Source organism: Sminthopsis crassicaudata, chromosome 3 (genome assembly GCF_048593235.1).
Source record: "Sminthopsis crassicaudata isolate SCR6 chromosome 3, ASM4859323v1, whole genome shotgun sequence".
NCBI lineage: Eukaryota > Metazoa > Chordata > Mammalia > Dasyuromorphia > Dasyuridae > Sminthopsis > Sminthopsis crassicaudata.
The window spans coordinates 318,167,454-318,311,632 of record NC_133619.1 but is presented as its reverse complement, the minus strand read 5'-3'; the positions used below and the strand labels follow the sequence as shown (position 1 = coordinate 318,311,632).

The 144,179-nt window shown below is 34.8% G+C and overlaps 3 protein-coding genes and 1 long non-coding RNA gene across 12 annotated transcripts in view; 3 read left to right on the top strand and 1 right to left on the bottom strand.

Moving 5' to 3' along the window:
- Nucleotides 1–13,501, top strand: part of CCDC80 (coiled-coil domain containing 80) — a 37,673-nt gene extending 24,172 nt beyond the window's left edge. Inside the window, exons 4-8 of the mRNA XM_074301188.1 lie at nucleotides 127–263; nucleotides 3,199–3,347; nucleotides 9,246–9,349; nucleotides 10,881–10,961; nucleotides 11,749–13,501. Coding sequence (XP_074157289.1) covers nucleotides 127–263; nucleotides 3,199–3,347; nucleotides 9,246–9,349; nucleotides 10,881–10,961; nucleotides 11,749–12,095 — 818 coding nt within the window. The 3' untranslated portion in view covers nucleotides 12,096–13,501. The remainder of the gene's footprint in view (nucleotides 1–126; nucleotides 264–3,198; nucleotides 3,348–9,245; nucleotides 9,350–10,880; nucleotides 10,962–11,748) is intronic.
- Nucleotides 13,502–29,751: 16,250 nt separating this feature from the next.
- Nucleotides 29,752–70,389, bottom strand: SLC35A5 (solute carrier family 35 member A5). 5 transcript variants are annotated; one of them, XM_074301179.1, is made up of 7 exons: nucleotides 69,964–70,389; nucleotides 54,775–54,936; nucleotides 52,593–52,691; nucleotides 46,960–47,093; nucleotides 35,942–36,009; nucleotides 32,110–32,893; nucleotides 29,752–30,928 (listed from the first exon to the last, which is right to left on the bottom strand). In XM_074301179.1, the coding sequence occupies exons 2-7, from the start codon at nucleotides 54,902–54,904 to the stop codon at nucleotides 30,860–30,862; spliced, it is 1,284 nt and encodes a 427-aa protein (XP_074157280.1). In that variant the 5' UTR covers nucleotides 54,905–54,936; nucleotides 69,964–70,389; the 3' UTR covers nucleotides 29,752–30,859. The 5 variants fall into 5 exon arrangements, with proteins under 5 accessions (XP_074157280.1, XP_074157281.1, XP_074157282.1 ...); XM_074301180.1 differs by having other exon boundaries at nucleotides 69,986–70,244; XM_074301181.1 differs by lacking the exon at nucleotides 46,960–47,093 and having other exon boundaries at nucleotides 69,964–70,101.
- LOC141561503 (uncharacterized) lies at nucleotides 46,227–47,267 on the top strand. Of its 2 annotated transcripts, none has more exons than XR_012488069.1 (2): nucleotides 46,227–46,373; nucleotides 46,962–47,267. It is a non-coding gene; the product is annotated as an uncharacterized LOC141561503 (long non-coding RNA). The 2 variants fall into 2 exon arrangements; XR_012488068.1 differs by having other exon boundaries at nucleotides 46,264–46,390.
- ATG3 (autophagy related 3) lies at nucleotides 70,335–95,023 on the top strand. Of its 4 annotated transcripts, none has more exons than XM_074301187.1 (12): nucleotides 70,335–70,632; nucleotides 73,552–73,593; nucleotides 78,556–78,609; nucleotides 80,878–80,940; nucleotides 82,591–82,698; nucleotides 85,393–85,442; nucleotides 87,322–87,400; nucleotides 88,924–88,958; nucleotides 89,253–89,408; nucleotides 90,335–90,462; nucleotides 93,297–93,365; nucleotides 94,762–95,023. In XM_074301187.1, exons 3-12 carry the CDS (start codon nucleotides 78,597–78,599, stop codon nucleotides 94,841–94,843), a joined length of 783 nt encoding a protein of 260 aa, XP_074157288.1. In that variant the 5' UTR covers nucleotides 70,335–70,632; nucleotides 73,552–73,593; nucleotides 78,556–78,596; the 3' UTR covers nucleotides 94,844–95,023. The 4 variants fall into 4 exon arrangements, with proteins under 4 accessions (XP_074157288.1, XP_074157285.1, XP_074157286.1 ...); XM_074301184.1 differs by having other exon boundaries at nucleotides 70,336–70,813; nucleotides 78,556–78,605; nucleotides 80,870–80,940; XM_074301185.1 differs by lacking the exon at nucleotides 70,335–70,632 and adding an exon at nucleotides 70,675–70,813.
- The last annotated feature ends 49,156 nt before the right edge of the window (nucleotides 95,024–144,179 follow it).

The following is a 144,179-nucleotide window of genomic DNA, read 5'->3' as shown; positions in this document are numbered from 1 at the left end:
TTTTATAGTTGAAGAAACTTTTTTTCAGAGAAGTGAGAGGTTATTGATCTTACACAGGTATTAAACAAGAGAGCAGAGAGTTGAGTACACTAGCCCATACTCATTAATGTTTTTATCTCCTTTAAGATAATGAGAAACCCATGAAGGTTCTAGATGATGAAGATTTAGTAGATCAGCATCTCATCAGTGAACTGAGGAAAGAATATGGAATGACCTACAATGATTTCTTCATGGTGCTGACTGATGTCGACATGAGAGTCAAGGTGGGGATTTTGGGATCTAGGGCGCCATTCTCTAACCTTTGCCTTTGAAAAAAAAATCTGATTATTTTCATTTGTATCAAAGATATGTGTGACTAGATTACCTTTTAAAAAACTAATAATTGGAAATGCAAACTTGCTTATGAAAAATTGTAGAGGAGAATGAGTGGGGTCAATAATTACAAGTAGCATCACATAAAATTTTGAAGGGAAACTGTTGAGTTGATTTCAGTTTTTAAGGTGCGACAGAGAAATATGTTGTCAACAACATGGAAACCAGGAGTCACTAATGGAGTTAGTTCTTTGGCCCTAAGTAGAAGGCATTCTCTTCAGCTGGTGCCTTATTGGTATGCAGAGGTAATAAGGGCTGCAATAGTGATGGAGGTACCAGGAAAGTTAAAAGCTTCAGGCTGTCTAACTTTGGACCAATTGCAGGTAGCTTGGGTTGTTCATAGAACAAGAATCCAGATTTAGGTAAACTCATGAGATGCCACAAAGTTGCAGACTTTATTTAGTTTTATTTTACTTACTAAAGAAAAATTTCTCTGAAATTGGCAAGAACTGGATTCTTTCTTCCTCATTCCCGTTGCCTGCCTCTCTCCAGTTTTAAAAAAGCTCTGCCTTAGCCGTATGCTAAAGAATTAGTAGGGACAAGATGACATAGGCTGCTATCACAATGATGATTGCTTCTTCTCAGCTGGCTTTTAGGGTTCTCCCTTGGAGTATGATTTTGAGAGCTAGTTCATTCCTTTGATACATGGCTGCACACATGCAGTAAACATCTATTTTTATATAAAGATCTATAGTCTAAGAGCCTTTCTAGCTCCAATATCTTATGATTCTATAAATTAAGTACCAGTACATATGCAGAGAACCATACCACCTTGGGACAACTCTCTAAATCAGTATTTCCCATCCCTAAACTTCTAGATATTTCAACAAGGTAAAATACTTAAATTTACTTTTGTTGATTGTTCCGTGGTTCTAGGTGGTGTGGGAAATGAGGCCTAAACTCCCAGGAGGATATTATAAGTATACAGAAGGAAGTGAATGAAGGCCCATCTGAGTACCCCAGATATGATTGTGTCATATCTCATTTTACAAAATATATGCATAGATGATTCTCACAAATATTGTAGGGTTCAAGGAACTGTCAGATAGCTTGATAGTTATTCACATTTTCTCAGTTGCCTTTTGATAATAAAAGTACTATAATATTTTTCAATGAAAAACAACTTCATTTGATATATTCTGAACATTTTTAACATCATTTTGTTTCTGATAGTTTCTTCTATAGGCACTTAGTCAGGATCACTCTTTCCTGGACTGAATTTTTTAAAGCGCCATTGCTACTAGCTAAGTATAATATTATTATCAGGTATTAATAAAGAATCCAAATGGAGCGATTTCATTATTATTACTGACAAATTAAATCACTATCAAAATACCAGTAAATAAGTTCCATATTATATCTATTTGTTAACCTTTTGGTTTACTGAATCTCACACCAAGCTCTTGGTAGTCCCTTTTTCTCTTCGATAATTTTTCATGATTTCAATTTCAATTTCATGATTTCAAAATCTTCTCTCCTGCTCCTCCATGGTGTTTTGTAAATGAGCTTTCACTGTAATTGTTGTGGTTGAGTTGTGTCCAACTCTTCATGGCTCTATTTGGTTTTCTTTGTTTGTTTTGTTTTGGCAAAAACAGTGAAGGAGTTTGCCATTTCCTTCTCCAGTTCATTTTATAGAAAGGAAACTGGGGCAAATAAGGTGAAATGACTAGTCTAGTGTCACACAGTGTCTGAGGTCAGATTTAAATTCAGAGAGAGAAGTCTTCTTGACTTCAAGCCTGGCACTCTATGCCACCTAGCTGCCTATTTCATTCTAAGCAATGTCATAATAGATTACTATTTCTCCTCCCCCCATTTAACTTAACAGAGAGATTAACTGTTTGCTGGATAACATGATTTCTGGGCTATTTTGGTATGATTAATGTTCTATGGGATAAAGCAATAGTGTCATCATTTTGATCCATTTCTTCTTTTTCAATCAGTAGGGTATTCATAAAAAGTCAATAAAAAAAATGCCTGAATCACAATACAATACCTAGTATTTATTCTCACCTCTGTCATGACCTACTAGTGACTGATTATACACAGACAGATGACTCCAATATGTCAGCCTGTCTGCAGTTTATTCTTGACTGTTAAATACATGCGATTTCATGTTTTCTTATATTATTTGTTATTTGCCATGGCCAATGCTTTCTGTCTTTCTTCTTGAAGAATGTATTCTGAGGCAAAAAACTTCTACCTAATTTGTAACGCTACCTTGTAATTTGTAATTTCATTGATCCTGAGTCATATTTTCCATCAGATTTACTTTTCCTGAGTTACAAGAACAGTTTTTCTGTACTCTTCTTTCAGCCGCTATTTCTTTCCCTTCCCTTCCACCCTTCTGATAGGCTGAGAAGTTTCTTTACACAGGTTTATTACTGTAGATAGACTCAATTGAGTAATTTCATTCACTTTTCTTTCTTAAAGATGGTGTTCCTCACTTCTTTTTCTATTGTAAAGTACATGAGAACCAGCTCAGCATCAAAGGCAAAGGAAGTGAAACTGGGATATATTCATAGTGAAGAATTTTTGGGGTAAATGAGTGACTTCACAGTCAAAGTTCTGTAAACCTGAAATACCCTTGAAAGTATAAGTCATGCTATTTCATTCAGGATTTGATTCAGAAGAAAGCAGTATTGTGTGGGGCAATAAGTTAAATGGATGAGACCCAATATTTCAGTTTCCATGAGTGTAATCAAAAGTTATGCTGCTCTAGGCAGATTGGGGAGTGCAACTCAAATCCCCAATTGGAGAAAAGCAGTCCTAATGAATAACTAGAGGTTGGAGTTTCTAATTGTATTTTCATTTTTCTTTCTCAAACAGCAATACTATGAGGTTCCCATAGCAATGAAGTCTGTTTTTGATTTGATTGACACTTTCCAATCTCGAATCAAAGATATGGAAAGGCAGAAGAAGGAGGGCATTGTCTGCAAGGAGGACAAGAAACAGTCATTGGAGAACTTCCTATCTAGGTACATGTCCTTTTAACCCTTAGGAATGGCTGGGTTTTTTTTTTTTTAGCAATAACTTTATTATTTTTTTAAGCAATTTTTAGCAATAATGTGAATATGGCTCAGTTCTTCAGTAATATCATAGGAACAAGACAGTGTATTTCTGATTAATAATTGTTGGCATTTTGAAAACAAAATAGTTGATCAAATGAGTTATTTTATTTCTATTATTTCTAATAACAAGTACATCTGTTTTCAGGCCCCTAAGAGTTTAAAACAGAAACAAAAAAATAAACCTCATAGAATGTTAGGAACTAGCAAGGACTTTCGTTTCCTCTAATCTTCTCATTTTTTTTTCTTTTTTTAACTATTTCTTTCTTTCTTTTTTTTTTTTATTCATTTTTCCAAATTATCCCCTCCCTCCCTCCACTCCCTCCCCCCGATGACAGGTAATCCCATACATTTTACATGTGTTACAATATAACCTAGATACAATATATGTGTGTAAATACCATTTTCTTGTTGCACATTAATTATTAGCTTCCGAAGGTATAAGTAACTTGGGTAGATAGACAGTAGTGCTAACAATTTACATTCACTTCCCAGTGTTCCTTCTCTGGGTGTAGTTATTTCTGTGGAATGGCTGGGTTTTATTTGACTTTAAATAACCTTAGGTGATTAGACTAAAATATTGATATAAAAATAACAAACAAATGTTGTAGATTTGTAAGGTCTTTATCCTTTCCAAGAAAGCAATACAATTTTAAGAATGACACAGAAAATTATCAAGTGAGAATATTATTTTTTTTCTCTTGCTAATTGGAAAAAACTGATAATGAGGATTGTGGTGTTGGATTCATGGCTGTGCTATTGACTTTGTGATCTTGAATCAATAATTCCTTTTCTTCATGGTCCTTGCTGGCACAGAGTATAGATGATTGACTTTCCTTGACCATAAGTTGACTTACAAGATCTTAGAATAGTAGTCAGAGAGAGAAATCTAATCTAACCCTCCTCCCCCCATTTTACAGAGGAGAAATTGAAGTCTAAAGATAAGAAGTTATTTCTCTAAAGTGCTGCTAGCAAAGGATAGAATTGGAACGCCAACCCAAGTCTTTTGAATCCCAATTCAATATTCTTTCCCTTACATCATGCTACTTCAACTAGATACCCAAATAAAAGGAAATACAAATTTGGGAAAATTTAAGATATCAAATAATTATGTGTCCAAAATATCTAAATGTAATTTTAAGCTTTCAGGAAATATCTAATTCAATACAAATGTACAAATCTATCCAAATGACTTTTATAAATTGAGAAAATATTTTTAAAAAATAAATAACTCTAAAGATATGGATAAATGTGCATTCCTATTAATGAGGGAAAGGAAAGGGGGAACCCCATTTCTCGGAGCATAGATAGTAAGATAATCCCATGAGGCGCAGTGTCCCCTGTAAATGAATTTACAGGCCCGAAAACCTAGATTGATAAATAAAAGTTTATTGTAGAAATTTGAAAGTAAAGTTCAGTAAAGGCCAGAGGTGGCCGCTGGGCGGGCAGAATCCTTACATGGCTGGAAGGATACCATGTGTTGGCTGGGAGGGCTCCTGCAAAGAGAGCGCTCCGGCTTGTTTCTTTTATACCTAAAAGATGATGGGTGGTACCCCAAGTTCTTGGCGGACTTTTCAGTTAGCTCAGATCAGGTGAGGGCTGGGGAAAGCTGAGCTAATAGTGGGGCTGGGCCCGGATAGTCAAAGGGTGCCTTTGATCAGGATTTATGAATCAAGGTCAGCCATGAGTTGGGCAATTAGAAAAGAATCTTAAAGGGACCTCAACCTCCATCACTATGAGGAACATGGCATCAGACTGAAAAGTCTGATGTGACTTTCAAAGTGCCCCTTAACCTAAGATCTCACTGGTGACCAGAGAAAGAGAAAAAAAAGTTACTTTTTCTATTGTATGTCTTGAAAAATAAGGCAAGATTGAAAGGGGGGGGGGAAAGGATCTTTATCTTTATCTCTATCTCTCAGGAAATAGAAGAGAAAACAATTATGATTGTACTGATTTTTGCTTGGCAGAAGTCTTGTATTCAATTTCACTATATCCTTCCCACTAGTTTCAGTCTAATTAAGGAGTTTCCCTCCTACTATAGCATCTCCATAGTGTCTTCCTTATTTTCCCTTAAGACCATCGACAAAACTGTACTTTTTGCCTTGAAAGCTTTATGCAAAATTGAAAGATTTGGAAGTGCTACTCCTTTTGAAAGGACAAGGCAATTTTGAATCCAGAAAGTGCTATCCTGCCTCCTCAATCCAGTTACTCCTCTTGTTGTTTTATTTTCTATTATTGTCTTATTTTCTAAGCTCCCTTGTCTTTGGAAGTTGGTATGAGAATGGTCACATTTTTATTATTATTCTCCTCCCTTCCCTGCTCATTACCAATAAATAAAAGGTGGGGAGGCAACAAGTCATAAGTATCACAATTGAAGGCATTTTTTTAACAACCTGGAAGGAATTCTGAGGCCATGTGGTACAATTTTTACATTTTATAAGTGAGGAATTTGGGGCTCAGACAGAGAAAAGTATTTACTCAAGGTCATGTCACCAATAAGGGACAAAACTAGGGACAAAGCCAAGATCTCTTAGAGCCTCTAAATGTAATATGTTCCCCAGGGCAATGCCATCAAATAAAATTGTCAATTTTGCCTATTGTCTTAAGCTAACCCTTTTGCAGAGGGGGACATTCAGGCTCTAATGAAGAGAGCTCTCTTAGTTTAAAGAAATTATCACCCTTTTTAGCAACAGAAGCTCATTTAAGCAAATGCTATCTCAACCCAATGTACTAATCCAAACTGCTCATAGTTTCACATTGGCTTATGTTCTGACTCTCTCTTTCTAGATAGTTTCTCTAGTTGCAAGGGATGAATATAAGGGAGAAGCATGTGAGTAAAAGCCTCTAAAGCTAAAACTTCAGGAAAGAGGGATATGGAAAATAGCAGAATTAACTTGGTTTTTGCCTTCAAATGGGACTTTTTCTCCAAATTTTCTAAGGTATTAGCAGACACTGGAGCTAGTTTAGTCTTCAGTAATGTTCATTTTGTTTTGCCTATAATTATCTCTCCTTAAGAGCAAAACCACAGGGAATGGTATTAAATATATTCTGATTTGGGGATATTGGTAAGATATGTAAATACATGCACAACTTGGGGTTTTTCATTTGCAGAGTAGCCAAACTGACAGGGAAACCACTGTTCCATAATAAAGCAGTGAGGTGAGATTCACAACCTGTGTCATAATCCTGAAGCACCAATCCCTTCGGGGGAATCAGCAGAGCTCTCACATACCCCCATGGAGAAAGAGGCATTACTTAGCAAGGAAACAACCCGCTGTTCATTATGTCTGAGACAGCAGGTCTTGAATCACATACCACAGAAGTCAGGACTTCATTCAATGGCATAGTTAAGTAAACAGGCCAAAATATACATCACCCAAAATAACTCCATCCAGAGGAAGACTTCATAGCTCTGTGTGAGGCCTGGGAGTCTGGGTTAGGTTGGGTCCGGGGTAGATGGATCAGTGCTGGTCTGGCAAAACTCCTAGAAAAGCAGAAGGATGTACAGAACAGACCCTGACAGCAGTCACCAAGCTATCTTCCTGGAATCCCTGACAGTCTTGACATCTCACCCTCCTGCCCTGCCCTGCCCTCCCACTGAGCACACATGTCTCCTCTCCACACACACCCCCCCCATTCTAAACATAGATTTTATGTTTTCTTTCCCTTTTAAGAAAAACAAGTAAGAGGAATCACTCTCATTTAATGGTCATAGCTCTCAGTGAGGCTCATTAGAGGCCTTCCACTTAAAACTAATATTTCCACAGGCTATTGTGTTCTTCCCCAGTCATTCAAACCTTTGCAACACTCCCACATCCCATCCCCACCTACTCTTGAGGCCATTTATTTTGGTTCTGTATATTTGGTCTCAATACCAAAACAGTGGGACTTGATAGGGAAGGAAATGAATAGGAAAGCCATTATTTTGTGTTAATTCTTAGATCAAACTGATCCCACTACAGTCCTCCTATTACTTTAAATACAAGGCAAAGCATATTTTCCCTAATGAATATATCTCAAACATCCTCAAAATGTCACTTGGTTCTACTTCTTCTTTGCATAAATTATAATCATTTAAAGCCTTAATAAATGCCCTTTTGGCTTGTAAGACTGTAATGGTCAGTGTACAAACTATGTTCAGTGGACATAATCCCAGCTCCTAGGACAGCATTTATTTATTAACTTCTGATTTATGGAAACACACTAGTCTGTGTTAAAAGTGGTGGTAGTAAAAACAGAAATGAAGAAATAGGGGCAGCTAAATAGCATAGTGCATAGAGTAATTTAAAAAAAAATAATTGGAAAATGGGACACCATAGAGAGAAATAGTACAGTCAAAAGGAAACAACTAGGCAAGAGATATGCAGAATAAATTAGAAATAATCAACAGAGAGAAGGTAGTAGCTTTAAAAAGTATTAGGAAAGGATTCTCAAGTGGATATTTCTTCTGTTACTTGAGGGAAAGAGAATGGTTGATGTTACTGGAAATTTTAGGAAACAGAATAGAATATGGTTTTCTCTGTGAAGCAGGAGACTAAGTCATATATTTGTAAATGCAGAAAATAAGAATATAGTTGGGAGTGAAAGAATAAAAGAACAAGTTTAGAAAAGTCATTGTGGAAAATTTCAGGTAGCTTATGAAAATGGAGCATTATTGAGTAACATAGAATCATAGATTTATACCTGGAACAACATTTAACTCAATGCCCTAATTTTACTGAAGAGAAAACTGAATTCTAGAGAGGATAAGAGTTTTGTGTAGGGTCACATATTTGGAATTTGGACAAAAATCTTCTTGACCCAAACTTTTGTATTCTATCCTTATCATACTGCCCCAGGGATATGCTTCTTGACTTTTAATGTATCACACTTCTTTAATTCTCTAATAAAAATACTGGAATTCTTTTCAGAGTAATGTTTTTAAATGCACAATGTAAAATACAATTACTATTTTTTTTTAAAAATGTCCATTGATTACAATTTTAGAACACTTGCATACAGATGGTGACAAAAGAAGACTGTAAAGAGGCGATTTCACCAATCACCAAGAAAGGAGAAAGTTAAGAAAGCAAATGGAATTTTAATAGCTAATGGAAACAAGGTTGAGGGAAAGAGTGGTTTAAGTGAATTGTGCTGATTTCAAAAAGGAAATCATACTGAGAATATCAATAAAAGAAAAGCCAATGAGAAGAATATGTCCTGTCTTCCTTCTGGTTCAGTGAAAGTAGGCGTGGTAGGAGAAGCTTCCACCAGAAAAAATTGCAAGGGGTATGTTTCTTTGAGGGAGAGTCTGGTATCAGTTAAAATAGAGAGACTATCAAAATAGTGCTTGCAAAGTTCAAGAATGTAGGTAAGTTTGTTGAGAAGAGAGGTGATTCTAAAAAGTAGAGTGGATCTGGACTAGGCGATGGGGAAATTAGAATGGAGAGGACCTAGGGAGCAGTAAAGCTGATTGAATAGGGATGGATCTTTGAGAAGAGGTGACATGGTAATGAAATGTATAATTTAGGTAACAAACTGGATGAATAGGTTTGGAGAGCCAGTATACTGGTATATCAGTATAACAGAATGTAGGTATAAAACTTTAATAGATGAGACACACTCTGTTATCAAAGTTTAAAAGAGAGAGGGCTTGCAGAGATAATCTAACCTATAGTTAGAAATAGGATTTGGAATGTCACTGTTTCAGCATGAATCACTGTAGAAACTCAGACCCAAGTGGTGTCCTGTGCAGTTGAGAGGTACCCTTTGGACCTTGGAATGGGGAGAGATGATGCAAAGCCTAATTTTTCATTGCTTACTTCCCAGATTCCGTTGGAGGAGGCGTTTACTTGTGATTTCTGCTCCTAATGATGAAGATTGGGCATATTCACAACAGCTCTCTGCTCTCAGTGGTCAGGCTTGCAATTTTGGTAAGAAATCTTGCCATTGCTATTCCTACAGGCTCTTTTCTTCTCTGCCTTTTTTTTTTTAAATAATAAAAATCAAATGCTTTAACTCTTGCAAAAAGCTTTTTTTTATGTATTGTCTCATTGAATCTAATTGAAATTTTATTTCAATTACCACAAATATTATATATGTGTGGTGTGTATATGTGTAATATTTCCTTATTATATCTGAAAAACTGAGGTTCAGAGAGTTTTAATTGCTTATCCATAGTTATATAGCTTTTAAGTGTCAGAGGCATTATTTGAACCTGTCTTCTTGATCGCAAGTTCACATCATTGAAAATTTCTTTTAATTCAGTTTAATAAACTCCTGAGCACTGATTAGTTTTCACTTGTGATACACCAACATTTACCCCATGGATCAAAATCATTTCCATAAGGAAAAAGTGAAGGGGGGGGGGGGGAAACTAGCCTGGCTTATATTTAGTTTGTTGATTTCACAAACCTGCATTTGAAAATGTGATTCACATGATGAATATGCTTGGTATTTGAGTAGGAAGCAACCTTGCCTATTAGAACTATGTGTACTGAATGTACTGAAAGGAAACAGGAAAAGCATATATACATTTTCCCCTAAAAGCTATATCTGACTGCCTTTGGGCTTCTGTTCAAAGGAAGTCCATTTTCAGCCTGTCTATCCCCCATCAGTAGGCTACAGAACTAACACTATTATTAGATGATTAACTCCAGATTACTGCCTGGCTTGAGACTTTGTCAAGATCTTCATGACATCTCAGTATTGTGCCATTACCACCCCCCTTGTCCTTCTTGCTTTCTGTCTATTGTATCCCTTCATCTTCTTTATTTTTTAAAGGATCCCAGCAATTACCAAGCAAATTACCCTCCTCCCTGAAATTCAGCTGGCTATTTGAAATAAATAATGTGCTTTTCCCAAGGATTTCCCCTTTGGAACTCTTAAAAATAATCTCCTAAGATCCCAGGGCATACTTTGACCTAAGGGGTCTTAGGTGAATTCTTAGCATAGGCTCTCTATCAACTAAAGCAAAGTAAGTCTCTGACCTTCCAGTCCTTCCTCTGAAAGGAAGTTAATGAGAAAAACTACTAAGGGAAAGCATTGCAATTTCTGGCTCAGCTTCCTTCCAAGCACCAGGCAGCCCAAAGAATCTCAGACATTTTAATGAACTAACTGCTTCATGTCTTGTTTCATCATTCCAGAGGATGCAAATCACAGTTTAAGACCAAGTTCTTCTATTTCAATCTGCAAAAACAGTTGAACATTCTTCAAACCCTGAAATTAATTCTAAGAGCTACAGAATTAGTAGTACTTTTAGTACTTTTTCCATTTTGGCATTTAAAAAAAATTACCTGAAGTCTAATGTGTAAATAAATTATTCATCTCATTTTCTTGTTAAATATATGTGTTAATTCTGGAAAGCTATCTTAAAAGCTCAACTGCAAAATTCTGGAAAGTAGTAAATGGTTGCTATTTGAAAAAGATTGCTATAAAGTAACTATGATTCTCATTTCTCCTTAGGTCTGCGCCATATAACAATTTTGAAATTGTTAGGCCTTGGTGAAGATATTGGAGGAGTTTTGGAATTGTTCCCAATCAATGGTAATATGTTTTTAAGTAACTGACTATTAACCAAGTTAATGTGCCCATACACACATAAAGCGTGAGACCAAGACTAGAAAATGAATATTATCCATTCAAAATGATGAAAAGTAATTAATAATATCTATTTCTTCCATTAATTCTATTTGATTTCACTAAATTTATTTTATAGTATTCTTTGCCTCTACCCTTCCTATGCCCACATTTACCGATGAAAAACTCTTCTTGGCTATAAAGGCATTAGTTGAAAGAATTACTTTGGTTGCCAAGAAATGAGTTACTACTCTGAGGGGAAACAAGTTCAGGAGCATGGACAATATAGTCTTTGTTAATGACCAGCTTAAAAGAAATGAATCTGACTGGAGTTAAATTAGCATCTGATTCTACCTCTTCTAACATTTCTGTGAGAGAGACATGATGTGTACCAAAGTTCATTACTAATAATATTATAAAACAGCAGGAAAGATAAGTACTAGAAGCTGAAGCAAATTTCTCTCAGAGCTTGGGCCAAGTTGATAACTACACTGAGGTATTTGGGGGATATTGTACTCTTTGAAGACACATGACCCCAGCTGTAACTCATGCCTTCTCTCCCTGCCATTTTGTTATATTTTAAAATGATGTATAAATAATTCTGATGTCTCCTTATGGCAAAATTCCTGCATTACAGCCTTGGCTTACGCCAAAAGAAAGGAGAGCTGAGTTCCCTGGTTGGTCCTGCCATATTGTTTTTCCTGAACTACAAAACCACAATTCATTGATGACTTCTATTTCAATCCCATTCTAGGAAGCTCTGTGGTTGAACGAGAAGATTTGCCTGCCCATTTAGTGAAAGATATACGGAACTATTTTCAAATTAGTCCCGAGTACTTCTCCATGCTTCTGGTTGGGAAAGACGGAAATGTCAAGTCCTGGTATCCTTCTCCAATGTGGTCCATGGTGATCGTATATGACTTAATTGATTCCATGCAACTCAGAAGACAAGAAATGGCCATTCAGCAGTCACTGGGTATGAGGTGCCCTGAAGATGAATATGCTGGCTATGGTTACCATAGCTATCACCAAGGCTACCAGGATGGCTACCAGGATGATTATCGTCACCATGAGGGTTACCATCATGGATACCCTTACTGAGCAGAGCTATGTAACTTTTGCCTCGCTTCCATTTCCCAACTAATAATCCCTGCAGTTGTTAAAGCCACATATAGCCAGCTATGTAAAGTATGAAATTACTTCAAACAGCTTAAACTACCCTGTTTTTTTCTTACAGTGTTCATCAGAGACTAAATAAATAGCAGACTTTTGCATTCCCCAAAGTGCACGAGTCTTTCAGAGTGAAAAAGTTCTGAAATAGTAACCTCAGAGTTTTAAAGTAACAAGGACTTCTTTTTGTGTTTTCTTTAGCTGAAGGGCATCTGTTGTGCGGTAATTGTACTAAAAACTCAAATGATTTACTTTTATTTCCTTCAAAGATGGACACATGGTAGAGAGAAGACTGTAAAATAAGCATTTTGATGCTTTTTATTTTTTCAAAAGTATTTATTGGAAAGTGAGAATTTTGTATAATGTCAAAGATGATGAGTAAAAGGTCATAGCCCAGATTCTTTTAAGAAAGGTGAATGAATGAGATTTCAGTTTGCTTCTTAACACCTTTTAAAATATCTGTCAAAAAGAAACTTTGCTTAAATGAACCAAGCTTCATATTTTGAGTTTCATTCATAAAACGTGACAATGAAAGAGGGGATTACATTTTGCTGAAAAATCTTTAACCAAAGGGAATGGCTATGCCATGTGACCTTGACCACAAAATGGCTCTGGCAGCCACAGTGACTTCCTTGTGAGGTTGGGTTTGCCTCCTTGCAGGCTATCCTCTGTTCAGCACTCATGACACTGTCTCCTAGGCTTCCTTTATCAAAAGGCTTTGGGGAGCACAAAACTTGGGTAGGAAGAAAAAAGAAGATAAAGAGTTCCAAAGCTTGCCTTTGAGTTTAACAAAGCGTATAAAGCCAGCTATCTAGCCAAGGTGGAATCGTTTTAAGCATGAGAAGGCTAGATCCCTCCTGTTGTAGACAATGTCCATGTTTATTTGCTGCATTGGACCCACTATTAATATAGTGTTACTATGTTAGAAGAATACAGACACATAGTATCCATGGTTGCTTTTGTTTCTACTGTGTCAGATGTGACCTATTTATATCATAGTGGAATAAAACTGTGGGAGGGAAGTGAAATCATTTCTTAGAAGGTGGGTTTTCTTTTTCTTTCTTTTTTTTTTCATTTTACAATGGAATGAAATATGCATTCATCATTCATTCATTCACTCAACAGATGTCTATTGAATGTCCACTGTGTGCCTCATTAGGCTATTTGAACAGTCTTACCCAGTTTTACTGACTGCCTTGTTCTGCTCCTATAATAAAGATGTGCATTGGCCATCATTTTTGTCAACTAATACCAGAAGAGTTATTATTAGCTAATAACAATATTATTAGCTAATGATAACAGATAGGTCAATATTAAATAAAACAAATGTTTATGCATTTGCTGTTCTCTCATGACTGCTTTGTAGGGGTCTGTAAGCATCTCTATTAAATCTCTGTTCTGCTGCAAACAAAAGTTCAAATGGGAACCCTAGATCTGAGATTAAAAAAAGAGAACCTGAAAAATAATTCATTTCAGGAAAAAGAAAACTATCATCTCTTTTTCAAAAGAAGCAACTGAGACCCTAAAAGATTTCATTCCACTCAACAAAAATGTCTTGAGCAACTATTCTATACAAATGCACTGTTCTGTATATAGAAAGGATAAAAAGATTATAGAATAAAAGATACACAAAAATATATAGAAGAATTAGGACATAGAAAAAAATGAAATAGTCCCTATCATAAAAAATTTACATTTTAGGGGGAGGGATGAATATAACATTTCCATGGACAAATGTAACTTAAACAAAATTGGAACAAAGGGGACAAGTGATAGATTAGATAAACTATTCTTTTAAAAAACATTTGAAGAGGGAGAGGAGACTAATAACAGAGAATTGGAGGAAATTTCATGAAGGAAGTAGCATCTGAGCTGACATTTGAAGGAAAATAAGGATTCTAAAAGAGGGACATGAGAAAGGAATTCATTCCACGATGATGGGACAATTAGTGTGAATGCACAGAAGTTAGAGATAGGATATAAAATTTAGGAAATGATAGCTTTGTTTGGTTATAATGTAGAGGGAGTGAAGGTAAGCGATATAAAATTAAGTAGGGAAGGAAGTCAGATTCAGACTGTTGAAGGCCCAATAAGATTGTATTTACTCTATGGACAATTTGTGCATTAAGAAGATTATTTTGACAGCTGTGGGAAGATTGGAGAAGGTAAAAACACAAGAAAAGGAGATGAAAATTACAGCATCTGAGTTGGAAGGGACCTCTGAGACTATTTAATTCAACTTTTAAATGCATTATTTCTCAATAACAGAACCAAGATGTGGCTATCCAAGTGAATAGGAGATTCTTACAATAGTCCAGGTGAGAGGTAATGAAGTCATGAAGAATAGTGATGGATATATAACTAACAAGCTGATAATATGTCATAGAAATGAAATCAGTAGAACTTGCCTATTGATTGATTATTTGTGGGATGTTGGAGAGGAGGAAGAGCCTGTTTGGGGTATAGGAATGGTCAGGCAGAAGAAAGAAATCCAGAAGACAATTTTGTCATAGAAACCAAAAATGGAGAGTTTCTGGAACAAGGAAGACATTTGTCAACAGGATTTTAAATCATTGATGGATCAAAAAGTGTAGATGGTGAAGGTTTAGCCATATGAGGATTACAACTAACTTTTAAGAAAGCAGTTTTAGTGGAGTACTAGGATTGGAAGCTGATTTCAAAGAGGTAATAATTGAGCAGGTAATTAAAAAAAAGTATAGCCAGTGAATGATTTAAAAAATGCTTTCTAGGAGTTTGACAATAAAAAAGAGGAGAGGTATAGGATGAAAGCTTGGGAAAATAGTAATAGCAAGTGAAACAATTTTAAAAAAAAGATGGACAGATGTGGAGCCATCAGATAAGAAAGCCGCCTTTGAAAAGAGATTGAAAATCAGGGAAGGGAATGCAATATTATCAAAAGAGATGGGATAAAACTACTAACACAATACTAGCATTGACAAGATGAGGGATCTATTCTGAGGGTGGACAAGAGAGGATTGGTGAAAATTTAGGGTTTTAGAGTAGGGAACTCTGCTTGAGTGATTTCAATTTTTTCAGTAAAGCAAGAATTTTGCTGAACAAGATTGTTTGCAAAATTGTAGTTGGGACTTTTGAAGAAAGAAGATATAGAATAAGCATTGCTGGGGGTGATAGTTACTCACTTTTCAGCCTTAAGGATGTGGTTGACCTAGAAGGGCATCAAAAATAAGGAATGGAATGGAGGATAGCAAGTATCTGAAGGCTGAAATAAAATGGCCTTTATAGAAAAAACAACAGGAAATAGATGGTAAGTGTATTTAAGATTGAAGATTGGCATTGACATGAATATTTGGAATCCATGGTACATGCTAAATGTTTAACCTCCAGCTCTCTTAACAAAAAATGAATGCATGACTCACTTTAAACATGCAAGTTTAATCAGCTTGATCACTTTCTTAAGATTAGATAACATACAAAATCAAGTGCTATTCATTGCATATCAGGCCATTACACAGATTTTGGAGGTGTGAGGCTGAGGAATAGATGCAAGAACTGGAGGTTGTTTTTGGAGAAGAGATTGGTTCCAGATCATCAAGGTGTATAATTTTAAGTTTAAGGCTGATTTAAAGGCCTGCAAGATTTGTCGTAGTGAAAGACTAAAGTAATTCCTGTGGAGGATGATTGCTTTATCCTGGTCATCTACATATAAGATTACTTCTTTCCACCAACTCTCCCCAGCACACTCCCTAGGCAGAGATGAAAGCGGATGGAGCATCTGGAGCTGGGGTCCCCTTATTATTATTTCATTGGGAAGAGACATCTCTATTCTCTTAGATAGAAAGTTCAGGCCTCCTTGGGGTCAATGGAACTTTTGTAAACAATTCGGTATCCTCCATGTTCCTCAGATTTTGGACATCTAAGAAATGAAAACTTCCTTAGGAGGCCCTACCTTGGAGAAGTGTGATCCTGGATGTTGTTTTAAGATCTGATCTGTGGGGTAAGTGAGGAAAGTAATAATGTTATGGAAAATAATTTTATAGACAAATCCTAGATTTTCTGAGATGGATTTCTCTATTGGCTCATCCTCCCTGATCCTACCAAAATAATTTTCTTCACTTTTCCTCACTGTAATCTATCTTCTAACTACTTTGCCTGCATGTTGGGCCCTGGAGGTTTCATGTGGCCATTTGAATTTGAGCTGTGTTACCAGTTCCCATGTGGAACTGTCTGATGTCACCTGAGAATCCAAGTCTCATGCATATCCCAGAACCCTTAAGTCCATTTGGATCCAAACATTCAACTAAGCTCAGTTCTCAGTCAGTGCTGCCTGCTCATTATCACCTTTGGCAAATACAGAGAAAGAGATTTGATGGGGACAGTGGATTCCAACTGACACAGTGAACTGGGAAAACCCAGTCAGCTTGGGGGCTGATTTGAGGGGGGCTATCCCTTCCATCTCAGAAAGCCCCCAGAAGTTTCCTATTAGATAGTTTAGAGCTGCCATGGAAAGTTCAGGTGGGTGAGGAGACAAGGAGGGCTGTGAGGGGCTGAGTGATTTGGGTTCCTGGGGAATATTTTTAAAATGTCCCTCTAAGATGTTCACATGCGAGATAATTCTATGATATCTTAGACAATCAGACTTTTGCATAAACTATGTAAGCAGAAAGGATCTCTAGCCTAAGTGCCTTCCTCAAGAGCAGCTGAGGAAAGGTACCTCATTCCCTAACATTTAGGATAAACACTTTTTATAGAGATTTTTAACCATTTTTGCAGCAGAGACCCTTCTGGCAGTCTGATGAGATCTATAGATCTCTTCTCAGTATGATGGTTTTAAGTGCATAAAATACACAGTATTAAATGAAACCCATTGTATTAAAAAACAATAATCAAAATATTAAAAACAAACAAATTTATGGACTCCAGGTTAAAGATCCCTGGCCTATAGCAAATCAGCCAAAGGCAGTATGAAGGATGATTTTGGACATGGGATAGCTCTAGGAAAATGGCAGCATGATGGCACAATGCTGTGCTGGAGAGCAGGATGTGTAGTTTCCAATCCTGGTTTTGTTGCTATCTGACCTATGTAACATTTAACTACTTAACTGCACCTCTTTGCATCTACTTTTCCTCATCTGCACAATAAGAAGTTTTGGAGAAGGTTTCCTTCTAGTTGTCAGTGTCTATGGTTCCATAAAGTAAGTTAAGCTTGTCTTTGGCTCCCTCCCCTGGGTACCTATCAAATATCCCATTTCTTTAGGCTGTGCATAGTTGTGAAAAGGGAAAAGCTGTCTTCCAATTCTGTCTCTCGCACTTAGCAGCTGAGTGACTTCAGACAAGTTAATTAATTGAAATTCCTTGTGTCTCAGTGCTAATTACCTTACAAGGCTGCAATGCATATTACATACAATGATTTGTATAAAGTGTGTTTTATGAATTTTAGGAAACTATACAAACAATTAACTATCAAGGTTGCTCTCAGGAGGCTGTTTTTTTTTTTTAAGTGAATCAAATTTCCATGTAAGTCTTCACATTAATATTTTTTATTTCCATGTGTTTCACTCTAAGTTTTCTTTATTTGAAGGTATCAGAAATTGTATTATATGTATGCTTTTGAAAAGGGAGATACAAATTTGAATAAGATGTGTTTTGTACAAGTATAATAAAAGAAATGATACACACATAGCCATCAAACAAAATCGATGGTGATCAATACCCAAGGAAGGTACCCTAATTGCTAAATGCTTTCAAGGGAAAGAGAGTCATCACTTTCAGTTGGGATTGATCATGGATTACTTCTTGAAGGTGATATTCAAGTTAGTCCTTAAGTTATGAGTACGATTTCAGTAAGTGGAAGCATCAGAGAGATTGTTAAGGATGACATAAGCAAAGATTTGAAGGCAGAAAAGCAGAGGACATATTGAAAAAATACAATGACAGCCTAGTTTGTCATCTCCTTGGATGAAAATGTAAATGTATCAAAGATTATGGGGTAGAGGGAAAAAATAGGGATGATAACAGGCCTCTAAAGAAGTTAGACTTAGTTAGCATTTATATGGTGCTTTAAAGTTTGCAAAATGCCTTATAAATGTCTCATTTGAACCTTTCAACAATTCTGGGAGGTAGGTGCTCTTATTATCCCCATTTTATAGAGGAGGAGGATAAAATGTAAGGAGGACTCACCCAGGATCACATAGATGTACCTAAGGAAGGATTTGAATCCAGATTTCCTGACTCCAGGGCTTTGCTCTCTATTCTAGCTGTCTAGGTAGCTGAGAACCCAGAATGTTGTTATGTGGGGTATCCAGTGATTCTAGTCAGTTGCTAATAAGTTAACTTATTATTAAGTAAATAATATGATTATTGTGTTATATTAATATATTATTAAATTAAATATATTATATATGTATATTACATATATATAATAATAATAATAATTAATAAGACGTAGTCCATTAATCATAGGGGTCAGGTCTCCAGGCAATCCTGAGAGATCATTTAGTATAGCGTTTCAACAAGAGGGGGTGAGCCTTCAATCTATTTGGTGAGATAGTCACCACATGGATCTCATTTTCAGCTATTCTCCTTTAGTATGTTTGGGTACAATTGCTACCTAGACTTCATGGAAGAGCACAGAACTTGGTCAGAAGACCTAGATTCAAGTCTCAGTGTCCCTGGTGACTTAGTAATGTAGCTTGCTAGGGACAGGTAGATTGATATCTCGGCTTCCTCATTCATAAAATAAGAATGAAAAACACTTTCAATGCCCGCCACACAGCGCTCCTGTGAGCACCAAATGAGGCAATGAGGACCCTCTCTGGGGCCTTCTTTCTCTGATTCTCATTTTTTTCCTCAGTAGCTTCCTTGCTGACCAACCCCAAAGTCTTATTAGAGACTGATGTACCCTCAACCTCAGAGGACATCACAGAGTCTCCATCTCAATCAGAAGAAAGGAATGAGAATAGACAGAAAAGAAAGAGGAAGGTATGGTCGGTGATTGAATCAACAGACACAAAGCTTGTTCTGAAAAGGAGAAAAATTGCTGATTTTCGCCCAGAAGACTTAGAGGCTTTCTTCAGGCTCCTGGGTAAGAGACACCAATCAGGAATTCCCAGTTCATATTTCCCCAACCACATTCCCAATGTTTAGAGCCAAGTCTGTTAACTATGAGCATGATGTCCAGAAACTTAAACACTAGAAAAGTCAAATTCAAAATAATTCAACTGTAAGTTGAATCAACTTGAAATTGAAGTGAACAGAGGGATCCATTTCTTACCTAAAACTCTTACCTGGATACAAACTCAAGATTCTCCAGTCTATTCCTCAAAGGGAACGATTCCCAGAAAATGGGGGCTCACTAGATGCTAAAATTAGGATGATGAATAATGCCCCAGACAGACAGCTTGTCAGCTCTAAAGCAAAACTTCCCATTCCCAACAACTAGAACTATTTCCAAATGGAACACTTTACCCCACTAGTCACTGATGGTCTTCAGGTTGAGGCTGGAAGACTACTTTCTGGGTATTCACAGATCAGGTAGGGTTTAGGCTAAATGAAGTTCAAGTTTATGATTCTGTGACTTCTCACATGTCTAGAGAGACCTATAGAAACGGGTGGAGAACAATCTAGCCCATAGTTACAGTTTCTATAAGAAGGGCATCAAAAGGCCAGTTTTAATGTTTCCTGGCATTTGCATCTATAACCAGAACTTTCTTCTGGGGTTGGAGTGTTCATGATTTCCTTGTCCTGTTCTGATGCAGCCTTTCTCCTCCACAGAAGACCCAGTCATTAGGAAATTCTTGGATTCCGACAGTCATTTTAAAGTAGCTGATAAGGTATCTGCTGCTCCCCTGGACACCTAACTGTGGAATTTGTTTTCGCTTTGTAATGCTGGGGTAGGAAGGACCTTTCATTGCATGTTTGAGGCTTTGGAGATGGTTTTGGGGGTTAAGTGCTTGCAATGGGGAAATTGAGGCACAGTGTTCTGAGGTTGATTGTTCTATTGTCTCTATGTTTTGCCACAACACAGGCATTCAAGGGTCTTCTGGAGGTATGGCTTGTAGTTTCCTCTAGAGCAGTAGTCCCTCCCACGTGGTTCTCTTAAACTTAAGGAAACTTTGCCTCATTACTCCATCAAAGCTTAGCTTCTGGGCTGAGTTTAGCAGAGGAGTCCCATAAATTTTTCAAGTAGTTAATCTTTGTCCATGAAATCAGGTAAACCTCAAAGTGCTATAGAAATGCTAGCTATTAATTATGTTGATGATGATGTGGGAAAGGAACTTATTTCTTTCTTTTGGCTTAGTCCAACCCATAGCTGAGCTCCTTTCCATTTAAAGTTACACAAGGATCAGGGCTAGTTAAATTGTGGGCAAAGATAACTACAACTTTTCTTTTTTTATAACACAGAAAATAACAATGTTATGTAAATAAAATTTAAAATATATAAATATATTTTATTTATGTAAATAAAATGCTATATAAATAGTATTTTATGGTTTCCAAATATCTCATTTTATCTTCACAATAATCCTAGAAAATAGGTGCTACTATTATTTTCATTTTATAAATGAGGAAATAGAGGTAGGCCAGAGGTTAAATGACTGCTCAGGTTCATGCAGCTAATAAGTGAGGTCAGATTTCATCTCAAGTTTTTCTCATTTCAGGTCCATCTATTGTGCCATTAGCTCCCTCATGCCCTCCACCTAACTAAATAAACACTGAAGTCACATGCTCTCCCAGCCAAGTGGATTATTGCTTTATGGGTGGTAGGGACCTACCCCATCCCCTTCATTTCAACAATCCTCTCATTGAACTGGTTTGTTCTTTATAGGAAACTCCCCTTCAATGCCCATTCTAGTCTCTTTCACCTCATTCTCCTTCCCCCTCCCCATCACTTTCATCCAGTTATCATTCTTTTCCCCGTGCCAAATTGCCCCAGAATTGGTTGCTTTTACACTCCTCAGTGCCTTAACATTTGAGCTGAGCTTTAAAAGTGGGGTACAATTTCGAGTATCAAAGATAAAAGGAAAGGGCATTCTGGGTGTAAGGAACACCGCTGCCTAAAGCACATAGATAGGAAAATTTGGGGAGTGTTTAGGGAATAGCTAGTAGTGCAGCTTGGCTGTGTTTTAAAGTTATATGAAAGGGAGTAATGTGAGGTTAGGCTGGAAAATGTGGTAACAGTCAGTCTTTGGAGGCCCTTTCAAAGACAATGGCTCTGCCTTTTTTTGTCTAACCAATTAAGGAATGCAGACATTGGTAAATTATGCTAGGGGTCTTTGGGGAAAATGGGGGGGGGCACATAGACAACTGCTTAACCTATTACCAACATAAATACTAGTTTGTCTTAAGAAAATCACAATCTCTCGGGACCTCAGTTTTCTTATCTAGAATGAGGATAGAATGAGGGGTTACATTACACTGGAGGGCCTCTAAAAAATCTTGTTCAATTCTATGATTCTGATTTCCTGAGTTTGCCCTCGCTGACTATGTCCCTCTCTTTTGTCAGTACTTGCTCTCCATAGTTGTAGAATACTTTGGCCGGGTGAGACTTCCAGCTTATACCTATAATCGGATCCATTTTTTTGTGGCACTGTGAGTATTTCTCAGGGGTCAAAATCCTTATCCCCTTCCTGTCTAAATAAATATAATAGGTCAGAAGGTCTCCCAGCCAAGTGGATTGCTATTTTAGGTATGATAGGGACTCATACCATCCCTTCCATTCCAACAATTCCCTAAGCTGACTTAAGTAACAGAGACTGCTGATTTATCTGCATTATGAATACATACAAGGGAAAAAGAAGGAATTGACTATTGAATCTAGTTTTGGAGTCCTACTTTAGAGCATATAGAATGCTGGAGGAAGGAAAATTAGGATTCAAGGGCCTTTATGTGGGCCACCAGAAACTTTGAATGGGCTACTCACCTTCTTTACTTTGGCTATTTGTTATACTATTCCAATTTGACTATACCTGATTTTAGACCGGGAGTTCTTGACTTTTTGTGGGTGTCGTAGCCGCCATGAAAATGAATTGAAAACTATAGATGTCATCTTAAAATACTACTTTTAAATGCATAAAATAAAAAATATAGGTTTACAAAGGAAACAAATTATATTAAAATACAACCATCAAAATATTATAAGTTGCAAGTTCATGGACCTCTGAAGTCTCTGTGGACCTCAAGTTATGAATCCCTGTTCTAGATTCCTTCTCTTCTTCTGATGTAAACTTTTTAGGGCCAGTTATTTGAAATAGAAGGAAATCAGATTAGTCTGATGAGAATTGTTGGGAGTAAAACTGTTATTAGTTCCTAACCTATGTATTACCTGGGTTCTCAGTTCTCCAGTATCACACTTTACTGGTTCTGAGTGAGTGGTCTGTCATTACTAGGCATCTGCTTTGTGTTTTTCCTTCCCTTGTGGGCAGATTTATTGCCAATCAAATTGAGGAAGATGACATGAAATCTAAATTCAATATGATGCCTGCCCTTTTTGGAAAGAGACTGTGGCGTAATCTCTACTATGATTTCCGGCGGATACAGAGAAAATTCATTGTTGCGATGAACTGGAGAGTTCTGGTCACTCGCCAGATCTGTGATGAAGTGAGTGTCTGATGGTGGGTGGCTGCTTCACTGGGAGTTGTGACACTGACACATGGGGGATGATCCGAACTCAAAAGAAGAAAGACTGTTCATGTTCTAGTTCTAAAAGATGAAGAACTTCTAAGAGATTTCATTAAAAGGAAAGAGGCAAATCTAAAATAAACAAGACACAGAAATGTCATGCCCATGCAGGGAGAATAGTAGAAGGCAAAAACAAGAGGAGTGTGTGATCAAAGATGAAGAGCTAGAAGGGCCTCAGAGTCCCTAGAGTTCAACTCCATTATTTAAAAAAAATGTGTGTTTACATATAAACATACACACACTTAGATGATGTAATAATCTTGTGGTTGGTCTTCCAGATACAAGTCTCTTGAACTCTAGGCCATCTTCCACTCAATTGTCAAAGTAATCTTCCTAAAGTACCAATCTGATCATGACTATCTACCCTCCTTTTCCCAATAAACTCCAGTGGTTTCCTATCATTTCCAGCATCGAATATATAATCCTATGGCCCTCAAAACCCTTTATAACCTAGCTCTTCTTCCTTCATTTCCAGTCTTCTTATACATCATCCCTAAATATAATCTTTCATCCAGAGTCACTGGCCTCTTCACCATTCCTCAAACAAGATATTTCACTCCGGGCATTTTTTTTTTGGCTGTCTCTCACATCTAAAATTCCCTTCTTTATCTCTGCCTACTAGTTCCTCTGGCTTTCTTCTCATCCCATTTAAAGCCTTCCCTCCTACAGGAAGCCTTTTCTGCTCCCTCTTGGTTCTACTGCCTTTCCTCTATTACTTTTAATTTATCCTGTACATAACATATTTATACATATTAAACAACATGTTTACATGTTGTCTTTTCTATTAGACAACTCCTCGAAAGCATATACTATCTTTTATTTTTCTTTGATTCCCCAGTGCTCAGAACAGTGCCTGGAACATAGTTTGAGGAGTACATAGGTTTCACTATTCCAGTTTTTAAAGATAAGAAGATTGCAATTTAGAGAGGACAAGTAGTTTGCCCAAAGTAGTGGAACCAATATCTAATCTGAGACCCTCTGACTCAAGCCTAGTTAGCTAGTGTGTCTCATGATAACCATTCTAAATATATGCACAGTTTCTATGTGTAGTTGTTTTTTTTTATTTTAATAATAGCTTTTTATTTTCAAAATATATGCAAAGATAAGTTTTCAACATTCATACTGCAAAATTTGTATTCTAAATTTTTCTCCCTTCCTTTCCCCGACCCCACTCCCCTAAATTGCAAGCAATCTAACATAAACATGTACAATTCTTCTAAACACATTTCCACATTTAACACAAAAGTTGGTTTTAATATGGAAGTGTGTGTCCTGTCTTTTCACCAAATTCCTTTTCTGATATCTCACTGATCAACACAATTAACAATTGCCTATTAAGGCACAGAGGGATAAAAGTATTAGGATCTGTCTTAGAAAAGGGATTACACACAATGATGAAAGAATGAATCTTTTAAGTCGGGAAATGGTGTGGTGGGAAAAGTCAGAGGATTTTGATTTCTACTATTTACTATATCCTAGCTCTATTTACTACTTTTGTAACTTGAGGCAATTTCTTAACCTCTCAGGTTTTGTTCATATAGAAATAAAGGTGACTATGATTTTAAAAATTCCTTCCACTTTTAAAATCCTAAGAAGGTCCTATGTCTTTGACCCTTCTTCAAGTGTAAACATAGACTCCCAGATGAAGAATCAAGATTAGAACAGGAAGACAGCACTTGTGCAGAACATTGAACTTTTGTTCTCAATATCTTTTTGCTTGTCTGTAAAATTAGAATAACCATATGTATCATAAATATTTCTCAGAGTTGTAAGCTTCCAATGCATTATGCATGTAAAAACACTTTGCAAATTTTGGAGTACTGAATGATGTTATTATTTATGCCCAGAAGATAAGTGTCAAAACTTTATTTCTATTTGACCAGGAAAAGCAGAGGAGAGATTTAAAGGGGAGATTATAGGATTTTTTTTTTGAAGGAAGAAAGAAGAGATTGGTAATAGGATCAAATGATAATTAACATTTATATGGCACTTTAAGGTATATAGAGAACCTTTCTGTCAATAGTCTTTAAGAAAGGTCTCCATTTTACTGAAATAGACCTAAAGCATGGAGAGGCAGATTAATTAATTTATCAGGAGTGGTACAGCTAAAAAATATTATTGCCAGGATTGAATTTAGTTCTTTTGATTCCAAGACTAGCACTTTCTTCCATCATATCTGGGGGAGTAGAGGAAAGCTTGAGGGTAGATATGAGGATATAGAGAAAAATACATAGAATAGAGTACAGATATGAATGGAAGTAGGAAAAATAGGTAAAAGGTAGGAGCTGCAAGGTATGAAAATAAGGCTGGAGTCTGTTGATATAAAACCCTTAAAAATTAGACTAGAGTGTCTTGATTTACTTTCAAGGAAGAGAGTGATGAAGAAAAGATGTAGATTAAAAAAAAAAAAACATGAGGAAAAGATCACAGATTTAAAGATGAGACTAGTTGGTCTTGAGTTCAGCCCCCTCATTTTACAGATGAATAAACTGAGGCCCTAAGAGATGAAGTGGCTTGTCTGGGATCACAGCTAGAGAATGTCTGAAGTAGGATTTAAACTCAGATCTTACTAACTCTGTAAAAATGTAATAGTGGCATTGCTATTCATTATACTACAATGCTAAGATCGACAGGAAATAATGCCAGAGAGAGGAAGGCCAATGAAGTTAGGCATAGAATTCAGCGCAACCAAGGTCTAAAAAAAAGGATTTGTATATATAGTCAATCACAAATATTGGATCTGACTAGGGTTGCAAATGATACAACACATGATTAAAGAGGAAATATCAAAAACTTTTTTTTATCTAACTTGTTTTTAGATCCAAGCCCAAGCCCCTACACACTGGGTCTGGGACAGGGACCGAGACCTCCTCACTTAAACTCCAGCTCTAGGAGGGTGGGACGGAGGGAATAGAATGGATGATACCAACACTCCAACAAACCCAGGGTGAGTACCCATTCCCATTAGCCCCATTCCCTTGCTCAGGCCCCCACAACTTTGTAATCATCAGCTGGTTGCCTTCTATAGGAATTCAATTTCAGGATATTGCCATATTTCATTTGGAAAGAGGGATTCTGAGGTGTATTATTTCCAGATGTACCTGTTAGAGAAGTGACCTTACTGAGTGATGAGCCCATTTGGGATCCAAATGGTACTCCTTGTCTGATAGTCACAAGTCATTTGTTTATATGCTGAGCCAGATGGGAATATATTAAAGATTAACTGTGCTAACTTACCAAAGACAACTTATTTTATGTGATTTCTCAGTGAGCTATCCTCTAAGTTGTATATTGAAATGGATACCCAGGCTGAATAAGGTATGTGTCACCCTAAAGTTTGGAAGGAGTTTTTATATGCTATTTCTCAGAATCATGAGAGTGGGTCAATAAATAATGAGGGAAACTGTGTGGGTAAGCTATCCAGATGGGACAAACTAATGAGAAACCTGGAATTCAGTTTAGTGTAAATAAAGGCTTAGTTCTCTGGTAAAATAATCATAATCATTCAAGAGGTACATTTTTTTGGTCCAGTCTATAAGTACTTAAAAGTAGGAAGTTATAAGAAAATGGGTAGATCATAGGTAGGCCCCAAACTTCTGACTAAGAAGACAAGGGCTCTCGTTCATCAGTAGAGGACTGTTGGAGCTGACTTTCCTAGAAGGGAGATTTCAGCTTCACATTGACATTGAGATAAAATACAAGGACCCTGGGTTGGCTTTTAAAGAATTGATCTAGGTCCAACTGACTTTTCTAGACATTTCATATTATCCCCCTTCATGTACTTTTATATTTCAAACAAATTGGGTTAATTATCCCTGAAGTTGATATTATATTTTCAATTTCTGCATCTTCACACAAGCTGCTCTCCAAGTATAGAATTCACTCTGTCTTTATGTCTCAGAATCATCTTTCTTTCATATTCAGCTAGGACATCATCTTAGCCAAGCCTTCCAAATAACTAGGTTGTTAGCATAGGGAGTTTGGTATGATTATAGGAAGGGAGGTAGAAGATAACAAGCCTAGTAGTTGCTGGGGAAGCTAAGCTTAAGCTCGGAAATTCTGAGCTGCAATGGGGCCTAAGAGATTTAAATGTTGTTGCTAACTCTGGCACATATGGTAATTTTTTGAGAGTGGGGGTCCACCAGGCTGCCTGAGGAGAGGGCAAACTAGCTCAGCTTTGAAACAGAACTGTGAGTGGTTGCTACACATCATGTAGGCTAAGTGAGATAGATCTTAAGGAAAAATAAAAGGAACAAAAATCATCAGTTCTACCCTATCTACTTGGCTGCAAGTGAATCTCCAAGGTAATCTGAATAGATCTAGAGTAGTTGTCATGGTTAAGAAAAAGCTAAAAAGAACATATTTAACGTTATACAAACTCTGAGTTAGACCGAGGGAATTACTTTTGGTGGAAGTAAAGGAAAGGACTCTCTCCTAGTTTGTTGAAATAGCTTTTAGACAGTAAACACCTTATACTATATGTAACCATCATAGGAAAGCTTATGCAATAGAAAAAAAAATAGAAGAAAAGCAGATCATGTACCTCTCAGATGGAACATGTTATTTTTGATGAAATAGGATAGAGGCAATTATAAAAGAAAGATTATTTAGAAATTGTGGTACAGAATATAATCTAATATTAACATGCTGTAAGAAATGAATACAGAGATACCCAGCTGATGCAAAGGATAGTGCACTGGCCCTGGAGTCAGGAGAACCTGAGTTCAAATTTGACCTCAGATATTTGACAATTACTAGCTATATGATCTTGGAAGACCCCCGAGGTTTTGCTTCACCCACACAAAAAAAAGAAATGATGAATACAAATAAAAATGCAGATCTATATAAACAGATATAAAATGTAATAAGCAGAGTCAAGAAAATAATATGCACAATGACTACAACAATATAAATGAAAAAACCACACATGAATCAAAACTGAATGCTGAAAAATTATAAAGAACAAGCATATCTTGAAAGAAGAGATATTAGAAAAGCATTCCCATCTCACCTCTTTACAGGGGATGGAGATCTGCAAATGTTGCACATTACACTTATTTTCAAATTGTTGTTGATAGGTTGATAAATTATGCTGATTCCTCCTTTTTTTAATCTTAAAAAATATCATTTGTTAAAAAGGATGGCTTTCTGGGAGGGGGAGAAATTATGAGAGATACTGAGGAAAATATGATGTTAAAAAAGTACATAAATAAAGAAAGAAATAATCTTGAGGCTATGAACAAAGGGCTCTCAACCTTGTCTTGCAGTGAAGAGGTCACATAGCAACTTTAAATCATTGTTAGTTTGACAGTAACAGGTCAATAAACAACCAGAAAATGACATCACTAATTCTTTAGGGAAATATCCAACAGTTTCAGAGAGAAGCGTTTTTGTTAAGGGGTTGGTACTAGGATAATGAATTGTCAGGGCCACCTGTGATATCTTTCTCAATTACCAGTGTATGGGAGAATATGTTCCTGTGAGTATAGGGATGGGGTTATGTATATACCTTGTTATTTATTTTGCTATTATGTTAAAGTGATTTTCCTTTCAGTTAATATTTTAAAGTTTAGCCAAATAAAAGAAACAAGATGGGGACTTGGATACTGACCTAAAACATAGTTTGACCTGGGTCTAGATTTTAGCAGACCATGTTTGTAGGAGGAGGGATTTAAACTACATGAGTATTTTTTCCCCTCAAAACCTTACATTTACTTGTCTGTGTACATGCTGCTTCTCTAACACAATGTAATTCTCCAAGGATACAGCCTATAATGTTTTAGTCTTTGTAGCTATAGTACTTTTGCACACTTCAGCAATGAAAATCAATGCTTATTGAATGAATTGAATTAAGTTTTACCAATGTATCACAAAAGTCTGTGGCAGATATATCTATATGAGCAGAGGATCTTGGTGAAGAATTCAATTAAATATAGCAAACATTTAGCACTGTGTTAAACACTCAGAGAGATAGAAGATTTAAATAAGGCATAGTTTCTTTCCCTTGAAAATTCAAGTCTAATAGGGATATGAAAACACACACACACACACACACACACACACACACACACACGGAAAAAGCAACTTTCTAACACTCTAATTAGCAAACAGTTGTTGATCTGAATGGGAGTTATCTTTTTTTTTCCCTAAGGCTGGGGCTAAGTGACTTGCCCAGGGTCACACAGCTAGGAAGTGTTAAGTGTCTGAGACCACATTTGAACTCTGGTCCTTCTGAATTCAGGGCTGGTACTCTATCCACTGCGCCACTTAGCAGCCCCTCGGAGTTATTTTTTAAAAAAATCACGTCTTATTTAGTAAAAAAAAATCAAACACAATAAATATCTGAGAAATGCAAATTATGATAAGAGGTCAGAGGGGTGAAGGTACTCCAGCAAGTTTGTGTAACAAGGACTTTCCTCCATTATGGAATCCTTAGGATTTTTCAACTTTTATTAATATAGATTTTTTTTTTCTTTTTGGAATAAGAAACTGAGAATGGAACCTGGCAGGAAAAACCTATTCCAAGATAAAAAAGAGGAATGTAGGATTCTTGGCCTGAGTATGGGGGGGGAGGGATGACTTTAAACACACACACACACACACACACACACACACACACACACACACACACACACACACACATACACACACAACCATGGTGCTATGTGGCGACTTGAGGGAAGGGAAAAAAACAATTTCACAGTTTTCCAAAGTTTTGTCTTGCTCTTAATTAAGATAGGGAAATAAATGGACATGGAAGCCCTAGTTAAGTGTTCTCACTCTCAATTTTCATTGTATTTATCTGTGTACATATGTTTTCTAGTAGATAGTAAGCTCTTTGCAGGCACTCCATTATACATAGTAGGTGCTTAATAATTGTTAAACTGATTTGAAAATTATTGAAAACATATGAAAGTGATACAAATTATTATAAAATGTTTTATTTTAAGTCTTATTGTTTTAAAATAATTAGTTATAACTGTGCAAAAGCAATACTAGTTTTCAAAGTCTTCCACTTGAGGAGCAGAGCTATAATCACACTGTTCTAACTTTGAATATCATCTCAGAAAAAAAGTGTAATACAGGATACAGACACATACATCAGTCATCCTGCTTAAAAACTCACAAACATATTAATAAAAATATTATTTACTGAAAATTTAACTGTATTCAAAAATAACAAACTTGTTATTTTTTTAATAGAGAGAAAAGTTTAGCTTGTTCCAAGTTTAGCTTGTTCCAATGAATAAACTATTGGGTACAAGTAATAACTATTGTGATCTGGAAATTCTACTTTGATTTAAATTGTTGTTCACTTAAAAAGTTTACACAACAATCACCAAAAACTTAATACTCATGAATCCCATAAAATTCACATTTGGACATTTGGTTTAAAAAAAAAAAAAAAGAAAGAAAGAAATTCTTTGGCAAAAGGAAAAACTAATACACAAATTCTACAATTGTCAGAAATTTGCATTTTTTAGAGCAAAAATTTGATTAAGAGTTCCCAAGACCCTTAAGAGAAAAATAAAGAGATCACTCTACCCTCAAAAGGTAAGGGTATTTAGGGTAATAATATTTATATATAAAGAGAAAAATAAAGACTTAAATTGTCCCTCAGTAGTAAAAGAGCCATGAGGTTCATTTTTGGTAAGGCATCTATTCACTACAAATCATAACCTCTCCAAACTTTGGGAAATTCTGAAACTATAAACAGGTTATGATTTGTATTCATGGAAGGAGCTGCTACCCTGATAAAAATACAGGACTTGATGGACTGACATGAGTTTTTCCTGTAAGTTTAGAGTAGTTAAAGTATATACTCTATATTTTGGCAACTTGAGGATACTATGTAAATATTTCACATTAAATTACAAAGTGTGGGGCTAGGACTATTGTGTCTCAGTATCATAGTTATTTCATTGAGCCTTTGATATTTCTTAACAAAGTAAAAAATGAAAAAGTTGTAAATGAAAAGAAAAACATTCAAAATTAATAGCGTATTCTTAAGAATTGCCATTTGTTTTTGGTCCCAGCTAGGAAGCATCATCTTCTGATTCATTGTCACTACTAGGTTTAGTCAGAAGTTCCAGTTCTTCTCCATCCTAAAGGAAATATGTGGAAATTAATATATTAAAACAATATACTTATAATTATAACTTTCAAAGACTCCTTGAAAGGAAGGAAATGGATTTTGTTTTGCTATCAAATCAAAAAGGCATATTTATAGCTTGTAAAACCAGTTACTGAAGATCTCATAAAACTCATTTTATAATAGAGAAATTTTGGTAAAATATACACTATATTTATTGCAAAGTTAAAACCCCATCAAGATTTTAGTATGGTCATAGTTTTTAAAAATGTAGCTAGCACACTCTGCTGGTCAATACCAGTAATGGCTAAGGATGGAAATAAGAAAAACCTAAATTCTGTCTGCTACTTTTCCTTTTCCTTTTCCTTTTCCTTTTCCCTTTCCCTTTCCCCTTTTCCTTTCCCTTTCCTTTTCCCTTTCCCTTTCCCTTTCTTTTTCCCTTTCTCTTCCCTCCCTTCCCAGAGTTATCCTTTTCAAAGGTCCTTTAAAAGTGTTAGTTATATCTTTTAGATAAAAAGGACAATAAATACTTATTTGGCCAAAAGGTAGAGCAAAAAAATTGGCATATTCCCACTTGACAGAAATTTGATTCTGAAATAGTTATTTCCAAATTTTTGGTCAAGCAAGAGCTAGGTCAACAAAAAGAATCTTAAATTGTCATTCAACATCTGACAGGACTATAATGCCATATTATACACATCTGCAGTTTGGCCTCACACACTTACTAGCTAAGTTGAATTAAATCTTTTAATTACTGTTTGCTTCAGTTTCCTTACTTATATAATGATGATAAAAGCATCCACCTTACAACGTTGTTGTGAAGACCAAATAAGATAATAATTGCAAAGCTCTTAGCATAGTGCCTGGTACATAGTATGTACTACATTAGTTATTATTATTCATGAATGAAGGGAAAATTAAGAAGCTCAGTTAAGTTTATTTACATATTATCATTTACCTTTCCATGTTTAAATATTATTTTCTCAACTAGACCACGAGGCTAGGATTTTGGGTCACCTTTTTTGTATATCCTATATAGCATCTTGCATCTTATCTTAGTAAATATTCATTAAATATTTGCTTATCCAAAAGATATTTTCAGAGATTCAAGAAATAGTTTTTCATCTTTTTACATTAACAACTAGCCTCAGAACTCTGGTTGAAGAGACAGAAAATAACATTCTAGGTACTCACCCCACTTGATCGTTCCCAGAGATTGCCACTTAGATCTTTGGTTCTTTCTTGAATAGAAGCATATTCCAGACTTCTAGATTTACTAGAGTTATAAATAAATATAGAAAGAAGGACTGTTGGGGCTTCCAGAAAGAACTCCAAAGATGGTTTGAAGTCAAAGATTAGGACAGATATTGTAGTGATTATCACTGTTGTGACTTGAGCCATTAGAACATGGAACATATTATCCAGAAATTTCAAAATAAAGGCTACTGAGAGACCTTGGAGAGCAGTGACAAAAATAAGCGCTACTGAAAACGCATTGTGGCCATAAAAAATTCCACAATTCTCCATCTGTCCATGGTTACTGATCTGAAGGCTTAGGGTCAATCCATTGAAAATCACTCCAAAAGCATAGAGTTTGCTATTTTGTATGAAGATATTTTGAGTAAGCTGATCCCCTTCCTTCAATATCTTTTCATTATAGATGTTGGCCATCGAGGAAATAAAACACTGAACCACCACCAGTACATGACCCAGGCCCAGGCGGATACGACTGAAAGTCCCAGCTGTGGTATTCCATTTCACTTCAGGAACAGTCCATTGCTTTGCTGTACAATTGTCTTTTCCATGGCACTCACTTAGTGGCCTTGTGAGGAGAAAGCAAGAGTTGGATGAACTGAGAAATGCATTGTGATGAAATCTATGTCTTGCCAAGTGTATATTTTCAGTCCCTCCAGTCAGGGCAACAATTGACAAAAAAAGAATCATCAGAGAAGCCCACTGTATCCAGGTGAGATGTCGCCTATTCACAATGAAAAAAATAAGATCATATTTACTCCATGTATTTTACCCTCTATATTTAATGGTTATCATTAAAACCAACTCATTAGTATTTGGATTAATAAATCCTGCAATGCTCTCAAATAATCCTTTGCTGCCTGAGTTCAAAGGAAACTGATTGTTGTTTCTGGGGCTTAAACTTAGACATTTAATTAATATTTATAGGATATCCTTTCCTTCGGGTCACTGAATCACCTCACACTAAAAATCATTTTAGAAACTTTCTTTTTTTTTTTTTCCTTAAGGGATATTTATTTATTTATTTTAATAGTTATTTACCAGATATATGCATGGGTAATTTTATAACATTGACAATTGCCAAACCTTTTGTTCTAATTTTCCCCTCCTTCCTCCCCCCCCATGGCAGGTTGACCAATACATGTTAAATATGTTAAAATATAAATTAAATATAATATATGTATACATGTCCAAATAGTTGTTTTGCTGTACAAAAAGAATTGGACTTTGAAATAGTGTACAACTAGCCTGTGAAGGAAATCCAAAATGCAGGCAGACAAAAATAGAGAAATTGGGAATTCTATGTAGTGGTTTATAGTCTGGAAACCTTTCTTTTAACTTCCATACCTAAGTATGATGTATTAAAGATTCAGGCAGACTTTTTTGTCTACTCTTTGTTTGGATAAGTTCTTGACGTACATTGATAGGGTTCCTGTAAGCTATACTCACAGATCATTGTATCATAATCTTGAGAAACCACCAGACTCATAAAAATCAATAAGAGAATAAATATTTTAAGTATCCAAAACTGTTTTTAAAGAAGTACAGAATGGATAGATTATACAACTAAATATAAGGTCAATTTCCTTAACATAAAACATCTACACACTTGAGGTGAGGGAAGGGAATAGTTGCAGTGGGTTAGAGATTGTTCTCTTGACCAAAACACCACCATTTTATAAAAGCCACATTTTTTTTTCAAGTGGTCTGATCCAAAACAAAAACCTAGTTTTGAGTTTCTTATGTGTATTTCTTATGTGTCTAATTATTGGACATTGACTAAACTGTTATCATAAAATGGTTTTAATTTGACAAATTGTGGTACAAAAAAAAATTTATTGCTTTAAGTCTAATTTTCATGGTAGCTTGGGACTCTATTTCCCTCCCCTCTACACCAGAGGAATACATACTCAATTTTAAAAAGTAAATTGATAGGAAAATACTTTTGTATCCACAGACATTTGCATGATGGTTATTTTCTAGAATTAGTCACAAAGTTGAGTATAATTTGCAAATATTTCAAAATATATTTCTGAAAAGCTCCTTAAACTATCTATTAGTTTAAATTTTCTTTTTCATAATTCATAAATAAAAGGTTAACACTAAACTAAATTAGATGAGATGAGTTTTATTCGAGATTCTTTTCCTCCCTTCCCCTTAAAGATCATAAAATAAAATTTCCTCTGGGCGAAGGAAAAATCCTCAAAGAGTTTCTTAGACTTGGAAAATTGCTAAAGATATCAAATTATCATTCTTTGAAGGATAGAAGTCTGACAATTATATATCCTAAATCATTATTCATAGTGTCATACAGATATGTGATTTGAGGGATCAGAAACAGAAAAAAAGAGAGAATGGTATATTATAAACAAGAAGGACAAGCAATTAACATAATATCATTTAATTAAGCTTCCAATGTAAATGAGAATTAAGAAGGATTAAAGATCTGAAGAACCATAAACTCTAAATGGAGACTGTATGGTTTGTTGGAAAAAAGACTCAAAAGATCTTGAGTGGAATCTCACCTCTTCAATTTCCTAATTCTCTTATCCTGGGAAAGTTATTCAACTTTAATCTGTAAAAGAAGGAAAATAATACCTTCTCTATTCTCTTCATAATTTTGCTTATGACATAATGAATATAAAGTATCTTAGCAGAGAAAAGCAATACATAAATGTAAGCTAATCATTATCTTAATTTAGGACACTTCAGTTACTATACTTTAAAATAGTGCCTAATTAACAAAGTTGAAAATACTTAATGATCCTAATTTTAAATTATTTTATTAAAATACGTGCAGAGATTAGTTTTTCATTAGACTGAAAATTTAATTCAATCCTTGCAGTGTGTTAACTTTCTGATTAGCTTTTAAATTAAATAATTTGTTCCACAGGGATCTAAAAGATAGTTCTATCATAATGTGAAAAGTTTAAGCCTATTATTATTAATCTATAGTCTATTTGTAACATTCCAACTTCCTTGTCTTAAGAGCTATTTTTTTTTCCCCTGAGGCTGGGGTTAAGTGACTTGCTCAGGGTCACACAGCTAGGAAGTGTTAAGTGTTTGAGACCAGATTTGAACTCGGGTCCTCCTAAATTCAAGGCTGGTGCTCTATTCACTGAGCCACCTAGCTGCCCCCAAGAGTTATTTTTAAAATGAAAAAAAAAAAAAAGTACAGGTTTTTTTTTAATACTTTAACATACTATATAAGTCTTATCTCCCAAACTAAAAACATATTAAAAAAATTCATGGCTGCCTATGTTTGCACATATGACTTAGGGAGGATGAATGAATGAAAAGGCAATTATTAATTGCTTCTATGTGTTAAACTCTGTGCTAATAAGGCATGGGGATACAAATTAAAATAATCAATTCAGTGCTTCATCTTAAGAAGCTCACATTTTAACTGAGAGAATGGGAGGACAGAGAGGAAAGATGGATGGAAAGGCCCAAAAGCCTTACTTAGGAACTATTTGCAGAAACCCAGAGTCTCAAAAATAAAATACTAACACTGTTTTGCACATTTATCTTTCTTTGGAATAGCTCAAACTACTTAATACACTTTATCAAGGGGATTTGTTCAAATTTTCATTGAAGCTTTGATTTGAGTTTCCCTACTTTCCAGATAGGTTAAAAAACTTATCCAATACAACAAAGAAAACTAGGAATAAAATCCAAATTGGACTCTGAGATTATGGTGTTCAGGGTTATCATCTGAAAGAAAGTGAGAAGTTTTAAGGTATGATATATGCTTTCACAGTAAGTTACTTACTTTAGCACTATCCTGAATAGAAGAGCTGTTGTTATAATGCTAAAATTTGAGAAGAGTACAGCCATGGCCTAGAAAGAAACAGAAGATAGGGTTACAATGGAAACAAAGTAATGACCTCAGAAATCTCTCAACTTGGTGTTCACTTGACAAAAAGGCTTTCTGGTCAAAATATAGAGGTTATTGGGGCAGCTCTTTCACTAGAGGATTAAATTCCATTGTTATTGCTGGGTAAATTTATGCAGATATAATCAAATATTAAGCAGGACTTGAAAATCCATGCTTAACTGCTCATGTAAACAATCTGCATGTGCAGATTCAAAGATAAACATAAATTCTAAAGGTTTGGGTTTGGAAGCTAAGTAAGCACTAAGAATAATTTTCATTACATTTCATATTCACAATGCTTATCTCAAGTTCTCAAAGCATTTCTTTGAAACATCTCATCAATTTCTATGAGATAGGCAGGGAGCAGTTACTATTATGTCCCCTATACAGGTGATAATTTGTTCTTCATGAGTTCAAATCCAGCCTCAGACACTTACTGTGTGACACTTAATGTGGTTTGCCCTCAGTTCCTCATCTTTAAAATCATCTGGAAAGGAAATAACAAACCACTCCAGTATCTCTGCTAAAAAACAAAACAAAACAAAACAAAACAAAAAAAAACCCAAAAACCTAAATGGCCTTAAGAAGAGTCAGACATGATTAAAACAACTGAACAACAATAAGGATAATAACAAAACTGGTCGTACCAATTGATAAATGGCTTGTGGAGGAGAGGGAAGAAAGGAAAACAGGGCTTAAATCTAGGCCTTCTTACTCCAAATCCATTGCTTCTTGCTATACCATGTTTCTGACTTACTTTCTTCATAGTTAATTTATATTGTTGATTTACTGGCACTTTGTTTTTTAAAGTACTGTTAAGTTTCCTTACTGGGAGTTCCTTCTATTAGTGAAATCATGGGTCTTCTATAATCTTAGAGAAGAACTTAAAATCTCGTATTATTTTATTACATATTTATAGGAATCTGCATTGGGATGAGGAGTATTTGGTATATTTTGTTGAAGATAAATGTTTGTAAGGTGTGAGTGACAATGATAATTCTGGTCAGGACTGATGGAAATTTTGTCATATAAAGACAATTTTATTTGCCCAAACAAATAGAAAAAACTATTAACAGAAATAGTATAGAACAAACAACATATTTAGTTTAGAACACCTGATCTTATGTAATACACATAATAAATACGTAATTATTTATAATATGCTCGACAAATGATCATCCATATTACAGCAAAAGTCCTTTAGTGTTGGAGTATTTTCTAAGGGAGCATAAATACTGAATATTTTATTGACTACAATTAGTAGTTTTCTTTAACATTAAACATTAGGCCAAATTAAGTCTAGCTTGCTATCTCCTCCTTTAAAGAGTGGGATTTGTCCTATTTGATCTTATTAAACAATTCTGCTGCAACTTCTTGCTGGCTTTGTGAAATCAAGAATATTATAAATGATTTTTTCACAACCACTGCCTCCCCTAATAGATCTAGACAATATAAAGGCTGTGAAATATGTTCATGACTATTTAAATTATTGTGTATCCATAGGGCAGATAGCATTCATTGTTCCACATGCAGTTCAAATATAGTATCCCAGAAGTTTTAAAGAACTTTAAAACTATTAAAGCTTGAAATCACAGTAAGACCTTTGGGATACTGAATATGGCTTAGGTTAGGTGAAATAAAAGTTAAATATTAATGGCAACAACTAACATTTATTTAGCACTTTAAGGTTTTGCAAATGATTTTACATGTTATCTCATCTGATTCTTATAACTGGGGGACAAGTCTTATTATCATCCCCACTTTACAGATGAGGAAGCTGAGGCTGAGATAAAGTAAATGACTTATGCAAGGTCACAAAGTTATTAATTATAAATCAGTATATGAATTCAAGTCTTTCTATCTTTGTTCTCTATTCTATCCACAAGACTCCTGTCTTTTGTAAAGAAAAATCTGAAAATCACAATATAATGTGAACACATAGAATCATGTACCAATAATAATACACATATAAAGAAGTGAAGACACTATAGGTACATAAAGTAATTGAGGAGATGAGTTATGTGCCAAGTCACTAATAGAAGTCTATTTGGAAGAATTGAATTTTTAAACTGATATTAAAGCCTAGTAGAGCACAGAACAGTCTAGGGTAAGAGCAATCTGATTAAAGAAACTGTTTGACTTTCCTTCAGATCAGGTTAACACATCCCTCAATATGAATAGCCCAGGTGAAAAACTAGAATGATTAAAATGGCAAGTATTAAGCATTTAGATCTTCTAGGTCTAATACAACTGAGTGCCAAGGAAAAAAAGCTTTCAATATAAAATATTCCAAATGGAAACAAGGTAAAGGCTTAAGAACAAGAATAACTTCTCTGGCAAAACTGAGTATAAATCTTACAAGAGGAAAATATAGCTCTTTAATGAAATTGAGGATTTTCCAGCATTCCTGATGAAGAGACCAACCTGAGTAGATATTTTGAAATGGAAACCACAGCAATCAAGAGAAGCATAGAAAGGTAAACACATAGAACAATTGGAAGGGATAATATGATAAAGAAATGTTTAAATCCTAAAGTCTCTTTAGAACCTTAATGTCTTCAGGGATCACAGAGAAAGTAACAAGTCAGAGGGCAGAGAAGAAGTCTGATTTGGATAATCTTAAGAAAATAAAAGGACAAGAAAAGAAGAAAGAAATCCATTAGAGAAGAAATAAGAAGGAAAGAAGCTAGAATTTACCACATAATGGAGTGCATGAAAAAGAAGCTGCACAAAAAGCATATTTTTGCTGAGAAACACAATATAAATATGAACAGTTTGATATATATAACAAAATATATCAAATATAACAGAAGATTAGAGAAGGAATGAGGAGGGGAAAAGAGAATTGAAAGAGAGAGAGAGAGAGAGAGAGAGAGAGAGAGAGAGAGAGAGAGATGCCTAAGCAACATAAACTGAAGGGTAAGGATTAATAGGATAAAAAGGAAGGAAATACACAAGTAACAATTCCAATTGTGAATGTGATTAGGATAATTCACCCATATATGGAGGGAGAGCAGTGTAGATTAGAAAGCAGAGGCTCAGTTGTCTATAAGAAAACATTTGAGACAGAAAGCTTCAGAGAGGTAAATACCAGAATAAAATCTATTATGTTTTAGCTAAATACAGAAAAAAAAATCATCTCAGATAAGGCAAGAGTAAAAATGGACTTGAATAAAATAGGGAAATTTCATTATGCATAAAAATACCACACACAATGAATTAATATCATATATGTGTAGCAATGATTTGTTGTGGTTGTTCAGTTGTTTTGGTCCTGGCTGACTCCTCACAACCCCATTTGGGGTTCCTGCAAAGATATTAGAGTGGTTTGCCATTTTCCTCTCTAGCTCATTTTAGAGATGAAGAAACTAAGGCAAACAGGGTTAGGTGACTTGCCCAGAGTCACTCAACTAGGAAGTATCTGAGGCCACATTTGAGCTCAGATGAGTCTTCCTGACTCCAGGCTTGGGCCCTTATGTGCTATGGTGCCACCTAGAAGTCCCAATAACACTTCTTTAGATGGAACATCTTAGAAGGAATCAGTACCCAGTGAGTGCAGAGGCATGGGGCAGGGATGATGCTGGCTGTGGGTACTTGCAGGAGGGTGAAACTTTTGTTTAAGGTTCCTGGTCAAAGAGGAGAACTGAAAGGAAGTTTGAGATACTATCCCCCCACCTCATACCTCTTGTTTAAAAAAAAAATGAATGGGCAAAGAACAAAGAACCCCACATTGAAATATATTATAGAAACAGGGAAGATGGGGGTCTTCAGAGGAGGACATTTTAGTTAAAAAAAAAAAAGGTTCTACCCCAAAGAATAATGTGAAAAGGCTCCCTGCCCAGAGAGAATTTATAGAACTCAAAAAAGAATTTAAAAATCAAATGAGAGACATTGAAGAAAAACAAAAACAATAAATAAATAAATATCATCCAAGAAAAACAAGATGATTTTTGGAGAAAAGAAAAGATAACCAACTAGAAGTACTCAAAGATGAAAATAATTCTTTGAAAATCAGAATTGGGCAAGGGGAAGCCAGTGAAGCTATAAGAGATCAAGAAATAACAAAACAGATTATAAAGAATGAGAATATAGAACAGAATGTAAAACATCTTATAAGAAAAACAACAGATCTGGAGAACAGATCAAGAAGAGAAAATAAAAGAATAATTGACTGCCAGAAACTTATGATCAAAAAGGGAACCTTGGCAGAAAATAATCCAAGAAAATTTTCCCGGAATAATAATACATGAGAGGAAAATAGAAATAGAAAAAAATCCACCGATCACTACCTCAAAGAGATCCTTTGTGAAAAACACCCAGAAATATTATTGCCAAATTTTGAAACCCCCAGATCAAAGAGAAAACTTTGCAAGAAACAAGAAAAAAAGCAATTCAAATACTCTGGATCTATAATTAGAACTGTATAAGACATCAGAAGTTACCACAAAAGACTGCAGGTCCTAGAAGCACATCTACTGACAATCAAAAGAACTAGGCTTGTGGCCAAAAACATCACATCCAGCAAAATTATCTATAATTTTGAATGAGAAAAAAAGGACTTTCAACCTGTGATTTTCAGGACTTTCTATCAATCAAACCCAAACTTAACAGAAAATTTAACATATGGATAAACTGTTTAAAGATGGAAAAAAAATTTTTAACATGGGAAATGTATAGTATAAGTTTAAAATTCATATCAATAATAAGGTAGTTCAAAAGAGAGATTGGCAGAGTTAAGGTAAAAATACTAATCAAGCTATAAAAATGAGGTTCAGAGGAAGAACAGACACAAAGGGATTGGGGAGGAGAGAGGAGGACTCATAGTTCTGAAAATCTACTCACATTGAAAGTGGGTTCAATAGGCAACACTACATATATACCATAAAGAATCTATAAAGATTCTTCAAAATTATAAAGAAATAAAGGGGGAGGGATGGGCAGATAGGGAAGCAAAGGGTGAGGGAAGAAGACAAGGGAGGGATCCTTAGGTGAGGGGAGATTAAGTAATAATTGCAAGGCAAGGTATGGAGTAGAATTTAATTAAAGAGTTAGCAGGATAGGGGCAGCTAGGTGGCGAAGTGGATAGAACACCAACCCTAAAGTCAGAATGACCTGAGTTCAAATATGTTCTCACTTAATACTTCCTAGCTGTGTGACCCTAAGGGTTAAATCACTTAACCCTAACTGCCTCCAAAAAAAAAAAAAAAAAAAGGTTAGCAGGATAGGAAAGATGTATGTCTACATGAAGAAGGTGTAAAAGTGTATCATATAAATATATATATATATATAAAATATATCTTTTCTTAACTGTAGCTTGTTTGGGGGTGGCAGGAGGGAAAAAGAATAAAGTAAATAAGATGTGCAGCAGATAACCATAGAAAAATTTATAAGGAAATAAAAAAATGGACATTCATGAATATAATTTCTGCTATTAATATATATGTATATATATAAAACACACATATATATGTATATACTTTATTGATCTGGTAATTTATTTTTATATATTTTGAATCCTCTCTGATATTCTGCTGAGCACATAACAATTCTCTTTTGTTTTGCTTTATTTTGTTTTCTATTCCTTTTCTGTTTTTCTTTTTTCTTACTTTTTTTTTTCAAATGAACTAAAACTAACTAAATAAAAAAAATGGGGATAATAATAGCTTCTACTTCATATGGTAGTTCTGAGGATAAGTAAGGCAATATTTGCAAAGTGCTTGGCATAGTGCCTGGCACATAATATACATGCTAGCTATTATTATTACTGTTTGGTTTTGTATCCTCAGAACTTAGCACAGTGCTTCATTGTGTAGTAAGTTCTTAACAAATACTCATTGATGACTACTTTGCATAAAGAAAGGCTACTAAATTCAGAATTCAGAATAATCAATTTTTTCTTTTAAAAGGTATTAAATCTTAATGGTCCCAAGGACAAATGATCAAATCACAAAAGCAGGTTCTTGGTGACCTAAGCACACAGCCAGCACAAGAGGAGTCCTAGCAGCTCTTTCCTTAGGCTTTTGACCTGCCACTAGCATGGTCAACCCAGAGGCAGGTAAGCTATACTTAATTAAGTCAGTGAATCTATATTCACTTGGATAGCCCTTCAATGTTATGGCTAAACCAACTTCCTTTTATTAACTTTTTAAAAGAAAAAATGAATAAAATGATTCATGTGGGAATAATGATGAAGTCAGACAATGTGGATTTGTAGGAAATCCAATATGGATGAATTTGTGACTTCATTCAACAGTATTTTGTACTTCCCAAGTTATACCAAAGTTGGCAAAATAGTACAATGAAAATAGTGCTGTTGTTTGTTTTTGGAGCCAGGGGATGTTGGTTCAAATTCCAGCCCTAAACAACTCCCTGTGTGAACTTGGGCAAGTGACTTTACTCCCCTCCCCTAAACTTTCTCTTGTATAGGACAGAAGAGCTGTATGAGCAGGCATAGGGATCTCTTTCTTTTACAAATCTTAATATTGATGATTCTAAGATAGATATTCCTAAGATAAGGAGTTATCATAGTTTAAAAGGTTTAAGGACAAAGGGGAGAGGGAAGTAAGGATTGTAGTTAGTGCTTTAAACACACACACACACACACACACACACACACACACACACACACACACACACACATATACACATGAAATCTAGGTTCCAGATGGTGAAAGGAGAGAAGTAAAGCCAGAACAAGGTGATGGACTAAGAGAACAAGAATGCTATATGAGTATAGAGGAAAAGAAGGATGAAATGGAGGGACACTGTGGGAAAGGGGGAAAAAATACCAGGAAATGACTTGAGAGAGATTTTTTTGAGTTTTGGATCAGTTTGAGATGGCAATAAGATTTAGATTGATGGTCCTTGCCAGTTGCTGAGATGTACTGGAGAGAAAAACCATAACTGAGGAAGTTGATAAACTTTATGAAGTCAGGTGTGTTTGTGGACTCACTGAGACAAAAACTTATATTCCCAAAATAAGGGAAAAAGTTAGAGTAGAGATAACTATAAGTCAGGGATTAAGGCCTTATTGAAAAGTAGATGAAGGCAGTAAGGATCCGAACACTGCATAGATCTACATAATTGAAAAAAATATAAATTGCTCATGATAGAATTAACATAATAAAAATGAAATTGTCTAAATTAATTTACTTATTCAGTGTCATATCAAGCTATCAAAGTATTACTTAATAGAATTAGAAAAAATAGTAATGAAATTCAAATGGAGGCATAAAAGACCAAGATCTCAAGGAGCATGATGAATAAATTAGAATGAAGGAGGTCTGGAAGTATCTAAATTCAAGCTTCACTATAAAGTAATAATTCTCAAAACAATTGTTTATTGGTTAAAAAATAGAAAGATTGAAAGTAAGTCAGGAGTATCTGTATGCTGACTATTCCAGCTGGCTTCTATATGTACCCTCAAAAGAAAGGCTGACAAAGGATATTATATCTTCAAAAGAGAGATTTCTGAGTGCCAGGAGACACAAGAAGGGTGAGGAAAAAAACTGGAGATGAAGTGTATTGTACTTTAACAATAGTGTGGAATTTCCTGAGAGCTGGTAGAAGGGAAAGAAAGAAGAGAATAGGGACCAGGAAGCATTTTGGGTGACCTGAATTAAGGTTAAGAGTACAAGGAGATCCAGGAAGGAAAAATTAATTTTGCCTCAGAAGATAGTTTTCCCAATCACAAAGAATAAATGAATAGAAAGTAGAAATTTGCTAGCAAGGGAACAGAATGTGTGCCAAGTATTTTGAAGTTTTAAATTACACCAATCCAAGGTTCTACCTAGAATGGTGCTTCTACTGATGTTATCAGGAGCATTTTTAACTTAACTTTACCTCCATTCAGATCCAGATGACTAAAAGAATGCATTTTTTTTTATTTTCTCAGTTGCAGGTAAAACTATTTTTTACATTTGTTTTTAAAATTTTGAATTCACGATTTTCTCCCTTTCTCCCCACCCCAACCCTGTTTAAAAAGGGACATGTGAAGTTATGCAAAACATTTCTATAAAAGTCATGTTTTAAAAGAAAACATATTTCCCTTCCCCCCCAAAAAAGCCTGAGAGAAAAATAAAATAAAGTATGCTTCAAACTGTATTCAGACATAACCAGTTCTTTCTCTGGGTATGTATGGCATTTTTTCCATCATAAGTTTTTCAGAGTAGTCATAGATTACTATTAATTACTGAGAATTGCAAAGTCATTCACAGCTGATTACTTTGTACACAACACATTTCACTTTGCTTCAATCCAAAGAAGATTTTCCAGGTTGTTCTGAGAACATCCTGTTCATCCTTTCCTATAGAACAATAATATTCCATCATAATCATATACCACAATTTATTGACATTCTTCAATTGAAGGGCATCCCTCGGTTTCCAATTCTTTGCCTTGAGAAGAGAGCTACTAGAAAAAATTTTTGTGTATATAGATCCTTTTCCTTTTTTAAAAAATCTCTTTTGGGATTCATGCCTAGTAATGGTATTGTTAGGTGAAAGAACATACAAGATTTTTCAGCATAGCTCATATGTTTTGATCATTTATCAATGGGGAAATGGCTCTTATTTTTTAAAATAAATTGACTCAATTCATTATCTATTTGAGAAATGAGGCTTTCATCAGAGAAAATTGATTCAAAATTATTTCCCAATCTCTACTGCTAACTATATTTCCCATTTATTCTATTCTCTCTTCCTTTTCACTGACGCCCCTCAAAAGTGTTTTGCTGACCACTGTCTCCCCCAATATGTCTTCTTCTTTATCATTTTCCCCCCTTCCTATATGCTTTTCCTCTTCTACTTTCCTTCTGGATAAGATAGATTTCTATACCCAAATTGAGTCTGCATGTTATTGCCTCTTTGTTATCCCCTCTTTCCACTGCAAAAAGCTTTTTCTTGCCTCTTTTATGACAAATAATTTGTATCATTCCACCTCTCCCTTTCCCTTTCTTCCCTTAAATTTTTTTAGATAATTTCTTCATATTCAACTTATACCTGTTCTCTCTCTCTCTCTCTCTCTCTCTCTCTCTCTCTCTCTCTCTCTCTCTCTCTGTATATATATATATTTCTTCCAATTACTATAATAAGGAAAAAATTCTGAGTTATAAATCTCATCCTCCCATGTAGTAATAGTTTAAAGTGATTAACCTTATTAAATCCTTATGATATCCCTTTCCTAATTACCTCCTTATGCTACTCCTAAGTCCTATATTTCAAAATCAAATTTTCTTTTCAAGTCTGGTCTTGTCATCCAAATCCTTGAAATTCTTCTATTTTGTTGAATATCCATCTTTCCCCCTGAAGGATTATATTCATGGCAGATTCTTTTAATTACTATTTATTCTTCTGTTCTAGAATATCAAGATAGTTTTCCTTTATAATTTCTTGAAAGATGATGTCAAGACTTTTTTATCGGGATTTTCAGGTAGACTAATAATTTTTAAATTATTTCTCTTGATTTCTCAGAAAGTAGTTAGCTTTCATTTGCTCAGCTCTTAAGTTTCAAGAAATTATTTTCCTTAGTGAGATTTTGGACCACTTTTGGTATTCCATTTGGTAAATTTTGATTTTTAAGGTATTCTTCTCTTCATTATCTTTTTGATTTCCTCTTCTACCAATTTCTCAATTTTTTTTCTAATTTTCTTACTTGATTTCCAAAATCCCTTTTAAGTTCTCCCATAGCCTGAGACCTTATTTTTCTTGGAGGCTTAGACGAAGGAGCTTAGACTTTGTTATCTTCTTCTGAGTGTGTGTTTTGATCTTCCTTGTCACTATAGTAAATTTCTATGGTCAGAATTTTCTATTATTTACTCATTTTCCTAATCTATTACTCAGCTTTTAACTCTTTGTTAAAGTAGGGCTCTGTTTCCAAGGTGGAAGGTGTACTTTCCCAAGCTGTTTTAAGAGATCTTTTTAGGGACCAAAATCATTCTTTTCTCCCTTGGAAATGTAAAGAATGTCCTTGCTCCATTGTAGCAATAAGATCTAATATGTGAAAGCAACAGTACTAGTAAGAGACTTCCTACAAGCTGAGGCCTCCAGAAGGTGCTGCCTCTCTTACTGCCCACATCCATTCCTGGTTTGCTCACCCTAGTGACAGATCTTTCCTGGTGACCCTCCAAGTTGTCTTTGGTGTCTCTAGGCTGAAAGTTCTAGAAATTGCCAGTACTGTTAACTGGGAAAACCAGTAAAGACTAACTGTAGAAGGAGGCATTGGAATCAAGGAAGCTGAGCTGAAGAAAGTCAGGGGTTATAAGAGGCAAAAGTAAAGAGGAAAAATGCTCCAGGGGTGGAATACAGCCAGTGCAAAGGCAAAGAAACAAGTGATAAGATTTTCTGTGTGAGGAACAGAAATTAGGCCAAGAAGACAGCCCAAAGAGTTTGTAGAGAATAATACTTAGCATGAGGAAGACTGGATGAGGCCAGATTATAAGGGTTGAGGATACTAAGGAATCACTGGAGTTTAGTGAATAAGTGGTGATAAGGAGAACATGGTTAGCTTTAAGAAAATCATTTTGATATTTGTGTGGAGAATGGATTAAATTAAAGGGAGATTAATTAGAAGGCACTCACAGATTATAACTAATATTCTCCTACCAAAAAACATTCCCTCCTTTAACAGAGGGGCAATGCCAGTCTAGGGCTGTTCCTCACAAATTGCCAAGACTAAAGGCTTACCCACTGATAAAGTTCTAGTATAGAAGTTAAAAAATAGCTCAAACTAAAACTAAATAACTCAAACTAAAAAATGGTTAGCTCAAGAAGGCCAATAACAGGAATAAGTAGCATCAACGCCAATGTTAACATAAGACAACCAAAGCCAACAAGCATAATAAAAGAACAGTTCATTTTTCCTACATTGCTTCAATATTTTGTTTTTTGTTTTTTGTTTTTGTCAAATTTACTTACAGGCTGAAGATAGGACAGGACATAGAAGACAATCAGATTATCCAGAAAATAAAGGAAGGCAGGAATGGACCACTTCATATAATGGCAGAGCTCTCTCCAAGACGCACATCCAAAATCTTTACACTGATAGCCCTCTACAGGAAAAGATAAATGGATACGGAACTGGTATTGGTGAAAACAATCAAATTTTAGATGAAAAGACAAAACTAGATTTCGTTTCTAAAAATACTTCCTTTAAAGAATATTTATGGATTTCTCTAGATAAATGCTCACTTTAGAAAATAAAAGACAATAATGGATATAGAAAATTAATGTCTTATATTATTCTTGTTGATATACCTCTTCTCTGCCCTTAGGAAATACAGTGAGAATGATGGTACTAATTTCTATTTACTTGAGATCCTGGAAGTAATAACTGAGGAGATCCAGGAATATGCTTTACATCTATTGACATAAGACTAAGAAGGAAAAATAAGACAATTTAGCTAAAAGAAAAGGTTAGATATTTAAAGAAGAAACACTTCATTGTAGTTTTAAAGAGATAGACTAGATTTCAAATTTGAACATAACTCTGCAACACTAAAAAAAAATTAAACTTCACTTTCATTTTTCTTTTATGAGGCAATTGGGGTTAAATGACTTGCCCAGGGTCACACAGCTAGGAAGTGTTAAGAATCTGAGGCCAAATTTGAACTCAGGTGCTCTTGACTCCAGAGCCAGTGCTCTATCTACTGTACTATCTAGCTGCCCCCTAAACTTAACTTTCAAATTATTATCTCATACTCTGGTTTTCAAAAAGTCTAGTGGAAGTCATCCCATAGAAGGAGTGGAAAGGATAGGAAGACCAATGTCACAAAGTTCAAACAAAGCATAAAAATGCTCAAGTTTCATGCATTTTTCAACGTTTCTCACTCAGACTTTTGGATTAAGAAGCTTAGTCTAATATGAAATAAGATCTTCAAATGTAGCAAACTGTTAGAAGTTCTCTTCCTACTAGATGTTAGAAATTGCTTGTTTATGTTAAGCCTCATAGTTGAAGCTTACTAGATGTAGGAGAACAGATCTGATACATGATTTTCTAGTAATCAGTAAATTCATCAGAATGAGACACTCTCTCCCCCAACAAAAGCTTCTTAGTAGATAAAATCCTAGGGAGTTTTTGAAGGACAAAGAAGTTAAATGATCAGTCTAGGGTCACACAGCTACTAAGCATCAAAAAAAGAATTTGAATTTTGACTCTAAGACTGTCACTTGAATTCACTAATGTTTTTTCAGAGCCAATAATATACAGAAAGTATATAGTACTTTTTAATAAGGTATGTATGTACAATATAAATAGCTTAGATAACATAATTAAGTAATGGGTTTCAATAAATAAATACCAAGTACTTAATCACTTTTTTATTATCAAATAAACTATAGGATATTAATTCAACAGCAAATTTGATATGAAAAACCAAAAAAACTTAATGTTTGCATATTTTTAATCAATATCAGGTTAAGAAACAGCAAAATGAAAACAATGTGACTGAAATATAAAAATATACTTTTAAAGAGATCTTATTAGGAAGAATGATAATTTTGTTATGTTAAAAGGATAATGAAATTTAGAAAATATTAATATTTCAAATTTTATAATCACTATGCCATTTTTACTATTAAGAGTAAGTTTTCCTTCTATTGAAGTTCCTTCAATAGAACACTTACAAGTTCAAAATACATGTCTCATGGTTAAAAGTTCAATTGAGAACTTTAATAGATATTTTTTCTAATAGATAATATAACTCAGAATTTACATGTTAGATTATAGATCAAGAGATGTTAGGGATACAAAGACAAAATGAAATAGTCCTTAAAAGGAACTTATTTAAGATGAGATAACATGAAAATATAGATTTACAAATTAACTCAGAACTACATATAAGCTTCTGAGATACGAGCTGAATGCATCTTTTTAAGATTTTATAGCTGAGTCAGTGGATTAATCACTGTACTGTAATGGAATAGTCCTGGGCTAAAAAGAAACAATGAATATGAAGAATGCAGAGAAGTATGGGAATGTTATGTGAACTGATGCAGAGTAAAGGAAAAAATATATAAATAATGGCTATAATAATATCTAATATTGATATAATGCTGTAAGACTAGCATATCCTCTCATTTTATCCTTATAATCACTCTCTGAGTTAGATACTATTATTTTCTCCACCTAACAGATGAAGAAATGGGGACTACAAAGGTTAAGTGACTTGCTATGAACACACTGTCAGTTACTTTGATGTTATTTTAAACCAGGTCTTCCCAACTTGTAGGAACTGTAGTACTCTCATCATTATAACTCCTGACTATAACAACATAAATGGAAAGAACAACAACAAGAGAAACTTCATGTGACATAAGTAAGCTTAACTGTGGGAGAAAATGCACATTTTTGTTTCTTGACAGAGGTCAGGGACTATGGGTATGAAATATAACACAGATTATCAACATCAGCAGATATACTGGTAAATTTTGCTGATCTTTTTTTCCCCTCCCCTCTTTTCCGAAAAATTCTTTGTCACAAGGATGACTTGCTGAGGAAGAGGAACATATTCAGAAATGAAGGTGATATAAAAATATAATATATAAATATATGCACTCTTATATAGTTACAAACTGTACCACAACAAAAATCCATACAATATTAAAATATTATCATCACCCTAAGACAACTAAAAAAATAAATACTTCCTTATCAAAAAGGAAGAGTTTTGATAGACATTCAAAGAGCACATGATAAGTAGATCAATAATCTATAGAAATAATTTTGGAATAAGTAAATATTGTTTTACTGAGCAACAGTAAAAGTTGATAAAAAGTACATGTCATGGAATTTATAGAATGTAACCCAAAAATTATTTAGCTCTGAGAGTCTATGAATTACCTAAAACTCAAGAAAGAACTCAAAAATTCCTCTATGGGCATTATCTGCATGAATTTGGATGATAATGTAATGACAAAGAAATACCAACAAATGGGTAAGTCATCCAGATTTATTTGCAATAGTAGGTGATTGCTACCAGAAATTATAGAAAGGTTCTCCTTAAGGAGTCCAGGCTTAGTGATACAAGCTTCAAAAATGTAGCACCTACTAAATATTGAGACCATATGACTAGCTGTTAATATAGCTGATAATTTTTTATTGATTGATAGATTACAAATTTCCAAAGTCCAATACCAACTTCAAAATAATTTGAAGAGTTCAAACTCTTATTGGTAAATGAACCATTATCACAGACTGAATTATTGCCCACATTCATCCAGAAATAAATTTGATCCAAAAGAACTTTTATATAACATTTTGGGGCACCAGTCCTATAGTCAGGAGATCCTAAGTTCAAATCTGGCCTAAGATACTTAACATACAGTTGCCATATCAAATGTTACACTCTCCAAACTAAATTAATGAAAAGTTTTCAAAATATATAGGACTAGTAGAGAAAATAAAAATTATATGAGAATAGGATGAAGACCATATCATTCCTGTTGTCCCACCTGCTATCAAAGTTATATCAAGGATGCTTTCAGTAAGCATATAAAAGGTAAACTTACATACTAATAATATTTTTATTAAAGTACAAAAACAGTTAATTTATCCAGCTCTGAAATGGTAGATTGAAGATTAAACATAAAAGAATAATCATTAGATATTGACTTGTCCCAAATCCAACAGAAAAAAATGAGAAAAAAAACAAGTTGTTAAAAAGAATTGCTTACATTTATATAGCTACTAACACAGGTGGCACAATAGAAAAAAGTGTTGGCACTTAGTGTTTGTCTTTGTATCCCTAACATCTCTTGATCTATAATCGATAACATGTAAATTCTGAGTTATAGTATCTATTAGAAATAAGATCTTATTATAAGTGTTGGTGACATTTGAACTTAGGTCCTCATGACTAACTATGCGACCTTGGGCAAGTCACTTAATCCTTTTTGCATCTGTTTTCTCATGTAAAATGACCTAGAAAAGAAAATGAAGAGGCACTCCAATATCTTTGTCAAGAAAATTCCAAAAAGAGTCATGAAGTGTTTGATGTGACTAATCAACTATACAACAGTAGGTAGCTACTAATTAGCCTTGTACTACTATAGCATTTTCATAATTCTCCCTGCTTTCAGTTTTGCCATTTTCTAATCTATGCTTCACAGAACTACAAAACTGATATTCCTTTTTTTAGTTTTTCATTTTGAAAATATATGCATAGTTTTCAGCATTTACCTTTGCAAAACCTTGTGTTCCAAAAATTTTCCCTCCCTTTCCCCCACTCCTTCCTCTAGACAGCAAGTAATCCAATATAGATTGCACATACATGCAATTCTTCTATACATATTTCTATGCATATTCATACTGCACAAGAAAAATCACATCAAAAAGGAAAACAAACAAACAAAAAAAAGCAAGTAAACAACAAAGTGAAAATACTATGTTGTGATCCACATTCAATCCCCAAAGCCCTCTCTCTGGATGCAAATGCCTCTCTGCATCTCAAGACCATTGGAACTGGCCTGAATCACCTCATTGTTGAAAAGAGTCAAGTCCTTCAGAGTTGATAATCTTGTTGTTGATTACAATGTTCTCTTGGTTCTATTTACTTCACTTAACATCAGTTCATGTTAAGTTTCTCCAGGCCTTTCTGAAATCATCCTGCTGAATGCAAAATTGATATTCCTAAAGCATGGTTCTGACCAGGTCAATTCCCTGCTAAAGAAACTTTATAATTAAAATAGCTCTAGGATAAAACACCTATTTCCCATTTGATATTTAAAATTTCATAGAATCTAACTCCAACCCTTCTTTTCCCCATGATTTCTTCTCTGTGAGCTATTCATTCTACATTCCATCTGAGCAGGCCCCAGACTTACATAGTTTCCTATATATGAACCTTTCTACAAGATGTTCCCCTTGCTAGAATGTATGATGTTCTTCCTTCTTCCTTTGGATTCTTAGAACTCTAATTCCCTCAAAGTTTGTTTCAAGTTCTGTCTTCTACATAAGGCCTTCCCCAACATCCTCAATTTTCAGTATTATCTAACTACCCTGAAAAAATTATTGTTCAATTTATTCATAGATATTTTATGTCTATATATTTGTTTCCTCCTAGCACAAAGCAAATTTCTTGAGGCAAGAGATTCGGTTTTTCATTTTTGTCTGTCCACATTGTGCGTGTTTTCGTAAATGCTTGGTGAATTGAACTAAATGCTTCTTTAATAGAGCATGTGATCAATTTCTCCAGGTCTCAGTTTTCCCATTTGTAGAATGAGGTTGAATAAGATGATTTGTCCCTTTTGAGCTCTAGAATGCTAATGATGTTGTTCAGTCATTTCAATCATATTTGATTATTCATAACCCAATTTATGGTTTTCTTAATAAAGATCTTGGAGTGGTTTGCCATTTCCTTCTCTAGCTCATTTTACAGATAAGGAAACTGAAACAGGGCTAAGTGACTTGCCCAAGGTCACATACTTAGTGTCTGAGGCTGGATTTGAACTCGGGAAGATGAGTCTTCCTGACTTCAGGCTTGGCACTCTAACACTGTGCCACCCATAATTTTAAATTGACACAGAGACTGTAAGGGATAGGTCTCTCTTACCTTTCTTTACAATCCAGATTGCCACAACTACACAAAAGGTCAACTTCACAAGTTCCGAACACATGTTGACAGTTGTAGGAAGATAATCATATTTATTCTCTAAAAGGAAATAGAGAAGAATTTATTTATTTGGCATTAACATAGTCATTAATTTGACACATGTTTTATGAAACATTTGTTATAAATGTACCTCTAGTGGAACACTGTTTTGGAGATAATTTGTAAAACTGGAATATATTGGGACATTCAGGTATTTCCATGTAAAAACTATGTGAAGTAGAGAGATAAATATCTCTGTTTATAGATGAAAAAAACTGAGACTCAATGATCCTATTATGTGCCAAACACTATGTTAAGCACTGAGTTGACAATATAATAGTAAAAACATCATTTTTGCTCTTAGGGGCTCACATTCTAAGAGGGAAACAAGATGCAAAAAAATAGGAATACAAGATAAATACAATATAAGCAGAAGATGACAATACGGGAAGCGGGGAGTGAGAAGAGAAAGTATCTCCACCAAAAATGGGGTTAAAATTTAGTGTTGGCAGAAGTCAGGGAAGCCTAAAGGTAAAGGTGAGGAGGGTGAGCATTTCAGGCATGAGTGGACAGCCAGTGAAAAGACAGTCAGAATGGGGTATCCTGTCCAAAAAAACAGTGTAGCATTTGTAGAGAGGAGTGATGTGAGAGAAGGAGTTGGGTTATAAAAGGCCAAAGAGAGAATTATGATTTGACACCAGAAGTAATATGGAACCACTGACAAGTGTGTTGAGAAGGGAAGTATATGGTCAGACTCATTCTTTAGGAAAATCAAGTAGTTTTGATAAAAGGAATAGGGAGAGGTGGAGACAGCACCCAGAGGCTACTGTAATAGTCTAGGTAAGAGGAAATAAGGATTTAGACCACAGTGATGTTATTTTAGTGAAGAGAAGGGAATCTATACCACAGATGTTATGAAGGTTAAAATGACAAGATTTGACAATTAACAGATATATAAGGTATGTGGGAGTAAGGAGTTGAAGATGGCTGGTGATGCCCTCAGCAGTAGTAGGGAAAGATTCTCAGGTCAGTCCATGTATAGACTGCACTACCTCCTCATAAACTTCCTCTTCATATTGAGATGCCTATAGCCTGAGATCTATTCTCCTGTTTGCTGTGTCCCTGAGCAAGACTGCTGTTTTTCAGAGTTGCTCAGACATACTAGCTTTACCTACTTGACAACTTTGAGCCCCATCTGTAAAGGGCAGGAACTTTGGAGAAACATACTTAAGGCTGAGTAAGACTGATTTAATCCTACAACAAGGTGTTAACTCAGTGGAATTGATAAGACAATGGCTATCTAGTTTACATATACTTAGCATGGTGATGTAATAGTTCTAGAGATGATGTAATTTTATAATAAGAGTATATAAGAGCTAAGAGATCTGGGAGGAGGACAGACTCGAAGATAAAAACCCTTGTGGTGGCTGTCCTACCTCCTTCACTTCTCCACTGAGAGGAGAGATTCCATCTTTGATCAGCCTTGTGGTGGCCTGCCTCCTGCATTCCTCTACTGAGACCCAGACCCATCCTGGAGGACCTCCAGAAAGCTAGCCAGGCCCCAGGCAGAGGAGACAGACTGTGAAGGAGACAATAAAGACTTTGGACTTTATCCCTAACTATTCTCATGGTTATTATTCTGCTGAAACCAAGGTCCAAAGGCCCTCCAGAAAGCTAACCAGAACATCACACCCTCCCTCTACTTTCCAGCTTTCTTTAAAGATTGTCATGCCCCATTATATATGAGCTCCTTGATAGTAAAAACTACCATCTTTTCTTGAATTTGCTTTCTCTAGAATTTACCAGAGTGCCTGGTATATAGTGAGAACTTAATAGATATGTTATCTTAAAAACAAAATAAATAAGGAAATTCAGGAGAGGGGATAGTTTGAGGGGAAAGTCATCTATTATAATTACTCTACCATAATACAAGATAAAATATATTACTTAATAAGGCAAAAAAATGAATATGCATATACTTATTGCCTATAGTCAGCAATTTCACTTTACAGGGGAATGATTTTAGTCTTCTATTTCATACATAGAAACTAAGGTCAAATATGACTCATGATGAAATTGAGTCATAGGCAGCAGCAGAAACAAAATATTGGTTTCTAGAATTACAATGAAAATATTAATATACCTTCATTGGCTGAGAGTTTCATCAACAGAATACGACTTGAACTTAAAGCCACAAATGTGACCCCCAGAAGACTTGTAGAAGTCACTGATGCAATCCGTGGTCCAGTCCAACTGCAACACTTGCCTTCCATTCTGATGTCTGACTTGCCTGGCTGTTTGTAACCTTCAACAAACAAAACTTCAGTGTTAGAAAATGGAAAAGCAAGTTCTTTGGCAAAACTAATGGCACTTTTCTGAGGTTCATTATACATCACTATCCTGACACCCTCAATTTGAAATTGCCTGTATAAGACATATCATCTAACACTTCTGTTCCTTTGAATGGATTGTGTCCCATGCCTGGAATGCTTTTCTTCTACACCTCTATTCCTGGAGCCTTTGATTTCCTTCAAACTTAAAGCAAGTGCCCTTAAAGGAGGCATGTTGAACCCTGATTCTGAATCCTTGGCTAACTTATGAAAATGTCTTAACAAGCATTTTCTAAATCTCTCTCTCTCTCTCTCTCTCTCTCTCTCTCTCTCTCTCTCTCTTCTCTCTCTCTCTCTCTCTCTCTCTCTCTCTCTCTCTCTCTCTCTCTCTCTCTCTCTCTCTCGCTCTGTCTGTCTCTGGCTCTGGCTCTCTATATCTATGTCTCTGTCTCTGTCTCTGTCTCTCTCTCTCTCTCTCTCTCTCTCTCTCTCTCTCTCTCTCTCTCTCTCTCTCTCTCTCTCTCTCTCTCGCCAAGGACTTGGAATTGTTTTGTGAATGGGAAAAAATAAAGTCTAAGATTATACATTTATATATTTATATACACACATACATACACACACATTATGTATGACCTATCCCAAGACCTAGACCTTAGAGATTCTTGCAAAATGCTTTTGGCCACTGTTAAATTTATTAAAGGTTTCAAGACTGATATCTTGGATGATCCCTTTTCAAAGCTAGTCCAGGAACTTATCAAGTTCTACATAAAACTGCCTGGCTACAGGCAGGATCAAGATGAGTCTCCCAATTAAGTATTTTAATTGGGTGCTTTGTTGTTCTTATTTGTCTTGTCATTTTGTCCTAGTCTATATTTCTGTGTCAGTAGAATGTCTGTTACTTTGACTGTTACCCTGCTACTTTGAAAGATTTAAAATGTAATCAGCCAGAAAAGGGCTTCTAAGAGCTGCAGTTAGATACAACACTGTATAGGTTTTTCCTGACTGACTTAATTATTATTTATCTATGCACAGGAAAACTTTCATTATTTTTGCTTTTGCATCTCTCAGTGTCCTAGAATATAAATGCTTCTTCAACTGAAATAAAAATGGAAACTTATTAAGTAATCAAAACCATTGAAGTTCAATTGAGATAATATTTCAATTTTAAATTCTTTCAGGAAGTGATACAACTTCAAAGAAGTTAATAATCAACCTGAAAAGTCAATTTTTTTTGGACCAGAGTTTGTACTTTAGAGTCCACATTCACTACCAAATCAAAATGAATCATCCAATGGAGGTTTTATATATAGCTAAATAAAAAAATCTAAAAACCTGTAAGAAGACTTACTGCTTTAACTCTATAGTTAGCATCTTTGATGATATACTGCATGCAGCATTACAAAAACAGCTGATCTGGAAGCCAGAAAGTACTGGGTTCAAGTTATGCCTCTAATACATTCTGTGTGACCCTGGGCAAATAACTTAACCTTTCAGTATTCTAGGCAACAAAGAAGGTATTTTGCTTTGATAAAAGAATTTCTTTCTCTGAGAGTGACCTAAATCAATGAAACAATAAGTTGCATCCTAATTCTCTCTCTCTTTTCATGGTGGATGCTATAGAGACAAATAAAACACCACTTCACTTATTCTAGTCAATTGTCAGTCAATTTCAAATTGCTAGAACAACACTGGAAGTTAAAGAGAAACTATCCTAAACATTGAGCAACAATGAAAAAGGACAAGAAAAGCTGAAGATTGATGATATATTTCCAGTGTAAGGAAAGGAAAACTTCCATTAGTTGTTGATTGTTACAGAACTTATGAAATTTGGGAGAAGCTGGAGGGGAAAAGATACCAACGAAACAAGTAAAAATGTATAATATACAGAGTAAAGAGGGGTGGACAGAAGTAGTAAGACTGGTGAAAAGCAGCAAATACTGACACTGGAGAAAAATAACAATGAAAAAGAAACAGAAAAAATAAATAGGACATTTAATAATAAAAGGCATATGACTTTATATATCTCAGTAGTCCCCATTGTGGCATGTATTAGAACAAAGATATCAATTTTTTTTACTGAATTTTTGACTGTGATAAGTCAAAATAAAAGCTAAATGCCCTCTGATTCCCTCTTTCCTTCTCTCTCTTACCCACTTTATTCTCTTCCTTTCCCATCTCTCTTTTTTCTGCCTCTTTTTCTAAATCTATCTCATCTGGGATGAGATACAATAGCCACTCACAGTTGCACCACAGTGTTGGTATGGTACTCTGTTCCATTTTTCCAACTTCGACTGTTTTTTCCTTCTTGGGCAATCTCTGTTCCCTAGCTCTTCCTACTGATTCCAAATTTAATGTGCATATTTGTTCAATTTGACCCTATTGCAGCTCAGAACTCAAACTCATAGGATCCATCAGCCTCAGTTTTCTCAAGTAGCAGGGATTATAGGTGTATGTTACTATGTCCAGTCCAGTAACTTCCAATAGCTACATAAGATATCACTTTTTTTGGTCCTGCTCTACTGAAAATAAACCAATATAATTAAGCACTCTGTGCAAGCATTTAGTCTCATAAAATCTCATAAAGCAAACAATTCAATAAATATTAAGTTCATTATGTACACATCAGTAATAAGGTCTCAACTGAGATCTTTCAAAATGGGGAGAATACCTTGATGGCAGGTAATAGTATCACAGTTAAGATTTTCCTAAAGTTATAACTAGTGTTGAGCAAATGGAGCTTTGCAGTCATGAAAGTTTTGGGGTGGCATAGGATACTTCTTCCCTGTAGTGATCACCATATTAGTGCTTTTCAGTTCTCTATCAGCTCACTCCATCACCCCCAGGATCCCATTGACATGGCACTCCTCTTCCCTCCCAAGTCCAACTTCTTCCCAAATTGCTTGAGGGGAAGAGATAGACTGTCCTTTTTCTCAAAACAATTTGATATGGGGTTAAATTATCTGTTTTTCTTTTTTAACTTTTACATGTGTGTGTATTATTTTCCCCAGTTATATATAAGTTTTTTTTTACATTTGTTTTTTAAATTTTGAGTTCCAGATTTTCTCCCTCTTTTCTTCCCCACCCTCCATTGAGAAGGCATATGTGAAGTTATGCAAAACATTTCCACAAAAGTCACGTTGCAAAAGAAAACACAGATCTTACTACCCAAAAAAAACCCTTAAGAAAAATAATTTTTTAAACAAGTATGCTTCAATCTATATTCAGACACAATCAGTTTTTTGTCTAGGTATAGATAGCAGTTTTCATCATCAGTCCTTCATAGTAGTGTTGGATCATTGCTGAGAATAGCAAAGTCTTTCACACTAATTATCCCACAACATTGTTATTACTTCATATAAATTTCATTGTGTACATTTCATTTTGCATGAAAGACTTTCCACATTTTTCTGAGAGCATCTTGCTCATCATTTCTCATAGAATAACGGGATCCCATCATTATCACATAATACAATTTATTCAACTCTCAATTTCCAATTTTTTGGCCTGAGAAAAGAGATGCTATATTTGTATACATATAGGTCCTTTTCCTTTTTTAAAAATCTCTTTTGGGATATTTCCTCTTCTCCTCACTTCCTATCCCCAATAATGTTACCCCATTTGAGATCACTTTCTACTTATACTGTATTTAATTTGTGTGTCTAGTTTTATTTTTTGTATCTTGTACATATAGGTCCTTTTCTAAAAATCCCTTTTGGGATTCATGCCTAGTAGTGGTATTGTTTGGTCAAAGGATATGCATGATTTTATAGCCCTTCATAATTCATAATCATTGATCATTTAACAATTGGGGAACTGCTACTGACCACCCCTCCCCCAATATGGCCTTCCTTCTATCTTCCTTCCCCCTTTTTATATTCCCTTCCTCTTCTACTTTCCTGCAGGGTAAGATGGATCTCTATACTCATCCTGAATGTGTAATTTCCTCTTTGAACTAATTCTGATAAGAGTGAGGTTCATGCACTCTGTCTCTGCTCCCTCTCTTCCCCTTCACTGTAAAGTTTTTATTTCTCTTTTTTTGTTGATAATTTATGAACATTCTATCTCTACCTTTACCTTTCTCCCTTATACTCCTCTCTCACCCCTTAATTCTTTTTAGTTATCATTTCTTCACACAGCTGTGCCCTCTGTCTATATATACTCATTCCAACTGCCATCATGACAAAGTTCTTATGTTACAAATATCATCTTCCCATGTACGAATGTGAACAGATAAACCTTATTAAGTCCCTTATGATTTCTCTTTCTTGATTACCTCCTCATGCTTTTCCTGAATTCCGTAATTGAAAACCCAATCTTGTGGTCTGGTCTTTTCATTACAAATGCTTGAAAATCCTCTATTACACTGAATATCCACCTTTCCCCCTGAAGGATTATACTCAGTTTTGCTGGGTAGATGATTCTTGGTTGCAATCCTATTATATGCTCTCCAGAATATCATATCCCAAGCCTTCTGATCTTTTAATGTAAAAACTGCTAAATCTTTTTTTGTTGGGAGTAGGATTGTGCTGGCATGTCCTGCACAGGGATTGGGCTAGACCTTTCCTGCTGAACTTCCAAGTTGTCTTCAGCTGGAAAATTGTTTCATTCCATCTCCTGGTGGGTTCTGATGCTCTAAAATTTGCTTAGAGTCACTGTTTAAAGGACTTTGGAAGGATTTAGAGGAGAGCTCAGAGGAGTCCTTGCCTTTATTCTACCATCAAATATTCTGTCTCCCAGATTATCTTCTGAAAAATTCATTCCTCACTTTTTGCACAGGTGAAAAAATTTCTAATCACACTTTAGGGTGATTAGACAGATAGTATAGCTGAATAGTCTGATGGTATTCATTATAGTATAATAAAAAGTTAATTCAAAATAAAATAGAGTACTCAACACATACTCACACTATTCCTATATACCCAAAAGGTTCTTTTTTTACCTGCGTAGTATATTACGATGTAAGAAATAATGCTGAAGCCTGGCAGAATGAGAATATATACTTCTGGGTGTCCAAAGAATCAAAATAGGTGTTGATAAAGGATTGGGTCTCCTCCTCCAGCAGGGTCAAAGAATGTTGTGTTTAAGTTGCGGTCTGTTAAAAGTATTGTAATACCGGCAGCTAGGACTGGCAGAGACAGGAGAAGTAGTACCTCTGTAATTATCACTGATCAAACGAAGAGTGGTGTTTGATATTGGGATATAGCAGGGGGTTAATGTTGATAATTGTTGTGATGAAGTTAATGGCCCCGAGGATAGAAGATACTCCTGCTAAGTGAAGTGAAAAAATAGCTAGATCTACTAATGCTCCGGCATGGGCGAGGTTTCCTGCTAGAGGGGGGTAAACTGTTCACCCAGTCCCAGCGCCTGCTTCAACTGTTGAAGATGCAAGCAGCGGTAGGAATGATGGTGGCAGAAGTCAAAAGCTTATATTATTTATCCGAGGGAATGCTATATCAGGGGCTCCAATTATTAGTGGTACTAGTCAGTTACCAAAGCCCCCGATTATAAGTATTACTATAAAGAAAATTATTACAAAGGCATGAGATGTAACAATTACGTTGTAGAATGCATAAAAAGTCAACACAAGAATGTTAGATACAAAATTTACTATAGTTAAATGTACAGGGGCACTTTTGTCACAGCTCAAATGAAAAATGAAAAGGCAAAGGATTTTTATCATCAAATGAAGAGTTCTATGTATTTTTCTATAAGCATTAGAATAATAAAAATGATTAGAAAAACACTATCAAGTAAATCTGATTCAATTATTCAATTTTAAAAAGATTCCATTTTGCCTCCCCCCCCTTTTTTTTTTTTTTACAAATAATTCATTTCTGATTACAATCTATTTTCTGAATAGTTTTACACTCAATGTTAATTAAATTGGTCTGATCAGATGACATTCGCCAACTTTTTCTTAACTCTGTTTCTCCTACATTTCTATCAAACAATTTTTCTATGGCGTTTTAAAGTTTGTAGTGTATGCTTTATATAGATGACCCCATATCATAACAAGCTTGGGAGTCAGAGGAATAGAGACATTGAGCCACTTGCCCTTGGTCACATAGTAAGGATCATAAGAAAGGATTTGAAGGATGGTTGTCCTAATCCCAAAAGCATTTGATTCATTGTACAATGCTGTACTACATATGTACTGTTATATAATTTACCATTATCACATTTGCTAATGCTATAAATTCTCTTAAAATAAAACCTTCAATGATTTGAAAATTTAAAAATTTTAGAGCTATTAAAGTACACATATATTCACTTACTGTTTCTAGAGACAAGGTGTTTCAGTTTCAGTTTCAGGACATAGTTTATTTCAAGTTAATCTATTTATAGGAGGTTAGAGTTCAGCTTTGGAACAGACTTTAGTGCTTTGTAATATTTTTTTTAAACAATGTTCTTGTTGACAATGTTGCCACACTGGTTTAACCATGGACACGGATTTTATTCAGAATATGAAATATTATTACAGAAGAGATATCATGAGAAAGTTGACTCATTATAGAATAGAAATAATTAAAAGTCAGAATCCTACAATATGTTGTTTACAAGAAACAAATTTAAAGCAGAGCAATACATACAGAATAAAGGTAAAAGGCTGGAGTAGAATCTATTATGCTTACGGTGAAGTAAAAAAAAAAAAAGCAGGGGTGGTCATCCTGATCTCAGGTCAAGCAAAAACAAAAATTGATCTAATTAAAACAGATAAGGAAGGAAACTATTTCTTGCTAAAGGGTACCATAGATAATGAAACAATATCAATATTAAACATATTTGCATCAAGTGGTATAGCATCTAAATTCCTAAAGGAGAAGTTAAGAGTGTTGCAAGAAGAAATAGACAGCAAAAGTATAATAGTGGGTGATCTCAACCTGCCTTCTCAGAATAGATAAATGAAACCACAAAATAAATAAGAAAGAAGTTAAAGAGGTAAATAGAATATTAGAAAAGTTAGGTATGATAGATCTTTGGAGAAAATTGAATGGAGACAGCAAGGAGTATACTTTCTTCTCAGCAGTTTATGGAACCAATACAAAAGCTGACTATATATTAGGACATAAACACCTTAAAATCAAATGCATAAAGGCAGAAATAGTAAATGAATTTTTTCAGACAACAACACAATAAAAATTACATTTAATAAAAGGCCAGGGAAAATAGACCAAAAGTTAATTGGAAACTAAATAATTTCATCCTAAAAAATGAATGGATAAAAAAGAAGTCATAGATACAATAAATAATTTTCATCCAATAGAATGACAATAGTGAGACAACATACCAAAATTTGTGGGATGCAGCCAAAACGGTAATAAAGGGAACTTTTATATCTCTATATGCTTACTTGCATAAACTACAGAAACAGAAGATCAATTAATTAGATTTGCAACTAAAAAAGCTAGAAAAAGAACAAATTTAAAACCCCCAATCAGATACCAAACTTGAAATTCTAAAAATAAAAGGAGAGATCAGTAAAATTGAAAGTAAAAAAACACTATTGAATTAATAAATAAAACTAAGAGTTGGTTTTATGAAAAAACCAACAAAATAGATAAACCTTTAGTTAATTTGATTAGAAAAAGGAAAGAGGAAAATCAAATTGTTAATCTCAAAAATGAAAAGGGAGAACTTTCCACCAATGAAGAGAAAATCAGAACAATAATTAGGAGTTATTTTGCCCAGCTTTGTGCCAATAAATTTGACAATCTAAGAGAAATGGAAGAACATCTACAAAAATACAGATTGCCCAGAATAACAGAAGAGGAAATAAATTACTGAAATAGTCCCATTTTAGAAAAAGAAATAGAACATCTCCAAAATATACAGAGAATCGACTCTAATTTATAAGAAATCAAGCCATTCTCCAATTGATAAATGGTCAAAGGATATGAACAGACAATTTTCAGAGGATGTAATTGAAACTATTTCCATTCATATGAAAAAGTGTTCCAAATCACTATTGATCAGAGAAATGCAAATTAAGACAACTCTGATATACCATTACACACCTGTCAGATTAGCTAAAATGACAGGAAAAGATAATAACGAATGCTGGAGGAGATGTGGGGAAACTGGGACACTGATACATTGTTGGTGGAATTGTGAATGGATCTAACCATTCTGGACAGCAATTTGGAACTATGTTCAAAATGTTATCAAACTGTGCATACCCTTTGATACAGTAGTGTTTCTACTATCCCAAAGAGATCTTAAAGGAGGGAAAGGGACCCACATGGTCAAAAATGTTTGTGGCAGCCCTTTAGTGACAAGAAACTGGAAACTGAATGGATGCTCATCAATTGGAGAATGGCTGAATAAATTGTGATATATGAATGTTATGGAATATTATTGTTCTGTAAGAAATGGCCAGCAGGATGATTTCAGAAAGGCCTAGAGAGCTTCCATGAACTGATGCTAAATGAAATGAGCAGAACCAGGAGATCATTATACAGGGCAAGAACAAGAGTATACAATGATCAATTCTGATGGACGTAGCTCTCTTCAACAATGAGATGATTCAAATCAGTTCCAATTGTTCAGTGATGAAGAGAGCCATCTACACCCAGAGAGAGGACTGAGGGAACTGAATGTGTACCACAACATAGCATTCTCACTCTTTCTGTTATTGTTTGCTTGCATTTAGTTTTTTCTCAGTTTTTTTTTTCTTCTTAATCTGATTTTTCTTGTGCAGCAAGATAACTATATATGTATACATATATTGGATTTAACATATATTTTAACATATTTAACATTTGTTGGACTACCTGCCATCTAGGGAATGGGGTGGGAGGAAGGAGGGGAAAATTTGGAACAGAAGATTTTGCAAGGGTCAATGTTGAAAAAATTACCTATGCTTATTGTAAATAAAAAGCTTTAATTAAAAATAAAAAGATACATTGAGACAACTGGCCAAAACCCCAATATATTTTTGGTGTCCAAATTCCTCCCCAACATTTGATGGATGTATGGGGGAGTGATAGGGTGCAGCTTTTAGGGGAAATGTAGCAATCCTGAGGCTACCTGGCCTTAACCCTAAGGCCACCTGGCCTTGGCAAAGTTGTAGTTCCACAAAATATGCTGACTGCCAAATAACAATCTGTTTGGTCAGTAATAACAAAGTTTCTGAGATAATAATAAGGTGCATCCCAAAACACTCTTCAACTCCACCTCTAGGACACTCCTTAATTCTACCTCTAAGTCATAAAATTAGCATATCAGTGACATGAAGCACCTTACCTCTCTTTTTCCTATAAATTTACCTTCTTGCTTCTGGTTCTTTGCCTGGAACTTAGCCTGCTTCAATTGGTGTTGCAATTACAATAAACTTTGCCCTTTGACATAAAGATGAATCCAAGCTTGCAAATTCTTCTAAGACACCTTACAACACCAGTCTGTGACACCAACTTTTTGAGGTCTCTTTCTGAATCTCAACAATTGGTGGCCAATGCAGGGAGAGTCTGGTCTCCCCTGGCTTCATTCCCTCCTTGTCAAGGTAAGCCCCTTATTTTTTTTTCTCCCTCAATCAGATAGCTGGGACACCTCAAGCAACTAGGAAAAGGCTGTCTGGGTCATCTTGGGATGCTGAGACTTGTAATATTCCTGCAATTTTTGGCAAAGTTTCTAGGCAACCTTTACCATCTTTCCACCTTCTCTGGCACACTAGAGGAGATGAAGTTCTATGGGATGGCATTTGATAAAGAGATTTTATAGTTTTGGGCATAGATGGGAGAGTTCTCTTTCCTATCATTTTTGTCTGTGTCTATATCTCTGTGCAGAATGTTTGTGTCACGTTTGTTATATGAACTAGATTCTGTTACCTGGAAAGATTTAAATTCAGGCAGCAACAAAAAAATTTCTATGCAGCAATTAGAATGCTGGGAAAGATTTCTTAATATCTTTGACTCCCACCTTAAAGGGGGAAAAAGCCTGACTTTTTCCTGTGGACCTCAGCTCTGAGGACCCTGCCAGTAAAAACTGGCATCTTAACTCTTTCCTGGCTCACAAAAGAGAACTGGTTTGTGAGAATTGGAAAATAACCAAATGGCAATTCAGTTTGTCTGGAACATTTAGTCAGAATTTAGGGAATCTCATGAACTAAAATTAAATCAATTTTAAAATCTGTTCTATCTCAATTTAAAACAAAACAAAACAAAACAAAAAGGAAATTTATTTAAGGGAGTAGTAATTCTCCCTGAGAATTTCCAAAGCAGCAACCACTTGGGAGCAGAATAAACTTGACAATTAAAAGAAGGTAGAAAGTTTATTTAGCCTTACTAATCCCATTTTATAATGCTGTGTAAATGGAATCTAGGAAATTAGGTATTTTCACTTTTGGTAGTTTAAAGTTGTCATCATGTTAAACCTAATTACTGTGTGTGAAATAAGAGGCATGAGATGAAAGCCTTATCAGTTCACCTCCACTTGGAGGTCTCATACTTATGAGAGGATGTGCATCACCTTTTTCTCCCTTTGAAGAGTGAGGAGAGGTATCAAACAGTACAGCCCATGAAAACACTAAGAATAATTGGGGTAGGCAACAGCAAGCTCAGCCCCTTCTTTAGGGTCTCTGTCAACTTCCTTTAATTTGTAAGTTTGCCAGTTTTCTTGAAACCATCAGGGTAAGCTAGATCATCAGCCCTGAGAAATGAGCCTGTTTAGAATATATAGTTTCTAAACAAGAAATGTGTTTACTAAGAATCATCATAAAATTTCCTGCATGTGTAAGTCCTGATAAGCTTTTAAAAATAATGTTATCTAGCCCTAAACTGTGATTAGTAGAATTTGCTATTAGAGATAAAATCTCTTGGAAGTGTAACTGATATTCTTTTGAGTTTTGAATTTGAATGCCTGATCATTAAGTCAGTAAGCCACCAGAGAAATGCCATAAGTTACTCAGAAGGATATCTTCCTGAATTGTAATAGGTGGACATCTTAAGTGGTTAAGAGCTGGGGAGAAAACCTTAGCCTCTTCTCAAGGTCAGATCCTTTTGATTCAGTTTCCCAGTTCTGTTTCTTTGTTTCCCACCTGATTATTTCTGAATCTGGCTATGAGATGGAATTGTTACTACATGATTGGTTGTCAAACAGAGCTAAGGATGCTTTTATCCTGTCATGTATGTGCTCTGGAGGCTGAAGTTCTGAAGGATCAGTTTTGACACTATTATAACCAAGTTAACCCCCCCCATCCCATTCAGAAGCCCATCTGGAAGAGGAATACATATTTAAGGGGAGAATTCTCAGATAGATTTTACATATAAGCCCCCTTGCAGAGGCTTCAAATTGCTTTTGGTTTTTGTTGATACCTTAATAACTGGGTAAAAGTCTTCCTTTGCAAAACCGAAAAAGTTCAGAGTTTTTGCTAAAGGAGATCACACCTTATTTTGGTCTGCTCAGCTCTTTACAGAGTAAAGCTTTATGGTTGAGGCACTTTAAGATTAAGGATCATCTCCACTCTGCCTGTCATGCTCTCTACTCAGTGCTTAATGCCTTTAAAACATTATGGTGCTTGCACCATAGGCCTGAGTACTCCTTTCAGTGTATATAATGCCATTATTCTATCCATTGCCCCTACTTCTTTGAGGAGACAAAAGGAAGGATTTGGAGGAAATGTTCTTTTGTATTTATCTGAGGAAAAGCTATATGTATGTGAGATATTCATGATAGCCTCTTCTATCCCCCCAAGTCTTCTTCTGGCCCGGGTTACTAGTCACTGTCCCTAGTAATCCTCATACTAACTCCACTTCTATTTTTTTTTTTTTGTTTTTGCTCATATTTGGCCCCTGCATTTCTAATCTACTTGTGAGAATTGTTTCTTCCAGACTTCAAGTCATGAAATTCCAACCACTAGGGTGAATCTGAATATCACCTGATATCAGATTCTGACACTCAGCACTCCCTGGATACTATAGCCACCACCTTCACCTTCAAGTCACGTGTCTTCCTTCCTCAGTGTGGACCCCATTAGGCAGGGCCAACTCAACGCCCCTTATCAATCAGAAGCAGTTCCAGAAGATGTGACCTTTGTCCCTTTGTCCCAAGTGAAGGGAATGATAGGGTGCAGTTTCTAGGGGAGATACAGCAGCAAGCCTAAGGTTACCTGGCCTTAGAGTGCTGTAGTTCCACAAACAATGCTGGCTTCCAGATAACAATCTGTTGGTTAGTAATAACAAAGTTTCTGAGATAATAATGAAGTGGATACTAAACCACCTCTAAGACTACTCTTCAATTCTACTTCTAAGCCATAAAATGAACATATCAGTGACATGAAGCACCTGATCTGTTTTTTTTTTTTCTATAAATTTATCTTCTTGCTTCTGGTTCTTTGGTAAATATTTTTGGAACCTAGCACACTTCAATGGATGTTATCATTACAATAAGCTTTGACTTGAATCTGAGGTGGATTCAAGCCTGCAAATTCTTTTGAGACACCTCACAACACTGGTCTATGACCTCAATCATTTGGAGTCTTCTTCTGAACCTCAACAGGAGGAATACCAAAACCCTAATACATTTTTGGCATTAATGCTTGTGTACTCCTGTATCCTATCACTAGCACCTGACAAAATGATTTTCCTAGCTGTCAGCTGACCATGTCACTTACTCCCCTATTCAATAAGTTCCAGTATCTCCCTATTGAATCTAGGATCAAATATGTAAATTTTTTTTTTGTTAAAACAAAAACTTAAAAAAAACTTGAAAGTTTTATGTTATACAAAATTACAAGCAAGATAGTACTAATATATAATTTATAAAGAAGCAAGTGCAAGACACTGATGTCATTTGGACACTAATGCTCTATAGGGTAGGTACTAGTATAACCTCTAAGAGCCCTAGGGTTTAAAAACTATGATTCGATTCAATTCACAATTCAAACAATTATAAAGCACTTACTATGCATAAGGAGATAGAAACTAATGAGATATCAGTGCAAGCCTTTGAAGTAAAAGAATAACTTCCCTTCTGTGATCCTGCCACCTGGGCAGCCCTCCCTTCAGAGGGTGGCCTTAGCGGAAAAAGTAGTCTGAAGGGCAGCTAAATGGTGTAGTGGATAGAGAACCAACCCTATTGTAAGAGGACTTGAATTCAAATATGGTCTCATAAATCAAGCCATTCTCCAATTGATAAATGATCAAAGAATATGAACAGACAACTTTTGGATGATGAAATTGAAACTATTTCTACTCATATGAAAGTGTTCCAAATCACTACTGATTAGAGAAATGCAAATTAAGGCAACTCTGAGATACCACTATACACCTGTCAGATTGGCTAAGATGACAGGAACAAATGATGAATGTTGGAGGGGATGTGGGAAAACTGGGACACTGATACATTGTTGGTGGAGTTGTGAAAGAATCCAATCATTCTGGAGAACAATTTGGAACTATGCCCAAAAAGTTATCAAACTGTGCATACCCTTTGATCCAGCAGTGCTACTACTGGGCTTATATCCCAAGGAAATACTAAAGAAGGGAAAGGGACCTGTATGTGCCAGAATGTGGCAGCCCTTTTTGTAGTGGCTAGAAACTGGAAGATGAATGGATGTCCATCAATTGGAGAATGGTTGGATAAATTATGGCATATGAAGGTTATGGAATATTATTGTTCTGTAAGAAATGACCAGCAGGAGGAATACAGAGAGGCTTGGAGAGACTTACATCAACTGATGCTGAGTGAAACGAGCAGAACCAGGAGATCATTATACATTTCAAAAATGATACTGTATGAGAATCCATTCTGAAGAAATGGCTGTCTTCAGCAATGAGAGGATCCAAATCAGTTTCAATTGATCAGTGATGAACAAAACGAGCTACACCCAGCAAAAGAACACTGGGAAATGAGTGTAGACCACACCATACATTTGCACTCTTTCTGTTGTTGTTTGCTTGCATTTTTGTTTTTCTTTCCAGGTTATTTTTACCTTTCTAAATCTGATTTTTCTTGTGCAACAAAACAACTGCACAAATATATTGCATTTAACATATACTTTAACATGTTTAACATGTATGGGACTACCTGCCATCTAGGGGAGGAGGTGGAGGGAAGGAGGGGAAAAGTTGGAACAGAAGTTTTTGAAAGGGTCACTGTTGAAAAATTACCTATGCATATGTTCTGTCAATAAAAAGCTATAATAATTTTTTTAAAAATCTGGTTTCAGACACTTAATGCTTCCTGTGTGACCCTGGGCAAGTCACTTAACCCCAATTACCTCAGCAAAAAACAAAAAAAAAAGTAAAGAAAAAAAAGAAAAAGTAGTCTGAGGTCCCCACTTGAATTTTAAGAATGGCATTAGGAAAGGAAATAATTTTGTTCTCTGCCATCAAAGAGAACCACCACCATAAGAAGGAGAAACCCCTAAGTTTGTCTGGGTTTGCTTCCTTTCCTTCTCCTGATCTCTCCTCTTAAATAAAAGCATGAGCAAATTGATTTTTCGATAAATCTGTTAGTATGGCATAATATATTTAAAGAGACAAACCCCAGAGAGAGAATGGAGGGAACACAAGAATCGATTCTTTTTTTTCCTTTTCTGAGGCTGGGTTTTAAGTGACTTGCCCAGGGTCACACAGCTAGGAAGTGTTAACTGTCTGAGATGAGATTTGAACACTGGTCCTCCTGACTTCAGGGCTGGTGCTCTATCCACTGGGCCAGCTAGCACCAGCCCTGAAGTCAGGAGGAAGGGCCTGAGCATCCTCCTCAGACTACCTGGCCCCACATACACCAGCGATTCCTGAGAGGAGCACCACACAAGGCCGCAGCACACTTCCACCAACCCGAAATGACAGCTCCCCAGCGTGCTAGCACGTTCTAAGGCCAACAAGCCCCGCCCCCATCACGTGGATAAGAACGCCCCTTTTCGTCTCTTTCCTCTACCCGGAGGGAAAAACCTCCACAAACAAACCTCTTTTTACACATGCGCAATGGCTCAGAGTTTCTCATTTCCTACGTGGGCACCCTGCCTACGCATGCGCTGCTTTCAGGGAGCGGGGCGCTGTTACCTATCCCTGGTGCTGGGTGCACCTGCGTAGAAGGAATTCCATCCTAGGCTGGCGGTAGACGCCAGGCTGGGGAGTGACGGGCAGATGTAGCAGCCGTAGATTTTGAGAATTGTCGAGAAAGGAGAAGGGAATGAGGAGGGGGAAGAAGGGAGAAGAAAGGGACAGATTAGATCGTTTCTGTTCCCTGAGGTTCAGCTTCTTGAACTGCCAGAAGAATTGCTACCAGAATATTACCGGTCAGGAAATGAACCGATAAGGAAACCCACTGCGCAGTCGCATTGTGTGGGGAGGGGGGGAAATATTTGTGAAATGGGAGGAGAGAGCTGAGAGAGGGCCATATGGCTCCGCCCCTTCCCTCCTCGCATCACGTGCTGGAGCAGTCCGGGGTCATGTGAGCCCTCCAATGGCTGCGAGGTTCTAAACTACGGCGAGAGAGGGAAGGAAGGAAGGGGTGCGAGCGTGAGAGAGGCAGGAAGGAGAAGGCGCGCGCTGGAGGGAGGGGTGCGCCGCCGCGCTCGCCCGCTTATCTTCTCCCAACTTTCCCTTGGTTTAACTCCTGGCGGCCGGCGCGATCTGAGATAGCGAGCTCTCGCGCCGGGAGCCGGCTGCCCATCCCCCGCGGGGGCCGCTTGTGGAGTGTGAGGCGGCCGCGGGGGGCAGGACACCCAGGTCCGCTTCGGTTCCGGTCCCATCCCTACTCCCTCCCCCCCTCTCCCGCCCCGAGCTCCCGGAGCCCAGTGCGCGGCCCGTACCCCGCGCCGCCGGCCCCGGCCCCGGGATGCAGAACGTGATTAACACGGTGAAAGGGAAGGCGCTGGAAGTGGCCGAGTACCTGACCCCCGTGCTTAAGGTAACCGGCCTCGCCCCCAGCTCTGAGGGAGGATAACCGGGATTCCCGTCCCGCCGTTCCCGCCGGGGATGCTGGTGGGGATGGGATGGGGCCGGGCATCCACTGACACTGAGTGGAGACGGCGTTAATCGGTGTGCGACCCTGGAGCTGGGGCCACCGAGTCACGGCAGCTGCTGATTGAGGACTCTTAGCAGCGAGAAATCAGGGCTAGGGGAACCCTCTCTTAAAAGAGTGGCTTTAAGAACTGCTGCTTCAAGTCTCCCCCTCTCCTTCCTCTCTCTCTTCTCCTGTCTTGGCCTCTGTATGTTCCGTCTTCTAATACTCACTTTAGTGCTTGAGTATATTCTGGGGTTACGTGGTCCTCAGACAGCAGAGCCTGGAACAAATGGGGGTGAGGGTTGCAGAGGGGCAGATTGTGGCATCCTGTAAGGAAAAACTTCTGGAAAACTAGTTCTGTCAGAAAGTGGAACGGAGTGCCTGGGAAAGTAAGTGTACCTCATCTCTCTCCTGAGGTCTTCACGACCACTTATGTCAAATGTCAGGCTTGAAAAACTGACATTATAGCTAACAGTGGTGTCAAATCCAAGTAGAAAACCGATCCCTGCTGGCCACGCATGGAGTTAGAAAACCACAAAATTAACATCTCTGTTGCATTATATTTTTATTTTGTTCAACATTTGTTAAACATTTCCCACTTAATTAGGTTCCAGCAGTACTTGGGAATTTTCTTACCTGATTTTGCCACTTCTACTTTAAAACAGACATTCTGTAATAGAATGGCTTAGAAATTAGGAATTAAAACGATCACGTCTAGAATAGTTTAGAATAAGATTTGTTGACTCTACTTGTAAGTGCAATCAACATATTTCAAGTTATTGAGTGATGTAGATGTAATGGCTAAGGGTATGGATTACTCCTCGGATAAAAAGGGTCAAGGAGGTTTTGGAACAAAATAGAGAAATTTAAATCTGTTTTCATGCTGAAAAATTTTTGTCCTGGCCATGAAATTCCCCCTGCCAATACGTGTCAGCATTTCCTGTGAAACTTAGTTTTAGAGAATTAGTGGGTAAGGGAAGTGGGTAAGTGGGAATTAGTGGGTAAGCTGCCCAGGTTTACACAATTAGTATTGTGGGAGGCCCTCACGAAAAAGTTGTAATAAGTACTTTTTATGCACAGCATTTTAATCTGGTTCCAGCTGCATTGGGGGTTTTCTGCTGGAGTTTGACATTTATATAATACAATTTATAGAGAGAGAGGAAAGCTTTTCTATGCAATGTATGTCTTTGCCATTTCACCTTAAGCTACCAGAATTGTTCAGGATACAGGTTTGGGAAGCATGGCTATAAATTGTCTTAAAACATCAAATATTTTTTTCTCTAAAAGTTTTTTAAAAGTACCATCTATTTAAGGTTTATGTTATGACTGAAGTATAAAATTGTAACTAAAGTTGAATCCTGAACATTTAAATTTGCAACAAAATTATTAGACTTACATGAAATGATTCTAAGTGAAGTGAGCAGAATCATTTGCTTTTTCAAAGTTCATTTTTCTTTTCCTCAGCTAGATATTATTGGTGGCTAACATAATTGGCACCAGATATAATCTTGTGGACTTTAGAAACAGATATAAAATTAGACCTCTTAAATTAATGCTAGCTTTTCTCATGAAAAAGATCAAGTGCATTATAATGCACATGGTAGGCATCATAAAATTGTCCTATGGTCTTATTTTTCAAAAAATAGATTTATAGATAATGAAACTACTTTCCTGCTTTTTTAAAATTTATGTCATAAGCCATTAGAATCATATGATGGCTTTTTGTATATACCTACTTAGGCTTAGTTTTGAGAAAGATGTTATTGTTAGCATTTAAACATTTTTGAAAATATCTAACATTTGATTTATTTAAGACAGATGGATAGCTAAGCCTGACAAGCTGTAAACAGTATTAAGTATGCAGCTCTAGCTCAGAACAGCTAGGGTTTGAGTCTGTTGGGGGGAAAACGCATGTGTGTCTTTTTTTATGATTTATATCATAAGGCATTAGAATCATATAATGTGAGAAAACTTAGTTGAGTCCATTGGGAGTTGCTTATATATGATATAAGTGAAGTAAACATAAATGAGGAAGCTTTTTTTTGGTGAAAGACCTTAGACCCATTGTAGAAATTAGTTGGGAATTACAAATAAAAAGTAACTTTGATTTTTTTTTTGAAAGAAATTCTAACTTTTAAAATTGAAATTAAAAATCTTTAAAATATTAAATTTCATGTTAATTCAAAAAACAAGTAGATTAGGATACAGAACATCTATTTGGATTGTTGGACCCAACTCTATATAATTAGTTATCTAACTATAGCTGTCATTTAACTTTGCTGGGTCCAATTTTTCTCAGGGTATTCTAAACTTCCAGCTAAATATCAAAGAAATTTTGATATAGGCTAAACAGAATTGTGATATTAAACTAGTGTAGTCTTCATTAGCAGAAAAGTTATTTCTGAACAGTTTGGATGTCAAGGAAGGTCAAGAGTGGTATGAAGTTTCTAAATTCCGTTTCTAAGATTTCAAAATCTAATGGAGGAGAAATTAGATTTATAGTGCTTTTAAATATCTTTATATGTCTTTGACACCATTTCACTTGCTTGTACAGTAAAAATTGTGCACTTTAAGGCTCATTATATATAAAGAGCTCTAGATTTATGCTATATCAAAGTGAATTTTCTTTTGATTAATTTCAGGAATCAAAATTTAAAGAAACAGGTGTGATCACCCCAGAAGAGGTAAGTTTAATTTCTTTGTTTTCTTTGTAAAAGATTTTAAGTATTTTTCTCTGATTTTGATAATTTGATAAATTCTTTAGTTATGTACTGCTGGATGGAACTTCCATATCTGTTAGAACATAGATTTGAATCATATAAACCTTAATTGTATTAAATTAATGGTTGTATTTTTTTCTTGTATTAAAAAATATCCTGAATTCTTAGCTTGCTTGGAGTAAAATTAATACTTTTCCTCTATGATTATAGATTTTGCAAAAATGAACAGCTCAAGACTACTTCCTGTAGAAGTGATTAATTCTTCCTCCTTTTCTACTTTACCAAATTTTTATGTAGTTCCTCTTTGCATAGAAAAGATGTAAAAAATCAGATCATCCAAGCTCTTTTCAGATTTACATGGCACAGATGCTTGATTTAATTTTACCTGTTCAAAGACTGCTCTATGATGTTTACATTTTACCTTTTCTAAAATGTTCCTTTCTGTTCAACAAATTTAAAGCTACTACTGTATGCAAGCTACAATGTTAGGTACTGCCTAAATGTTTCAGTTGAATATTTCTACTTAAAATACTGAATAGCTTCATCTTCCCTTTAAGTATCCATTCTTAACAAATAAAATGGAGCTATATATGTTACAGACTATATAATGACATTAGGTTTTTTTTTTGTTTCTTTGTTTGTTTGTTTTTTTAATGAACCTGTATTATAAGAAATATCAATCCTCCTACAACACATTGCAAAAATCTGTGTAATCCTGAGTTTCTGGCCGTTTGTCCTGGTTAAACTGACATTGTAATGCTTGGAATCCTAAAGATTAGACCAATAAGTTATAAAAGCCACTACAGAGAATGAGGCCTATTATATAGCTGCCCTCGTGTATCCTGTGTGCTTTAGTATGTTTCCCATGTACCTACCTAGCACTGCTTTGGAGCTCTTTTAGTCTATTGGAGGAAGAAAAAGTCTTAGTCCATTTCAATCTAAATTTACTATTTACATAAATTTGTGACTTAATTTTATAAGCACATATCAACTTTATTCTTTTATTATTTTGAAGGAAAAACTAGTTTGTCATGTTTTAAAATAAATCGTGTTGGGTAATCTTATAAGGATGACAGTCAGTGAGAGAATTGTTTTTTCTAGAATAGTGTACCATGCTTATTAACAATCCTGGAGAATTCTAAATGTGACATGCCAAAAGGAATAGTGATATATTTTTAACTTTTTGACTGACCTTCAAGAAAAGGTAACAATTTTAGTTTTAGAACAGTTTACTTTTATACGTATACAAAATGTGTATTTTAGAAATGATATTTTGAGTATTGTTCTGAAGAATTGAAAGCCCAAATCCATGCTATAAATAAATTGAGTTTGGAGAAGATGGGGAAGATTAAAAAATTTAAAAAAAAATAAATTTCTGTTTATTTTTTTTACATTACCTTCATTTTAATATATATGTATTCCTCCTCAAAGAAAACCATCCTTATTACAAAGAAGGAATGCATAGTAAAAGTTAGTTCAGCAAAACAAGCCAACATACTAACCGAATCTGAGAATATATGCAATCTCTATACCATAACCTTCCACCTTTATGAAGGAGGGAAGTACATTTTGTATTTTTTTCTTCAGTACCAAACTTAATCATAATTAATCAGTGATCAGTTTCCCCCACTCCAAGCTATTTTTTTCATTTACATTATAACTGTGTATATATTTTTCCAGTTGTGCTTGTGTCACGTTACATTAGTTCATATAATTCTTCCTATGCTTCATATTCCTATAGCATAGTAATTGTCTATTGTACTCATCACAATTTGTCCATTCATCAGTGATGAACAGAACAGATTTTTTTTTAAAATATTGGTGGTTTCACTGTCTAAAATAATATGACACAGTTATATGACTGTTTCTATAGACTACCCTCTCCTTTTTCCCCATTACTACAAATAATTTTAGCACAGATGGATTTTGTTAAATCAGTACACACAGTTTTATCTGGTCTTTCTTATGACTGTGGGTTCAATTATAAGACAGTTATAGTTAAGGGAGTAGAATAATGTTTGAATAATATCTCTCATTTATATAGTACTTTAAAGTTGAATAAAGCAGTTTACTCACCGAAGTTTATATTATAGGTATTGTTGGTGTGATCTTCATCTTAATAGTTAGAGAAACTGAGGTTGAAAGATTATAAATGACTTGCCCCTGGTCATGAATTGTCAGGTGGAATAAATCCCAGACATCCTAGATTTCAAGCCTGACTTTCCCATTGCCTTTTTAGATGTTTCACAACAAGGGCTAAGCTCGTGGCCTTGCTACCATTCACTAAAACACCTATTGAAAGCTTATTTCCTAAAGTGCTCTCTTTTATAAAAAAGCATTACCTATGCAAAGGTTAAATAATTTTTTGGATGAGAATACTGCAGTTATAGAGTGAGATTAAGCCTGCAACTGGAATAGAGAGAGAAATAAAGTTTCTAAAACTTCCTAGCTTATAAAGGGGATACTGTGGCTTTCTCATATAGTTGTATGAAAAAAAAACCTGAAATAGCAGAATTGTGATGTGAAGGAATTGTCTGTTTTATTTTACTCTTCCTCTGGCTAAAATATCTCTATAACTTTTTCCATCTAATTGCATGTTGTAAAAAAAAAAAAAAAATGTAAAGTTTATTATGGTAGAGGAGAGAAGTTATTACTTACCTATTAGCAAAATATACTTTTACTTAACATTGATAAGAACTATAATTAAAAATATTTTGAACAAAAAAATTTTTTAAAGCAAAACAGGATTAAATATATTTTTCTATCAATAAAGTAAGGTTGCATTCTTTTGAGTACTATGAAGTAATAATATGTTGCTTAAAAATCACTGAATAAAGCTAAAGTTTTAGCAGTTATATTGATGCATTTGAGTCAGTAACTGAAATGTAACGTCTGTGAGATATGAAGCAAATCAATATAAGAAGGAAAAAAGGTAGCAAAGGTACCCTATTACCTGATAAATCTGATAAATTTTTTATGGTATTACCTTCCCTTAGAGCTCATTAAGACACTTGTGGAAATGAAAATAGGGTAACATTCATTATACATTCTGCATAGAATATATTGGACTTATATATATATATCTCAACTTTGTCATTAATATTTTAAGAAGATAATTGGATTCTAGTCTCTTCTACTACTACTTGCTATATGATTTTTCCCTGCTACCCCCTCCCTTCAGTTTCTTCATCTGTAAATGAATAGTGTTGGACTAAGTGACCTCTGAGATCTCTTCCAGATTTAAGAATATAAAATAATCTTATTACTATCCTTTTCTTAAAATGTTATTCTCCAAGTATTGATGATATTATATTAATCCATAATCAATCTGTCATTCTTGCCATAAAATAGATTCCTTTATTCAGTATTTAAAACTTATAGAAGATACGTCTTTTTTTCAGTGCAATATATTCTTTAGCAATAAATGATTGAGAAGTATTCCCAAATGATTAGAAAAATGTACATATCTCTTGTTTAAGTTAGTTTGTACTACAAAATATATTTATTAGGAGACTACTCTGAAGAATATGTTTTCTAGTCTACCTGAAGGTAAGCTCATCTCTTGACCAGATTGAAAAATAAAATAATAGACATGACACTTAAAAAAATCCCAACATTTAGGTCAAAATACATATTTGCCTTTGCATATTATGCAGTATCTATACTTGGACGATTCTGATTCATTGTCTAGAATCTTCAATGTCTAGAAGTTCTTCAAACTTCTAATAGCAAGTTTTAAATCTTTATTTCATTTGCCTCTTCTTTGTGTGTCCACTATTCAGACACTGGAATGTATTCTTAAAATTGAGCATATTGGAAATGAAAAACATATACCACAATGTATGTAAACTTGGTTCTTGTGTAAATAGTATCAAAATTTTCCCTATAGTTGTTATTCTTTTTTTTTTTTTTTTTTTTTTTTTTGAGGCTGGGGTTAAGTGACTTGCCCAGGGTCACACAGCTATGAAGTGTTAAGTGTCTGAGACCAGATTTGAACTCGGGTCCTCCTGAATTCAGAGCTGGTGCTCTATCCACTGCACCACCTAGCTGCCCCCCTACAGTTACTCTTAATGAATTTTCAGCTAATGACAAATATGAAATGCTGCAATACATATTACATGTTAGAGGGAGTAGTGAAATAAATTTTGAAAACTCTTTTCAAGTCCAGGAAGTTTTGTGGTTTTGTGATATAGTGAATGTAAAGTAAAACTGTACAATAAGAGCATGGATGAGCCTGTCAAATGTAATAGAAAAGATTTCCAAATTTGATAGGAGATTGGATTAAATGAATTTTGATGTCCCAACTCTCAAATAAATGTTTATGAATTTTGTATTTTATTGTCTCAAAATATATAAATACACATTTATGTGTGATTATATCAGTTTAAGAAATTCCCAATGTATAAACTCTCTGCTGATTCCTATAGACAGCTCCTTTGTAACTTGTAGTCTTAATTTTAAGGTTCTGAGAAGTTGACAGTAATTACTTAGGAAATAATCTGTCAGTACTTTACTTGAACAAGATCTTTTTGATTCTAAGGTTTGCTTTATCTATTAAGCCATATTGCTTCTCATAGTTATTCATTCATGAATATTTTAAGTTGTAACTTTATTATATTATGATCTTCACAGATGGTTATTTTGTGATCTAGTGGCAATTATCTTAAACTCAAATAGTTTATTTCACTTTTGAATTGAGTTTAAGCTTTTTTCAATGTTTAAACTTTTGAAATTTAATAATCCTCAGAGATAGATCTAAAGACTGGTAGAACAGGTTTAGTTCCTGAGTGCATTTTGAATTTATATGTGCTGCTAGGGTTGCGTAGGATAATCAGATTGGTATCTTGCCATTTGGTATCCAATGATATTCAACCTTTTTTCTCCTTTCCTATTCTTTCTTTTATCTTTCCTCCAAACTCTGAATAGTTTGTTGCAGCTGGAGACCATTTAGTCCATCACTGTCCAACATGGCAATGGTAAGTAAATTTCAGAGATTAAATTTTAGACATAAACTGTGCTTTGAAATTATATGAAGCTGCATTTGACACAGTTTCAAAATACACATCTATGTAGTTTTGATAAATTTACCAAGGACCTTTTGATACTGAAAGTAATAACATCAAGAAATGTTTCTCAAAGTGTGGTTAATAGAGAAGAAAGTAAAAATTAGTTTTTGTTTTGTTCTGAAAGCAGAAATGATATAAATTTTTTTGATAAAAAATTTTTTCCCTATTTTGAGCTTCTTCCTTAGTAATCTGTACATCTTAGCTTTTGAGTATCTTGTTTTAAAAGCTCAAATGCTATTAAAACATTATTACTGTTTTTCTTTCCAAAATGAATTTTAAAATAATTATCAAGAAATAAGACTCACTAGGCGGTGTCTTTAATTAACCTGCTTTTGAGTTATATGTGTTCCTCAGTTTATTTAAGACTCAAGATAGGGACAAATGTAGTTCAAAAGTACAACTTCTTCAGGAATTGATATTTTGAAAGTTCTGTAGTAGTCATTAAAACATGTATTGGATACTTTGGTCTGCAAATGTTGAAAGTTGGTGATAGACTCAGAGTCTATCAACTTCAATGGTTTTGAGCTCACTAAATTGGAATAAAACTTCAAGAAAGACAAATATAAATAATAGAATATTTTAAGAAAATTAGTCTTATTTTAAGTGTATATATAGTAATAAATTATAATGACCAAAAAAGTTTTCCTAAGAGCCACTTTCATGTATGAAGATCATTTATAAATTAGTTTTTGCATGAAAATGCATGTTACTGAAATAGCCTCCCAAAGGTGGAGAAATACATCTGTACTACTTTTTACATTCTAGATTTATCTAGCAAAAATCTTTTCCATTGAGAAATTTATTAAATTCCTGCCTGTTGGTCATGGATTTATGGGATAATGGTTTCTATTTTGTTATATGCTATTCTCTAAAAGCTTAACTAGCTAAATAGTTTTAAATTAAGGTTTTAGATGAATTTCACCTCTAGTCTCTACCACTTGTGGATAAGCAGTTTTTGCTTTATCTTAGTTTTGATTTGTAAAATAGAACCTTTAATACTTTTAACCACATGTTTATACTACTTTCTTGGGCATTTCCCTCCTTGAGCATGTTAGGGAATACATTGCAAATCATTTTGATGAGTGTTTTTCTTCAGCCTTTATGTATGTTTTAAATTTACACCTGAGTTCATATTTGGAAACCATTTCATTTAGCATACAGCAATTTAAAAAAAATTATCTTATATACCTATTACCACGCATGTTGTAATTCCTTAAGTAGCTTTCAGAAAATGTCAAAAATGTTTTATTTTACAAAAATCATTTTATTTGCATCTAAAATTTTCATCAGAAAAGCTCATCATTGTGAAGGTAATATTCTTTTACATTTCCTCAGCAGTGCCTAATCAAAATTTTAAATTCTTTGATTAATATAAGAGTTAGTAGCTTATATTTAATACATGGATGGAATTTATTCTTTTTTATTGGTACATTTAATGTTAATTAATACATTTAGTAAAGTTGGTATGGCAGAATTGTTTTGTTTCTGTTTTGAATTCATTCATGGTCCTGACCCTTGATCCACACTTCTGCTTGACATCCTCAGATAGGCATATGATCAGGCTTATACTAGGACTAAAATAATGCTGCTACATGCTATACTAGCCTAAGTTTATGTTTGGATAGGCTACTTCTAGTACATTTGTTCTCACTTTGGCATGATTGACATTGAACCTGATATACTAAAATAATTGTTCTTAAATATGAGACATCCTTTTATGTTGTCTTTTTCTCAAAAGTTAATAAATAGGATTAAGAAACAGTAGAATGATAAAATGTTTTGGTTCTAAGAGTGAATGTAGTTAAGTAGTTTGATATTATTCTGTCCTATTGTATCAAAGTTTATATTTACTTGAGCTCTCCTCTCTTAAATATTTGTTTTATAGTGTCTTAATGCATATCTAGTCTTTATAAAATAGCTATATTGTTCTTAGTGTAAGTTATTGTCTCTTTTTTTAACTTTTGAGCAAATCACTTGTTCTTACTTTTAAAGTCTATCTTTAAACACACTCTGAAAAGTACTACTAATAATAGTTCAGCAAGGCACTATCACTATCCTAGGAAACATTTTAAGGATTCTCTGTGCTTTATTTTCAAGCTTTTAACGTGATAGTTTCCAATTTATTTGTATATATATTTTTGTTTTTTTTTTTTGCTACTTTTTACTTTTTTAAGGGCTTCAGGGGAAGAATTGAAAGTCAAGGCATACCTTCCAACTGGCAAACAGTTTTTGGTAACTAAAAATGGTAAGATTTTTTAAAAAAAATTAATAATAGTTTTTTTTATTTTCAAAATACATGTAAAGATAGTTTTAAACATTCACCCTTGCAAAATCTCATGTTCCAGATTTTCTTCCTTTCCTCCCCCTCACCCTCTTCCTCCAAATAGCAAATGATTCAATATAGGTTGAACACTTGTAATTCTTTTAAACGTATTTCCACATTTATTATGCTGCAGAAGAAAAATCAGATCAAAAAGGAAAAAAATGAGAGGGAAAAAAAAAAAGGAAGCAAACAACCATAAAAAAGGGAGGGAAATCCTATGTTGTGATCCATATTCAGTCCCCACAGTATTCTTTCTGAATGCAGATGGCTGTCTCTATCACAAGGATATTGGAATAGATTTGAATCATCTCATTGTTGAAAAGAGTCAAATCCATCAAAGTTGATCATCCTATAATCTTCTTGTTCTGTAGAGTATTCTCTTGATTCTGTTCACTTCATTTAGCATCAGTTCATGTAAGTCTCTCTAGGCCTTTCTGAAATCATGCTATGGATCGGTTCTTCTAGAACAATAATATTCTGTAACATTCATAAATCATAACTCATTCAGTCATTCTCCTGCTTGATAGGCATCCACTCAGTTTCCAGTTCCTTGCCACTGCAAAAAGTGCTGCTACAAACATTTTGCACATGTGGATCCTAGATTTTTTTATATTAATGAAATATTATAAATCTGGGATTAGTAGAAAAATGTAATTACACAAAAATATAGAAACTAAAAAAAGTTTGTGCTATATATTGGCAAATATAATCATACTTGCCTTCTTACCTTTGAGAAAAGCTATGAAAACTAATGATAATGTGTACTCTAAAAATAATTATGGGTTATCTGAAGCTTTAGGAGATCTTCTAAATTGCATCTCTCTTTTTTTTCCCTCCGGTTTCATTTAATTTATTCCATGAAAAATCAGAATCTGTGTTGCATCTGTGTTGAATCTAAGTTTTATCCAGTTTGATTCTTGTGTATTACTGAAAAGATTGTTGCGAGTTCATGGCATCTTATTCAGAGTAAAATGCTCTTTACTCAGAATTTAGAGCCTTTAAGAAAGAGCAAAATTAAGAATTGTTAAATGACACTTTAAAAAGTCAGATAGTAGGACAGCTGAATTCATTAGATAGTACACATGAGAAGTTTTAAGTATGTTTTTATCCTTTTTTTTACTCTTTAAATAAATGAATGAAAAATGATTAAAAACCTAGTTTGAGTCTGTAGTAAGCAAGTTGAAAGGCACCTCTACCACCCTGTTGACTGGCAGATGGTGCCTTTCTCTTTCTTCATGTCTGCCTACTACTCTTCCCCTGCTTGGAACATCAGGGCTACTGTCACTGTGCAATGTCAGCCAATTCTTCAATGTCATCTTTTTTCAATCTGTTGCCTTCCATGTCTGAGCAGATAGGATAATGGTATCACTAAAAACCAAGCCTTTCTGGCATTTTTCTTGGCAGTTTTGTCTGTCAGAGAGTTTTATGTAGCAAAATAAGTATAGATTATGACTCAGTAACATTTTTAGGAGCATTTTAAGATTTTTTTAAATTTAACATTTAATGTTGAGAAGAAACATTCCCTTTTCCCTAAAGGATCAGTCAGTAACTTCATTTATCCATTTTCTTTAGTGCCTTGCTATAAGCGGTGCAAACAAATGGAATATTCTGATGAATTGGAAGCTATAATTGAAGAAGATGATGGTGATGGGGGATGGGTAGATACATATCACAACTCAGGTAAGTAAAGAATGGGAATAGAATGGCACATATAAAATTTGAACATACTTCATAATCTTTTACAACATTTTTTAAGCAAAAATTGTTCATGGGGCTTAGTTTTTCCTAAAAAGAACTTTTTTTTTTAAGCAAGTAAAATAAAAAATATAAAAATTTTACTCTGAAAAGTACTAGATTTCTAAAGTACTTGTAGTCCCAGTTGTTCTTTAGCATTTGTACCTCTTTTTATTTTTATTTCCTTATTTTTTTAAATAGCTAAATTATCTATTCATTGACAGTTCTGCAATTCTATTATGTGTGTGCCTTTTCTCTACCTTCATTGTCTTCCTGGAGTATTAGCTGCTTGAGGTCAGGGATCATGTCTTATTTATCTTAAGTTTCATTCCCAGTGCCTTGCAAATGGTGGGCACTTGATGGATGTTTGAATGAATCTTAAAAGGATTCTCAACTGATTGCCCTGCTTTGATCTGTGTCTCTATACATTATAATATAAGCAGTTCATTTGCAAACAGTTTAAAAATAGTAATAACAACTTACATTTTTATTCAGCACTTTTATGTTACAAAGCTCTTTACATATATTATCTCATTTGGTCACACAGCCATTAAGTGGTGGAGCCAGGACTTGGACCCAGGTCTTCTGACTACAAATCCAGTGCTCTTTCCACAAGTTGTAAGTTGGTTATTTGGAACTCTAAAACCATTTTCCCATAGAAACAATATTATAAATGTGTGAGCTTGTTTTAACCATTGTATTGCAAAAGTATGATACTAATAGTATTATTTTAATTATATCTGGCTACCATTTATAACATTGTTTCTATGGAAAAATATATTTTTAGTTCCAACTTGTGATATTAGGAACATATCCTCCTACTTAGTAACTTGTTAGCTTTCTATACTTCTGCATATTAGAAGAAGCTCTTTACATCTCCAAGTCTACATAAAAGAAAAAGCGTCTTTCTTCAATTCTGCATCTGCCTTAGAGAAGGCACCTCTCTACATGTCTCCATCTGCATAAGAGAAGGTACTTCTCTAGGTCAGTCATCCTCTTTACATTCAGAAATGGGGTACAAATAGTAGTTTGGGGAGGTGGAGATTTGAAGGGATTGCTTTCCCATATTTATTCTGTGTCATTGGTAAATTGAGTTTTCTTACTTAAACAGCACCTCTAATCCCCAAATTTGCATTTATATTTACATTTAAAATATCTAAATGTTTTCTCACACTGAGTAGGATATTTGAAACTCCTTTTCTCTAACCTTTTCCCCAAACTTTTGAGCTATTGTGTTTTATGAAACTAAAATTTTATTGTACCTAGAGGCTATAGCAAAGAGAAAGCATTAATAAAATTCTCTATGGTCTGTTTCCTTTAATGAGAGAACTGTGTTAAGGTTAATGAGATTTTGAGTTCATTCATTTTGTAAGCCAGTTAGTTTTAGTTTATAACTATTCAGGAAGTAGCAAGTGCCCCATCACTGAATGTATTCAAGCAGAAGCCGATTGTTGTTTAGATAGTTCATGCATGTAACAGGCCACATAATTTCTTATTTGATAAAGTATTTTTGTATAGGGAGCATTAATTCTTCTAGAAAATATTTTTGACCTTAAGTTTCAAAATTCATTATTTTAATGCCATGTGGTTTTTCTAATAATCCTTGAGAATGTTACTTTATAAGTGAGAATAATTTCAGTGTATCTTCTTTGCCATTGTCAGTGATGGTTCTTGTAAGAAATTTTGATTGAATTAGGATTTCTATTATATTTAGATCGAACCACGTTGTGTTTTTCTTTTTTTTTTAAGGGAATAAAGATACATTTATCTCTTGCATAATTTCAGAAAAGCACTTAATAAAATATTTTCATATTTATGTTATGATAAACATTTTGTAATGAATTTATGTGTATTCATTATTTTATCAGTGTTATAACATACCAAACAAGCCCTACTACCATAAGAATCTTTATTTTAGAGTAGTGTGAGTTGTGGCCATAGATTTTAGTGCAGGCATTTATGGAATTGATATATCCAAGTATTATCAAAATAGTACAGGCACTGACAGTTGGCAGTTGACTTTGAATAACTTTTGGGATTCTGGTTCCCTAATGTATATTTCTTTTTCATTCTTGTCAAAGTATCTTAAAGTCAAAAATGTTGGCAGATGTTTCTAACTTAGAAGCAATGCCATGTAGCTTATTACTACCAACTATTTGGCATTTTTAGCATATTCTTACCAAGATATCTAGATTCTGAAGATTGTAGAGTGTCTCTGTTTACACATACCTAGGATTATTTACATTCTCTGAAGCAATAGCTTAAATTTTATTGGAAATTCTTTTGGAAATGAATTTAAAGTACAAATGAATATATATTAGACTTTTAATCTTGGAATAAAAATATCTATATTAGGAGAAATCACTTTAGCACATAAAACTAATTGAGAAATAATCTAACATGAAATATAGGATTATAGACATATTTTTATTAATTGTAAGATGAAATTTCATTGAGGTTCCAAGGCCTATATTTGTACAATGAAGTTATCGCCTCATTAATTTTTAAGAAAGTTGTGAGGAAAATTTCATCAGTACTTTTAAAGTATTTTGGCTCCCTTAAATAAGAGTCTGTATTCATACCAGATAATGAAGAATTTTTAATTTAATATTAGTAATTCTGACCTGTTGAATTTTATAGGTATTACAGGAGTGACAGAAGTAGTTAAGGAGATTACCCTGGAAAGCAAGGTATTAGTTTCATTTCTTATTTAATCTGAAAAGTATATCACATTTTATTTATTTAGTTAGTTTTTAAGAGAAATTTTTACATCAATTTATCCAATTCAAATGCTGGACTAATCTAATGTAAAAATTCAACCGTTTCTTAGTATTTTTTCCTTTATGTATAAGCTCTTCCTAAGCTCTTCTCCTTGTTTTCTTAAATCTCTTCTTTAGGAGGTTTTTGATGGTCTAAATGTGGGAAAACCTCATTGGTTCATAAAAATTGGCAAGTTCAATCTGAATTATAGATTATTTTAAGATAAATGTAGCTTTGTATTGAAGTATAAACAGCTACAAATGTGGCCACCTGATGGAAGTTCTTGGTAGATTTTCCTGCTTTAAAAATAAGATTGCATGGGTAAAGCCACTGAAGCACTAGGTGTAAATAGATGCTTATTGGCTTTTGAAATTTGTAGTTGTCACTATTTTTCAAAGTAGTTTAAGCATTCTCTCAGCAGTCTTTTATGCAGTATTAAATTGACAAGCATCTTCTTCATAGAGACTGAAAAAAACTTGCTTAGATTAGATTAGATTACCCTAGATTATGAAGAAGCTACTTCAAATTAAGGAGGTATTACTTTATAATAATTATCCTATGTTGAGGATTTTACTTAATCTAATGCTATATCAACTAGCCACCTCTAAATTAGATGTGTGGATATTTTAGTATTGCTTTTTTTCAGCCATGTAAAAAAAAACTTAAAAAAAAATACCATCCTACTGTACATATTTATACATGTACATATACATTTTATATAATATAAATAATTGCTCATTTATTCCAACATGAGTAGATAACTTGATAAAAAGAACATCTGAATTAAATTATCCTAGGTAAAAAAGTCATGGCTTATTCTCATACTTTAGCAATAGGTCTTTGTTTTGGTTTAATGTTGATCTTACATCATTTCTTAAGTATTAGTTTGGGGGAGAAATTTTGTTCAAATTTATTTTTTAATTTCCTCGTACTGGAGCTTTAACTTTCTTTTAAGATAAAGCTTTGTGCTTACTGATAAGTAACTCTTGGAGGTTTGCATTGACAAACCTCTTTTTAAAGAGGTATTGAAGAGCTAGTTAAAAGTTTTACACTGATGATTTTGCATCTTTAGAAGCAGTTCATATGATAATCTTTCTTGGCTTCTATCTCTATTTTGCATGGGGCAAATGACTTCTATCATTCATTATCTTTTATTACAAGCAAATATATTTTCTAGGCATAAGCAAACCATTGCTATGAATATTTCAACTTTCTTTTGCTATTTTGCTTTCATTCAGGTTTGTACATTGCTCCTAGCTAATGAGATAAAACTGCCTGTGTTTTAATTATTTGCTAACTATTTTCTCATTTGCAATTAATCTCTTCAGATTCACTTTTGTTTGAAATAATTATTTAAAATGGCATACTCATTTTAATAGCAAAGAGAATAGCTAAGATAAGGTTGATGAATCTAGATTTAGAATTATACTTAATTCAGATATACTAAATATTGGTCATGTAAAAATGACGATATTATGTGGAGCATATATAGCTTCAGTAGTTGCACCCTAGAATTAATTTAAGGAAAATTTAATTTGATGACTTTAAATATCTAAAATGTTTCAATTAAGCATAATTTTAACTTTAGTTAGACATAGGATATTTTGGTGAATGTAACAGGTAAATACATTTTATAGTGCTTACAACAAGATATTCATTTTACTTTGAGATAAAGTATATTAAAATATAGCTTAATTTTTTCTCACTAGAGACTAGATTAACTCAATCTTTTTTATTGACAATCTTCCTTTTTTAAAATGATTTATTTTTAAATTGTACTATAATTGTCTTTAAATATGATTTTCAAAGGATAGCATAAAGCGAGACTGCTCAGCTTTATGTGATGAGGAAGAAGAAGAAGATGAGGGAGAAGCAGCAGATATGGAAGGTATTTTTTCTTTGGACTTATTGAAATCATTATAATACTAATTTGAGGATGATATATGTGGTAGATGTAGCATAAGCCTTAACAAAACAAAACAAAAAAAATTCTTGAAATATAGTATAGAAGGGTATGTAATGTAAATTTGTTTGCAGACTGGGGAAGGGAAAGAAGGAGGCAGGAAAGGGCTGCACAACCATAGAATAAAAGGGCTAACAAACAGTTCAAGGACAAATAGAGTAGTGGATGAGGACAGAGGCAAGAGAGCATTCAGGACTGGGGACAGATGTATCCCAGCATGGGTTGATGGAAAAACAGATGGAGAAGGAGACATTTAGGCAGGTGGTTGCAGCAGGCAAAAGTCTTCTCTCTTGGCTCTTGAGATCTCTAGGCAAGCTTCTCTTTCTCCCCACCCACCCTGTGCATTTCTCCATGCCTCTGTTCTTCTGCTTTTACTTGGAGGTTGATTTGTTTGTTTTTTGGTGGAGAATGGCAGACCATAGAGTACTGCTCTGAGACAAGAGTGGAGAGAGACCACAGTGTAGAGTCAAGTGATCATCGAAAATTCTTTATGTAAAGTTAAATTTATGTTAAATGGGAATTCTTATGTACATACACACACACACACACACACACACACACACACACACACACACACACACACACACATACACACACACACATATATACACATAAACACATACTATTCCTGTAATTAATTGCTGCTGTCACATAAATAATAATTTACACTGCCTTATAAGAATAAATGATTATTGCAGAATCACATGTTGTATTCTTTACAAGTTATGCAAAACTTTGCATAACCTATCAATTTCCTAGTTTACAAAGACTAAAAATGTCTTCCTGTTTTGTAATTCTGGAACTTACACATTATATTTTAAATGTAACAATTAGTGGGGAAAGTGTATCTCTAGCTTTGTCATGCCAGTTGTTCTTAATGCTGTGATCTATACCAGAATATGCTAGGTTCCAGATGTTTAATTCAGTTTTTTACTGGGCAGATGAAATTTGTCTAAGTGTGCCATGTTGTCAATTCCCCTTTCTGGTTATTTACATAAGCATTTTGAAAGTCCATAATTGTATTGAATTCCTTCACTAATGCATTTTGCAGTGATCTTTATTTTAGTAGTTTGTGAGTTGCTGGGCTCTAAAAAATATCAGTATCTTATGGCCAACATTTTGGTGAATGAGTCTTCAAATGAGCCAGTCATTCTTAGAAAACAAAACATTCTCCTCAGAGCTTCTAAGCTTGAGCTTTTATAGCTTGATACATAGAATGTCATTTTGTACTTTACAAGACAACTTTATAAGGGGCCAGGTTAATTTCACATTACAATGAGGCATTGGAGTGGAACTTAAGGAGAAATATTTTCTTACTGTCATTTTTTAAAACAAGGTGGGTTTTTTTTGGGGGGGGTGGGCAGAGGTTTAGACACACTGAAATGGTGATGTCTTATAAATTTTTAATTCTTATTTTCATTAATTGTATTTTGCTTTTCCTATCACAGAATATGAAGAAAGTGGACTCTTGGAGACAGATGAGGTTTGTAAATGGGCTTCTCAATTGTTATTTTTTAGTAGTTCAGTTAGTCTTCCAAAGAAATAATTCACATTCTTGTTTAAAGTTTCTAATGAAAAGTTTTAATTTTGACTTAAATTATTTCTCTTGGGAAAATGAGTTAAATGTAAAAGAAATAGGGTAAGAGAAATAGTTTGTAGGATTTATCATAAATGGCTAACTTTATATAATGTCTTAAGGTTTTCAAAGCATGTTATCTCATTTGTTATTAATTTTTTCTTCTTTTTTCTTTTTTTTTGGGGGGGCATTATACCTCAGGCTACTCTGGATACAAGGAAAATAGTAGAAGTTAACAAAGCTAAAAATGATGCTGGAAGTGAAGATGCTATTTTGCAAACCAGAACTTATGATCTTTATATTACATATGACAAATATTATCAGACTCCAAGACTCTGGTTATTTGGTTATGATGAGGTAAACCTATAAGGAAATAATTTTTAATGAAAATAATATGCATTGATAGATTTGGTTTTTGTTCTCATGTGCCTAATATTTGTGACTTTATGAGGTTGGTTTGGTTTTATACCTAATACTTTTGAACTTGAATTTGTATTTTGAAGGAATTGTAAATTAGGACTATGTTAATAATGTTTTAAGCACATATTGATCATTACTTTATTACCATTAGTCTCTTTGGTTCCACCTACAGTTTTATGTTTGAATTTTTACCTCCAAAATTAAGAGAATCAAACTTAGTTTTTCCCCTAGATTTGTTACTTTTAATAATATGGAACTTTATATAAAGCACCTTGTAATTTTGAAAGTACTTTCCTTACAATATCTGTGTGAGTTAATATAAGTGTTATTTTCCCCCAGATTTTACAGATAAGGAACCTGTAGCCCAGAGAACTGAGAGAACTTACCCACATTCACTTCCCCAGAACCTAACAGAGCCAGGAGTAATATCTGGGTCTTCCCAGTCTGTTGTAGTACCTTTCTATAAGATCATATGGCTGTATTTTTTTTTTTTTTTTTGCCCAAGCCTTTTAAATATTTGTCTTACTTGTTGACATAAAAGAAAACACAACATATCCTCAAAGAAATAGCAAAAAGAAAGTGGTGTGTCAAAGCAAATTGGAGGTAAGGAATGATTATGTTTTATCATTGTGCCTCCTGTATCTTTGAGGTATTATGTTTCACAAAGGTACCCTTTGTAGACCCTCTCCTTGGCTCTAAAATTTTCTGTCACCATTGATGAATCAGATTTTTCAAAAGCAGGATCTGGAGATTAAAGAAGGGGAAATGAAAAATGTAGAATATTTGAGGAAGTTTTAAGCCTCTCAAAAATACCAGTCTTTTAAAGATACTAAGCAATTTCAAAACATTCTCTGGGCCTTCAGCAACGACAGCCTTTAACAGTAGAACATATGTATGAAGACATCAGTCAAGATCATGTTAAGAAAACAGTAACCATCGAAAATCACCCTCATCTTCCACCTCCTCCCATGTGTTCAGTTCACCCATGCAGGTATGTTTGATTTCTTTTGTAAGTCTTATAATACACAGATGAATGTCTTGGGAACTTTTTTGTTACACAGATGCAGAAACCTAGACTTTTTAGACAAATGAGGTTTTATTTCTTTCCTCAAAAATTATCATTTGATTAATCTGCTAAGCATAGAGGAAAGTAAAAAAAATATATTTTGTGCTTATTTTATTAATATTATTGATCGTTTTGTTTTTACATATTTTACAGCAGCTAGGTAGTACAGGAGAAAGAATGCTGGCCCTGGAATCAGTAAGAACAGAGTTCAAATCCAGTCTCAGACACTAGTTGTCTGGCACTGGGCAAGTCACTGTTTGCCCTCAATTTCATCATTTGTAAAATGAGCTGGAGAAGGAAATGACAAATAACTTCAGTTTGCCAAGAAAACCCCAAATGGGGTTATAAGGAGTCAGACATGACTGAAATGAATAGACATTTACGCATTTTTTCCTTTATTTTGTACATGTGTCTTAGCTCTCAAGTGTGTCACTAGGCTCTGGAATTGTGGACTTCATAGCAACCATGTAACTCTCAAGAATATAAAAGAACTTTCAGATTTTATGACTGTTTTTAGCAGATTATTTTGGAACAATCTAGATTGTTCTAGTATAAGCCTATAAAAGTAATTACATAAAGTTTTAATGTTTTATTAGTTACTTGTTAAATTGGCATACATGAAGAAAACAGACTGGTCTCAGAGTTAATTGTTACCAGTCAACCCCCTTTTCTCTAACTTTAGGTTCCTTAGCCAAAAGCTCCTAGTTAATAATCTCCTAAAGATGTTTTAGAACTATTTGTAACATTGAGGATCTGGAAGATCTGATGTAGGTGTAAAATTAAATCAGTTTTGACATGAGTGAAAAACATTTCCTTTTCTATATTGCACTTATATTTACATATTGTACCTATAGGGAGGGTATAGAAGGCTAAAGTATCGGAGGCACTCCTGGTTTTTTATTTTTTATTTTTACATCTTGGTTTAGCATATTACAGAGTCAGTGGTTTAACTTAATTCAGGTCTGAATATGTGGAGGAAAAAAGCAATGCTCTAAGAGCCATTCCTGTCATATAAAAGTATTTTGATTAAAATAATATATAATGAACAAATACTAATTTCTGCCTCAAAGTAGAAGGATACAGAAGCAAGAACAAGGCATAAATAAGGAAAACAAATGGTAGATATGATTTAAGCATTTTCTTTTTTTTTTTTTTTTTTTTGCTAAATTTAGGATACTGAGTATGCTTCATAAACTGAAAGTTTTGCTTTCATAAATTGAAACATTATGTAAACATCAGCAACATAACAATCAGAATTGTGTATGGGGTGGGTGCATGCTTTTTTAGATAAGTACATATATATCTAATTGCTTATAAATTTTATACGACTAATTTTTTGCATATAAATACATTTTATTTAATTCAAATTCTAGAAATTTGAAGCTCTGTACAGAATTGTTTTTAGTTTCTTAGAGCCTTATTAGCCCAGAATGGATTCTTTTCATTTAATAATGGTGTATAATATTAAAAGTTCTTAATCAGAAACTTAAAAAAAAAAGTGTTGTTGTAGCCATATAATTATTCTATCCAAGACAGTCTTCAAAAACTAAAATAACCAGAGAAGGATGCTTCTGATCTCTTCTCTTGTCACTTCTAATAGAAAACTGCCATTAGCTATTTTCAATAATTCCTACAAGTCTTCCTTTAAAAAAACATATACCTAAATGCAAATTACAGAAATTTATTCAAGTAAATCATGCATAGTTGTAATGGAATAAAGTTCTTTAATTTATTCAGAAGTTTTTCTTGTAATAAATTTTTCCATTTTTCCTCATTTACCATTACTTTTGTATTCAAATGAAGTATTAACTCACTGTTGATAAGTCATGAACAACAAGAGAGGAGTAGAAAATTGCTAATTCTTTAATGTTAGCTACTTAGAACTCTCCTTGGCCCTGAATTATCTAAAAGTAAATTTTCTAAGAGATTTCTCTTGATTTGATGTTTGAGTATATCCTTTTTATCCATCAATCAATAAATATTTATGAAAGACCTACTATGTCCTAGGCACTATATTAGGTGCTTTTAATTCTCACCAGTTGATATTGGTTCAGCTATGGATAGGAAAACAGGATAAATCTTTATCACAAAAATAGAGTTAATTTTAAATAAGAGTTGTATGATAGCCTATGGAACAGAGTACCAAAAAAAATAACATCAAACTCCAAGCAACACAACAAACTTAGGAGATTAAAAGTCTACACTGGGAGGCAGCTAGGTGGTGCAGTGGATAGAGCACCAGCCTTGAATTCAGGAGGACCTGAGTTCAAATTTGGTCTCAGACACTTAACACATCCTAGCTGTGTGACCCTGGGCAAGTCACTTAACCCCAGCCTCAAAAAAAAAAGTCTACGCTGCCTTTTTTTTTTTAAGTCTCTTTGACCCACTTGATCTGACTATTCTTGGCCATTATACAGTTTTATTAAATTTTTTTTTTCAATATGACACCATCTTTACTTTTACAAGCTATAGTGTCTCAACAGATAGCTTGAACTTGACAGTTCTGAGATAGCAGACAAACTCACTCGTTAAACTCTTTCCTTAAGAAGCACCACTTTCTTTTGGAGTGTTCACCCTTTCTGGTTCCTCTCTGCTTTTTTATACCACTTTATCTCTCAAAGCAAACTAAGTGAATGACTTGGTATTTCTGAATCGTTATGTTAAAAGAAAAAAACACATTTCTTCCTTATGCCTTTGAGAAAATGCCATTTTTCACTTTGATATGATTGCCTTCTATTATTTTTGTTTGTTTTTTTCAGACATGCTGAGGTGATGAAAAAAATCATTGAGACAGTTGCAGAAGGTGGAGGAGAACTTGGTGTTCATATGTATCCTTGGCTAGTAGAAGTGTTTATGTTTTGACAAATTACTTGTAGTTCTTACAGAATTTTTTCTTTTTGCATATGCCATCATAACTTTGAAATTGCCAAGTTCCTATTGTCTTAGAAATTTCCTCTTACATCATGAAGACTTAATGAAAAGTCTTAGAATTTATTTTGAAACATTGCTTTGTTTCATGGTCATGGTCTGATCCTTTAAACTTAGATATGTGTTTTTGTTCAAAAGGATTGAATAAATGAATATCTCCAAACTCTTCTCATACGGGAAAAAAAAAAGAGGGCAGAGGGTGATGATTTGGTGGATCCATAATACTATCTGCATGTTTAAAAAAGATAACATAAAGTATTTTTTCTTCTTTTCCATCAATCATACCTCCAAATTAGTACATTGGCTTATATAACTATGCTTTATTAGTTCTATTAGTTTTTGCAGGATAAAAGGGGATTGAAAATGAGAATAGAGAGTGCAAATTGCACCAAAGCTATTGAGTGAAAGGTGCCAAAACATTAATTCATTTATGGTTATTATTATTCACTGCACATTTTATTTTGGGACCTCATATAGAAACTTCAAAGGTAGTATACAACATTTCTTAGGTGCTAGCCTTATAATGCTAGCTATATATTATTATTAGCTTATATATTAGCTTATAGTGCTAGCCTTTTCTGGTGTCCACCTCTATGTCACCTAGAGTTTGTTTGGTTTGTCATACTATTGTTGAGCTCTCAGTAAGTCAGTTCATGTCCCAATGAACTTGAGTAGAAGATCTCCTGGATCTGGCTATTGTAGATCCTCCAGAAAAACCTCTTATTGAACTGATATTGATCACACCTGGGGTTTTATATAAAACTGCTCATACCATAGAATGTCAGTAAGTTTGATTTGTTTTGAGTTTGCATTTTGGCTGCTAGATTTCATTGAAGCCACTCATTTTAGTTCTCTTTAACTTTTTGGTTGCTTTTCACATATCCTCCAGCATCTCTTATTTTCTAATTCTTATTTTCCTTTTCTGTGATCCTTCCATCTTAGATATTAAGGCTATCCTTTAGTTTTTTGAAAAGTTAAGTGATCAAATTCTTTTTTTTCTTTCTTTTTTAAGGAATAATTCACGCTTGTTCTTGCTTTCAGATTTAAAAATGAGAAGCTTTAAAGATACTGAATGAGATTAAGTAGTCATAGATGTTAAAAGTAATAGAGCCCTTGATTTGAGATAGATATATAAATAATAAAATATAATGCATTGTGATTTGATACTTGTCAAAATATTTACTTTTTAGTGTTTTCCTTATAATATGGTACTTCTTGTTAAATGCATTGGTATTGTTGCCTTATAAAAACATCACCTATTTATAAAACTTATTTTCCTTAGCTGAATTTCATTAGGTATCTTCTCATTTTCCTGAAATTTGTACAAGCTGTCATTCCAACAATAGAATATGACTACACAAGACACTTCACAATGTAATGAAGAGATAATAAATTCTATACTAATTATTGATTCTAATTTTAAAAGATTTAACCTATAGATGTGACCATACTCACCAATGAATACAATTTCTGTAATAAAGGGACTTATGTTTATTCATTAAACAAAAAAGATGTTCCATTACCAGCCTTGTTTAATAAAAATCTGTGTGCAAAGAAACTAGCTTAACTTGGCTTGTTTTATAAAATATTTCCCTTTATGCTAACTTCTTAATGATACAGTATTTCCATACTAAGGTCTGTAAGAACAGTTTCTGTGCATGAACTCTATGGTTATTGATTGTAACCTTTATGGTTCATTTAAGAAGTTTTTGGATAATAGTTTTAATGTAAATAAGCTACCCTTTTTAAAAAAGATTATAACTTTTCCCTACTACAATAAATTTTGGCAACTTTTCTGTATCTAGTTAAGATAATATATAATAATATAAAATATATTAAAATACATACTTTCATTGATAATTTTATATGGATTATATATAAAAAGTGGCATGATATAATGGATAAAAACCTGAACTTGAGCAGATAAAATCCTGAGTTCCAGTTCTGCCTATGACACATACTAGCTGTTACTATGAGCAAGTTTCTCCTTCCCCTCCTGTCAAAGTTCCTTATAATGAAAATGGCCAGTAATTATACTGTCCCTTAAGGTTTACAAAGTGCTTTTAAATAGATCTCATTTGATCCTATGAGGTAAATGTTATTATCCCTTTTGCAGCAGATGTTTTTATTATTCATATTTTGTAGATGAGGTAACTGAGGTTGAAAGATGTCCTCTTGAAAGGGAAACTTGCCCAGGGTAACACAGTAAGTGTCTGAGGGGTCATTCGGGCTCAGAGCACATTAATAGTGATGCTCTGAGATGTTAACTTGCTCTACATAATGACCATACCAACAGAAGCACAGATTCAAGCCTAATAGGGCATTTGCATGTATATAGAGATATGTGTAAATAAAACAACTTGAAATTCAGTGGAAGTGCACAAGTATCAGAGAGGTGAGAATCAGCAAAATTGCAAAAATGAACTATAATTTGTGTTTCCATAAAATTGCTTCTTGGAGTTTTCTGCTTTGCCCTCAGATGTTTCTGCAATGATTGTTTCTTCAGAAAAATAAATGGAAAAGAGGGAAAATTCCAACAGAAGCAGGAGCATGACATTTGTCTCATCTGCCTAGCATAACAGATGATTTTGGCAGAAAACCACTGTACTTTTCAAAACTCCATGCTTCTCTTTTACAATCCAGATGTGCCTTTTCCCTCTTCTTTGCTGCTGTCTTCCTGGGCCCTTCTAATTTTTCTGCTTTGTTTCCAACCACAAGAAAGCCATTAGGGTTTTTTCTTAGCTCATATGTAATGTGGTAGCTCCCTTTTAACTGAGTGATTAAGACATGGATTTGTTATAGAAATCTTGATGGATCCTTTTCATTTGGTCTTAATTGAAGGCCATTTCTGCATTTTGAAAAACCATTGGAGATTGTTAATTAGGGAGAGGGACTGGACCTGTGACTATTGGTATAGAGCAATGGTTCTCACACTTTTTGGTCTTAAGATGTCCCTCTTTACATTCTTAAAAATTATTGTTGAGGACCTCTCTCTTTCCCTGAGAGAACTTTTGCTTATGTAGATTATATCCATTGACATATACTATGTTAGAAATTAAAATATCTCAGCATTATGTTGAAAATAATTTTGTCCTTCCAGTCTTCTTGAAAGTTTCTCAGGGACCATACCTTGAGAACCACTGGTATAAGGAATTCCCAGGTGAGGAAACTTTTCTGCAACTTGGAATTTTAGAGATTATTATAGAGAACTATGAAGTTATATAATTTTTTCCTCACACAGCTAGTATCTCAAAGGCAGGATGTGAATCTTGGTCTTCCTGGCCTTCATATTAGCTCTCTCTACATTATACATCACCTTTAAAGTAAATTCAAAATAATATGAATCATTATCATTATCGTGATATAATAGCTGCAATTCATATAGCATATACTGTTTTGTTTGCCAGATACTATACTAAGCACTTTACAAATTTTATCTTAGTTAATCTTCACAACATTGGAAGACTGGTGCTGTTATTCCCATTTTATAGTTGAGGTTTAAATAGAAGTTAAGTGCTTTGCTCAAGGGTTACACAATATATGAGAATAGATTTGAACTTGGGTCTTTCTGATTCCAGCCCCAGTGTAACTATGTAGTTGCTTCTAAACACTAAATGAGGTTGTGAGTAGAGGAATTACTGTTATATTTAGCAGAAATCATTATTATTTTATGAATTCTGAAGATTATATTTGACCCACTATTGAGCCTTTACAATTTAGAGATGACTTGAAATTTTAATATCAAGCATGTAGCTCCTAGTTTTAGTCCCCACTAGATGGCATAGTTTACCTAGTAATCATAAATAAAACTGAAGGCATTCCATTTCACTCAAAGATAATATATAATCCATATAACTAAAATCTACATCCTCAGAAAGGTTTTAGCATGAGAGCTTTGAGGGAAATCAATAAAAAATAAAATGGATCTAAGAAATTGATCCATCCATAAAGAAGTTAGCTCTTATTTAAGAATAGTAATGTCTAGAGTTGAATATATTAAACCCGTCTTTTACTAACTAACATGCAGTTGGACCAACAAACCCTACTTAAAGAGATGGGGGAAGGTCCCCTCATAACAAGGAAAGAAACAAAACTGCCAAAATGGCTTTTTTTTAGTTAACTTCTGCCCAGTTAGAGGAAGAGAAAGTATAATCTTACTTCCTGAAATCTGTTCCTATTTTTCAATTACCCTAATGTCATGCTGTTTCAAAGTGACCCTATATTCTCATCACAGACCTTGAAATCTAAGAAGATGTCAAGTTCATCCCATTTGATTGATGCCTTGGCAAGTTGTGACTTATACAAATTCATAACCAAAGGAGAGATTTGAACCTAGGTTTTCTATCTTTATAACCAATGCATTTTCTGTTATGTTTTCATTCCTCCCACTGTGAGGAGAGCATAGACTTTTCTACCAAAATGGAAAAGCTGTGAATGCAGGTAAGTGATGCCAAACGATAAATATAGACTATTATACATATTGTTGGAAAGTCTGACAATCTTTGTCTGCAAGAGTTGGCCACCAGGTGATGAATGTTTTGTCCATAACTACACTTAAAGACCACTAACTTAAGTTATATATACTAAAATACATCAGAAATGATTGACACCTATAAAATTACTGATCCTTTAAATATATTGGAGTAAATGACTATGTGAATAATTGAAGATATTTCATGCCTTGGCCATCTGGGCTTATTAATGCTTTGCCAGTAAATTCAGATGAACAATAGGGACTGTTAAAATTCTCCACCTAGGAAGTCTTGATTCTGCCTCTTTTGTTACTTAGCACAATCCTAAAAACCCTATCTCATCCAACCAATGCTTTTCTTAGTTATCATCCATTTTTCCTGGTTCTGTCTTGCTATTGCATGCCTTTGTATTTTTTGGGGGGGAAGGGAGAGTTATTTTTGTTTGTACTTTTTTGGTTATTGCTTTGTTGTTTTCAATTTAAATTTTTTTTTAAGATTCTTAAAAAGATTTTTGAATTCCAAATTTTCTCCCTTTTCCCTTCTTTCCCTTCCCTGAGATGATAAGCAATCTAATACATGTATAATGTGTATCAAATTCAATTCAACCTGTATCAGGTTATATATGTATAGTCATGTAAAACATTTCCATATTTGTCATTTTCTGGAGGGAAAAATTTGAACAAAATAAAAAATGGTATGCTTCCATCTCCAGATTCCATCAATCCATCTTCTCTGGAGGCAGAAAACATTTTTCATCATGAATTCTTTGGAATTGGTTTGGATTATTGCTGAGAATAGTGTATCATTTACAGTTGTTCATACTTTGAAGCATTCATAATTAAAATACCAGAGCTGAATAAAAAATTGATCTTCAAATGCAAGATTCAAAAGAAGCACAAAAGGAAAGAGGAAACATAAGAGATTCAATAGGATTAAATTGTTTGTATTTCTATATGGCAAGATATTTATAACTCCTAAGAACTTTATCACTATTAGTGCAATCAAGAGTATACATAGAGGGTATGTGTGTGAGTTGACTGATATGTTGATATCCAAAAAAAACAAAAAACAATATTAAGTGATGAGAAAGATTACTCTGGAAGAATAGCAAAGGGAGAGAATCAGTGCATAAAAAGCATGAAAGTTGTTATGTGTAGGGGAAATAGGGTGGGTGGTAAACAACATTCAAACCTTACTGTCAATAGAATTGACTCAAAAAGGAAATAATATACTTAACTGATTATAGGAATCTTACCTTACTCTCTGGAGAAATAAAAAGGACAAGGATAAGAAAAAAGTGGGAGGGTCTGGTAAAAGGAATAGCAGATTGGGGGAGGTGGTGATCAGAAGTAAAATACTTGTGAGAAAAGACTGGATGAAAAAAGAGAGGAGGATAGCAAAGGTGAAAATAGGATGAAGAGAAATACAGTTTTTGTAACTAAATGTGAACGGGATGAACTTGCCCATAAAACAAACGAACAATAAAATAGATTAAAAACCAGATCCCTTCAATATGTTGTTTACAAGAAACACATTTGAAGCAGCGATAAGGAGCAGGAACACAATTTATTATGCTTTAGTTGAAGTAAAAAAACAAAATGAAAACAATAGTAATCATGATTCAGACAAAACAAAAGCAAATATAGATCTAATTAAAAGACAAGAAAGGAAATTATCTTGCTAAAAGATTAGGCCATAGACAGTGAAGTAATATTAAACATTCAGCAAATGGTATAGCGTCTACATTTTAAGGAGGAATTAAATGAGTTATGAGAGAAAAACAGTAAAACTATACTAGAGGGGACTTTTATTTTGTCCTTTTAGAACTAGATAAATCCAGCCAATAAATAAACAAAATAGAAGTTGGGGAAATAAATAGAATTTTGGAAAAGTTAGATGTGATAGATAATTGAAGGAAGTTGAATAGAAATAGAAATCTATTTTTTTCTCAGAGGTTTATGACACCTTAAAAATTCACCATGCATTAGGGCATAAAAATCTTAAATACAGAAAAGCAGAAATATTAAATGCATCCTTTTGGGATCATAATATAATAAAAATTATATTTAATAAATAGCAGTAGAGAGATTAAAATTAATTGGAAACTAAATAATTTAATCCTAAAGAATAAGTGGTCCAAAGAGCAAGTTATAGAAACAATTTTATTTTTAAAAATGACAATGAAACCACCAAAATTTGTGGGATGCAAAGTAGTATTTAAGGTAATATTTATGTCTTTATATATGTCTCCCATATATATAGACATAAGAGAAAGAGGAGATCAGTGAATTGAGTATACAACTAAAAAAAAAAATCCTACAAAGAGAACAAATTTAGAATCTCCAATTAGACACTAAATTGGAAATTCTAAAATATTAAAGATTAATGAAAACCATCGGGCTAATAATTAAAACTAGAAGGTTTTATGAAGTAAAGACCAATAAAATAAACCATTAATTAATTTGATTTTTCAAAGGAAAGAAAATTACCAGTATTTAAAATAAAAGTGGTGAATTCACCAACCAATAAAGAGGAAACCAAAACAACTGTTATAGAATTTATTCTGTCCAGTCATATGCCAATAAATTTGACAATCTAAGGGAAATTGATGACTATTTACAAAAATAGTAATTGCCCAGAGTAATAGGAGAGGAAGTAGAATACTTAAAAGAACCCCACTTAGAAAAAGAAATTGAATGAGCTATTAAAAAAACTCCCTAAGAAAAAATCCCCAGGGTCAAATGGATTCCCGAGCAAATTCTAACAAACATTGAAAAGAACAGTTAATCCAAATACTAGCTTTATATCATCTGCAGATTTGATGGGTGTGCTGTCTTTTTACAATTGATTGATAAATGTATTGATTCGAAAAGGGGCCACGAACAGATTCTTGTGATATTCTATTAGATACTACACCTTAGACTGATAGGCATCTATTAAACACCACTTTCTGAGTCTAGTCATTCAACCAATTCTTTTTCCAACTGTACTGTTATAGTACTCACATTTTTTTCATCTTGTTGACAATAATGTCACAAGATACATCACCAAATGTCTTCCTAAATCATGTGTATCATATCTCTGGCAGTTTGAATCTATCAGTCTAATAACTGTTGAAAAAGGAAATTACAATGACAAGACTTTATTTTTTAAATTATTTTTGAAATGTTTAATACTTTGATGACATGATGGTATACTTAGAGAACCCCAAAGACTCTGCTAAAAAGCTATTAGAAATAATTCAGAATTTTAGCAAAGTCGCAGGATACAAAATAAATCCACATAAATCCTCAGGATTTTTATACATTACCAACACAATCCAACAGCAAGAGATACAAAGAGAAATTCCATTCAAAATAACAGTCGATAGTATCAAATATTTGGGAATATATCTACCAAAGGAGAGTCAGGAATTATATGAGCAAAATTACAAAACACTTGCCACAAAAATAAAGTCAGATTTAAATAATTGGAAAGACATTCAGTGCTCTTGGATAGGCCGAGCGAATATAATAAAGATGACAATACTCCCCAAACTAATCTATTTATTTAGTGCTATACCAATCAGACTCCCAAGAAACTATTTTAATGACCTAGAAAAAATAACAACAAAATTCATATGGAAGAATAAAAGGTCGAGAATTGCAAGGGAACTAATGAAAAAAAAGTCAGAGGAAGGTGGTCTAAGTGTACCTGATTTAAAGCTATATTATAAAGCAACAGTCACCAAAACCATTTGGTATTGGCTAAGAAATAGACTAGTTGATCAGTGGCATAGGTTAGGTTCACAGGACAAGATAGTGAATAAAAATAGCAATCTAATCTTTGACAAACCCAAAGATCCCAAATTTTGGGATAAGAATTCACTATTTGACAAAAACTGCTGGGAAAACTGGAAATTAGTATGGCAGAAACTAGGCATGGACCCACATTTAACACCACATACTAAGATTAGATCAAAATGGGTCCAAGATTTAGGCATAAAGAACGAAATCATAAATAAATTGGAGGAACATGGGATGGTTTACCTCTCAGACTTGTGGAGGAGGAAGGAGTTTGTGTCCAAGGGAGAACTAGAGACCATTATTGATCACAAAATAGAACATTTTGATTACACCAAATTAAAAAGTTTCTGCACAAACAAAACTAATGCAAACAAGATTAGAAGGGAAGTAACAAATTGGGAAAAAATTTTTACAGTTAAAGGTTCTGATAAAGGCCTCATCTCCAAAATATACAGAGAATTGACTTTAATCTATAAGAAATCAAGCCATTCTCCAATTGATAAATGGTCAAAGGATATGAACAGACAATTTTCAGATGATGAAATTAAAACTATTTCCACTCATATGAAAGAGTGTTCCAAATCACTATTGATCAGAGAAATGCAAATTAAGACAACTCTGAGGTATCATTACACACCTGTCAGATTGGCTAAGATGACAGGAACAAATAACGATGAATGTTGGAGGGGCTGTGGAAAACTGGGACACTGATGCATTGTTGGTGGAGTTGTGAAAGAATCCAACCATTCTGGAAAGCAATCTGGAATTATGCCCAAAAAGTTATCAAAATGTGCATACCCTTTGACCCAGCCATACTACTACTGGGCTTATACCCCAAGGAACTACTAGAGAAGGGAAAGGGTCCTGTATGTGCCAAAATGTTTGTGGCAGCCCTTTTCATAGTGGCTAGAAGCTGGAAGATGAATGGATGTCCATCAATTGGAGAATGGTTGGGTAAACTATGGTATATGAATGTTATGGAATATTATTGTTCTATAAGAAATGACCAACAGGAGAAATATAGAGAGGCTTGGAGAGACTTACATCAACTGATGCTGAGTGAAACGAGCAGAACCAGAAGATCATTATACACTTCAACAATGATACTGTACGAGGATGTATGCGGATGGAAGTGGATTTCTTCAACATAGAGAAGAGCTAATCCAATTCCAATTGATTAATGATGGAAAGAACCAGCTACATCCAGAAAAGGAACAATGGGAAATGAATGTAAACTGTTATTTTTACCTTCTGAATCCAATTCTTCCTGTGCAACAAAAAATTCGGTTCTACACACATATATTGTATCTAAATTATACTGTAATATATTTAACATATATAAGACTGCTTGCCATCTGGGGGAGGGGTTTGGGGGAGGAAGGGAAAAAATCTGAATAGAAGTAAGTGCAAGGGATAATGTTGTAAAAAATTACCCATGCATATGTACTGTCAAAAAATGTTATAATTATAAAATAAAATTAAAAAAAAAAAAAAGAAATGTTTAATATTTTATTATATATAATTATAATAATATACCTTATTTATTATATTATTTATATATTAATATCTTACATTAACTTCATTTTAGAATATAACTCTCACCTATCTCTTTCCAATCTATATCCAGGAATATATTCCTTGTAACATTTTTTAAAAAGAGGAAAAATTAGCACAGCAAAGCCAACCAACATCATATGTAATATTCTACACTCATAGGCCTCTACTTCTGCAAAGAAAAGATGGAAATATATTTTCTTATATCTTCTCCAGGGCCAGGTTTGATTATTATAATTGTACAATGTCCACAGTTTTCCTGTTTTGTTTTTGCTATTGTTAGTCTTTCCATTTACATCATTGTGCATATTATTTACCAGCATCTGATTATTTTATTCAGAATCGGTTCCTTTAAGTCTTTCCATGCTTCTTTGAATTCTTTGTATGCATTATTTCTTACCTTGCATTTATATGCATGTTGCACAGTTTATTTAGTCTTTTCCCAGTTGACAAGCATCAACTTTGTCCCCAGGTCTTTGTCACTACAAAAAAGTGTTGCTATTGTAGCAGCCGTAGCCCCTTTAAGATTCCTTGTCTGATCTACCTTTGGGACAAGATATTCCTAAGGGAAAAGATCTGTATCTGATCCAGTTTGGGCTGTACCCAACCCCCAATTGGTTTGGGTTTTCAGCCCACTTTGATACAAGATCTGGTCAGAACTAGTTTGGGCTATACCCAGTCCCCCACTGGATCTGAGCTGGCTTGGATAAAGCCCGCCAAAAATCTGGCCTTCAAGGAATTAACCTGAGCTCCGCCCATTACTTTTTCAAGCAGTAAAAAAGAGCAAAGCTAGAATCATCTTGGGTTCAGAGATTTGAAAGATGCCAGCTAAGATGCTTGCATCAGAGATTTCTGTCCCCGCTGCTTTCAGCGTATATCTTCCTCTCTCTAATGCCTTTTATTAACCAGTCCTTAACCTTGCTTCCAAACCTGGCAATAAACATCTTTTACCCATCTAGGTTTTCGGCCTGTAAATTCATTTACAGGGGACTCTCCCCGCCACTAGACCTGATTTAACTTTGTATCCTTGCGCCGAATCCTAAGAGGGTTGCAGGGGAGCTCCATGTGACTTCCTGTACCCGGAATCCTGCCACTAGACCTCACTTAATCCTATTGAGGTATATACCTCATTTTTAGGTATTTACCTTATGATTTGGTTCAAGTTACCTCATCATTTTTGAGGTTCCCTATTACCTCATCACTATGACTATTTTAGAGTATGTGTATTTCTTTTCTACATTTCTGCCTTCTTGTATGTATATGCATGACAGTGTGTTCTTTGATTGGTCAAAGAAAATGGATATTTTTATCACTTCTATTGCAAATTGCTCTCCAGGATGGTTGGTTGGAATAATTCATAGCTCAATCAATTTTATCAACTTGTTTTTCTTTTCACAATCCTTCTGACAATGATTATTAATCTTTGCCACTTTACTGGTAGAAGATAACAGTACAGGATTATTTTTATTTTTATTTTTCTTATTACTTACTAGACATTTGGAACAATCTATGATTTTATGTGGCTATTAATAGTATTCTTCATTTAAGAACTATGTTCATATCCTTTGACCATTTATCCATTAGGCAATGGATCATGGTCATATTTTTGTTAGTTTCCTTTATATCTTGGGTATCGTCTTTATCAGACATAATTTATGCAAAGTTTTTTTTTTTTTTTTTTCCCAAATGGATGCTTTCCTTCTTATTCTGTATGATCTGATTTTCTTTGTGCAAAAAGTTTTTTATATCATCATTTAAATAATCTATCTTCTGTATTTACTTAAGAACACAAATTCTGGCTGAGTTGAAGGTATAGAATGAGAAAGGGGAAAAAATTGAAGATTGGGAAATGATGGGAGGAAAAGTATTTTAAATTATCTGACTTTATCTTTAAAGTTGCCAAATGCTTTTCATTTATGAAAATGATTTCTTTCCTTTGCCAGTTATCTTTTGTTGGACAATCACTGTCCAGTTTTATATGCAAGTTTTATAGAACTAGTTCTGGTATACTGAAAAGATTCCTTTATTTGATATAAGAAGGCCTGGGTTTGAATTTTAATGATTAGCCTCTGTATGCTTTTCCTTCCATTCTTTCTTTTTTTTTTTTTAATATACTACTTTGTGATTGATTTACAAGAAAACTTTATAAACATTACCTGATTGATATTCACAACACTCATGTGATTAGCAAGATAGTGTAAAAATTAAAAACTTTTATTGGATTAGAGAGGTTGATTTGTCCAAAGGGACACATAAGTTGCAGCTACAATTTGAACCTCTATCTCCTCAATTCTTGATCCAATGTCCCATCCACTGTATAATAAGAATATAATAATAATATAATACCTTACAATGAATCCTTTTGGATCCTACCCTTCAAGACTGGAATAGGATGGACCATTGACAAACATAATTACAGGTTGCATGAAAAAATCAACTGATAAGACTTTCTAACCATATGGCCATGGAAATTATAGTCTCCTGAATCTCAGTTCCCTCACTTTAAAAATTGGGATATAATTGGCATATTAATAACTTTTTCTACTTCATAAGAATGCTTTGAGGAAAGTGCTTCAAACTATTGTAAAATAGAGTTATATTATTCCAAGTAGTCTAGGGTAATTTTTTTTTTTTTTTTTACCTGCTGCTTACCTACCTTTTCTATGGCACAAATACAACATTTCTGTTGACTCTTCTTCAATATGAATCCTACAACCTTCCTACAGAAAGATATACCTAGAAGGTATACATAAGAGAACAAATATTAGACAATAACACTAAGTGAAAAAGCTTTCCCATTGGGAATGAAGTAAATCTACTCAATCAAGAGTGTGTCAGATCTCATCCAAGGATGAGTTCCTTTAACTCTCTAGAGTAGTAGGTTGGAGATAGGGACATGATGTAGACTGGCCATTCCTCTCATTTCTTCTTAAGAGTCTTTTTCTTCAGAAACCTAAGAGTGGGTTGACCTTTTGCATCTTCCCTTTTGATGCTGAAGCCAAAAATGCCTAAGGTGACTACAGAGGCCAAAGTACCTTGAAACATGAAGAGAACTTGAAGAAGACTTTCAGCTTAAAGGCCTGATGGAAATTGAGGAGCTTTCTTGCTTTCACCAACTTTATTCAGGGAAAGACATTCATCTTCATCAATAAGAAAAAAGTCCAATACCTATAGGATTAGAGATATATACCTCCAATTATCTGTAAAGCTGTTAGTGGGTGGCTTAACACAAGTTTGTCTCTTCTACTGGAAAAAAAAGAAACTCAAAATATTTTTCTTTCCATGTTAGATCATTATAAACAAGGTAGATGTTATAAAATGAATTTTAGTTTTTCCATAAGAATTACATAAAATGTGTATGATCCTACTTGCTCTCAAAAAGGAAATGGCAAACCACTCTGGCATCTTTGCCAAGCAAATCCCAAATGGGATTAGGAAAAGTTGGACATGACAAACAACTGGACACAACAAACAGATGATAGATTCACAGAGTGAGCTAACAAATAGATAATTTTATCTAAAGAAAAAAATAATAATAGAGGAGGTTGGGAGAGGACTATTCTCCCCTATGTTCAGGGAATCTAGGGGATATCACTAAGTATTTTTATCTAGAAGTTTAAAAAGTCAGGTCTTGCCCATGTGATGAGTCATTCCTCTCTTCTACCTCTGGATTATCCTATTTCTCCTTTTTTTTCCTCTTTTCTTATTCCCATTTCTTCTCTATTCATGTGTTCACTGATGTTCTGTTACCTCCTTATTTTATTTTTGCCTTTACATAGATCATATTTTTGGCCAACCTTGTACCACTAACATTATTGTTTATAAATCTTGTTTATATTGTAGTTTTTGATATCAGGAGAATATGCAAATTTTGTCCTAAAATAAACAAGTTTAATCTTTGTGTGTGAAGACCTACAATAGGGAGACTTGAGGGCAGAGCCAAGATGGTGGAGAGTAGACAGGTCTTTGCCTGAGCTCTTTCTGGCTTCCCTCAGAATCAACACTAGATCAAGCCTCTGAACAGGTTTTGGAGGGACAGAACCTACAAATATTCAAAGTATAATAATTTTCCAGCATAAGATAACTTGAAAGGACTTCAGGAAAGGTTTGTTTCAATTGGATAGGTGGGCATGGCCCAGCACAGGTGTAGGGCAGGAAGCCCAGGGCAGAAAGGGCTGATGCATAAAATCTATTAGGAGGCTCTTAGCCAAAATACAGCAGCATTAGCTAGTCAGTCCTGGTTCAGAAGATTAGTAGACTAGCTATGAGACCTTTAGTACAACTACAGAAGACAAATAGTGAACCTGCAAACCTCAACATAACAGGCAAGACTTGGACAGGCCCATTGAGTGCAATGGGAAAGCTTGCAGCACCACCAGTCCCAGCATAGGCAGTGAGAAGTCCCTGTCACTCTGCAGAGGAAACTCGGGACAATCTCCCCTAATTAACCAAAGGTTTACTTATTTTGTTGGTTTTCTCATAAAACCAATTCTTAGTTTTGTTTATTAATTCAATAGTTTTCTTACTTTTAATTGTATTTATCTTCTGATATTTCAGAATTTCAAATTTGGTATTTAATAGAAGATTTTTAATGTATTCTTTTCCTAGCTTTTTTAGTTGCATATCCATTAAGTCTACCTACCAAGATAAAGTCAGGAACTATGGGAACAAAATTATAAAACATTTTTCACACAAATAAAATTAGATCTAAACAACTGGAGGAATATCAAGTGCTCATGGGCAGGCTGAGCTGATATATCAAAAATGACAATTCTACCTAAATTAATTTACTCACTTAGTGCTGTACCAAACTGCCAAGAAATTACCTTACAGAGCAAGAAAAAATAATGACAAAATTCATCTGGGAAAACAAGGTCAAGAATTTCAAGGGAATTAATAGAAAAAAAAAAATGCAATGGAAGGTAGCTTAGCTGTACCAGACCTAAAACTATATTATAAAGCAGTAGTTATCAAAACCATTTGGTTTTGGCAAAGAAATAGAGTAGTGGGTCAGTAGAATAGTTTAGGTTCACAAGACACAGTAGTCAATGACTATAGTAATCTAGTGTTTGATAAGCCCAAAGATTTCAGGTTCTGAGTTAGGAACTTATTACTTGACAAAAATTGCTGGTAAAATTGGAAAATAACATGGCAGAAACTAGGTACTGACCACTCATTAAGTACTTGCTATATTCTAAGCATTATGAAAGATGCTAGAGATAAAATACAAGCAGAAAGATAGTCCTTGATCTTAAGGAGAGCAATATTCCAATTGGAGAAAACACTATATAAAAGAAGGCTAAAAGTTGTGGTAAATAAGAGTGAGAAGAAAGAAGGTTCTTCTGTGGCCATGGTGGAGAAAGTTTTTAAAGTTAGAAGCAGAGCCCTGGAAGAAATAATGACATGGTTAACTTGCCATTTTTCTTAAAATGGAAGTTCAAATGGAGGAACCAATCAATCAGAGGAAGGATTGCCAAGTATGGAGAGTATTGCCAGAGTGGGAAAGCCAGGGATAGAAGGGGTAGGGCAGCATGAAGTTCCAAGGTGAGCTTGCTTTGATGTTGTAGCTTGATAGAGAATGTCTTGAGAATTAGGAGCTTAGCCCAGAGATGAAGGAAATATAAGGGAAAATTATTTAAATTGTGACTCACTCATTTGTAAAGAAGAGGGAGCTGGCCTTGGTACCTTGCAAGGTCCTTTTCAGCTCTCAATCTATAACCCTTTGTGTCAATGGAGGGAGAATCTATATTTCTTCGAAGTAACAAAGAGATATAGAATTTGACCCTCATTTCTCATTGACCAGATATGCAGTAAGATCATGACAAATATAAAAAAAGACAATCTCTTTAAACTCCCTGAAATCTCTTGCTAACAATTTAAATGGTCCTCCAAACAATTTAAAATTTGTGCAGCAGAGGGCAGCAGTGTAATATATATGATCTTCATGTAACATTCAGATACTAAATGAGATTTTTTTAAAAAGCAAAAATAGCAAATTTTTACTATATAGTTCTTCTGTGGAGATGTGTGGGGTCATAGAGAGAGAACTGGCTTTGAAATCAGATATCCTGACACATACAGGCTGTTACACATAAAAAGTTTCTTAACTTTAGTATCCCAGACAACTCTATATATTGCATTATGAAGCAAGTATTTACTTGAATTAGCAGAGAATTTTTTAAAATGAGAATTCCATTTTCTTTTTTTTTTTTTTTTTTTTTTTTTTTGCTGAAGCAATTGGGGTTAAGTGACTTGCCCAGGGTCACACAGCTAGGAAGTATTTACTAAGTGTCTGAGACCACATTTGAACTCAGGTTCTCCTGACTTCAGAGTTGGTGATCGATATATCCACTGAGCTGTCCCTTATCTTGATGGAATTACAGGTTCAGTTAAAAAACAAACAAACAAGCAGACAAGCAAACAAAACTATCACCCTGCCCCCACGAACAAAACTTTTAATTCTTTAAATTCTTAGCTCTTATTTATAAAATAGCAACAACAACAAAAGAAACATCCTAAATGTTTAGGAGTTCTCATTAAGATAACTATAAATAACATTTCTCTTCATTACAATGAAAGGAAGATAATGGCTGCTCACCATGAATAGAACAGAACCCCTGTTATCTTATGTTAAGGGATGTCTGAAATTAGAAGTCCTCAATAAATGGTTGTTGTTTGATTGCTTCTCTTTCTGTAGGAATTAGCATCGTTGTTAGAAAAGAGATTGAGAAGTCTCTCTGAGTCTGGAGAAGCCACACAATGACATCCCCATTGCTGCATAAGACCCTATTACACATGTGGAGATCATTTTCACTCTCACTATACCTATATATTTCAGTCATGTGCATCTTCTGTTTCTTTCTCTGCTCCCCTCTTTTTTAGCACTCTTGGATTCTCTTACACTATTATTAACACATTCCTCAGTTACCTCAGATATCAATTTCAAGTCCTTCTTTAATTTGTTATTTGCCCTTACTGTACTCTCAATTTGCTCCATTTTTCTTTATTGTCCTACTCCTCCCACTTCACTTTCTGCACTTCACAGCCTCCACTCAAAACTACTCATCCAATTCAATTCAACAAATATTTATTATCTCCCTTATGTTCCAGATACTAAGCTGAATCTGGGCATTTAAATAGAAAAAATAAACAGACTATATCTTCAAGAGCCCTTCCCTTTTATATAAAAGAAAGATAGTATGCACACGCACACACACACACACACACACACACACACACACACACACACAAACAAAAACAAAAAACCCAAGGTTTGATTGTAACTTGGGAGCAGATCATTGAACTTTTAGAAACATTACAATATACATCTCCTTGGTTCTCAAAGGAAAAAGAATTAGATCCAGAGGAATGGAAATTAGTAGGCAAGCAACTATGTGAATGTTACAGTGATAATGGTACTGATTTAATTTCTAAAGAAACATTTTATACATATAACTTAATACAACTGGCTTTAAGAAATTATATAAGTATTAGAATAAGAAAAAAGAAGAAAGATCAGGAGGGGGAGGGTACAGACAAATTAATGAAAAGCATGAAGAATCAGATAAGAATGGAGTTAAATGCAATGTTGATGAACTTAAGGAGTGTGGTGTTTCACAGCAAGAGCCATTAGGGCATTCCCCCATTCCCCAACCCCTGACCTATCCCCCTCAATTAACCCTTCATGAGTAGAGGTAGGGAGGGAGAGGGGCAGTGACACAATCAATACCACCTATGAAGATTACAAAAGTTAAAGCAAAAAAAGGACAGGATATATCTGATTTAAAAATAAATGCATACCCTGTGATTGAAGAATTTGATTCTTCAGGTCAAGCCAGGAAAAGATACATTCCTTTTGATCGCCATTAGGGCATTCCCCCATTCCCCAACCCCTGACCTATCCCCCTCAATTAACCCTTCATGAGTAGAGGTAGGGAGGGAGAGGGGCAGTGACACAATCAATACCACCTATGAAGATTACAAAAGTTAAAGCAAAAAAAGGACAGGATATATCTGATTTAAAAATAAATGCATACCCTGTGATTGAAGAATTTGATTCTTCAGGTCAAGCCAGGAAAAGATACATTCCTTTTGATCTGGAAAAAATCATGGATTTGAAAAAGGGTTGCACTGTTTATGAGGCTACATCATCTTATGTTAAAATGATATTAGAGAATTCAGCTTATGAAATTTTAACCCCTAGTAATTGGAAATCTATAGCAAGGACATATTTAGCACCTGGATAAAACTTGTTGTGGCTTTTAGAGTATAGTGAACTTTGCAAGATACAAGCCTAACGAAATAGGCAAACTGGAGTTAATATTCCAATCACCTTTACCAACTAACAAGTGAAGATCAGTATGCAGATTCTTTAGCACAGATTAATTGCCCCATAGGAGCATATGAGCAAATTGCTGCTACTGCAATCAAAGCATGGGGCACCCTCCCAGGAAAAGATGGAGGTAAAGCCTTCACAAAAATAGAGCAAAGTCCCAATGAACCCTTTGCGGATTTTGTAGGTGGTTTGCAAACAGCTGTCACAAAAACCAGCTACAGAAATAATGATCAGACAATTGGCTAAGGAAAATGCTAATGAGGTTTGTAGAAGAATTATATGGGGACTACACAAAGATGCTCCTTTAGAGGAGATTATAAAATGTTATGCCACAGTGGGCACAAATACTTATTATACCCAGATTATGATGAACATGGGAAGAGAAGGTCTCTCTTGGCAAGGGACTTCCAGAGAAACTCATCGATACTTTCAATGTGGAAAAATAGGGCAACTGAAAGCTCAATGTAGGCATAGAAATAGAGTGAGAGGACAGGGTTAAAGAATAAGACCCAAAACTCTATGTCCAAAATGTAACCGAGGCTTCCACTGGGCCTCAGAATATAGATTGACCCAGGGAAATGAGAGATGGAGCCCAGCTCCAGAGTCCCAAACAAAAAACAGGTGGGGTATGAGGACAGCTGAGTGTACACCCAGAGAATCTTTAGAAGCTCAATACTCTGGTATGATCAATCAGCAGAGAAGCAATCAGATGGGAGAAAGAGATTACAATTGGGGAGAATTTTTTTTAACCCAACAGAAGGGCAGTGTCCAATGTGAGTAGGTAATATAATTACCAGGTGATGAGGAGAGATTTAGACAGTGGTGAATGGAAGGGACCAGATAGGTTAACTGCTTGGGGAAGAGGATTTGCTTGTATCTCTATAGATGGAGAAGGATTCCGATGGGTGCCAATGAGCCTCATTTGCCTTATCCATGGGAGAGAGACAGAAAAAAAGAGAAAAACCTCAAAACAAAGAAGACCTAAGAAACATCTGACACTGAAAGAACATGGCTGATAATAAGACTGTTATAGAACTTCAGAACCAGCAGGAATCATTGGATTCCCTAAGATGAAAAATTGTTAATGAGACTATTGTAGAATTTCAAAAATTGCTGGAATCATTGGATTCCCTACATGCATGTGAAGTAATGGACAATAGATTGGTTTTGGACTATTTATAGGACTTATGGATGTGTATAGTTCCTCATGTTGATTCATGTTACTTGTTACATCACTACTAGACTGTGTTTTATTGCTATGTGCTTATGTAATTTATGTAATTATATGTAATACCTCCCATGTTGATGGATTTATGTATACCTGTTTCAAGCTAGACCCTTCAGAAACCCGCTAATCTGGTTTGATTCCCCACTTTCCTTTGGTTTTCATCTCCCTTCATTAGATGTCAGGGAGGGTGTATAACACCTTTTTTGGGGTTCTCATCTCTTTGAGAAGTCAGGGAGAGTGACCACCTTATGTTCTAAAACAAAAGAAAGTGGGAGATATTATGGGCCAGAACTCTGAACTTGAAACAAGGATTCTTACAAGGTACTAAGTGGAATTGATGAGACAATGGTTATCTAATTTAGCATGGTGATTAATAGTTCTCTAAATTCAGTATGATTGATTTAATCTTACAACAATAATGGTTTCCTAGTGATAAAATGATTGGTTTATACTCAATGTAGAGCATGTAAGCTAGGAGCCTTAGCCAGGTTCATTCAGAGAGCTAGAGAACACAAGCTGAAGCACAAGCCCTTGAACTCAGACAGTTTCATCCCATCTCACACCACCTTGGTGGCAGGCTGTCCTTCTTAGTTTCTCCACTGAAAGACTCCAGAAGATTTTTAAGAATGCTAACCAGGCCCCAGAACCATAGGATTACTGGAAGGGACCTTAGGAACTATCTAGTCCAATCCTTTCTTTTTATAGACCAGGAAGCTGAGACTATAAAATTAACATAATAATAAAACCTACCTTCCAGGATTATTTTGAGGAAAAAAAATGAAATAATATTTTTAGAGTTCTTTGGAAACCTTAATGTTTAAAATGTTATTGTTACTGTTGCTGCAAATGATGGGCAGTGGATAGAGCACCAGTCTTGGAATCAGGAAGACCTGAATTCAAATCCAGCCTCATTTATTTACTAACTGTGTGACCTTGGATAAGTCTTTATCTTGTTTGCTTCAATTTTTTTCATCTAGCTCTACCAAGAAAACCCCATTGAAATTACAAAGAGTCAGACAAAATTAAAATGGCTGAATATCAATGACAAGGTTATTGTTGTTGTTTTTATATTTATTATGTTTATTTCATTTTCAGCCAAGGAAGTATATCCCACCATTTGTTCTACCATAATTTATAGCATATTTGATTGTTTACTTCTTCCACTGGCAGTGATGACCCAACACTTGGGAAAAACAAAGCAAAACAAAAAAACAATGAAGCTATCAATTGGATGCTGTTTCAGAAATAAAGGTTGTGGCAGTGAAAATAAGGGGGTGGATTCTTTACCTTGCATTTCCTGACCTTTCTTACATTAAAACTTTTAATGTAAAGGTTATAAAAATATTTATTTCTCTAAGTTTTAGTACTCACTAACAAAACTGAGGAAAGCTAAAGTAGCATAAAAAGTAGCCAAGGGGAAAGAAGTTAGTTATGTGCTGAATCTTTTTGCACCTTAGAGCTTTTGAAAATGAGAATTAGCTTTGAGAGGTAGTTAAAACCACAGGAGAGATTACCATGCTATTCTTTGCTTGTTTGTACTACCCCAAAAGCACCTGAGCTTTTCCTATTTCTCTCTTTGTTGCCTCTCTTTTCTCAGTTATCTTTATTCCGACATTCAGCTGAGCTATGCAACCAGTTAAGAACTCAGGAGATAAAGTGACTCATATGCATCCTCCTGATATGCCTCTGATATGAAGACATCTTCAGTCATGTATAAAAAAGAAACCTTCTTTCATGTCTTCTTCATGGCTTCAGCTCTGGGTATCTTGTCTAAACAAGGTAAGGCAGTTAATCTGATAGCTCTGTTTTTGTTTCTGCTTCCAGATAAATGTCACAGATATATTTGGGAAAATATTTATTTCTGACAGATACCAGATGATAATGTTAAGGACCAAAAATGCTTGTAAAAGAAAATGGAGCAGGCAGAATTACCTTAACAAATATGATATAAGAAGGACACAATTAGGTGATAATATTGCTTTCCACACACACACACACACACACACACACACACACACACATATATAAATCAGATGAATTATACCTTTGAAGCCAGTCATTTTTAAGAGATGGGCTATTGGTAACAGATGGCAAATTAAAAGAGTTCGTGGCTCAATGTTCCCACCATTAAAAACAAGTAAACCAAAATATTTTCCAGCCACATTGTGCCCTCCTAATGATATATTACAGTAGAATAGACAAAAGTCAATGGGTTTTTGTTGAAACCAACTCTCTATAGCCCATGTTCTTAATTGTTAGATCAAGCTTTCTTTTTCATGTCTTGTCTCTTGATTAAAGTCTGTTGCCTTGTTTGGGTGGTATCTGTGTCTTATTGTGTCTGCTATGTTCCAGTCACTATGCTAACCAGTTTGTGCTCTTGCCCTTTTAGTAGGAGAGCCAACACATACATAAATCAGTAGTTATAAGTTAAGTACAGAAGAGATGGTAGGTAACCTTGGAAGAGACTAGCAGCTAGAGCCAGAGAAGAAATCATCAAAGGCTTCCTGCAGGATGGAGCCCTTGAACTTGAATCTGAAAGGAAGGCAGAGATTCTAAGAGTCTGAAGTTAGAGACAGAACATTTCAGGCATGATAGACAGCTGTCAGTGTTACACAATGACTACAACAATGAAAAGATCACTAAAATAAGCAACTGAAAACTCAATGATGATCTAGGAAGATAGATACTGAAATGATTCCCCAGAGGTGAACTAGAGATAACTAGAACTGATTATTAAATTTTTGTTGTGTTTACACTTTCAGAAATGGGCAAATGCTGTGAATGAGGGATTGATTTATTGTTTTGTTGATTGTCTGGAATAAAAAAGGTGGAGAAAATGTTAATAATGCATATTAAAACTAAAAGTGTATTAGGTTTACACCCCCCCCCATCCTACCCTCCAAGAATTGATTGTTAAATATTTACTAGAACACTCCTATACACTTCCCTTTTCATGTCAGAGAGACAAGGGACAATCAGGGCAGAAAAGGTATATGGCAGATTTTTTGCTTATTGTGTTTTTTTGTGCATAATAAAGAAGAGTTTAATCTGTAGTGATGGTAAAGAAAGGGTATTAAATTCTGAAATCATAACAATGTAAAAGAAAAAGACATTAATAAAACATTTTAAAGAATAAAATATTTTTTTAAAAATTTGTTTCACTCAGAGCCATGAAAATTATTAGGTACTAAGGAAAAGAGGAATTTGAAAATTAATGTTAAAACCCATCCCAGAGACAACATTCATTGGCTGAAATGACCTCCCTCCCTTTTTATTAAATACCATTTGCTCACAGCAAAAAAAAACAACAAAAAAAACAGACTTTGGAAATTTTATCTTTTGACACAATGTCTGCAATGCTCCTACTCCTATCACACAAATTAACTAACTCACTATCTTTAAACAGGCAAGTTTTTCTCAAATTGTGCACATTTGGTCCTTTATGGTAGAACATAGTATTACAAAGCTGTAGAGGATAGAAGAGATAAAAATATAATTTCTGAATTGGAAATGTGTTAGAATACACAGGAGAGCTGTTGGAATACAAGGGAGTCACCTGACAGTGGCTGCTGGAGATCCAACCCAGAATGGATCTCCTCTTGTGAGAGGATGATACAAGGAGACTGAGAAGCAGTTGCTATTCTCTGACTTCCCTCCTCTTCCCTCTGCCTCCAATTTATCTTATTCCCAGTCTGTAACACCTGTGTCAGCAAAGGCTGACCTGCAACTCATTCAGATGCTATGATCCACAGCTGTAGAGGCTCTCTCGAAGAAGTGACCTGTCCCTTAACAGAAATAACTGTATAACTTGTCTTTATTGGCCATTGCACAAATGAGCCTGAATAGATTATAGTTGAGAGCTTCTTAAACTGTAGATTGTGACCCCCATAAAGGGTCTCATTACTGAATTTAAGGGTCATGGAATTATGATTTATTATCAGTAAATGTTTGATTTGTATACCTATTTTATATACTTATATACCTGGGGACCTATAAAAATTTCTCAGGCAAAAAAGAGGTTGCAAGTGGAAAAAGTTTAAGAAGGCCTGGTATAGATAGATGGTATACAATATTTCATTTATCTACTTAGGTTAGAGACACACTATCAATAGATTATAAACATGGGCATATCACAATTCCACAGATGACACATATAATCTTTCCACTTGCACTACATGACCCAGAGTTTGGGTAAGATTAAGTAAGAATAGATATATATTTATAGATATATATTTTTAGCAAAAGAAAAAAGATAGCTTTCAGCAGAGTCCTTTATGTCAGCCCCAAGAAGATCTTTATCATGATAGTTCTTTAATTAATACTTATTTAATATTAATTTAATATTTAACAAATATCCAATATTTGTTAAACTCTTACTATGTGATTTATTAAATACAGTAAGGAGAAGTGAATGAGTTTCTGCAACTATTCAAAGTCTTCTAAGTTTTCTTTTATAACCTTAAAGTGATTGAGGGGAGAGAGGTACCTAAAGAGACATTCAGCACATTGATAAGATAATAGTAAATACAGAACAAAATGGAATCAATTATGTCTTCTAAAGACCCACTTTCAGCAGTATCAAGATGTTCCCTGGTGAGTTTTATCTCTCCCTCCCCTCCAGCCATTTTGCTTGAAAGGAGGCAAAGGCCATATACATTTTCTTATTTATATTGAGTAAATTTTCATCTATTTATTTTTAACAATTCGTTAGCCACTTCAGTTCAATTCCAGTCATGAAATCTTGGCTCTTGAAAGAACCCTATATATCTTTGAAACCAATTTCCTTTTTTTGCAAGTGAAGAATCACCATAAATCTAGTTAATTTGAATTAAGCCAAGTAGATTTATATCTATTAAAAGGGAAATGGACACAAATGTGTATATATAAGCCCCCAAAAGGAGTCACTCCCAATGTCTTGATTAATCAGTATCCTTCATTGGGTCCCTCATGACATTGGGAGATGATTTCCTGTTGTGAACTTCTGGGACAACGTGGGTAAAAAAGAATGCATAGCATAGGCATGTATGGATTGTTTAAACAATTATTTAAACTGTATTGTTGCAGGAAATTCCCAAATAAATGAGACCTCAGATCCATTTGCGTTTCTCACAAATATGTATAACAAAGACAGGGAGGTATCATTATGTAGATGCTCAGAGCCTGATTTACATTTACCTTTGGGCTGGACTCCATGTGAATTTTTAAAGAGGTCACAAAAATGTCAGATCTCTTTTTTTTTTTTTTTTTTTTTTTTTCTAGGAGAGGCAATAGAGATGTCTCTGAAGAAAGAGGAAATTTATTCTTTTTGCATTCATTCCCATCCTACAGCATTTCTATTGCAGGCTATTGCTCAAAAATAAGCATTGCATGGAATGTGGTGTTATTAGAATCTTATAGAAACCCACAGTCACTTGTTCTCAATAGTCCACTTCAAGTGAATGTATCATTTATCCTCTTGCTTTTTCATTTCTATTTGTGTAGCTTCTCCTGCCCTTGTCCACCTGTAGAAATCTTATAAGCCCCAACTTAGATGCCAACTTTTCTATGAATCTTTTCCTAATAAAATCCCAGTCAGAAGTCATAGGATCATAGATCTTGAGCTGGTTCAAATCCAGTCCTCTTTACTGGACTTTCCTGCTGCTTCTTCAAGACCTTAATATTAACTTGTAAATCCTTGTATTGTGATTATTGCCAAAAAGGACTCTTCAGGCTACCCCCTGCTTCCTAGATACACAAATTCTTAAAGTTAGTGACTGGGTCTATCTGCCTAAAACTCCTCACCTAAAGGATATTAATTCATTAAACTATACAAGACAGGTAATTACTCACTTTCTTTAAGATAGACTTTGTTGAGGAGCCTTGATTTATAACAAGCTGACAGACCATTTTCTCTAAATGCTATGGTTTCTGCTTAGATCATAGTTATTGCCTCTGCAGAAATATGCAGTCAAGGCATATTTCTAAGACTTTATTTGTTCTTTTTGTGTCCTCCATCATTAGAGATCATTGTACATGGCAACAGGAAGATTATATGAAGATCAATTCTGATAGACATGGCTCTTCTCAACAATGAGATGATTCAGGCCAGTTCCAATGATCTTGTGGTAAAGAGGGCCATCTACACCCAGAGAGAGCACTGTGGGAACTGAAAGTGGATCACAACATAACATTTTCACTTCTTTTGTTGTTTGCTTGAATTTTATTTTCTTTCTCATTTTTCTTCCTTTTTGATCAGACTTTTTTTTGTGCAGCAAGATAACTGTATAAACTGTATAAATATGTATGCCTATATTCAATTTACATATATATTTTACCATGTTTAACATATATTGGATTACTTGCCATCTAGGGGAGGGAATGGGGGGAAGAGGGAAGAAAATTGGAACACAAGGCTATTCAAGGGTCAATGTTGAAAAATTATCCTTGCATATATTTTGAAAACAAAAAGCTTCAATTTATATATATATATATATATATATATATATGCATATACATATATATATATAAAGAGAGAGAGATCACATATTTGTATTGAAAAGAAAGAAAGAAGAAACCAGTTAGCTTAATTAAAAGATGAAAATTAAACCAAAACCTACATAAATTATGCCTTATAGATTCATTACCTTTTAAAAAAGCTAAATGTTATATTTTTCAATGACCCAAAATCTGCCTTCTCACTCTCTCACCCAACTTGCATTGAAAAAGAAATAAAAACAAAATCTTTGTAATGAATACATTATAAATATTCCCATACTGGCCATTTACAAAAATATATTGCTCAATCTAGGTTCCAAATCCATCACTTCTCTGTCAGAAAGTGGGTAACATTTTTCACATTAAGTCCTCTGGAATTGTGGTTGGTCATTGTGCTCAGAGTATCTAAGTCTTTCAAAATTGTTTGTCTTTAAAATATTATAGTTTTATATAAGTTGTTCTGATATTACTCATTTCACTCAGCATTAATTGATTAGTCTTCCTAGGTTTCTCTGAAATCATCCCCTTCATCATTTCTCACCTAATAACAAAATTTCATTGTTACTGTATACCCTCAAAGGTACATTTTTCAGTCCCTTTTCAGCTCTGTTTTACATGTTGTCTTTCCTCGTTAGGATGTAAATTCATTGAGGGAAGCAGCTGCCTTTATTTTTGCTTTTATTTGTAACCCCAGAGTTTGGTATAGTACCTAACACATAGTAAGCAGTTTAAAGATGTTTTTTATCTACCAACCTACCTGATATGGTATAACTACTAGGGAAATATAGCAGTGGTTTTGGGGTCCCCTGCCCTTAGGGGACTTTTGTTCTAAACAATAAGTCAGTAGTCCTAAATCTTCTAGCTTTAGAATATGCCTCAGGAAACTCCCATACCCAATCTGATTCTGACTACTTCTTAGTCAGATAGTGTCTGGCCTCAGAAACCCCCACAGATGAGATTCCTGAGACAATAGTGGATAGCCACTCCTCAATTCGTTGCTGACTAATAATTTTGTCAGCAATAATCTGATAAAAAAAAAAAAATTCCAGAGACCACTGCTTCCTACCTATGAGCCATAGAGTCAGCATATCTATGATTGAAAGCTGAATAATTATGTCTCCTTGCTTCTGATTCTCTGCTGAAATTCCTTTAGAATTCCAGCCTGCTTTGTAATGGTGTTACTATTATTATTGCAATAAAGCTTTGCCCCTTGGCTAAGGAGATGGGTTCAAGCCTGCAAATTATTTTGATACACCTCATGACACTGGTCCAGGACCCCCACTTCCCAACTTCAATACTATCTATTAGGAGGAATGGTCTATTGCTAGATTCTAACTAACAGAAGTGACTCCATGTTTGACCACTGATTGACATGCCTGTATAATACCCAACAACTGACGTGGTATCTGTATTTATGTTTAGGAGTGCAAGAATAGTAAACTTTGCTAATCACAGTGTCCTTTTGGTTGATGATGGCAAGTGGAAATCAAAATATACACTACTTGGTGATTGACTGTCCCTTAGGTGTTTCTGTTACTTAATCCCTATGAATCTGCCCAGCAACAATAATCAGATTTAAGGGTAGAGACCCAGGATACCTGAACTCTCGATTGAAGTACAGTCATAATTCTATGCCCAAGTGTCTGTAGGGCAAGGGAGTCACATATAAGTTTACATTCCTGTGAGTAATAAACTGCTTGACATTTGAGGGCTTACATTTCTTCTCTAAATGTCCTCACTCATGATTCCTTTATACCTACCTAAAAGCAATTAGTTTATCCTTTTTCTAAATGATAGATGCCCTCTCAGTTTCCAGTACTTTATCATAGCAAAAAGAGATACTATATATAACTTTATATGTGGGTTTTTTCCTCTTCCTTTCATCTCTTTGGAGATACAGACTTACTAGTGATAACGAAGGATGAAAAGTTATAGAAGAGTATATAAGAGCCAACAAGGACTGGATGAGAGATATTCACTCCATCTCCCACCACTGAGGTGGATGGATTGTCTTTCATTTCTCCACTGAGACCAAGGCCCAGAAAGCTAGCCTGGGCCCCAGGCAAGGAGACAGATTGTGAAGGAGACAATAAAGACCTTGGTCTTTATCCCTGGCTATTTTTGTGGTGATTACTCTGCTAAAACGAAGGCTGGTCCCAAGACCTACAGAAAACCAACCAGAACCCTACACAAGGGAAAACAAGAAACTATAGCATTTCTGCAGTGTCTCATTAGCATTACCACTATCCCCATTCTCCTTCACTAAATCAACATCTAACATCTAATCACAATTTAGCAACGGTTGTCAAGCTACAGACACTTATCCTCTTTCCTCAATGAGGTCAGTACCTGACTCATAATCCTTGCCTCTCCAAGTCCTTCCCTTCTACCATAGAACTTCAACATACATGTTTTCTTATACCCTAACTTCTTGGCTTCTCACCTTAATCATGTTGTGTGATCTACTCCTGTACTCCACCTCAGTCTCACACAAACTTGGTCAAACCCTAGATTCTGCATTCACTCACAAAGTACCACTCCCATGTTCATGAACTCTGAAATTCCCTTATCTGATCACAATCTATTGCCATTTTATTCCTTCCCCTGCTTTCTATGAAACTATGAAATTGACATTTTAAAGACTTATTTGGGAGCCATTCCCCAACTGATAAATGATCAAACGATATGATCTATGCCGTTATAGGTTATAAAATCATGCATCTCTTTCGACCTAATAATACCACTACTAGGCATACATGCCAAAAGAGAATTTTCAAAAAGGAAAAGAGCCTATATATCATGGTATTTTGAAGGAATGTTATTGTTCTATAAAAAATAATGAATAGGATACTCTCAGAAAAACCTAGAAAGTCCTCCATGAGCAAAGTGAAATGTACTGTGTTCATAGTAATAGCAAAGTTATGGAATGATCTGTTGGTGGTCAGCAGAATAGTGCAGTATAAGTCTTGGTGTGTTCTAAGTACTGATTATCCTCTGAACTCTGGGGCTGTGCTTGTGGGTACAAGTTCATTGGCTTGGATACACATTTAGCTAGAGGGAACTTATTCTGTGAAACAGAAACTATTATAGAATACCTGGATGTAGAGATAAGATTAGCTTGTGGTTTGTGGCTTGTGATTTTTGTCTACACATATTCTGGGTGGACTTTCAATAATTGGCTCAATCCTTTATGAGATCCCATCTGTCCTGTTTATTCAGCATCTTCACAAGCCCACCTTGTAGGCTGCTGGACATTCACCTACCAGTGGCAAATGAACAGGGACCTAAGGAATGCACTTGATGTCTTGTGTGAAGTGTCCCTCTGTAGGAGCTTCTCACTCAACACGAAATGTAAAGGAAGGCTCAAAGAACCATTCTGCAGTTTTAACAAAAAATGAAAGTGTTTTTCCAAGCTTAGAGACAGCTGCATCCACAGGTGTTATTTACAGAACGGTTCTCATGGGGAAGTTACTAGTAAAAGAGCATAATCCTGACAGTTATGCCAAAGTATTAAGAAAACTCAAGAAGGAGATAGGATTATATGTAACAAATCAGATTAAAGAATTCTTAGATGTTTTATATATATATATATATATATATATATATATATATATATATATATATATATATATATATATATATATATATATTCCCCTGGTTTTGAAAAGAAGAGACTTTAGATCCTTAAAAATGGAAGGTTGTTAGAGAACAACTGAATGAATACTATTAGATCACCAAACTGGATAACTTTCCACTCTCAGAATTTTCCATATGTAATATTGTAAAATTATGTCTTCAGTCTGAGGATCATTATAGAGAAAGTAAGCAATTTGACCAAAGTGTACAAATAGAAAAAGATAGTGAAGGTGACAGAATAGAACCAACATGCTCTACATATTCAGATATTTAGGCTTCACCTCTCAGGATGAAATCCGAGAATGTAACACAGAAACAATCTATAATCCTAAAGTGAAGTATAATGACCCTAGATTAGATTGCTCTTCAAATAATACACATGTTTCCCTCAGGGCCTTTAACAAGGATCTAAAAGATCAAGAAAAAAAGAGAAAAGGATGAAAAGGATAATTTTGCTGAGTTTATTCAATATAGCCCATTAGAAAAAAAAAAACAAACAAACATTGATACAAGACAAGAAAAATAAGAAGACTCTTTTTAATCTGAATTTCTACTCTGTCCTTGATACCCTATTCTAATAATCCAAATGCACTTAATAGAGAATATGCTGCTTTGGACCCAAAATTAATAAAGAAACTGAAATTAACCTCGTAGAATATGGCCCCATATTCTGTGGCTAGTATCTTAGTTTGGTAGTCTTTAATAGCATTTCCTCTTTATTATTGGAATTTCCTCACAAAAATTTGCCTTAGTCCTGACAATTATATTTTTTGGTAATCTGATTTTACATTCCTATGGAGGAATCAGGTTTGTATAAACGAACAGCAGGGAGTCAATATAGTCTGGCCAGTATCCGCCCCTAAATACCCAATTACATTTTTCTGTAGAAGCTTATGCCCAGATCTTGCAGTGTTCCCACTAAGCATGGACCTAAATCCCTGGTGAAGAGGATCACGGGCAGTCATTCACTAAAGTTATACAAAACTCCACTGAGCCTTTTACTGATTTTCTAGCCTGGACTCACAACTCTGGTGATAAAAGTCATAGGTGATGATAAGACTGCAAAATTATTAATTCAGTCATTAGCTGTTGAGAACTGCAATGCCGATTATAGAAAGGCCTTGGCAGGACATGAAAATGACATGAGCATCGAAGAGGTTGTGTACAGATGCTCAAAAGTAAGCACACAGACTTTTTTTTTAGATTTGCTGTCAGAATCTTTTGCTAGTGCCTCCATCAAGGTAAACCTAAGAAATGCTTTCTTTGTGACAAACTAGGACATTTTAAAGCCCAGTGTCACTTTTTGAAGCAAATTAGAGGAGAGCAAAATGGAGGAAATAGAAATAGGAATCGTACCAGAGAAGGAGGAGCTAGACCAAAAACACCTTGCCCAAAATGTAATAAAGGGTTTCAGTAGGGATCAGAATGCCATAATGCCCACTGGTCAAGAAACATATTGCTGGGGCCAAGAAAACAATTGGAGCTATGAGCCTCCCACCTCAGGCCCTAGACTCATGGGAAATAGAAACAGTCAGTTAGAAGCCACTAAGAGAAACGATGGGCTTAAAATAGAAACATTTTCTTTAGAAAGTAGACATGACTGTAAAATACTTGTGGGACAATGAATACAGTTTATAGAAATAAAACCTCCACTTCCTTTTCCTATGAATCATTACTATAGCATTGTCAGCCCCTGGAGTAGAATTTAGGTCATTGACAATTATTCCACATGTGTATTAAGGACATGAAATTATCAGTAGAGTGGGTATATTTAACCAAGGATTTGTTGAATAAATTATAAGCACAGGGGGGATACTTACAAATGCTATTATGTTCCATATGATTGAATGATGAGACTTTAAAAAGGAAATAAAAGAATAATATGATATAGACAAGGAAAGTGTTTATTGGTCTTAACAACTAAAGTTAGCTAGACCAACTCTGGTGATATATATAGAAAGTAAACCTAAAATAAGGGGAATTTAGATACAGGAACAGACAAAGCTGTCATTGATGAAATACAATGAGATCCTTCTTTGTCCTAGAAAATTCTAAAACAGCGTAATGGGGTATAGAACAAGTTAATTCTGCCAACATTAGTGAGTGATGGATGCAATGGAAACATGAAGGGAAGATGGGCAGAATCAGACCTTTTCTCCTTACTGGACTGCTTGCTGCCTTCTGGGGAAGAGACATTTTATCTCAAATGGGGCCTACTTTACAAGCACATTTTTCCTAGGGGCCATTGAAAAGCTGCCAACTGCCAAGAAAATGACGTGGACAAATAAGGAACCCATAGGGATTGAACAATGACCCCCTTGCCAAAAAACCCCAAAGTTGTTAGCATTGGAATTATTTCAGAACAACTACAGATGGGACACATAGAGTCTTCCATAAGTCCGTATAATTCACCCATATTCACTATCAAGAAGAAATCAGGAAAATGGAGGATGCTGACAGTTTTAAGAAAGGTCAATTCAGCAATGAAAGCCGAGGACCTTTTGCAACTAAAGCTTCCATCTCCTATAGTAATACCCAAAGAATGGCCCTTATGGATAATAGATTTAAAAAGATTTTTTTCATACCATTCCTCTGAATCCCTCAAATTATAAATATTTTGCATTTTCATTTGCTTTCTGTTAACCTACAAGAATCCCATAAAATATTCCATTGAAAGGTTCTCCCTCAAAGTATGAAAAATAGCCCCACAATGTGTCAAGAATGTGTTAGCAGAGCTTTGCAGCCTTTTAGGGATAAGTATAAACAGACATGTATAATAGATTATATGGATGATAACTTATTTGTACACCCTAATGTCAATATTTTGACATAAGCTCTTATTTGGAAACAAGTCTGAAGATGGGGACTTATAATAGCACCTGAAAAAGTACAAAAACATAGGGGGCAGCTAGGTGCCTCAGTGATAGAGCACCAGCCCTGAAATTAGGAAGAACTGAGTTCAAATCTGGCCTCAGACACTTAACACTTCCTGGCTGTGTGACCCTGAGCAAGTCACTTAATCCCAATGGCCTCAGCCCCCCCCCCCCCCAAAAAAAAGAAAGTACAAAAACATGCTCTCTATGCTTATTTAGGATACATTCTGGGTAATGAATATATAAGATCACAAAAAGTAGGAATAAGGAGACAGCCCTCAAAACTATTAAATGACTTTCAAAAATCACTGGGAGATATAAATTGGATATGGTCATCATTGGGGATTTAATACACTCAAAGGAGATCCCAATCTTAATTCCCCCGGATCATGAGAGATCTGCTCTTATTTACATAACGCATACTATACCTCATACTCATTTACCCAGTCCTATTTTTTTGAGGTAATGAAAAGGCTGATTGCCTTCTCAGTTGTTCTACAACTTTTCTCACTGCTTATGAGAAAATGTTGCTTTCTCATAATATGTTTCATCAATCCTCCTAATCTCTTTGAAAGATGTTCCATATCACTAGAGAACAGGCACATCAAATACTAAAAGACTTGTCCCTCCTATATAACACATATTCTTCAACCATCCCCAACCAACCAACCATATTTCTATTAACCCCTATTAACTAATTAGATCTGTCTTTTGGAAATGTGACAGATGGACATTACACATCTCTCTGAATTTTATAGATCTAAATATGTTTGTATCTCCATTGATACTCATTCTTCTTTTATTGCAGCTATTGCTCATAGTGCAGAAGTGATTAAAAATGTTGTAGACCATCTCCTTATTGCTTTTGTCTTAGTAGGCTGCCCATGGGTGCTTAAAACTGATAATGGTCCATCCTATACCAAAGCTTTCCAGACTTTTTGCTTACACCATCATATCACTCATGTTACAGGGATTCCTTATAATGCTACAGGGCAAGCCCTTGTCAAACAATGACATGGGGATATTAAATTAATCCTTATAAAACCAAAAAGAGGGGGTTATGATATCCATTCTAGGAGACTGAATAAGGCCATATACACCTTGAATTTTTTTAAGGTAGATCATAACAGACTTATACCTGCAGAAAAACAGTGGAAATATAAGATATCCACCTGTCACTCAGGCTGAGTTCACGCGGAAAGATCCCAGGTATAGTTCCTGGAAGGGACCAAGCAAGCTTGTAACTTGAGGAAGAGGATATGCTTGTATTTCCACAGATGGAGAAAGAAGGTAGATACCAGAATGAAAATCCGACCCATCTCCTCCAATAACAAGGAAATTCGAACCATCTCCTCTGATAAAAAGGAAGAACATCAATCAAAAGAAAAAATAAAGATGAAACAAACAAGGTAAGAGACACCATATAATGAGATGGATTTTTGCAACATTCACTGTGTTGTTCCTCATAGGACCGGCTTCAGGAGCTCAGCATTGAGCTTATATACATAAACCACCATGGTTTAATGTTATAACCTGGGAAGATCAGACTTGAGATGGTCATACAGGGCAACAGTATTGTACAAAATATTTTTGGAAAAGCATTGGACAGAGAAATTTGCTCCAAATCTTTCACATCTCCTGTAATAATGAACTTTACTAGCTTGTCTTTGCACCTGTTCAGAAAAACCTGGGAAATCCTTCATGAGCAAAGTAAAATGCACTGTGTTTAGAGTAATAGCAAAGTTATGGAATGATCACTTGTGAATGGCTTTGCTATTTTTAGCAATACAATAATCTAAGATTACTCTGGAAAATTTATGATGAAAAATGCTATCCATACCCAGAAAAGAACTGATTTTTTCCTAATACAGACTGAAGTATATCTTTTAAAAAACTTTTTTTCTTTAAGATTTTTTTTTGGGGGGCAGGAGGAATCTATTTTTGTTGCATCATAAATTTTATGAAAATGTTTTGCATAACTTAAAATTGGCCTTCTCAATAAGGTTGTGGCAAAAGAAAGGGCAGTATCTGGAACTCAAAATTTTAAAAACAAATGTAAAAAAATTGTTTTGTATATAACTAGGGAAAATAACATCTTAAAATATTTTTTAAAAATAAAGACTTTTCTAAAACTTATAATTTCTTAAAGTACCATTCATAGGATTTGTATAAACTGTCTTATGAATATAAATTTATTAATTTTATTTGTAAAAATGATTCACCATTGGCAACAGACATGGTCACAAATATGCACATACCATGGCAACAATTTCAAGTGGGACTTAACAATTAGATTACAACCACTTCTCTCCTATGTTTCCTGTCCAGGTTCCCAGAAATGGCAAATTTAATCTTTTGTCATGGCTTTTACAATCCAGCTGTTGTTGCTAGCGTCCTGAAGAAAGACTATTTGACTCTATGTTACTAAAAACAATTCACTGCAAGTCTTTGATTCTCTGTTTTATTATCTGTAAAATAAGAGAGAGTACAAGATGACTTTTTAAAGTGTACCAATAATTATGCAATATATATATATATATGTGTGTGTATATATATATATATGTATATATATATATACATATATATGTAAATTTAGAAGACTTTTATATCCTTCTTTCTTTCTAAATTTATAAAGAAATTAGAGGGGGAGGGAATAGAATGAATAGGCATAGAAGAGTTGGTAGATTAACAGGAATCAGATAACATATGTAAACTAATGGGAATGGGATTAAGAGGGAAGAAAAGGGTGGAGAGCAAAGGATGAAGAAGGGATTCTTAAAGGGAGGGTAGGTTAAGTAATATGTAGGCCAATGAGCCGGTAAAAATAAACAGGAGTTAGCAGGGATAGGAAATAAACAATAATAATAATTAGGAATATAATTTATTAGGAAAAAAAGCAGGGGTATTAATCATTGATCTCAAAGTTAAAACTAAAAGAGATTTAATCAAAAACTAAAATAGAGAAACTATACTATATGTCAGATATATTAATCAATATTGTTTTAGACTATTTAAAATAGCTAGACAGTATAAGCTTGGATAGTTATCCTGTAGGAAATGATGTATTGGTGATTTACAAAAATATACAAAGACATGAACTTAAGAAGGATAATGTTACCCACCTTCAAAGAAACAGAGGAGAAAAGTTATCAATGATTTCTTATTTGCCAATCTAATGCCCTTAGCATTTAGCTCAGAAGCAATAAGAGAAGCCTATCCTTTCAACAAACTTTGCTGTGAAGGGAAGGAGAAAGAATGACAATGTGAATAGTGAGCAGAAATGAGTAAAAGATTTTGCCAATTGGTTTAAAATGGTAAAGATCTGAACATGTTTGTTGTCAGAGAGAAAGGAACAGTGAAGATCTTGAGAGGGGAAATAATTGATGGAGCATAGTTTTCTCTAAAGCAGGATTCAATGGTACTAAGGTATGGATAGGAAAGCTAAACTAGCTAATCTTACCTTAAAAAGGAAGAGGAGAGACTGACATAAAGGAGAGGAATAAAAGTAAAGAGAGGAAGTTTATTTTTCTTTTTTGAAGAAAGAAAGATTTAAAGACAGAGGAAATTTACACAGAGTAGTTTATATCAAGAACCTTAAATTCTTCAACAAATTAGAAGGCAATGTTATCCTCTAAGAAATAAATTAACAAGCATTCATTAAAAGCCTACTATGTGCCAAGAACTGAGCTAAATGCTGATAATACAAAGAAAGGTGAGAATAATCACTATTTGAAAGATTTAGGTAGAAGAATATCAAGAAAAGAGGGTGATTGGAAGTGTCAAAGACACTTTAATCAAGAAAGATTTGAACCAAGAAAAGGGCATTAGATTGGCAAATAAGAAATCATTGATAACTTTGGAGAAAAAAATTTCAGTGGAATAACAAGGTTAAAAGCCAGACTATAGAAAATTAAAAAGAGTCAGAGAAAAGGAACTGACATAATGAATTTTAGATAAAAAGGTAAGTTTAGTCGCAACAGGGAAGAGAGATGTAGAATGATAGCTAATAGAGATGGATGTATCAAGTGAGGTTTTTTTTTGAGAATGGAGTGAGACATAAGTGAGTGAGTTTGTAGGCACTAAGTAAGTAGCCAATAGACAAAGAGAGAATGAACATGAGTGAGATAATGGGATGATAGCATGAGCAATCTGCTAGGGAATGACCACCTAATTATATGAGACAGGGGTGAAAGGAGAAATCGTGGTAGAAAGAATTTGAGTGATGTGAGATGAAGAGGGGCTTAACACAGAACTCTTGGTGAATTTTTTCAGTTATGTATGAGGTCAGATTCTTAGTTGAGATTGTAAGGACTGGAATGACCAAGTTAGGGGAAGGTTGAGGAGAAATGAAAAAGGGTGATAAAGCTGGTGTCATGAGTAGGATAATAAGGCAATTGCCTTTACCACAATGAGGGCCCAGTTGAGATTCTATACCATAAATTTCTGGGGTTTTTTTAATTATAAATTTTATTGAAAGAACATATGCTTGGGTAATTTTTTACAATATTATCACTTGCACTCACTTCTGTTCCGACTTTTCCTTTCCCTCCCTCTACCCCTTCCCCTAGATGGCAAGCAGTCTTATACATGTTAATTATGTTTCTATAACATAAATTTCTAATGGATCCATTCAGTATGGTTTTGCAGTTTTCTCTAGTTTCATGAGAAGTAGAGATAATGGAATAACCCAAGATTGAGAGAAATTGGTAATAGGATAAAGATGCAAGAAACTGGAGATAAGATAGTGTGGAGTTGAACTGGTTCACCAAGAAGTCAAAATGTGGAAAGGGGCAGAGTGCAGCCAGTGCAGTGTTAATAGTTTGAGAAAGAACTGAGGGGCAGAATAATTGGAGATCACAATGAAGATCTGACCATCAGGCTGTGGGAAAGTTGGAATGAAAACAGATTGTTTTATTTTGTTATCTTTTGTTATCAAAAATCAAGGAGATGATGCCATGATTCAAGTGAATTGGATTTAAGTGAAGGAAGTCTGTGTAAGATCACTTGCCTCACTTTTTCCTTCAGAACTATCTGGGTCCAGTGGCCAAATATGGATGAGGATGACTAGAGATGGACCTAGATGCAATGGGACAATTTGGCCTTTTTTACAGAATTCAAGAACGTGAACATGAAAATGGAATATCCAACTCACTCTTTTTATAGATAAAGAAATTGGTGTACAGGGAAATTAAGTTACCTGTCATAATGTCCCACCAAAAATGCCCATGATCCCTCTATAATTACCTTTCTTTTCTAAGAACATATTTAACTTACTCCTCTTTATCCTTTACTTACCTAAATTTCTGTAGAAATGAACATATTATCAGAGCCTGGAACACATTTCATATGCTGCTCCCAAACTATTTTTGTAATAGCCAAATTCTACCTTTCACATAATTAGTCTTATGATTAATAGCCATCACATTCTCATATGAAACTGTCATTCTCTTATATTGTAGGTTACTCCACACCAGCCCTTTGAGATAACCAAGATGAAGAGGGGGCAATATATGACTCTGTTCCACCTAAAACTCTGCCTTTATCACCTGAAACCATAAAGTCCAAGTCAGAACAAAAGTTATTTATTCTAATCAAGTTTCAGAGGAAAATCAGCCTAGTATTATTTATGCTTCTCTGAACCATTCTGTCAATGGAGTGAACTTCTTAAAGAAGATAGAACATTGACAGAACGACCCACAGAACATGCATACATATGTGTGAGGAATTAAATTTACTTCTGGTAGCTCTTTCTTTTCCATGGAAGAGGCTGCCTACCCTCTTATTAACTAATTGGAGCAGCCCATCCATGGCCTTGATCTCAAACAATCAATGAAATTGACGTTCATCCTTTGTTGGGTCTCAAGAGTCCATATGGCAAATGTGGAAGACTACTGACTCTAAACTTCAACTGATATGGTGATCTAGAAAAAAGAAAATTTTAATATTGTTTTACCTTGCCAAATATTATACAAATAAATATTATACAAAAAAATAACTGTTGAATTATGCTTTTTGGAGATTTTTGTCAAAAAATTGAGGAAAGAAAATGAATTTTTGTTTTCTGGTTCTGTTCACTATACCCTACTTATACAAGAGGAATGTACACTGGAACTACTAACTCAGAAATATAATTATATGGTCATTTTTATTCCAGTAGATCTATAATGAAAGATCTTTTGGTAGTGACCTCTTAAATGTCTCCAAAATAGGGATTATGGGCAAAAGATAAAGCAATTTCAGATGTCTCCATGGTCTAGACAGAGGTCTTTAATCTATTGTCCTTGGCTAAATTCAGTCAATTGTTTGATTTTTTTTGTATAACTTCAGAACTAAGAATGTTTTTTTTTTTTTTTATTAAAAATTTTTATTTTATTAAAAAAAAAAAAAAGTTGTGTATTTTAAAATGTAAAAACTATTCTTAGCTTGTGGGACCATACAAAAACTGTTTGTCGCTAGAGTTTGCCAACCTCTGGTCTAGGACACCAAAAACCCCTTAGGAGATGAAAATTGAATCTGCAGAGAAGACTAATTCCAAATCCCTAATTAGCTTGTTCTCTACTCTCAACTCAACCTCCTTCTCTCCCCAAACCTTGCTCTATCCAGGCCATATAAACTCCACTTCAAGCATGCAATAGAATTAAACTTTACCACCTCTGGTGATTGAAACCAAAATGCAGAAGTTTTCCCGGCTGGGTCAGCAACGCTGTATTCTACAACAATACCTAAAGAACTGAAGGATCAAGGAAAGTAAAGCAGAGTGTCAGAATTCTTTGTTCTACCAAGCCTGCCTGAAGCAAAGCCCCAACAGTAAGCTGAGGTTCATTCTAATTCCCCAGAAGTCCTTTGGGGGTAAACACTTAGGCCAGGGAACATGAATTGTCCTCAGTGAGAGAAGACTGATATATCTTTGAGGTGCACCCCCCAACAAAACTGGAATCAAAGGAGGAATCATAAAGTTAGTAATAAGGAAACATAAGGGGGGAAAGATTTAAAGTAACTTAAAGGAAGAAAGGAAGGAATTCAGTTGAAGACCTTCAGATAAACAGATAAATAAACCAGAAAGATGGTATTAACAGAAGGGGATATGCCTTCAGATCAGCTAAATGACTCCAGATATTTATGAATACCGCAGGGAAATATCCCAATAGTTATTGAGGTGAAGGACCGCATCTTTCCAACTGTGTTTAGTAACCATATTTTAAGGGGCAGCTAGGTGGTGCAGTGGATAGAGCACCAGCCCTGAATTCAGGAGGACGGAGTTCAAATCTAGTCTCGGACACTTAACACTTCCTAGCTTGTGACCCTGGGCAAGTCAATTAACTCGAATTGCCTCAGTAATAATAATAATAATAACAACAACAACAACATTTTAAGTGGTTAGATGGACAAACAAGGCTATAGACTTTAGAATCATAGACTTAGAATTCTCTTGGGATCCCTCTGGGTATTCTAGTTCTAAAGTTCAAAAATGCCAGGACAATGAATACCAATAATGGAATAGTCTGTTAACAATGTGGAACCAAAGATATTCTGTGTAAACAAGGCTTTATGGGATTAAGCACAATAAATCCTAACAAATAGTTTCACTTTCCTCATCTGTAAAAGAGGGAATTGGATTCAATGGCGTCCTGGGTCCCTTAGAGTTTGAAATCTATAATCCTATGATAGTAATCACTAGGAATCATTCACTATAGTATAAATAATTGGGAAAGAGGAGATGAGTATCCAGAAGGCAGATAGAGGGATGGAAGTGGGATGAGGCAAAAGAAGGAGGCAATTGCATGAAATTGAAGGAGTAAGATCAAAAGTGCTAAAGGTCTAGCACAGGCTAACTATATGGCAGAGATACATGAATTGTAGGATCACTTAGGGAAAGGGACAGGAGATAGGTAGTATAGGGAAGAAGTCTAGGAGTAGGAACTGAAAGCAGGTGTGAGAATAGAAAGAGCTAATTCCTTAAACTTTTTTACAGATCCCAATGTAGGGAAAGATATTGGAGATAGGCAAAGTATGAGAAAAGTAAAGAAGGAACTGAAAGCAAGTGTGAGAATATAAAGAGCTAGTTCCTCAAACTTTTCTCAGGGAGAGCTGGACAGTTGTCACAACAGGGAGGGCACTGAGACAGCCTTGTTTGTGGTGTCAGTAAGAATCCTGTTGTCCTGACCTATATTTTACCACTGGACTCATGTTATGGGCCATAACTCTGAACTTGAAACAGAGGATTCTTACAAGGTGCTAAGTCAGTGGAATTGATAAGACAATAGTTATCTAGTTTAGCATGGTTCAGTATGATTGATTTAATCTTACAACAAATAATGGTTTCCTAGTGATATAAAGATTGGTTTATACTCAGTGTGGAACATATAAGCAAAGATTGAGAGCTACAGAGAAGAAGCTTTCAGAAGGCAGAGAAGACAGGTAGGAGCTCAAGCTCTCCGGACCAATGACAGACATTCATTGGATCTTCAGTCAGGGCACTGGTTGCAGGCTCTCCTCCAGCACTTCTCCCACTGAGATCAAGACTGGTCTGAAAGGCTTTGCAGAAAGGTGCCCAGCCCAAGGAAGGAGATAATAAAGGATTTGGACTTTAACACCTGGCTGTTCTTGTGGTGAATCCTGAACTGAAAAAAAGGCTGCTTCCAGAAGCCCCCAAGAAACCTTAACCAGAGAATATTATAGACCCAGATGGTTCTGAAGGGGAAAATGAAACAAGTGACTTTGCACAGCCCTCCCTCACTTAAATCCAATTTACTTGCATGTCACCTTCCTGATGTCATGGTCTTCTTCGAGAACAAAAAACATTTTTCCCGCCAAAAGCCATCAGGCTGAGTCCCATAGCTTGTATATGTGTATGTTTGTCTGTATCTGTGTCTGTATCTGTGTCTCTGTGTGTGACTATGAATGTGGTCAGTTGTCAAATTGACAACTAAAGCACAAGTTTTCTTAAAGATTTTCCTAAAGCCCAAGTCTGGCCATGACAATTTTCTACTCAATAAACTCCAATGCTTCTCTGTCATCTCCAGGATTAAGTAGAAAATCCTTTTGATGATGATCCTTAACATGCCCTTCCTACCTAATCTTTCCATTATTTCTATTCTTTCCAGTCTTTCAAGTACTCTTTTGATCCAGCAACATCAGCTTCTTTGCTGTTCCTGAAAGTCTATCTCCCAACTCATGACATCTTGCCATTTTCATTGATTGTTATTCAGGAATATACTTCTCCTTCATCTCTACTGCCATAGCTTCCCTGACTTCTTTCAAATCCCAAATTAACACTTACTTTCCACAAGAAGCCTATTCTGATGCCCCTTACTCACTGCTTTTCCTCTGTTGATTCCTATGTATTTTTAATAGTTCTTTGCATGTTGTTTCCCTCATTAGATTGTGAGTTCTCCAAGAACAGAAACAATCTCTTACCTTTCTTTGTTTCTCCAGGGCTTTAGTACTATGCCTAACACTAAATGTCAGATACTTAATAAATGTTTATTTCTGGAAGAGGAAATGGCAAACCATTCTAGTATCTTTGCCAAGAAAACCTCAAATGGGCTGATAAAAAGTCAGACAACAGGATAACTGATCATATTACTCCATGAGAAAGATATTAGGATTGTAGGTTGGATAAGATGACCTCTGAGACGCTTTCCAATTCTGTGGATCAATAATTCAATGAATTTTTTCCCTATTTCCATTATTTGTATTGCCAAGACATCTAAACCTTTCTATTTCTTTTATTCTATCATTAAGTAACAAATTGTGCTTCAAGTTTTATCTTCTCTCTTCCTTATCCACTTTGAATCTGCCAGCTTCTCACATAATAGGAACCATAAAATTTGCAGGAAAATAAGTTTTGCCCTAAGAGAACTAGAAGATCTCTTACTCAATTCAATTTTTTAGCAAACATGCAATAAAATACTTCTGGAGAAACAGGTCACAGATGCTAAAATACAAAGTGGAAAGAAAAGATGCCAAGCACATAAGAGAAGTGCCAAGGTACACAAGAGAGGCTTAAACCAAGTGCATGCTGACCTCTGAAGAATGAAAGAGTATGTGGGGGAGATGTGGGTGGGACAGCTCTCTCTTTTCTCCAGATTGCAGAATTTATATTCATTTGCTATTTTATGAGAGAGTTAAATTTTAACTCTTTGATCCTGGAAGAGAATGGGATATCAAACAATGACTATTCACTTTTCTAATATTCTATTTCACAACAAAACAACATCCTGTGGACTTTATATAAAGGTATCTTTGTCAGATATCTTTGAGTTGCAAAAGGGATCTCAGAGGTCATCTAATCCAAAGCTTCTTAAACTGCAGGTTGCAACTCCAATGTGGGGGTCATGTAGCTGATAATGACCACTCTAATGGAAAGCTTAGGGCACAGAGAGATTTTAGCTCTATCTTAACTCCTAGCTCTACTAAGGGGAAAGAGAAAAACCTGGAGAGAGATCTGGTCTAGAAGCTTCTAGACTAAACTTCAGATAGACACAAACACCTGGAAGTCAAATCCAGATATTATCAGTTTTCTGTGCTCATTGCTTTCAGTCTATGACTCATATAATTCAATCTTATTTTATTTTGGCCACTTTCACTTGTAAATCTTGTGGTATGAGATATAACAGGAAATAAAACTCCACTTCACATATTTCCCACCCATTCTTTTTTTCAAAACCCACTGTCCTACTCTGCCTAGGAAGTATCTTCAATTGATTATAGAGCCATAGGGACCTCAAAGGAAAGGGTTGGAAAAAATATGAGGGGGGATCTGATCCAATCACTTTCCCTTGCTTCTTATCCTGACATATTTGAGGGGGAACATGTAAAAAAATACCCTCAGCAGCAACATTTAAAATCTCTATAAGCTGAAGTTTCAGAAAGACAGAGTGTGAAATGATTCACAGAAAGACTTTCTAACAATTAGAACTGTCCAAAATGGAATGGGATCACTATGAAGGCAGAGAGTTGCCCCTCACTATAAATCTTCAATAGAAATTAAATGATGACTTTTCAGGAATATTAGAGTTGAGATTCTTTTTCAATTATAAATGTATATATCTAGCATATAGCATAATACCTAGCGCACAGTGGGTGCTATGCTTGTTGATTTGACATATAAGTTACCTCAACACAGAGATTCTATGATTCTTAGGTTACATAAGTCAATCAAATGACATTGTCCTGTGGTCTAGAGGGCATAGAAATAGGGCAGAAGGTTAAGGTCCAGGGGATGGATGCAGAGACAGAGAAGATGCTCTTCATGGTCCTTTATCTCATCGGAATGAATAAATTTGGTGACTCCCAACTCATCCAACATATGTAAGCAATCAAGAAACCCACATAAAGTGGTAAAGGCAAGTGTTAAATGTACCCCTGGAAGCAGCAGATCTGTCTGGCCAACCCAGCTTGCTTAATTTGTGTGTGAATGTAAATGGTAACTGAAAACGGATTCTTTCTGCTAAATAATGGCAAATAGTCAACATAAAAAGAAAGGCAATCCTATAAGACTACTCCCGAACTTCCTTCAGCCAGTGAATTGACTTCTCAGTAACAATGTCACATTTATGTAACACTTTAAGGATTTACAAGCACTTTCCATGAAATAACCTTGGTAAAATAGATTACATAGATACTATGCCCATTTGGCAGATAGTGTTCGGAGGGAGCAGATACAGAGCTCCTCTAAGACAGGGGTCTTATTCTGAAGTCCATGAAATTTTTTAAAGCACTTTGATAACTATACTTCAATATGATTGCATTTATTTGTAATCATATTATTTTATGTACATTTTATAACATTATTTTGAGGAGTCAATGATACAAAAAAGGTAAAGAACTTTTGCTCTAGGACATGTTTCTTGGATGACTCCATTATACAGTGCATTATTACTCTTTACATTGCACTTTTTCCTAATCTTTCAAGAAACTTTCCAGTATTGTCCTGTAATAGGTAGCCCTGATTAGTCAGATCTGGTGGTATTTTAGGTTTAACTTTGAACCAAAATGAGATTGAGGGCATTTAAAGTTAATAAAAGGATATTTAATTAATCCTGGAGTTCTTAACCTTTTTTTGTGGAGTATGACTATTTGACAATCTAGAACAATATTTTAATGCATAAATTAGGAAAGAAATCAATTCTATTGAAATACAAATGTCATGTGACTAATGAGGCAGATTAGACATGTTCTCTGATCTTCACTTCTTAAAACTGTTATAAATGAGACATGAAACAATTTGAGCATCTCCAAAGTAAAAAAAAAAAAAAAAAAAAAAATCTAAGGAAGTAAAACCTGATGAACTAACAATAGAAAAGGTCAGTAATTCATAACCTTAACAGATTACCTCATTCTCTCTGATCCACTATCCACAGCTGCAGTCCTAGCCACAGGACTGAATAAACCAACTCATAATTGTGAAGCAGCATTCAATGCTACTCTTGTAAATCTCTCTCCAATGCTGATGAAATCCCAGTGACATTTGCTTGCTTAAACTGGGATAGCAGTTCACTATTATTCTGTACTATTATTGAGTGCAGCCAGAAAAATAGGAAATAAAGAGAACAGGAGCAGTATACATGTGTGTGGCTGTATGATATTCCACTAAGCCTGAAGGAAAGACCCTACCTCACAAACAGGACTACTTCTGACCTCCCAAAACTCAGATGAGAAAAAAAATTTAGGAGAAGGAAGCTGAGACTACTTTGAGATCTTGAGAATAACCAAATAAAATAATAGAAACAAAGGGATAGATTGAAAAGGGAAGAAACAATTTGTAAAGTCCTATTTTCATTGGTGAGAGAGGCCCCTACTGATGAGTTCTTTCATGAAGAAGAGAGATACATAAAAAGAGATTGGGATCTTCTGAGTATAATTTGGAGGTGCTTAAAGAGGCTACTTATTCTATGCCAGGAAAAAGTTCCTAAAAGAAACCAACACTCAGAAGAATGGGAGGGCATGGACCTAGTGAGGACATATTAAATAAAAAGGGGGGAAATGTCCATGAAAAGAGCAAAACTGGACTCTAAAAGTGTAACCCTTTACTTTACCCTTTACTTTACCTTTACTTTACCCTTTACAGAAGCTGCATAACCTGTTGGGGGGATTATTTTTCATTTTTGGAAAGTGACACAACTTTTGAACTTCCAACAGATTTATCAAGATTATCTATAGAATTTGACATTTTAAAGTTTTAATACTAGAATTAAAATAAAAGGTAGACTTTGTTGTGTTTAGGATTTGGTTAATCAAAGTTAATTTTATTTTATTTTTTTTTTACATACAATCTTCAGGGAGAATTTTTTGTTTGTTTTTTTGCAGGGAGAGTTCTAAGGCATTTTTTAGAACTCTGAGAATAATATCAGACAAAATACTTTACCCAAGCCAAGTTGCTCTGGGATCTCCTTTGAGATAAATATTTAGGTAAGGGAATTTTGCAGAATAGAACTTAGTTCTATCTCTTGGACAGCAAGGTAGTGTAGTGGATAGAATGTGGTCCTGGAATTCTTCCTAGCTGTGTCATAAAGAACTGGATATAAATTTTTAAAAGACAACCACAAAAACAAGTTGTCTCATGATTTCTTTGGATGCTTATGCAACAAGAGAAATACCTCAAGGTTTTTCAGAAGAAAAGAAAAGACTTAATTCTTGGGTGAATGAATGAGCTCAGTTCTCTCATCTCTGGCACACATTAGTATTTTGAGGCTTGCTCAATTGCTTAATCTCTTTTATAACAGGAGCTTGAGGTGTGGTGGACTTGCATGGCTGAACCTAGAATCAGTAACACCTGAGTTCAAATCGGGCTGAGTGTCCCTGGGCAAGTCACTTAACTTTGTTTGCCTCACTTTCCTCATCTGTAAAATGAGCTGGAAAGGAAAATGGCAAACTACTTTGGTATCTTTGCCAAGAAGATCCAAATGAAGTCATGAAGAGTCGAACATGAGTGAAACAACTGGACAACAATGTTCTAGGATAATCTCCAAGATTTTAAGTTGTTGATCAGCATTGATAGAATGGAGTTTCCTCATCAGCAGTTCTCTACTTCAATTACTGGTATGGCCAAATATATGTTTCAGAATAGTGTCTGAACTTCACCTCCAGCTAGAGTTCCAAAGGATGAACACTCTTCTATCAGGAAAAGCAAAGCTCGATGCTAAAGTAGTAGAAATAGCTAAAGTAAACCCAGGATCGGACTCCCAAGGGTAGGTGACAGAATGGTTTGAATATATGTTAACAGATAATGACTCAGTATGCAAAATACTCCTCCAAGCCATGGGCTACTTCAGGGTGAGAAGCAGCTGCAGAATAATGCTAGTGGTAAGATGTGTCATTGACAATGTGCCTAATGCTGGGTAAGTCACTTAATTTCCCTGAGCCTCAGTTTCCTTATCTCTAAAATAAGGGGCTTTAGATAAAGGATAATATGATCTTCTAAACTAAATATAGGGCCATATTATTCCTTAAAAATATACAAATATATATATATATATATATATATATATATATATATATATATATATATATATATATATATATATATATATATATATATATGTATATATGTATATATATAGCCCCCTCAGAACATGACATTGAAGGTTTGCAAACAAATAATGATGGATCAGTTCCTACTTGTCCCAAGGTTTCCTAGCAGAAGACACACTATTTGAACAGCTGCAGCTCTTTTTCCTGAGCTCCATCCAAAGGCTGGGCTGTATTAGTGCCACTGATTTTGTATGACTACCGATTCTAGAAGGCCACAAGATGGAAACTGAATGCATTACCTAGGGGCTGAGCTGGAGGTAGGTGAGGGAAGAAGGGGCTTGTCATTTGGAGGTTCTATCCAAGTTCCAGTTGGGCTTCTGAGGGGGATGGGATGAGAAATGCTGGATCAGTGCTGAGGATGGCAGCAGCTGTTAGAGTTTAGGTTGACAGGCGATTGTTGCAGCAATAATCGCAAAGGAAGTTCCCTTAGTGTAAAGCCTTCTCATGCTTAAATGTTTGCTTTTGCCTACTTCTCAAATTGTCGAGTTTCTCTCAGAATTTACATTTTGAAAAAAAGAGTTGAAAACACATTCTTTAATGACTTTCTGGCTTGTTTTCTGATGCTAAAGTTTGTTACCTTGCTTCCATGTGGCTCCCTTCTCCTTCTCTATCCTCTGGTTTCAGTTCCTTTTTTAGGTATTATCTTCCCTTATTAGATTATAAATTCTTTGAGAACAAGAACTATCTTTGTTTTTATTTGCATTTGTATCCCTAGTGCATGCTGTAACTTTGCTCCCTTGGTGCTTTTTTCCCATCATACTGCTGTACTTGTTGAATTCCTATCTATATCCTTTAAAACTGAACTCATATTCTACCTTCTCCGTGAAAACTTTCTGGATGCCCCCTATCATTAACAATCTTTATTATTTTGTTTATTATTTTGTTTGATAGAGGTGATCAAGTTAGAAGCTAAGTATGACTCCTTTTGTCAGGCTCTGGAAGAACTACATTATCTTGGACTCTGCCAAAAGTTTCCATATAAATCACACATAAATCATCTGACAAAAAATATATCATACATGTGTCACACACTAATCACAGGAAGAGAACCAACAGCACAAACTTAAGTGATGCCCAAACAACTTGTGAGGATGCAAAACAATGGATTCAGGGCCTGGGAAATCCAATATTCCTTGTACTTGTGTTAGGGTCTTACTAGGTGGTAAGTTGGTACTTAACAATTCTCTAGCTCAGAATTCACACCTTTAGTTCAAACCTTTAAGGGAGTTTTCACCTTGAAGGAATACTTTAAAGAAGCAAATTCATTGGCTGTAGGAGTTCCCACAAGCACCTGGGAGTACTCACAAGCCCATTCTCTGGGAGGATAAAAAGAGGCAACATTGAGCCTGGAGAGCAGTCTAGAGTGGGACATTGAGTTGGGACAGCAGTCTGGATTGAGTCAAAGAGAAGACGTCCTGTGGATTCGCAAGTCCAGCAATCCCACACTTTTGGAGGAGAAGGCTCCAGAAGCCTCCCAAGAAACCTGCTCATAGAGGAAAAGATTATACAGAAAAGATACCTCCTCCCAGACAAGGATTACAACTAAGAAACAACAGGACGTTACATACTTGTCCTCAGCATTTCTAGAAGATTATTGCAGTCAGACCAACATGATGGTACAAAGTCTTTAGTTAGATTTAAATGGTATAATAATTAATGTTTTTCCAAATAATATAACAACACATTTTCCCCAACTGCTGGAGTTTCAAGATACAAACTCAGAATTTACATTCAAAACAGAGCCACGTGACATATGAAAACTTCCTGTTCTCTCTGCATTCTCCCCTTGGTTACACTCTCTGACATTAATTATTGTCACAGACCTTTCCTCTTATTTCAGATGGGGCAGCACACCCTATTCCCACTCCATTCACAATTCAGAACTATTTTCTCTCTTACTTATGACCTGCAATATCCTTGATTGCTTCTCTCAAAATACAATAGCATTAAGATACCCTCTTAAATTTCCCCTTATGTTCTTTTTCATCTTTTATACTGTATCTTTCAAGTTCAGTTGAACAAAGCATGCTAACATTTATTAAATAAAAGATTCACACCAAATCAACCTTTGGTGAACATCATATAACTGAATGACAAAGGAAAACGCATTAAAACCTAAAGCCATATTTTGGGAAAGACAATAACAAATTAGAAATGGTGCAAAAAAGAGAGCCTAGAATAGCAAAGGTCTTATGAGCATGTTGTAGAAAGATAAGTTGAAAGAATTGGGAATAGATGAGTAGAAGATGAACTCTGATGGGATCATATTTCAGGGAGGGAATCTAATCAGAAGGTAATTATAATAATCTAGGCATAAAATGATTAGGGGTGGTTGTCAGTTGTTGGCTATGTGAGTGAAAAGAAGAGCATGTATGTTATAAATGTTCTGGATCAAATAAAGGAAATACTTGGTGACTGATTTAAAAAAAAAAAAAAAAAGAAAGAACTGAGACCAGCACTGATGTCAGTAGATGAGATAATAGGAAGTCTGGGAAAGGATATGATCAAACATTTCCAGGAAACTTTGGGAATAATGGTCTTCAGGTCAAGTTAGGTGGTCAGAGTTCATGAGCTTATGTAAAGATATAAATTTGTAGTTACAGGATGTGATAGGGTGATAAAACAGCAAAGGAGACTGAGTAGTAGTGTTGAGACAGATAGGAGAAAAACTAAGAAAAAAAGGAAAACCTATAGAAGAAAGAGAATCCAGAAAGAAAAGGTGGCTAACAGTTTTACATAGTGCAGAGAGGAAACTCTTCAAACACATTTTTAAAATTTGCATTTCTCAGGGGCAGCTAGGTGGTGCAGTGGATAGAGCACCAGCCCTGAATTCCTCCACGGGAGTTCAAATCTGGTCTCAGACACTTAACACTTCCTAGCTGTGTGACCCTGGGCAAGTCACTTAACCCCAGCCTCAGGAAAAAAAAAAAAATTGCATTTCTCATTATCAAAAACTATATCTCAAATATGTATATATATATATATATATATATATATATATATATTTATATATATATGTGTGTGTGTGTGTGTGTGTGTGTGCATGTAATATATACATATATTCATACATTTAAATTATTGTTATGTTTCTTTTCTTGTTATATCACATTCCTTTATGAATATAGTGTTTCCCTCCTCCCATTGCCCCTTCCCTGATCTCGAGAACCACCCCTTAGATTCTAAGGCTTAGTTCAAAGGACAAAAAGGTAAGGACAAACATGGTGAGGAATGCATGTATAGCTTAAGATCACTCACAGCAAGACCTTTTCCTCACTGAACTTGAACTCTACTTAAATATTATAGTAAAAAGAATGCAGGCTTTTTGTTCAGAGGATCTATTATAATAACGATTGAGCAAAAAATAGCTTAAAATACAATATCTAGGACATGTATGAGCAAAAAATAGGTAGGCCAGTCATGTAGTAAGAGCAAAGTATATCAGAAAGACTATCCTAATGCCATTCTGGTATCCACAAAATAGTAAGACCATGAAGATGGCTTACAAAACATTGGATATATCTTCAGTAGAAGATTTATAAAAAGAATAACATGGGCAAGATTTGCACAAAATAAGAAGGTATGGATGTATTATGATTCTTTCTGATCCATCAATATCTGTATGGAGAAAAATCCATGAAATATAAGGCAAAGAGAAAAGATAACAATAAACTCTCAATCTATACATCATTTTTTTTTTTAATTCTCTATGGAATTTTCATGAGAATGTTCTTTGTATAAATAAAGGTTTGATAGGGAGAAATTCCTCAACTGAATGAATTTACTGGTAGATGAGCCTTTGTTTGGAATTCGATATCTTCGTAT

Excerpts from the sequence above, each read along its gene's own strand:
- SLC35A5 (XM_074301179.1), bottom strand. The coding sequence starts at position 54,904 with ATGGAAGGCAAGTGTTGCAGTTGGACTGGACCACGGATTGCATCAGTG. Across the intron at positions 52,692-54,774 it reads GAAACTCTCAGCCAATGAAG|AGAATAAATATGATTATCTT; the intron begins GTATATTAATAT and ends ATTTCCTTTTAG. Across the intron at positions 47,094-52,592 it reads AATCTGGATTGTAAAGAAAG|AGGGCTATCAGTGTAAAGAT; the intron begins GTAAGAGAGACC and ends CTTTTCCTGTAG.
- ATG3 (XM_074301184.1), top strand. The coding sequence starts at position 70,742 with ATGCAGAACGTGATTAACACGGTGAAAGGGAAGGCGCTGGAAGTGGCC. Across the intron at positions 90,463-93,296 it reads TGTTCAGTTCACCCATGCAG|ACATGCTGAGGTGATGAAAA; the intron begins GTATGTTTGATT and ends TGTTTTTTTCAG. Across the intron at positions 93,366-94,761 it reads GGAGAACTTGGTGTTCATAT|GTATCTTCTCATTTTCCTGA; the intron begins GTATCCTTGGCT and ends GAATTTCATTAG.